A 144,179-nucleotide genomic window follows, 5' to 3' on the forward strand; every position below is an offset into this window, starting at 1 on the left:
GCATATCGGGAATCCTTCTAAGGATACGAATCACGAGTTTCCATGATTTGGGCTTCATAGCCCACGAGGAATGGAAGAGATGGGTTCATTACTGTGGTCTGGAAGTACAATAACACATCACACTTGGCGATAGGTCACTCCCCATACCACAATGTTTGGCTCTCCCCCAGGGGACCCACCAATCTTTGGGTCATTGTTCCTGCTGAAGAGCTGGGACATATGCTAAAATCATGGATTCAAATTCGTAAGTGTCTTCAGATGGAGGTGCAGTAGTTTCTGAAAGATCAATCTTGAGTTAAACAAGAGTCAGATCCTCCAGATGCTGACCTACAACCTGGGCACATGGTTCTCACACAATGCAAGCAAGGGCACACACCAAAAAGCTGCAGGCGTCAAAATATTACAAACTATTTTCACCAAAACAGATCATCAGAAAAGAAAAAAACATAAACATGTCAATGGTTATTCACTTAATGTGAAGACGAAATATAAGAAAATGGAATATAAAAGTCACTATAGTTTAAAAAAAAGAACAGGGAATTATTTAAAATGTATGTCAAGCTAAAAGATCTTTTAATGTTTTTTGTATAATCGGTAGAATATAAATGGAAGTAAGGTTTTTGCTGCTATCTGGCACACTGTTGGAGAGATTTCTCCAATTCCTGTCCTGCTGACAATGGTTCTAGTCTATTTGTTCTACCATTGGGAAAGGATAGAAAATATGTAACAGGAACAAAATAAAAACAGTTTACAGGGGTTCGGATTTCTAGCTCTATTTCTTTAACAGAACCCCAGATAACAGGAAACACTTGATAGGAGTTCTCATCCTTCCCCATTGTATTTAAAACGAAGGAAAAACGTTTGGCTGGGCATATTCTTTAAGAATGACCTTTGTACGTACTTTATGGACAAACAGCAGATAAAAGCTGCAAGACCAACACAGCCCCACCCTGTACATAGAACTATGATACGCCCTTCAGCTTTTCAGCGATGGCGTCTTCTGATCTGAGACAGGAGCTGGACTGTTCCATCTGTCTGAGCATTTATACAGATCCTGTAAACCTGAGATGTGGACACAACTACTGCCGGGTCTGTATTGATCGTGTGTTGAACACACAGGTGGGGTCTGGAGGTTATTCCTGTCCTCAGTGCAGAGAAGAGTTCCGGGATCGGCCTGTACTGCACAGGAACATAACACTACGTAACATAGTGGAGACTTTCCGATCTACTCAGCCAGATAAGAAGGAGACTGGAATCTTCTGTATACAATGTATTCACTCTCCTGTACCTGCTGTTAAATCCTGTCTGATGTGTGAAGCTTCTCTATGTAATGATCACCTGAGAGTCCACAGCAAGGCACCAGAACATGTTCTAACTGATCCCACCACTTCCATGGAGAACAGAAAATGTTCCATCCATAAGAAGATACTGGAGTATTACTGTACTGAGGACTCTGCCTGTATCTGTGTGTCCTGCAGGCTGGACGGAGAACACCGGGGACACAAAGTGGAGACTTTGGATGAGGCTACTGAGAATAAAAAACAGAAACTGAGAAATGTTCTGCAGAAACTGATTGCTAAAAGAAAGGAGATTGAGAAAAGAGTCCGGAGTCTGCATGAACGTAAGGGAAGAGTACAAGAAAGAGCAGCTGGTGAACGAGAGAGAGTCACTGCCCTGTTCAAAGAGCTCAGGAGACATCTGGAAGACCTAGAGAAGAGAGTCCGGAGGAACATCTCCAGCCAGGAAGAGCGGATCTCCCTCTCATTTTCTGATTTGATTGATCAGCTGGAAATAAAGAAGGAGGATCTGTCCAGGAAGATGGAGGACATTGAGGAGCTGTGTAACATGACTGACCCACTGACTGTCCTACAGGAATCAGACACAGGGGTCTTGTGTGATACTGAGGAGGGAGATAATGAGGACAGAGAGAGACATGATAGACTCCTCCATGATGGAGGGGATCTGGATGTGTCTGGAATCTCACACACATTACACACAGGGTTATCTGAGATGATAAAAGAGGTAAATGTATTCTTCAATATACAGGAAGCTTCAGACATATTACTGGATGTGAACACAGCTCATAATAAGCTACAGATATCATATGACATGAAAACTGCATCCAGGTCATATATAAAGCAGAATCGTCCAAAAACACCGCAGAGATTTCAGGATTATAGTAATGTATTAAGTAGCAGGAGATTTTCCTCGGGGCGACATTACTGGGAAGTGGATGTCAGTAAATCAGAGTGGTGGATGGTCGGGATGTGTTATCCCAGTATAGAGAGGAGAGGAAAGAAGTCAGCTATTGGAAATAATAAGAAGTCCTGGTGTTTTTGCAAATATAATAATCAGTATTTCGTAATACATAACAGTAAAGAGATCAGAATATCTCCCGATCTCTCCAGTAACAGAGTCAGGATCTCTCTGAATTATGAGGCCGGGCAGATATTCTTTTATGATCTGTGTGACCCGATCAGACACCTCCACACCTTCACCACCACCTTCACTGAGCCCCTCCATGCTGGGTTAGGTTTGGGGAAAGGTCATGTGACTATATCTGGGGAAGGGGGACTGTGAGGAATTATAATACAGCAGGAAATCTGCCCAGAATCTGCTGACAATACAGAAATCTGAATCTCGTTCCCAACACCAAATTCTTGGCACTAACAGATCCCAGCATTGGGGAGTGTATGGTGATCACTTCCAGTGCTCAGTAATATGAATGAGAGTTTTCTGGGGCTTATTTAGTTTTCAGGGGTTAAAAGAAGGAAATTAAGATAAAGGGTTAAGTGTTAACTATTTGATGGAAGTCTTAAAATTTATCCAAATCCAAACACATAAATCTCATACAGTGTAGTCCTTACATTTTTCCCTTTAATTTCACTTGGTAATCCTGCCAGGAACATACTCCCTGTCCTACGGTGACAACTCTCACTCTCTGCAATGTATCTATAGAGAAGAAATGTTGTCACTCTAGGAAGTGTTAGGACTACTTAACGCCTTCATGTCCAAAACATGGGGGAGTTGTTCTGTAAATCACAGGTGAACAGAGACACTCCTGGTATTGATCACAGAATATGAGACAATGTGAAAGGAGTGTGTCCTCCCCATGGAGCGCTGACCACCAGCAGATACAAATGTAACTTCCACTGACCGCACTTCCCTATGATGTGTGTTATGGATTGTTTTAGCTCTGTCATATTTCCTGTATACTTTTATACCGGTTCTGTAACATTTCTATCATGTCTGTCAGAGAGGATGAACACCTGGGGGGGTGCTACATAGGAAGCAAGCCGATAGTAGACATGTGCAATTTTGTTTTTTAACACATTTCGACAAATTAGAAAATATCCGAAGTAACGAAAATCTGTTTAACAAATTTTTCCGAATATTCTTAGATTTGAATATTCGAAAATCCCAAATTTCGGAAATCCGAAAACCCCCGAAAATACGAAAATAGGAACAAAAATGAGAAAATCCCGAAAATTTTAAATAACAACTTAACTATTACTAACGAATTTATCCAAAGTTACAAATTATCCGAAATAACGAATGCCACAACAAATTAATAATAAAAAATAACAATAAGAATAATAATAAAACCTTTTTATGATTATTATTATTATTATTATTATTAATAATTATTTCCGTTCCATTTGTTTAGATGCGGCATTCTTAATTGCTTGGTGTTTGGTGCTCAGCGAACATTTGTGTGCGAATATGCATGCCCTTTCCCATTGGCGTTCAGTAAACTGCTGACCTAGGTCTCCTTCCCATTTCTCTTTACTGTCATGTGAATTCAGCCATGTGTAAGCTAAGGAAGTTGTCTTTAGTATTGGAGATCTTCTATGGCATATGTCTTCAAGGGGTGATAACCTTTGAAAATATGCCGATTTGTGTTTGCTATTTACAAGGAAATCCTTGATTTGCAGGTAGAACCAGGGCTTTGGGGAGGAGTCTCTAAACTCGATTTTAAGGGTTGCAAGTGGCTTAACTGAATTACCTGATATACAGTGGGTAGCTAAAAGTTTTTTGGAGGGACTAGGGCTCGGAAGAGATTTTTGCTTTTTACCAGGTAAGAAGTCAGGGTTATCTTCAATCGGTGTCAGAGAGCCTGGAATTGTTGCCAAGTTATGAGGTTGGGCCAACCTGTGCCAAACTTTGAGTGTGTTAGCAATGAGCGGGTTAGAGGAGTTTTTTGAGGATTTAGAGTGAAGGGTCCAGGGATAGTAAAGGAGAGATTGAGAGGAGTAGTTCAGTTCTAGGTGGACCCAATCCTTATTGAGGCTATGGCAGTGCCAGTCGATTACTCTTGTAATGTGAGATGCAAAATAGTATTTTTTGTAGTCCGGCAAGCCGATACCGCCTTTATTTTTGGGGAGTTTAAGAATTTTCATTGAAATCCTAGATTTCTTATTTGTCCAGAGAAACCCCCTCTGAACCGATTGGAGTTTGGTGAAGAAGGAGTTCGGAATGTGGACTGGGAGAGCATTGAAGAAGTAAAGTAGTCTTGCAAGCACTACCATTTTTAATATGGCGGCTCTGCCGAACCAGGAGAATGATTTGGAGTTCCACCTCTTCAAGTCTCCTGAGATTGAGTTCAATAGGGGTATGAAGCAGGGGTCAAGACCTGGGGAAAAAGTGTGGGAACTCCCACCCAAGATCCACTCCCCCACCAAAAAAAAAAAAATTATACGCTCATATGCAAAATTACTAAACCGCATGTCTCCTGGGAGCTTTTGTCATTGTTCCCAGGAGACATTGCGGAGGTCTGCCGCGAGTTATCGTGGGATTTAGAAAGAAGCAAGTTCTTTCTAAATCCCGCGATAACTTGCGGCAGACCTCCGCAATGTCTCCTGGGAACAAGGACAAAAGCTCCCAGGAGACATTGCGGCATCGAGGAAGTGACGGAATACCTGCACACTACCCGATGAATCCATATACAGGAAGCGGCCAGTAACATAAAGGATTACTAAGGTTCACCTGCCCCTGACAGTGACTCGAGCTGGGCATTGCTGCTTAGTGAAGGATTGGCTCGAGCGGCTTGGCTGCTCTCGGCTGCTCTAGTCCTGCAAAGGGAACTGAGTTCCTGCTGTGAAAAAAGTGCAGAAACTATGTTCCCACATGTTCCCGCAGGACTTGAGCCCTAGTATGAAGTTAGTTATGTACAGGGAGTCTATCTTAGGTGTGAGTTTAACCCCTAGATATTTAAGGGATTCTTTTTCCCATTTAAATTTGAAATGTTGTTTAAGTGAGTCATATTTATCTGGGGGGAGGGGGAGGTTGAGGGCCTCAGATTTGGTTGGATTAATTTTAAAGTTTGAGATAAAGCCAAATGTTTTAAATATTTTAGTTAGGTTCGGCATGGAGATATGGGGTTGGGTGACGAAAAATAGGAGGTCGTCGGCATAGGCAGCTAATTTTAATTCTCGGTCTCCAACCGTTAAGCCTTTAACGTCAGGCGATAGGTGTATGGTCCTAATAAGTGGCTCTAGTGACATAATAAAAAGCAGGGGAGACAGAGGACATCCTTGGCGAGTGCCATTTCTTATATTGATGGGTTCAGAGAGGGTGGCATTAACTTTAACCTGTGCAGTCGGGTTCTGGTAGAGGGCTTTGATCCAGTTTAGTATGCTTCCCCTTAGTCCAACATGGGGAAAAGTTAGTTATTATTAGTTAGTTATTTTGTTATTATTTCTTATTTTCACATTTATGAATTTCCAAATTTTTGAATTTCCAGATTTATGAATTTCCGGATTTTCGAATTTCAGAATTTTTGAATTTATGAATTTACTAATTTACGAATTTTTGAATTTACAAATTTTGATCATAATGAATGACCTGAAAAACATTTGATATGAAAACAAACACTTTTTTTGGCAGTGCAAATGTCTAGCTGCTAGGTGTGTGTGTGCAGGGAGGACCTTCCACATGTCAGGAAATGTACTAGCTGTCAGTAAGAAGAAGCTGGAAAAAAATCTGATGAGCATAAAAATGACACCTTACAGGAGCCATGGTGATGGGTTATTATCTCATTTATTTAGATTTTAGAACATTTTTATATTTATTATCTTTGTAGTTTATTATACATCCCATATCATATAAAGAATATGGCAATAAATCTCGGTGACGGTCCATCTATCTGTATACATTTATTAATAAATAATTCAGAAGAGATTTTTTGTAATTTGATGTTTGATTCTCTGTGACTAGTGATGGACGAACATCTGACGGGACGGTTCGCGAACTTTCGTAAATGTTTGAGAACCGCAAGTTCGCCGCGGGCTCCATCGACTTTAATGGCAGGCAAACATTAAAAACCTGCAGGTCATATTTTCAGCCACAAAATACTTACTAGCTGTGCACAAATAGTCCCACAACATGGACTCTGACCTACCAGAAGTATTAAGCGAAAAACCAGATACAGAAGTAAGTGCCGGCCATTATAGGCCCCAAAAATTAGCCCACAGGCGTTCACCTGACAGCAAACAACTTTGGGCTAGATTCAGGTAGCCCTGCATAATCTTGTGCGGTCGTAACGTATCTCCGATACGTTACGCCGCCGTAAATTAGGGCGCAGGTTCCGTATTCTGAAAGAACTTGAGCCCTAAGTTACGACGGCGTAACGTATGTGCTCCGGCGTAAGCCCGCCTAATTCAAATTTGGATGAAGTGGGCGTGTTTTATTTAAATTTAGTGTATTTGTACGTATTTTAATTTTTTTACGAACGGCGCATGCACCATTCGTAAAAGAATCCCAGTGCGCATGCTCGAAATTCTGCTGCAAATCGTCAATGCTTTAGACGTGAACGTAACTTACGTACAGCCCTATTCGCGAACGACTTACGCAAACGACGTAAAAATTTGACGCGGGAAGGCCGTCCATACTTAACATTGCGTACGCCTCATAGACCCAGGAGCAACCTTACGCCGGAAAAAGCCTAACTTACGATGGGCGCACGTACGTTTCTGAATCGGCGTATCCAGGTCATTTGCATATTCTACGCTGAAATCGACGGCAGCGCCACCTAGCGGCCAGCATAAATATGCACCCTAAGATACGACGGCGTAAGAGACTTACGCCAGTCGGATCTTAGCATAATTTCGGCGTATCTTGCTTTCTGAATACAGAAAGAAGATACGCCGGTGCAGCTTTGAATTTACGCGGCGTATCTATAGATACGCCGGCGTAAATTCTTGCTGAATCTAGCCCAAAGTATTCTGTGGCTGGAGGTATATTAAGCTATTTACCAAATACAGAAGTAAGTGCCGGCCAGTACAGGCCCCAAAAATTAGCCCACAGGCGTTCACCTGACAGCAAACAACTTTGTATTCTGTGGCTGGTGGTACATTAGGCATTCACCGGATACAGAAGTAAGTGTCACCCATTACAGGCCCCAAAAATTAGCCCACAGGTGTTCACCTGACAGCAAATAGCTTTGTATTCTGTGGCTGGTGGTACATTAGGCATTCACTGGATACAGAAGAAACCTGAGGATAGCAACAGGAGCTCAGTACGACAGCACGGCCCTGGAAGCAGGACGTGCATGTTATAGCTCCAGGCAGGCATTCACCCAGCTTTCCAGCATCCAGCATCCAGCTTCATCCTCGGATTTACCGTTCTTTGATCCACCTGACACGGTTCCTTCTCCCAGCCCTCCCCTACTCAAACAACAGCCTACCCCAGCCACCTCAACCACAATCTGATACCTTTCACTACCCGAGTGGCTTACACGTAAGCCCAGGCCATATAGGACAGAACGCGGCTGCGGCCTAATACATCCAGCCTCCCACCTTTCCTTTCCAACCTCTTCCTCCCGCAGGTCCGCCAGCCACCGCTCTCCCGGAGTGCCCCCGGAGCATACAGAGAGGTAGGTCCCCGCTCCCCACGACTGTCCGTGGCCGTTTTTAGGATAGGCCGCGGCTGCGGCCTAGCGGCGAGCCGACCAGGCCATCCATCACTTCACCCCTGTAAATCTGCTTCCTCCAGACATCCCCCTGCCCTGAGCAGGCTCGGCAGCTACCCCCAGCCTTCCCCAAAGCCCCCCTGAGCCGACGGCCCTCCACCCCCAGCAGGAAAGACCACGGCTCTGGCCTACTACCGTTCCGGCGGCCATCTTGGTACACCTTGCCAAAGAATTTGATCATCCCAGCCTCACCCCCCTTAGCCACCACCACTGGATTCAGAGCATACTGACCCAGCGACCAGCAGGGACCCCCCCCCCCACTCAGGCCACCCACATCAGGGAAGCCTGAAGGCCGAAGGACAGGCCGGTAAGTACCAACCACAGTGCTACACCTAAGAACTGCTCCCCCTACCCCACCCCCCCTTTATTCCTCCCTACTACCACCCCTCACCTGCTGCACCTACATCAGAGGATCATCAGCCCCATCAAGTTGAACAAGCAGCCTCGACTTCCATCTACAAACAGGTAAGAACCCAGGCACCGTTACCATAGCTAGTTGATCCAGGGTTAACCCGATCGCCTCCGGAGGGATCAGGAAGGAATGTTTTTCTCCCTTGCTGCAGCAAATTGGCCTCGCTCTGCAGGGTTTTTTCGCCTTCCTCTGGATCAACCAGGAGGATTAGATTGGGGGTCCAATGTACCGCCACCGATCATCATCATCAGCACTGTTCATCAGTTAGTCACCGCTAACCGGATGTTTTTCACCGCTAACCATCTCGTCATTGTCAGCGTTTTGGGGATCGTGCTTAACATCAAATATTCAGCAAAAAACATTTGTGGCCTAAGGAATACCGCCGCAACATTACCAGACGCCATTCAAAAAATACTATAGAAATAACAATTGTTCCATCGACGATCGACCATCCAAAACAGGAAGGCACCAGCTCATTTACAAAATCTATTATGCGCCCTGATCAACGCAAGATCTGCAGTCAAGCATAGACAGGAAATCCACGACTTCATCACCCAACACAACATAGACTGCCTCTTCATCACTGAAAGCTGGCTAACATTGGATTGTAACACCATCCTAGGAGAACTTGTGCCAGAGAATTATGGTATCTTAACCGAAAACAGAAGTGGGTAAAGAGGAGGAGGCCTGGCAGTGATCTACAAGTCTCACCTCGCGCTCACCAAACCAAACCTACAGAGTTCATTGCCATTCATGGAAACGCTCACTGTGCAACTCCAAACAACACCCCAGGAGACCGTTCACATACTACTGTGCTATAGACCGCCAGGACCAAAGACGCATCTCCCCACTTCGCTGACTGAATTTATCTCGACATACACCTTGAATACCAAACACCTCCTGCTACTTGGAGACTTCAACCTCTGGCCTAATTCCTCACAGGATCCCATTGCCAAGACCTGCATTGACCAATTGGAAGGACTAGGTCTGCAGCAACTGATATGTGCATCCACGCATGTTTCAGGTCACACCTTCGATCTTATCTTCAAACAGGATATGGACGTTAACATAATGGAGAATAGACCCTTACCCTGGACAGATCACCATGCAATCATTTTCAAAATAACCAACAACACCGTCTTCCAAAAACCGACAAACCCGTTAACAACACACTGGACAAGATCCCAGAAGAAACTCCACTCGGAACTCTTCAAAACTACATTATTAAATAAAATAACAACAATAAATCAAAATCAATCAGCAGTGGAAACACTAAACTCCATCAACAAAGCCTTACTACAGACTGCAGACAAAATCGCTCCGAAGCGCAGAACGCTCATCCGAAAAAACAACTCGGGTTGGTTCAATGACGCTCTCACATTATTGAAGCAAGAACGCAGAAGAGCGTAAGACGCCTGGAGAAGAAAGCCAACAATGGAAAACCACACAAATTATAAATCAATCACTAAGAAAAATCACAAAGAAATCTTCAAAGCAAAAAAAGATAATTTTTCAACTCTTCAACTTAGTCGCCCGAACCATGAATCCAGCCTGCCTAGAGGCTCCTAAATTTGAAACACAAGATTTTTGCAATGAATTATCGGATTTGTACATCAATAAAATCGAAAAAATCTGTGAAACAATTCAGCTCTCGAAGCAGCAGATGAAGGAGAATCATGTCTTCTGATACTGCTGGACCTTAGTGCGGCCTTTGACACAGTAGATCACAAAATGTTGCTGACTCGGCTCACAGAATTAGCTAGAGTCGCAGACTCCGATCTACCCGGGATCTCATCATTCCTGTAAAATCGATCCCAGACAGTGAAACTAGGACCCTTCACTTCTGAAGCACGTACTCTGACATGTGGAGTCCCTCAAGGGTCACCCCTGTCGCCCGTGCTATTCAATATCTATCTTCGCCCACTCCTCAAAAATTATCAGTAACCAGGATCTACTCTACCATTCCTATGCCGACGACACTCAGCTATACTTTCATATAAACAACAAAAAGGACCAATACCTTGGACTAGAAAAATGCCTATACTTTGATAGACAACTGGATGAAGAAGCGTCACCTTAAACTCAATGGATCAAAAACAGAACTCCTTCTGCTCCACGCAAACAAAAAGAGACTTGCTAGGACGACATGGACACCCCTGCCCATATTGGGACAGACCATTACCCCTAGCACCAAAGTCAAAAGTCTCGAAGTCATTTTTGACTCCAACATGACAATGGATGCACAAATTGGGTCAGTAGTCAGCGGATCTCACCATCTTCTGCGTCTGCTACAAATACTCTTCATCCCGGAAAAAGACACTGCAGTAGTGGTGGGAACAATAATCAACTCCAGGCTCGACTATGCTAACTCCCTTTACCTCGGTCTCCCAAAATACCAGATTGCCCATCTACAAGTCGTCCAGAACACGGCGGCACGACTGATAACAGGAAAAAAAACCTGGGAATCAATTACTCCCTCCCTGAGGTCCCTCCATTGGCTGGCCGTAAAGGACCGAGTCACATTCAAGGCCCTCTGCCTGACGCACAAATGTGTACAAGGAACCGCCCCCCCCAATATTTATGCGAGAAAATAAAATACCACAACCCCAATCGCGTTCTTTGATCCACTGACCAAAATCTACTACAAATCCCTAAGACCCGCTACAAGACCAAAGGAGAACGAAGATTTGCAGTCCAAGGACCTCGATTGTGGAACGCATTACCAACTAATATCCGAATGGAAGAGAATCACCAGGCCTTTAGGAAAAAACTCAAGACCCATCTTTTCTGAAGGCTAAATTGAAGGAAATTAATACCAAGCGCCTTGAGGCGATTCAGTTCGCATTTGTAGCGCTATATAAGTTATTCACTCACTCAGAAGTAAGTGCCGGCCATTACAGGCCCCAAAAATTATCCCACGGCCACAGGCGTTCACCTGACAGCAAACAACTTTGTATTCTGTGGTTGGTGGTACATTAGGCATTCACCGGATACAGAAGTAAGTGTCGGCCATTACAGGCCCCAAAAATTAGCCATTGGACCGGGGTCATCGATCCTTGGTCTGTCGTCCCACCACCTCGTGGCCCTCCTGGCAGGGGGTGCGTGCTCCTGCAATCCTGGGTACATTAGGCATTTACAGGATAAATAAGTGTAGGCCCCAAAAATTTGGCATTCAACGGACATAAAAGACCTTTTATGCCGCTGTATTTACCTAAGACAGGGACCATGAATTGTTTTGGATGGTGGCGGATATTTGTGGCCTGTCATGAGGAATTTGAATCAAACATGGTCTACTGGTCACATGTGTTAAATTCCTTCGAGATCCATGTCTCATTCATTTTTAGAAATGTGAGGTAGTCAACACTGTTGTGAGCTAGGCGAGGGCCCTTATCGGCCCCCTGCTGCGCTCAACGAGGGGCAAGCCAACAGTTCCTTTGCAAATTGTGCAAGCTCTGGCCAGAGGTCAAGCCTGCCCACTCAGTAGTCCAGGGTTGTCTCATTTATTACCCTGATCCATTACCTTACTGCCGGGGGCGTTGTCGCCTGCCATCTCATTGCTATTCATTTTCTGGCTTGAAAAAGACATCTCAATATTACAACTGTAGTGCTCTTCTTCTCCTCCCGTTCTTTCCTGTACCCCAATACACATAGTGTGGCGTCCATCTCCACAGGTGTTCCAAATCTGTCACTTAAGATATTAAGCACTCCCTCCCAGTACCGAAACAGCTTTGGGCAACACCACACCATGAGTATTAGGTCTCCAGACCCCTGGCATCTAGGACATTTATCTTCTAGTCTTCTTCCATACTTGAACAGCCGCTTGGGCGTATAATACGCTCTATTTATTTATCAACATCAGGTGGGAGACTTTCTGCGGGGGTGAAACTGAAACCTTCAGTCCCATCTCTAGGATTCTCCTCCACTGCTCCTGTGTTATCTCCCCTATATCTTCTTCCCATCTCTCTCTTACTTTAAGGAGGTTATACCCTGTGTTGACCTTTTTGCTTATCTGTCCATTTAAGGATATGTATATAAGGCCCTTAGTTGGGCCTAACTTAAGCAAATTTTGGAAGAGGGGCATTTTATTCCACTCTAGGGTTTGTGTCCTATGTTGGGCTTCAAGGGCATGCCCTACCTGTAGATAAGTAAAGAATGAGTGTTGCGGTATATTAAATTCCACTCTCAGATCCAGAAATTTCCTATAGCTATCACCCTTATACAATTGTCTCAGCCTTTTAATACCATGTATTTCCCATTCCCCAACCTTTCTTATCTGAAGGATTTCCTGCAGATTGGTATTATTCCACAAAGGGGTATACTCAGGAACCCCAATATATCCCATCTGTTTTTTAACCGTTTTCCATATTTTAGTTATCATTTTTATTGTTGGGTTCCTATAGCTAAAGGAATCTGCCTCTTATGCCGCGTACACACCATCACTTTATGTGATGAAAAAAAATGACGTTTTTAAAAACGTCACTTTAATTGACTGTGTGTGGGGGAAAACGTCATTTTATGTCTTGTAAAAAACGACCAAAAAAAATTGAAGCATGCTTCAATTTTATGTGTCGTTTTTCAAAAGTGCACTTTTTACTTCACAGAAATTGACCGTGTGTAGCAAAAAACGTCGTTTTCTAAGACGTTTTTTCATCCACGCATGCCCAGAAGCTACTTATGAAGCGAGCTTCAATGGTAAAACGTGGTGGAACGTAACCTCACTTTGCAAGATCATTGTGAGAAAACGATGGTGTGTAGGCAACTTCGTCTTTGAAAAGTGAAGTTTCAAAAACGTAATTTTTTACTTCACAGAAAGTGTCGTTTTTTTTCCATCACATAAAGTTATGGTGTGTACGCGGCATAACACTTCAATAATAGTGTCATGTGCAGCTCCATTCAGCATAATTCTCCCATTAGGGGTGCCCCATCCTGGGATATTTCATCCCATTAGTTGTTGCAATTGTGCCGATAAATAGTAGCTCTCAGGGTGAGGAACTGCAAGGCCTCCTTTCGTTACCGGAAGTTGCAATGTACGAAGTCGGATCCTGGCTTGCCCCCTTTCCATGTTAGCTCTCTGAAAAGCGTTTCAATTTTATTAAACCATTTTCTACAGATACAAACTGGAGAGTTATGCATTATATACAGCAGTTGTGGCTGCCAAATCATCTTAATTAGGCTACATCTACCAGCCACTGACAGGGGGAACCGTTTCCAAACATACATTTTTTGTTTAAATTTGGCCAGTAAAGGGATTACATTTTTATTTATATATTGATTGGGATCTTTCGTCACTAATATCCCCAAGTATCTCAATGTATCCACCACTGTAAGTTGCGGCAATTCCCACTGCTACAACTTCTCCAATTGGATCTACCGGTAGTAGCTCAGATTTCTCCCAATTTATCTCTAGGCCCGTAAAGCTACCGAATTCCTCTACTATACTCATTGCTTTTACCAGTGATTGTTCTGTATCTCCCAGGAAGAAAAGAATATCATTGGCGTATAGCGCGACTCTTTCGTCTCCCGTCTTCCTCTGAAATCCGGTTATCTCAGTGCTTGACCCTATGGCAATCGCCAAAGGTTCTATCGCTAGGGCGAAGAGCAGGGGCGGCAGATGGCACCCCTGTCTCCTCCCCCTCTCCAGGACAATCTTTTTAGAAAGTTCATTATTAATTCTAAGCTTGGCGCTAGGATTATAATAAAGCATTTTTATCCAGCCGGTAAATATTGGACCAAATCCAAATTTCCCCAGCACCCTCCAGATATAGCCCCATTCTACGCTGTCAAAAGCTTTGGTCACGTCCAGTGACAATACAGCACTTGTACAGCACCTCATTCTCCGTCTGGGTTTGTAAGTTTAAAAATGTCCTTCTGATATTCATACTGGTAGATCTATTAGCTATAAATCCCGTCTGGTCTGGGTGGATCAGTTTTGAGATAAGCCTATTAAGCCTCGATGCCGAAACCTTGGCTACTATCTTGGCATAAGAGGGAGATTGGTCTATATGCAGCAGGGTCTAAGGGGTCCTTCCCTTATTTTGGTATAACTACAATGGTTGCTTCCAGAATCGACGCAGGGAGTCTTCCTTCCGTGGCCACTCCATTTAATACTTTTAAGAGCTCTGGTAGTAGTATTTCTCCGTAATATTCATATATTTCCGTCGGGAGTCCATCTGGACCAGGCGGCTTTTGATTTGCCATATCTGCTACTGCCTGCTGGATTTCTACGAGTGTTATTGGAATTTCTAGTTCTTCCCTTTCCACTTGTGTAATGGACGGGATCTCTAACCTCCCCAAGAAATCCTCCATTTCTCCTTCCATCCCTACCTTCTGTGTAGTATAATTCTTTTTTATAGTAAGCCCTAAAGGTCTGCAATATCTCTGAGGTGTCTGATGTTATTACCCCTCCTACTGATCTAATAGTCCGGATATCGGAGGAGGGGGAATTAGACTTCACCAATTGCGCCAGCATCCTTTCGACGCATTCACCCCCTGCGTAGGAGGACTGCCGCAAAAAGAGTCGTCTGGTCTCTACTTCCCTTGTGATTACTATCTTATATGCTTGTTGTTTCTCTTCTTCTCCAATGTTGGATCTATTACATAATTATTTTCTGCCTCCAATAACTCTCTGCGGGTATTTTCCTCCCCTTCTCTACCTTTTTTTATTAAATTTGGCCACCTGCTGGATCAGGATACCCCTAAGGTATGCCTTCAGGGTGTCCCATAATATCCCGGTACCTGTGGAGCCTTCATTAAAGTCTACAAATTCCCTCAGTTTGGGCAAGACCTCATCCGAGTCCTTTGTTTTGGCTTTGTTTGTTTTATTTTTATATTGTTTTTTTTTTGTTTTCACTATTGGTCAGCTTAGAGCGGCATGAGTGGCCATCTCTTCCTTTACAGGCAGTCTCGGCTCCTCCCGCGCTCACGTCCTGGACGTACAGGACGTCAGCGCGAAAGTAACTGAGCCTGCCCGACCATACACGAGTGTACTGCGCTCTGTATATGTCGGCGCAGTATTCAAACTCGGCTCGGGAAACGAGCGGGGAGGACGCCGCAGAAGGACGTCGGACCCGACGAAGAGGACACCCGAAGCAGCAGACGGACGCCGGACCCGACGAAGAGGACACCCGAAGCAGCAGACGGACGCCGGACCCGACGAGGCCGCCGCGCTAGACACCAAAACTGTAAAAGTACAAAAAATATTTTTTCCACAGGAATTTCGGCAACTTTAGGGGTGCGCGCTATACGTGGGAGCGCGCTATACCCCAATAAATACGGTATATTTCTTCTTTTATATATATTTTTCGTACTAAGATTGATTGATTCACAGATGTTTATCCACATAGAATACAAGGTACGTTGTAGCACTTGATATAATATTGTATATGCTATATATGGTTGTTTGTGCACTAAATTAGTTCACAGTTCATATCCCCAGAGATTGAGGGCCAGATTCACATAGAATTACGTTGCTCCTCGGCAGCGTAACGTATGTGATTTACGTTACACCGCCGCAGGTTTACAGCGTAAGTGCCTGATTCTCAGAACTCTTACCTGTAAACTTGCGGCGGTGTAACGTAAATGCGCTCGGCGCAAGCCCGCCCAATTCAAATGGGGCGGGCACCATTTAAATTAGGCGCGTTCCTGCGCCGAACATACTGCGCATGCTCCGTCGGGTGAATTACCCGACGTGCATTGCGCTAAATGACGTCCCACGGAAGTCATTTGTTTAGACGTTAACGTAAATGGCGTCCAGCGCCATTCACGGACGACTTACGCAAACGACATTGTTTTTTACATTTCGACGTGGGAACGACTGCCATACTTAACATGGCTTAGAACATCTAGGGCTCAGCCCTAATTTTACGCGGCGTAACTCGTCGGAAACAACGTAAAGTTAGATCGACGGGCAGCGTGCACGTTCGGGAATCGCCGTAACTATTCATTTGCATATTCTACGCCGACCGCAATGGCCTCGCCACCTAGCGGCCGGCCTAGAATTGCAGCCTAAGATCCGACAGTGTAATTCAATTACACCTGTCGGATCTTAGGGCTATCTATGCGTAACTGATTCTATGAATCAGTCGCATAGTTAGGACGGCCGTAACACAGAGATACGACGGCGTATCAGGAGATATGCCGTCGTATCTCTTTTGTGAATCTGGCCCTGAATTCTTTGGATTATTAGATCAGCGCAGTAACACTTTTTTCTTTATATGCACATTTAACCCCTTTATTGAAGGTCTACACAGTATTGCAGCAGATCACGTTTAATTTTAATATATTTCTTTTGCGCCGGTGACACCCACAACAACTTTTAGGTAGCGATTTGTGTTGCTAAACTCTGTCCCTGCTCAAAACAGCACACTGTCCCTACATTGACAAAAAGTATATGAATGTATTATACACTGTCATGTACTGCAGAGCAAGTAGCACACCTATACCAGTGCTTAAATCACTGAATCACTGTATCAGACAAAAAGATCGTATTTTATTATTAGTGAGCAAATGAACGACGACTCATACGACCAATTATTGTGCCCGCAAACATGAAACTTGATATCTTGAACTGTACTACATGGAAGAAAAAGCACATGCAGCACCATGATATTAATACTAATCTGAAGTACACAGGAAAATTACTTACTTTTTCTAATGACTCTTTTAATTTTCTGGTATTGCTCCGGCTCCCTCAATTTGATGTCAGACCATCTTTTGCGGAGCTGTTCCTTGGATCTGCGCACCCCAAATTTGTGGTACAGAGTTTTGACCACTTTGTCCATTATTTGGGCCTTCACCTTATTAGGGTATTTGTATGGGCCATGTTTAGCATCATAATCCTCCCTCCTCAATATTGCCACCATCTCCTCAAACGCCATGTTTGTGGCATTGTATCTCTGGTGTGTGGTTCTGCCTGGGTTCACTCCTGGCTTGAGGTTGCCACTTGCAGAGTGTCCGCCATGTTGTCTTGCACTAGACGACCGAGAAGGGGCGGGGAAAGTACTAGAACGAATGTCAGGGGCGGGGAAAATGTGCGGAGCTTCACGCATGCGCAGTGTATATAAAGGGATACCGCATGGGTCAAAATGACGTTCAGTGTGTGGAAGAAGGCGGAAGGAACGAACGTGTACAATGACGGTACGTAACATGATTTTGACTTTCTTGATCAGTGGATGAGTTTGTGGCCAATATATGGTGAGAAAGCTTATTAGTAGAGAGCAGTCATCTTCGGAGGAACAACCGGAGTTCCTGGAGGAGCCTGATTGTGACACATGGAGCCAGGTATTGTAATTTGCTAACGATTTTTTGTACTAAAAGTATAATGATGTCAAATTGATCTTACTAGTGCTTAAAATTTAAGGATCGAACAAAAAGTGTTAGACATATCAATAGACAGTAGAGGCCAAACATAATGGGGACAAGAGTGAAAAATGCAGGGGTCAGAATTATTGTCTTTAATATTTATTAGCATTCAATTTGCATCTGTCATTAGTGGAAAAATGTGTGTGATAGATGAAGACAAAAAATGAACTATGTACCCTTTTTTTACACAGACAGAGCAAAGCCAGGAGGAGGCAGACCCCTGTGGGAGACAGGAGGAGGCAGACCCCAGTGGGAGACAGGAGGAGGCAGACCCCAGTGGGAGACAGGAGGAGGTAGGCCCCAGTGGGAGACAGGAGGCACGGCGGCACACAATGTCACAGATTCCTCCTCTCCATACTCCATTGAAAAGGGCCAGGAGGATTCTGAAAATGGAGGAGGAGACACAGGCCCTTATTAGGGAGGCTACTGTGGCCCTCAGAGAGCCCCCCACCGCAGAAGAGAGATTTGCGGCCCTAATTGCCAGCAAGCTGCAAAATATGGAGATGGACCAGTGTGATTGCTGTGAAACACTCATTTTTAAGGCTATAAACATGGCCATGTTGGGGAAGCTGGATGACGACACAGACATTGTGCGGATCGCTCCTCCTGTTCCTGCTTCTGCTCCTGCTCCTATTCCTGATCCTGCTCTTGATCCTGCCCCTGCTCCTATTCCTGATCCTGCTCTTGTTCCTGCTCCTGCCACAACCTCTACTTCAGGGACACACCCTCTGAAGACTCAATTATCGAGGGCTGCAGGGAAGACTGCAGGGAAGGCTAAAACCAAATCCAGGAAATGAGTAGATATGTGATTCTCTCATGGTCCAAATTTTTTTGTTGACATCCTTGGTTGTTTGCTGTGGGGATCTGTGTCTGCACAAATTCAAGCAGGGTCTCCAGTGCTGCCTTCATGGCTTCTTTGTTTTTATTACCTGAGTTTTTTGTTAGCTTTCAGCCTTTATTTTATTTAGCACCAAAATAAATGGATTTTTTGTTTTCTGACAAAACTTGACCATGTGTTTTTATTAAAAAGAGTTTGCTAGTGAGTAGGCAGGGACATTTAAAAAAATAACATTTTCTTATTAACAAGGGACACTAACCTCCTTGTGGGTAAATTATACTAAATAATAATGTTGTTGTGGTAACTTGACACACTCCAAAAAAAAACAATCAATGGAAAGCAGTCTAAAATGTTATCCAATTAATAACCAAAAAAGAAGATCTACATTAACCACTTAACCCCCGGACCATATTGCTGGTCAAAGACCAGAGCACTTTTTGCGATTCGGGACTGCGCCGCTTTAACTGACAATTGCGCGGTCGTGCGACGTGGCTTCCAAACAAAATTGGCGTCCTTTTTTTCCCACAAATAGAGCTTTCTTTTGGTGGTATTTTATCACCTCTGCGGTTTTTATTTTTTGCGCTATAAACAAAAATAGAGCGACAATTTTGAAAAAAAATAATATTTTTTACTTTTTGCTGTAATAAATATCCCCCCAAAATATATAAAAAAACATTTTTTTCCCTCAGTTTAGGCCGATACGTATTCTTCTACCTATTTTTCGTAAAAAAAACCCGCAATAAGCGTTTATTGATTGGTTTGCGCAAAAGTTATAGCGTTTACAAAATAGGGGGTATTTTTATGGCATTTTTATTAATATATTTTTTTTACTAGTAATGGCGGCGATCAGCGATTTTTCTTGGGTACTGCGACATTATGGCGGACACTTCGGACACTTTTGACACATTTTTGAGACCATTGGCATTTTTATAGCGATCAGTGCTATAAAAATGCATTGGATTACTATAAAAATGCCACTGGCAGTGAAGGGGTTAACACTAGGGGGCGGGGAAGGGGTTAAGTATGTCCCTGTGTGTTCTTACTGTGGGGGGGGAGTGGCCTCACTAGGGGAAACACTGATCCTCGGTTCATACATTGTATGAACAGAAGATCAGCATTTCCCCTGCTGACAGGACCGAGAGCTGTGTGTTTACACACACAGCTCCCGGTCCCCGCTCTGTAACGAGCAATCGCGGGTGCCCGGCGGCGATCGAGCCCGCCGGGCACACGCACGGGAGTCGGGGGCGCGCGCCCCCGGCGGCGCGCGCGCGCCCCTAGTGGCCGCTCGAGGAGCGGACGTATAGCTACGGGCTCTCGCCCAGAAGAGCCGACCTGCCGCCGTATAATGACGGTGGCTGGTCGGCTAGTAGTTAAAAGATTTAAAATATGCAGAAAACTTTTTTAGAAAAAAAATCAATAATATTCATGAGATAACAATAAATAATAAAGTAACAAGCTTGTCATAACTATGTGAGATTATCAGCAGCAAAAGATTTGGATTAGTGTAGCATTAAAAAGAAGAAAAGAATTTGCTGCATTACACAATGCAATAATTTACAACATAACGAATGTGCTATCTCCATTGCGAATGCTAGTTTTACCAGAATGAGCGCTCCCGTCTCATAACTTGCTTTTGGCTTCTTGCTTGCTTCACGTCGTTAAAGCCCACACACGACCATTTTTTTACGACGTTATAAACGACAACGTTAAAAATGACGTGAAAAATTAGAGCATGTTCGAAAAATTTTAATGCCCATTTTTTACATCGTGAAAAATGCCCTGGGGCCCACACACAATTGTTTTTAATGACATTAAAAAAAACGTAATTTTTTACAACCCGAAAAACGGTTATGTGTACGCAGCATTAGAAATCTTGGAGGGCTCAGGCACTGGCTCAGCTTACTTTTGGTAGAGAGTTGGAATCATCTGGTTCCCTTTCAAGACAGAAATGTAGTTCACCAAGAACTACATTTCTGTCTTGACCACCAAGAACTTGCCATGAATGTCAATTCCCAAAATGAACTGCAGGGAATTCCGGCCCTTGTAGAGCCTCTCCTTTTGAGCATAGCTTCCTTTGTTGCTACCAGGATTCTCACAGTGGTCAGGTGGGGTACAATGTTAATCAGGATCTGCAACACCAAGAACGTCTCTCTAATTACTCCCAGAGAAACCAGTAGCAGTGCTGACCAATGATTTTGGACTTGGTTGCCCCCTAAAGTTCAACACATAGGGGAATTTTTACTAAATCTGGTGCAGCTGCACATGGTAGCCAATTATCTTCTAACTTCAGCTTGTTCGATTAAGCTCTGGCATAAAAAAAATGGAAGCTGACTGGTTTCTATGCAGAGCTGCACCAGATTTTGCATTCTCCAGGTTAGTAAATAACCCCATAGAACCTAGAGAGTTTCATGGTTGTTGCTATGTGGCAAAGGTGAAAATGGCTTTTCGAGGATGACTGTTCGAGGATGACAACTGCTTTTGGCCTCAAGGGCTTTGGAGGGCCCAGGTGCTGACTTACCCAACCTTTAGAAGAGAGTTGCAATCATATGGGTCCCCAATGAGTATTTGAGTCAGCTACTACAAATGGTCTATCAATGCTCACCAGCTGCCCCAATCCCAAAGCTCAAGCATGAGACAAACCAAAAAGGAAGCAACTGGAAGATTGTGTGAGGACTGGTACAACAGAGTGCATTTGACTTCCTGAAATAAAAGCTCAGAACGGCCCTGACATTGGCCTTCACAGACTTTTTCCTCCACTTGCAGGTTTAGTCAGATGCCAGTACCCAGGCCTAGGGGCTGTGCCCTTACAAGTCCAGGACGGGTAGGAAAGTGATTTCACTTACGCCAGTCACAGCTTGCACACCACTGAGGAAAACTCTGTGAGTTACAGCTTTTTCAAGCTGTTAGCCCTGGTGTGGACAATCCCCAAACACTATGCAAAATACCTGACAGAATACAATTTGAGGTCTGTACTTATAATAACCCCTCAGTGCACCTACAGAAAACCAAACTGGTAGCCTTAGAGCAGCAGTGGATGGCCTGGCTGGTGAAGTTTACATTCTTCCTACACAACCACCCAGGGAAGGGTAACCAGGTAGCAGATGCCTTGCCATGATACTCTCTGGCCCAACCACAGCAAGATAGAGAAAAGCAAGTTGACCAGGAAGGGGTTCAAGATTTAACCAATGGTGGTGTCAAGTCCCGTGTTTCCCCGAAAATAAGACACCGTCTTATATTTATTTTTCCTCCAGAAATCACACTATGGCTTATTTTCGGGGGATGTCTTATTTTTTTTTACCGGCAAGTATGGTACAACAGTATGGTACAACAATCTACATTTATTCAACTATCCCCTGGTGTTTGTGTGGGGTGAGAGACTGTTGCTTGTCAGTGCTGGGGAGAAGCTTACCGTATTAATGGGGCTGCCGACACCTCTCCGGTCACTTAGAAATACAGTGGAGCAGATAAGAAGGGCTGCACGACTTCTTTACAGCTCCTGAGCTCCGCACCAGTACAGTACGCCTATCACATCTTGTTTTCCCGCCCGCGCCTCTACGCATACGACACGCCATCACTACGTCTTATTTTTGGGGATTCGACACGCCATCGCTACGTCTTATTTTCGGGGGGATGTCTTATATTTCGATCTTGCGTCGAAATCCCGCTACGGCTTATTTTCGGAGTACGTCTTATTTTCGGGGAAACACGGTACCTGGTTCGAGGCCGAATTGATGGGAGGGCATCCCTTGTGGCTGAGCACCAGGGACCCTCTGAAAGTAATAACAGGGAGTACAATGGCCAAAGAAGCACAGGTGCCTTTTAGGTATCTCTGCTGGTGATTGTTGGCAGCCGAGTCCACGGATAGTTGTCAGCTAGTCTGTCAGGACTAATGGTAGGACTTCTATTGCCCTTGGAAATGCAGCAGGACCAAGTCAGCGGCCACAAACAAGATGGCACCCAAACTGGTGGCATGATCAGGCTGACAGGAACAGGACTGAAGAAGCATAGTCAGGATGGAAGGTCATACATGGAGAGGCAAGCCAGAGCACAGTCAGGAACAATAGCCAAGGTCACACACAGGAGTCAGAGGGAGCAGGCAGAAGAGTAGTCAGGTGACAGACCAGAGACCTACATGGTTGGGCAGGAGAGGCAGAGTCCTTAGTGCAAGCTGGGGTCAAACCAGCAATCAGGCAGCAGGAAGGTCAAGAGACAAGCCAGGTCAGTAACAGGGGGTCCAGGGAATACAGGCTTCACAGGATCAAGGAGTACTGGTAGCTGTAGAACATCCAGCAAACTCTAAGTGCAGTTACTGTACTTATTTAGGGCAGGTGTGTGTGAACGTGCACCAGTGCGCACACCCGCGCTAATGCGCACATTCATGTGCGCATTTATGTGCAAACGAGCACAGCCATGTATATTACTGGCAACTGCCAGGTCTTTTTCCCAGCACATGCTCATTTTTATTCTGCTGTCTTCTTCTCAGTACATTCCCACCTCTGCTCTATATGGCACCCTGACAGGTGGACCTAGAAGCCAACTAAGAGTGAGCCTCTTTCACGTGGAGGAGCACGCTTGGGCAAAAATGCAGCAGAATAATCTGGTAATTGCCTCAGTAGTAGAGGCCATACAAGTGTGGTGAAAGTCCAGTGCTCGAGAAAGGAAGGAACTGCTACGTGAGACACAGAGTGTATTCAAAGAATGGAACAGATTTGCCCTGAAAGACAGCATACTGTTATGCAGGATGATGTGCCCCACAACTCAGTGGTAACCTGAAAGATTGTACTGCCAAGGCCCTAGGCTGTGACTGAGAGAATCCATGTGGACACTGGGGCAAACAAAAGACACATGCATGGTTCAAGAGGCAAGCCATGTGCATGGGACTGTTCCAGTTGATTGAGCAAGTCTGCCAACACTGTGTGATCTGCTCAATGTCAAATAAAGTGGACCCAGCCAGGACCTGTAACATACTGACTCTACTTGAAGTACCAACTGTTGACTTCCATCCTGACCCATCTGAAGACGAATATCCCCACATATTGGTCATGGTGGACCATTTGTTCAAGTTTGCAGAAATAATTCCAACACATGACCGCATCCCAGATAATGTGTAATTACTTTTGCCTCCGAAATGCCTGCCCACAAGATACATTGGTGTCACTGCTTTGAAAGGTTTTCCATGAGTGGTGCCGCTCATTGGGCATCAGGGAGACACACAGCACTCAATAGCTATAGGGACATGTCAGAGGTTTTACCACACCCTGATCCAGATGCTGAGGGGTCTAGCCCTCGAGGAATGGAAGAGATGGGTTCATTACTGTGGTCTGGAAGTACAATCATACATAACACTTGGCGACAGGTCACTCCCCTTACCACATAAAGTCTGGCTGTACCTCGAGGGACCCACCAATCTTTGGATCATTGTTCATGCTGAAGAGTGTCTTCAGATGGAGGTGCAGTAGTTCCTGAAAGATCAATCTTGAGTTAAACAAGAGTCAGATCCTCCAGATGCCGACCTGCAACCTGGGCACATGGTTCTCACACAATGCAAGCAAGGGCACACATCAAAAAGCTGCAGGCGCCAAAATATTACAAAATATTTTCACCAAAACAAAGCATCAGAAACGAAAAAAAAACATAAACATGTCAATGGTTATTCACTCAATGTGAAGACGAAATATAGGAAAATGGCATATAAAAGTCATAGTGAGTTTGAAAAAAACAGGACACACCTGCAGGGAATTATTTAAAATGTATGTCATGCTAAAAAATCTAAATCTAAGAAAGTTTTTGCTGCTATCTAGTACACTGTTATGCCGCGTACACACGGTCGGAATTTCCGACAACAAATGTTCGATGGGAACTTTTTGTTGGAATATCCGACCGTGTGTGGGCTCCATGGACATTTGCTGTTGGAATCTCCAACAACAAAAATTTCAGAGCTGGTTCTCAAATTTCCGACAACAAAATCCGTAAATTCCGATCGTGTGTGGACAATTCCGATGCACAAAATTCTACGCATGCTCTGAATCAAGTACGAGACGGAAGCGCTCGATCTGGTAAAACTAGAGCACGTAATGGAGATAGCACATTCGAAACTGAAAAGCACGAGGCTGAAATGCGCGAATCGTCTCTCACCAAACTTCTACTAACACGACTGGCATTGAACTTCCCTTTTATAGTGCCGTCGTACGTCTTGTACGTCACCATGTTGTTGGCGTTCGGAATTTCCAAAACATTTGTGCGACCGTGTGTATGCAAGACAAGTTTGAGCCAACAACCGTCGGAAAAAAATCCACGTTTTTTTTTGCGGAATTTCCGATCGTCTATACGCGGCATAAGAGAGATTTTTCCACTTCCTGTCCTGCTGACAACGGTTCTATTCTATTTATTCTCCTCTTGGGACTTTAATGTGGCAGGATGGAAAATATGTAACAAGAACAAAAATTAAAACAGTTTACAGGGGTTCGGAGTTCTAGCTCTATTTCTTTAACAGAACCCCAGATAGCAGTAGACTTGATAGGAGTTCTGATCCTTCCCCATTGTATTCAAAACTAACGAAAAACGTTTGGCTGGGCATATTTTTTAAGAATGACCTTTGTACGTACTTTATGTACAAACAGCAAATAAAAGCTGCAAGACCAGCACAGCTCCACCCTGTACATAGAACTATGATACGCCCTTCAGCTTTTCAGCTGAGAATTTCAGTTTTATTTCTCTCTTCTGCTGTCAGCGATGGCGTCTTCTGATCTGAGACAGGAGCTGGACTGTTCCATCTGTGTGACCACATATACAGATCCTGTAAACCTGAGATGTGGACACAGCTACTGCCGGGTCTGTATTGATCGTGTGTTGGATACACAGGAGGGGTCTGGAGGTTATTCCTGTCCTGAGTGCAGAGAAGAGTTCCGGGATCGGCCTGTACTGCACAGGAACATAACACTACGTAACATACTGGAGACTTTCCGATCTACTCAGCCAGATAAGAAGGAGACTGGAATCTTCTGTACACAATGTATTCACTCTCCTGTACCGGCTGTTAAATCCTGTCTAATGTGTGAAGCTTCTCTATGTAATGATCACCTGAGAGTCCACAGCAAGTCACTAGAACATGTCCTAACTGATCCCACCACTTCCATGGAGAACAGAAAATGCTCCATCCATAGAGAACTTCTTAAATATTACTGCACTGAGGACTCTGCTTGCATCTGTGTGTCCTGCAGTTTGGCTGAAGAACACTGGGGACACAAGGTGGAGACTCTGGATGAGGCCTCTGAGAATAAAAAACTGAAACTGAGAACTGTTCTGCAGAAACTGATTGCTAATAGAAAGGAGATTGAGCAAAGAATCCGGAGTCTGCAGGAACATAAGGGAAGAGTACAAGAAAGAGCAGCTGGTGAACGAGAAAGAGTCACTGCCCTGTTCATAGAGCTCAGGAGACATCTGGAGGACCTGGAGAATAGAGTCCGGAGGAACATCTCCAGCCAGGAAGAGCAGATCTCCCTCTCATTGTCCGATTTGATTGATCAGCTGGAAATAAAGAAGGAGGGTCTGTCCAGGAAGATGGAGGACATTGAGGAGCTGTGTAACATGACTGACCCACTGACTGTCCTACAGGAATCAGACACAGGGGACTTGTGTGATACTGACGAGGGAGATAATGAGGACAGAGAGAGACATAATAGACTCCTCCATGATGGAGGGGATCTGGATGTGTCTGGAATCTCACACACATTACACACAGGGTTATCTGATATGATAAAAGAGGTAAATGTATTCTTCTATATACAGGAACCTTCAGACATATTATTGGATGTGAACACAGCTGGTAATAATCTACAGATATCAGATGACATGAAAACTGTATCCAGGTCAGATATAGAGCAGAATCGTCCAGAAACACCGGAGAGATTTCAGAATTATAATAATGTATTAAGCAGCATTAGATTTTCCTCGGGGCGACATTACTGGGAAGTGGATGTCAGTAAATCAGAGTGGTGGGTGGTCGGGATGTGTTATCCCAGTATAGAGAGGAGAGGAAAGGAGTCAGTTATTGGATATAATAAGAAGTCCTGGTGTTTGTGCAAATATAATAATCAGTATTTCATAATACATGACAGTAAAGTAATCACAATATCTCCCGATCTCTCCAGTAACAGAGTCAGGATCTATGTGGATTATGAGGCCGGGCAGATCTTCTTTTATGATCTGTGTGACCCGATCAGACACCTCCACACCTTCACCACCACCTTCACTGAGCCCCTCCATGCTGGGTTATGTGTGAGGAAAGGTCATGTGACTATATCTCGGGAAGGGGGGCTGTGAGGAATTATAATACAGCAGGAAATCTGCCCAGAATCTGCTGATAATACAGAAATCTGAATCTCGTTCCCAACACCAAATTCTTGGCACTAACAGATCTCAGCATTGGGGAGTGTATGGTGATCACTTCCAGTGCTCAGTAATATGAATGGGAGTTTTCTGGGGGCTTATTTTTTTTTAGGGGTTAGAAGAAGGAAATAAAGATAAAGGGTTAAGTGTTAACTATTTGATTAAAGTGTTAAAATGTATCCAAATCCAAACACAAAAATCTCATACAGTGTAGTTTATCAGTCCTTTCATGTGGTATCTGCATTTGTTTTCCTTTTCATGATTTGATTTTCACCTGGTAATCTTGCCAGTAACACACTCCCTGTCCTACAGTGACAACTCTCACTCTCTGCACTCTAAGAAGTGTTAGGACTACTTAAGGCCTTCAAGTCCTAAAACATGGGGGAGTTGTTCTGTAGTTTACAGGTGAACAGAGGCACTGTATATGAGATCACAGCATATGAGACAACGTGAAATGAGTGTGTCCTCCTCATGGAGCGCTGACCACCAGCAGATACTAATGTAACTTCCATACTTCCCAATGATGTGTGTTATGGATTGTTTTAGCTCTGTCATATTTCCTGTATACTTTTATACCGGTTCTGTAAGGCTACTTTCACACTGAGGCACTTTACAGGCTCTATAGCGCTAAAAATAACGCCTGCAAATCGACTGTAAAGCGCCTCTCCTGTCACTCCAGTGTGAAAGCCTGAGTGATTTCACACTGGAGCGATGCACTTGCGGGATGTTAAAAAAAGTCCTGCAAGCAGCATCTTGGAGGCGCTTTAGGAGCAGATTGTACATCGCTCCTAAAGCGCCCCTGCCCATTGACCATTGCAAACCTGCGCTGCAAAGCGCATCGGCAACAGCACTTTTAACCCTTTTTTGGGCACTAGCGGGGGTTAAAAGCTCTACGCTAGCGGCTAAAAAGCGCTGCTAAAACTACGGTAAAGTGCCGCTAAAAGCCGTTTAAATTCTAAATATGAAAATCCCGAAATTTTGCAAATTCTAAAATCTCAAAATTCAAAGATCTCAAAATAAGAATGAGAATTCAAAAGAACAAAAATACGAAAATACAAAAAATTAGAAAACCTAAAAAACAAACTAACTAACAATACCTTAACTATTACTAACACATAAATTATAGGTATTGGAATTTCCTTTCAAATTTATCCGAAGTCGCAAATGATCTGAAATAACGAAATACCGTATCTAAACAGATGGAACATAACGAATTAATAATAAAAAATAACAGTAATAATAATAATAAAAACGCTTTAATATTATTATTATTAATTTGTTCCGTTCCATTTGTTTAGATGCGGCATTCATTATTCTCGGATAATTCATAACTTCGGATAAATTTGTATTGGTTACGTTGACTAACAGACAAATTTAAAAAGGTAATTCCAATACCTATAATTGAATAGTTAGTTATTATTAGTTAGTTATTTAGTTATTATCTTTAATTTTCATTCTTTCTAATTTCCGGATTATCTTTCTTATTTTCAAATTAATGAATTTACGAATTTTAGAATTTCCGGATTTACGAATTTTACAATTTACAAATTTTGATTATAATGAATGACTCGAAAAACGAGAAAAAAAAATGAACACATTTTTTGGCAGTGCACATGTCTAGCCGATAGGTGTGTGTGGCTCAGATTCTCGTAGAATGGAGTAAATTTGGGCGGGCGTAACGTATCTCATTTATGTTACGCCGCCGCAAGTTTTTCATGCAAGTGCTTTATTCACAAAGCACTTGCGTGTAAATTTGCGGCGGCGTAGCGTAAATCACCCGGCCTTAGCCCGCCTAATTCAAATTAGGCGGGTAGGCGAACGTACTGCGCATGCGCCGTCCGTAAAATATCCCAGGGTGCATTGCTCCAAATGACATCGCAAGGACGTCATTGGTTTCGACGTGAACGTAAATGGCGTCCAGCCCCATTCACGGACGACTTACGCAAACAACGTAAATTTATAAATTTCGACATGGGAACGACGGCCATACTTAACATTGGTTGCGCCTCATAAACCCAGGGGCAACTTTACGCCGGGAAAAGCCTAACGTAAACGTCGTAACTCTACTGCGTCGCCCGTGCGTAAGTTCGGGAATTCGCGTATCTAGCTAATTTGCATACTCGACGGAGAAAACGACAGAGGAGACACCTAGCGGACAAAAAAAAATGCATTTAACCACTTAAGCCCCGGACCATTTTGCAGCTAAATGCCCAGGCCAGGTTTTGCGATTCGGCACTGCGTCACTTTAACAGACAATTGCGCGGTCGTGCGAGGTGGCTCCCAAACAAAATTGGCGTCCTTTTTTCCCCACAAATAGAGCTTTCTTTTGGTGGTATTTGATCACCCCTGCGTTTTTTATTTTTTGCGCTATAAACAAAAATACAATTTTGAAAAAAATGCAATATTTTTTACTTTTTGCTATAATAAATATCCCACAAAAACATATATAAATGTTTTTTTCCTCAGTTTAGGCCGATACGTATTCTTCTACCTATTTTTGGTAAAAAAATCGCAATAAGCGTTTATCGATTGGTTTGTGCAAAATTTATAGCGTTTACAAAATAGGGGAAAGTTTTATTGCATTTTTATTACATTTTTTACTACTATTGGCGGCGATCAGCGATTTTTTTCGTGACTGCGACATTATGGCGGACACTTCGGACAATTTTGACACATTTTTGGGACCATTGTCATTTTCACAGCAAAAAATGCATTTAAATTGCATTGTTTATTGTGAAAATGACAGTTGCAGTTTGGGAGTTAACCACAGGGGGCGCTGTAGGAGTTAGGGTTCACCTAGTGTGTGTTTACAACTGTAGGGGGGTGTGGCTGTAGGACTGACATCATCGATCGAGTCTCCCTATAAAAAGGATCACTCGATCGATATGCCGCCACAGTGAAGCACGGGGAAGCCGTGTTTACATACGGCTCTCCCCGTTCTTCAGCTCCGGGGAGCGATCGCGACGGAGCGGCTATAAACGAATACGCTATTTATAGCCTTAGTAAGCCTCAGTCACACATTGACCCATGACTAAGTCACGTGTCTAGTGACGATACGCGTGGGGGAGGAGCTTGAGTGACGGGACGCACGGAGGTGCCGGATGAGGAGCCTGACAAGCTGAGCAGTTTACATGCACACACGCTGAAGCCTATTTAATATCGGGGATTCGTGAGTGATGTTCTGAGTGTTGTGAGACGTTGGTGTTTCATTTACAGTATCACACTATTGGTCTCTTTTTTCTCCCTTTCTTTGCATATATGAACATGTGAATACCTGGTGAAAAGCATTTTGACCTGACAGGTCTGATCACTACATCATCAAGCTGACTATATCTTTCACACAATGTGTGTGTGTGTGGTCTGGCAAAGTGCCTCTGAGTTGCTTTCAGGATCATAGCAACTAGGGACGATACACATGGAATTTGGAACTCTATTCTTTGTATCATTTTCTTTTTTCTCCAGTAACTTTGATGTGTTTGACACCTTATTTAATCAGTTGATTTAGCGCATTATCCTTCTCACTTATTTTGTTTGGTTTAGTTCACCGTTTTAAATTGCTGCTTTATCATTTATTCATTGATTAAGTAATATAATTACTTTCACTGTAGTAGCGCTGTAGACTCTTCACATATAAACGAATAGCCGCGCCGTCGTCCCGGATCGCTCCCCGAGGGAATCCGCCAGCCGCACGCAGCGGAGGGGGTCCAGATCGGACCCCCCACCCGCTAGAAGGCAGGGACGTATATATACGTCCTTCTGCCTGTCCGTGCCATTTTGCGGACGTAAATATTCGTGCGGCGGGCATTAAGGGGTTAAGATCCGACGGCGTAAGAGCCTTACTCCTGTCAGATCTAATGGATATCTATGCGTAACTGATTCTAAGAATCATTCGCACAGATACGACGGCCCAGATTAGGACATACGACCAGGGCCGCCATCAGGAATTATGGGGCCCCTTACACAGCTTCAGGCATGGGCCCCCTGGAGCAGAGAACCGGGGGGGGGGTGCTGCCGCCTTAAATTGAGAAGCGGGGGGGGGGGGGGCTGCCGCGGATTGAGAGGCGGGGGGGGCCTTTACACAAAAACGAAGAAATAAAGAAAAAAATATATAAAAAAAGGGGGGTAGCCATCCGGGGCCCTGTGGACCTCTGAGCCCTTTAATAATAATAATAATAATAATAATAATAATAATAATAATATTATATATATATGGGGACCTCCGGACCTCTAAAAAAAAAATGGCTCTTTATTAAAAAAAAAAATATATATATAAAAAAAAGGGGGGTTTGCCACACATGGGGCCCTGGGGACCTCTGAGCCCTTTAATAATATATATATATATATATATATATATATATATAAATATAAAAATATATAAAGACAAAAAAATATATATATAAAAAAAATATATATAAAAAAAATATATTTTTTTTTATAAAAAAAGGGGGGTTGCCATCCGGGGCCCTGGGGACCTCTGGGCCCTTTAATAATAATAATAATAATAATAATAATAATATTATATATATATGGGGACCTCCGGACCTCTAAAAAAAAAAATGGCTCTTTATTAAAAAAAAAAAAAAATATATATATATATATATATATATATATATATATATATATAAAAAAAAAGGGGGGGTTTGCCACACATGGGGCCCTGGGGACCTCTGAGCCCTTTAATAATATATATATATATATATATATAAATATAAAAATATATAAAGACAAAAAAATATATATATAAAAAAATATATATAAAAAAAATATAATTTTTTTTATAAAAAAAGGGGGGTTGCCATCCGGGGCCCTGGGGACCTCTGGGCCCTTTAATAATAATAATAATAATAATAATAATAATAATAATAATAATAATATTATATATAAATGGGGACCTCCGGACCTCTAAAAAAAATGGCTCTTTATTAAAAAATAAAAATATATATAAAAAAATTTTTTTTTTATAAAAAATAAATAAAAAAAGGGGGGTTGCCATCCGGGGCCTCCGGGCCCCTGGGGACCTCCGGGCCCCTTACAGGTGTAATGCCTGTACCCCCCTGATGGCGGGCCTGCTTAGGACGGCGTACATTGCGTTGCGCCGTCGTAAGCCCTTTGAGAATCTGGGCCTGTGTGTGCAGGGAGGAGCTTCCACATGTCAGAAAATGTACCAACTGTCAGTAAGAAGAAGCAGGAAAAATATCTGATCCCTTACAGAAGCCATGGTGATGGGTCATTATCTGATTGGTTTTGATTTTAGAACCTTTTTATATTTTTTCTCTTTAGAGTGTATTATACATCCCATATCATATAAAGAATATGGCAGTAAATCTCGGTGACGGTCCATCTATCTGTATACATTTATTAATAAATAATTCAGAAGAGATTTTTTGTAATGTGATGTTTGATTCTCTGTGATAATTGATGGCTGTAAAGGTCAGGAGGTGATGGTCGGGGAGAAGGTTGAAGCTTCTGTAGGGCGGGGGTATTGAATTAAAATTCACAGAGGTCCGGTCAGCAAAATTTCCTTCTAGCAGAGGTCCGAATTGAATGTTTGTCCGATAACTCGGATCCTTCACAGGAACACCCTGTTAAAGTCTATGGGAGAAACCTAAAGTGCTAATTTTAAAGGCTAATATGCAAGTTATTGTCCTAAAAAGTGTTTGGGGACCTGAGTCCTGCCCCAGGGGACATGTATCAATGCAAAAAAAGTTTTAAAAACTTCGGGAGCAGTGAATTTAATAATGCTTAAAGTGAAACAATAAAAGTGAAATATTCCTTTAAATTTCGTACCTAGGGGGGTGTAAAGTATGCCTGTAAAATAGCGCATGTTTCCCGTACTTAGAACTGTCTCTGCACAAAGTGTAATTTCTGAAGGAAAGAAAGTAATTTAAAAATGACTCGCGGCTATAATGAATTGTCGGCTCCCGGCAATTCAGAGAGAATTCACTCATTAAAAAAAAAAGCGTGGGAACCCCGCCGTCAATTTTAAAAAAATGACGTGGGGTTCCCCCCAAATTTCCACACCAGACCCCTTATTCCGAGCACGCAACCTGGCCACCGCAGAAAAGAGGGGGGGACGAGAGAGCGCCCCCCCCTCCTGAACCGTACCAGGCCACATGCCCTCAACATGGGGAGGATGTCCCCATGTTGATGGGGACAAGGGTCTCATCCCCACAACCCTTGCTCGGTGGTTGTGGGGGTCTGTGGGCGGGGGGCTTATCAGAATCTGGAAGACCCCTTTAACAAAGGGGACCCCCAGATCCTGCCCCCCTATGTGAATTTGTAATGGGGTACCCCTATCATTTCACTAAGGAAGTGTAAATAATTGTAAAAAAACACAGACACACCATGGAAAAAAGGCCTCCCCGCTCCAACGTTGACAGTTTTCAGGGACGGGTGATCTCCTCTCCGCCGGGGTCCAGCGATGAGAAGATAATCCAGGTCCGGGATCCGTCATGTGACACCGTCCCCCTCTGACACACCCTCTGCTACGTCACTGGGGAAGCCCAGGCTTCCTCCTTGCGTCAGAGGGGGGCGGGTTCACGTGACGGGTGGCCCCGCCTCACCTTTATAAGAAGTGTCACTAGCTCCAGCCGCGTCATTCGCGCGCTGTCTCCGGTGGAGACAGGCGGCCGGCGATGCTGCGCTCTGGAACCCCGGACCTGGATTATCTTCTCATCGCTGGACCGGAGAGGAGATCACCCGTCGCTGGATACCGACAATGTTGGAGCGGGAATCGAGAGTAGATTACCAGCGCTGGATTTTTTCTATTTTCCACGGTGTGTGTGAGTGTGTTTTTTTTACAATTATTTACACTTCCTTCATGAAATGGTAGGGGTACAATGTACCCCATTAAAAATTCACATGGGGGGGCCAAGATCTGGGGGTTCCCTTTGTTAAAGGGGTCTTCCAGATTCTGATCCCCACAACCCTGGCCGGTGGTTGTGGGGGTTTGCGGGCGGGGCACAGACCCCCACAACCACCGGCCAGGGTTGTGGGGATGAGGCCCTTGTCCCCATCAACATGGGGACATCCTCCCCATGTTGAGGGCATGTGGCCTGGTACGGTTCAGGAGGGGGGCGCTCTCTTTCCCCCCTCTTTTCTGCGGCCGGCCAGGTTACGTGCTCGGATAAGGGGTCTGGAATGGATATTTGGGGGAACCCCACGTCATTTTTTTTAATTGACGGTGGGGTTCCCCTTATTATCCATACAAGACCTGAAGGTCCTGGTAATAGAATTTGAGGGACCCCTACGATTTCTTTCTTTTTTATTTTTCTGAATGAATTCTCTCTGAATTGCCGGGAGCCGACAATTCATTAAAGATGCAAGTGATTTTTAAATGACTTTTTTTCCCTTCAGAAATTACACTTTGTGCAGAGACAGTTCTAAGTACGGGAAACATACGCTACTATTTCACAGGCATACTTTACACCCCCCCCCCCCCCTAGGTACGAAATTTAAAGGAATATTTCACTTTTATTATTTCACTTTAAGCATTATTAAAATCACAGCTCCTGGGGGAGCTGCGGTGGCTCAACGCGATTGGCACTGCGCTGACAAGCCATTCACCTCTGCAGCTAGGGGATCCCGGTCTCAGCTACATGTGAATTGATGTCCAAAACGAAATAGAGAGAAGATAGTCACCGCTCCAATTTGGTATGTGGATAAATCCGTATCCTCTCAGAGAAACCCAGGTGCAATGCACGAAGCAATTGTAGAAAGAAATGTTTGGACAGCCGCACTCTGGAAAAACCTTCTCGGTTGCCTTTTATTGATAAAAGTTCTCAAACACCACACATCACAGCAAAGACAGGGGCATACAGCTGACGTTTCGCACTACAATCAGTGCTTACTCATAGCTAGCATGTAAGAAAATGCACAAAAAATATATAGCATCAAACAAAACACCATGTGATCAACATCAACCAATAATACAGACTTCCAAATTGAATGAGAATCCATTGTGTGTATCTGTTGATTGGATACCACTTATGGGTGTGGACACACTTGAAAACCATGCTACACCAGCTTAACCCTTTGTAACAAAGGGCTGTAAACTAGATGTGAAAAAAGAAGGAAAAAATCCATTCAATGTGTGCATGGAAAGTGAATGGGCCACTTATGGGTGTGGACACACTTGGAAACCATTCTGCACCAACTTAACCCTTTGAAACAAAGGACTGTGAACTGGATGTGAAAAGAAAGGAAAAATCCTTTTAATGTGTGCATGGGAAATGGATAAAATGTGAAAGTAAAGTGGTAACATGAAAATAAATAAACTGTGTTGATATTATAGTGACATAGTGTAATGAAATTAAGTTAAATTCAATTAAATGAAATTAGATAAAATCCAAATATATGTGATAGTCAATTTATACAAAAAGAGTAGAGTATATATACATAAAAATGGAAGCCTGTCCCATAGGGACAATATAGACACACTAATACTTGGAGAAGTGATACTTGTGAGAAATCTATATATGTGTTTTATTATCCCAAAAAAAAACATGTATAACAATATAAATATAAATATAAGTAGTGATGGTGAGAATGTGAGGAAATGTGTGTGGCAATTAACAACAATGCCACTATAGTTTATATGTAAGTGTCATCAAAAGCCTATATAGATACAATAGGCATGTCAATTTGTGAACTAAACTTATAAAAATATATATGTTTACATAAGAAATGAACACAATTCATGATGTATTGTGTGAGAGATTGGCTGGAAATTGGTTGGATGTTTTACCTGTGTATGTTTGCTATATGCAATGCATTATATTGTAGTGCGAAACGTTAGCTGTATGCCCCTGTCTTTGCTGTGATGTATGGTGTTTGATAACTTTTATCAATAAAAGGCAACCAAGAAGGTTTTTCCAGAGTGCGGCTGTCCAAACATTTCTTTCTACAAAAACCACCACACTTACACGCACTCGAAATTGGGTTAACATGCACGCACTTTGACCACGCCGTCTCTAAAAAGAGAGGCGAAGGTCTAACGGGGCTGGTTGAGCGGGCTAGATCCTCTCACTCCCTTATAGGGAGTCCCTCTGCCCCGTTGGACTTCAAAGCGGAGCAGGTAGGGCGGGCTGTGTGGGAGGACCCCCTCACACACCCACCATTGCCACCCGGGGCATGGAGAAAGGTGGCAGATTGCCTCTGGGGGAGGCCTGTCTACTCCCAACTCCTGCAGTCCGGCTCCTCTCTCGAGTACACGCACAAAATACACTTTAAAAGAAAAAAAAATCACTGCTCCCAAAAAAATGCCCGTTTTTAAAACATTGATACATCTCCCCTGGGGCAGGACCCAGGTCCCCAAACACTTTTTAGGACAATAACTTGCATATTAGCCTTTAAAATTAGCACTTTAAATTTAGACGTTCGAGTCCCATAGACTTTAACAGGGTTCTAAAGTTCACAGGTTCTGGTGCAAACCGAACAGGGGGGTGTTCGGCTCATCCCTACGGCTAATATGAAACTCATGTTTCCCTTCCCATCCACACTGTTAGTAATACCCATATCCCTACCTGCAGAGGGGGTAAATTATAGGAAATATTAATATATACATCTGATTAACCTTTTCTCTGGGGGTCTTGGACCTTTAATTAGGGACATTGGAATAACCCCTTACTCAGTGGCTGCCAGTGGTATTTTTTGGGTGGAAAACAGTGCACAGCCAGCCACCCCAACCGGTCAGGTTACCTGCACCACCCTGACAGGTCACCTGTGGCCAGGTGACAAGTGCACCCGTTGGGGTCAGGAATGCACCACAGGGTAGTGAACCCTATGGCCGACTGCTGCAATCAGAGAGGAATCTTGAGCCCTAGATTCCCCAGGGCGCGGAGTCTAAGACCCAGCTTTGTGTTCACCAGAGCCTCTGGTGGTGAGGATGGCCTTCGCCGCAGCTGGATCCATGTCGCGACCCCTGGGGTCCCCAAGGTCACGCTCCGCAGGGAGAGAGGGGAAGCAGCAACCAGGACAAGCGATAGTGATGGGTAAGCCGAGGTTAGGGCAACAGGCAGACAAGGGTAAACAAGGAACAGGCCAAGGGTCAGGGAAACAGGCAAACAGGAGAAGTCAGAGACGAGACAAGGTCGGTACACAGGAAGGTAAATGTAACACACTGCAGACAGAAACAAGCTACAAACAAAGGTTGAACAGCAAAGCAGACTAGCAGTGCAGTGGTTAATATAGGCTTCCTGGGATGGCTTGGGGTGGAGCCATACAGGGAGGAAGGTGATAAAAGACAGCCAGAAAGAGGGTCAGGCCTCTAATGAACACATGAGACAGGTAAGCTGCCAGACTTTATTGCATATCCATGACAATAAAGTCCCCTCCCCTCCCCAGCCTGGGCCCAGGCCTAAAGGGAAATCCCAGATGAAACCTCCTCCTCAACAAATGGGGCGCAAAGACCTCAGATGCAGAAATCCAAGACGCCTCCTCAGGACCAAACCCTCTCCAAAGCACAAGGTACTGAAGAATGCCTCTGCAGAGACGAGAATCCAGAACTTGAGTAACCTCATACTTTAGATTATCCTCATTGACCAGAACCGAAGTAGGGAGAGCACGAGAGGATTTATTGAGGACCAAAGACCTTTTAGGAATAAGTAAGGGCATGAGAGGATCAACAGGAATCTGAGGAGGATCAAGCAGACCCTTAAAGATGAACTGGGCATCTAGCACAGGACCATCAGACTGGGCAGAGGTCAGAGGAACACTGAGGTCAGGTTGGTTAGAAGGTGACATGACACAGGAGTCAAGCTGGATAGCAGAAAAACCAGCAGAATGCAGAGAGCCCTGAAAACAAGGTAGAAAACCCCACTTGGCCGAATGAGGCAATCTATCCAAAGGATGGATTAAATCCCTTAGACAGGTTGCAGAAGGTCCTGAACAAGAAAAGGTAGGAGGCTCACTGGGCATGGGCTGGCCTGGCATAGCTGATGCAGAGGCCGATTGAATAGCATAGTCAGGTGTAGTGACTACATCATCGCATCACAAGGCGTAGTGACTGCAGAACTTGCAGACAAGTTAACCTTGCTGTGCGTTTTAGGGACAGACAGTGGTAACCTGGAGTGAATGATCGGCTCAGGTTCACAGGCGGACTCCTCATCCAGAGTGACACATTGGCTAGAAAGTGCATTAGCCTGACTATTGCAGGACACATTCCGGACACCACTACATGCGGTAGGAAGAGCAAAAGATACTGGAATGGTGGCAACAGGAAGTTTCTCTTTTGGGGCAACCTTGGGTAGGCAGGACGTGGAAAAGGAGGGACCCCAAGCCAGGATCTGTCCGGCAGTCCAGTCAATGTGTGGAGAATGGAGCCTTAACCAAGGAAGACCCAAAACGATAGGAGGTGAGGCCTTAGGTAGGAAAAGGAAAGATATCCTCTCCTGGTGAAGTGTCCCTACTGACATCTTAACTGGGAGTGTCTGGAAGCGAATAGGACCCCCTGGGAGAACAGTGCCATCAATCGCCAAGACCACCAATGGCGTGGTGAGGGGCAAGAGGGTAAGTCTCAAGGACGATGCGATTTCCCATTCCATGAAGTTGCCAGCGGCTCCGGAATCCAGATATGCCGAGACTGAATGAGAAGAAGCACCAAGATTAAGGAACACAGAAAGAAGAAGACGAGAAGGTGAAGGTGATATTTCTGGGTCCAATACTCTACCTTCCAGATGTATTGAACCCAAGCGTTTCTCTGGGCGAAGAGAGCAAGTGTCACGAAAATGACCTTTGCCCTCACAGTAGAGACACAGGCCCAGAGTTCTGCGCTTAGCACGTTCCTCGGGAGATAGCCTGATCCGACCCAGCTGCATGGGTTCCTCAGCTGGCAGGAGATGCTCCACGGGTCGAAGAGAGGGGAGCTCAGGCTGACTAAGGACCAAGGAATGCTGGCGTCGCCTTTCTAGGGTCCTTTCCTGAAAGCGAATATCTATCTGGTTACACAAGGAGATCACTCCGTCCAGATCAGTGGGGATGGTTCTTCCTGCTAATTCATCCTTCACTCTATCAGAAAGGCCATGCAAAAAGGTTGCAACTAAGGCCTCATTGTTCCAGCTCAATTCAGCTGAGAGGATACGGAACTGAAGAGCATATTGTCCCACTGAACAGGATTCTTGGCGGAGACGTAAAAGGACGCTGGCAGCTGAAGAGACACGAGCCGGTTCTTCGAAGATATTCCGAAAAAGTTTCAAGAAAACAGACAGGCTAGAAACCACTGGATCATTCGATTCCCACAGAGGGGCAGCCCAGGCTAAGGCTTCACCGGAGAGGAGGGAAATTATTTGGGCTATCTTAGCCCGATCAGTCATTAGTTCTGGGTCAATGTCGTTGTGAGGTCGTCTCTGGCTGTCGTCCAACCACCTTCCGTGTGTGGCCCTCATGGCCGGGGGTGCGTGTTCAAGTGTTCCTGGCTCCGGGACCACGTTGATCCGGGGTTGTGATCTACCGTGTATGCCTAGTAGTCAGACTGGGTCTACAGTTTCAGAGTGGTCCTGTGCTGAGGGAGGAAGCCGCCCGAAGAAGAACCCGTCTGGGGGAGCACCGAGCACGAGTGATGGTCGCCTGTCAGTTCTGAATTTACTAACCGAATACATCTCCACCTTTGGGAAGGTCTGTGGCAGAGACTTTGCTAAATTTCCGTGTGACCCCCTGGCTGCTAGGCTGGTGAGAGAGGCCTATCCAGGTGCACAATACCCACTCTGGCTAGAGTGGCGACGAGAGTTTATCGCTGGAAGCAGGAGTCTTTCCGGAAAAAGTTATACACCTGAACCTACTACTTACTATCCTTTCTACCTCTTCAACTACTACTACTTTTATTATTTTACCCTGTTGGGTAATAAAGTGCAGAAAAAGACACTTAAAGTGTGGACATTGCAGTTCTTCTCAACTCTCATCGTGTACCCTAGACAGCCAAGGAAAAGAGGTAACATGCCACCCAAAACAAGCCAGCAGCTCCTTCGGGGGTAGTGCTACATTTAAAATGTATGTCAAGCTAAAAAATCATTTAAAGAGTCGGGAGGATAAGAAGGTTAGAGAGATTTCTCCACTTCCTGTCCTGCTGACAATGGTTCTATTCTATTTATTCCCCCCTTGGGGAAGGATAAAAAATACGTAACAGGAACAAAAATTTCAAAAGTTTACAGGGGTTCGGAGTTCTAGCTCTATTTCTTTAACAGAGCCCCAGATAACAGGAAAGACTTGATAGGAGTTCTGATCCTTCCCCATTGTATTCAAAACTAAGGGAACAAGTTTGTCTGGGCATATTCTTTAGGAATGACCTTTGTACGTACTTTATTACAAACAGCAGATAAAAGCTGCAAGACCAGCACAGCCCCACCCTGTACATAGAACTATGATACGCCCTTCAGCTTTTCAGCTGAGAATTTCAGTTTCGTTTCTCTCTTCTGCTGTCAGCGATGGCGTCTTCTGATCTGAGACAGGAGCTGGACTGTTCCATCTGTCTGAGCATTTATACAGATCCTGTAAACCTGAGATGTGGTCACAACTACTGCCGGGTCTGTATTGATCGTGTGTTGGATACACAGGAGGGGTCTGGAGGTTATTCCTGTCCGGAGTGCAGAGAAAAGTTCCGTGATCGGCCTGTACTGCACAGGAACATAACACTACGTAACATAGTGGAGACTTTCCGGTCTACTCAGCCAGATAAGAAGGAGACTGGAATCTTCTGTACACAATGTATTCACTCTCCTGTACCGGCTGTTAAATCCTGTCTGATGTGTGAAGCTTCTCTATGTAATGATCACCTGAGAGTCCACAGCAAGGCACCAGAACATGTCCTAACCGATCCCACCACTTCCATGGAGAACAGAAAATGCTCCATCCATAAGAAGATTCTGGAGTATTACTGTACTGAGGACTCTGCCTGTATCTGTGTGACCTGCAGGCTGGATGGAGAACACCGGGGACACAAGGTGGAGACTCTGGATGAGGCCTCTGAGAAGAAGAAACAGAAACTGAGAAATGTTCTGCAGGAAATGATTTGTAATAGAAAGAAGATTGAGCAAAGAGTCCGGAGTCTGCAGGAACGTAAGGGAAGAGTACAAGAAAGAGCAGCTGGTCTAACAGAGAGAGTCACTGCCCTGTTCATTGAGCTCAGGAGACATCTGGAGGACCTGGAGAAGAGAGTGCAGAGGAACATCTCCAGCCAGGAAGAGCAGATCTCCCTCTCATTGTCTGATTTGATTGATCAGCTGGAAATAAAGAAGGAGGATCTGTCCAGGAAGATGGAGGACATTGAGGAGCTGTGTAACATGACTGACCCACTGACTGTCCTACAGGAATCAGACACAGGGGACTTGTGTGATACTGAGGAGGGAGATAATGAGGACAGAGAGAGACATGATAGACTCCTCCATGATGGAGGGGATCTGGATGTGGCTGAAATCTCGCACACATTACACACAGGGTTATCTGATATGATAAAAGAGGTAAATGTATTCTTCAATATACAGGAAGCTTCAGACATATTACTGGATTTGAACACAGCTCATATTAAGCTACAGATATCAGATGACATGAAAACTGCATCCAGGTCAGATATAAATCAGAATCATCCAGAAACACCGGAGAGATTTCAGGATTATTCTCAGGTATTAAGCAGCAGGAGATTTTCCTCTGGGCGACATTACTGGGAAGTGGATGTCAGTAAATCAGAGTGTTGGTTTGTCGGGATGTGTTATCCCAGTATAGAGAGGGGAGGAGAGGAGTCAGGGATTGGAAGTAATAAGAAGTCCTGGTGTTTGTTCAGATATAATAATCAGTATTTCATAAGACATGACAATAAACTGATCAGAATATCTCCCGATCTCTCCAGTAAGAGAGTCAGGATCTCTCTGAATTATGAGGCCGGGCAGCTGTCCTTTTATGATCTGCGTGACCCAATCAGACACCTCCACACCTTCACCACCACCTTCACTGAGCCCCTCCATGCTGGGTTATGTGTGGGGAAAGGTCATGTGACTATATCTGGGGAAGGGGAACTTGGAGGAATTATAATGCAGCAGGAAATCTGCCCAGAATCTGCTGACAATACAGAAATCTGAATCTCGTTCCCAACACCAAATTCTTGGCACTAACAGATCTCAGCATTGGGGAGTGTATGGTGATCACTTCCAGTGCTCAGTAATATGAATGAGAGTTTTCTGGGGCTTATTTAATTTTCAGGGGTTAAAAGAAGGAAATAAAGATAAAGGGTTAAGTGTTAACTATTTGATGGAAGTGTTAAAATGTATCCAAACACAAAAATCTCATACAGTGTAGTTTTCCAGTCCTTACATGTGGTGGCTGCTTTTGTTTTCCATTTCATTACTTTTTCCTTTTCATTACTTAATTTTCACCTGGTGATCCTGCCAGAAACACACTCCCTGTCCTATGGTGACAACTATCACTCTCTGCACTGTATCTATAGAGAATAAATGTTGTCACTCTGATGCCACGTACACACGGTAGTTTTTCGGCATGAAAAAAAATGTCATTTTTTCATCATGAAAAAAAACGAAGTTTTTTCCAACTTCATCATTAAAAACGACAAATGCCCACACACCATCGTTTTGGAAAAATGATGAACAAAGCGCGGTGACGTACAACACGTACGACGGCACTCTAAAGGGGAAGTTCTATTCGCCTTTGGGCTGCTTTTAGCTGATTCCGTGTTAGCAAAAGACGATTCGCGCTCTTTTTGTCTGTTACAGCGTGATGAATGTGCTTACTCCATTACGAACGGTAGTTTTACCTGAACGAGCGCTCTCCCGTCTCATAACTCGCTTCTGAGCATGCGCGGGTTTAAAAAGTCGTTTTTGCCCACACACGATTATTTTTTACATCACGAAAAACGACATTTTTAAAAACGACATTAAAAAATGCAGCATGTTCGAATTTTTCTTTTTTCGTTTTTCAGAAGCCGAAAAACGATGTGAAGCCCACACACCATCATTTTAAATGACAATTTCGTTTTTTTTCACACCGAAAAACGACCGTGTGTACGCGGCATTAGGACTACTTAACACCTTCATGTCCTAATACATGGGGGGGTTGTTCTGTAGTTCACAGGTGAACAGAGGCACTCCTGGTATTGATCACAGCATATGAGACAATGTGAAAGGAGAGTGTCCTCCCCATGGGGTGCTGACCACCAGCAGATACAAATGTAACGACCACTGACCACACTTCCCAATGATGTGTGTTATGGATTGTTTTAGCTCTGTCATATTTCCTGTATACTTTTATACCGGTTCTGTAACATTCCTATCATGTCTGTCAGAGAGGATGAACACCTGAGGGGGGAGGGGGTGCTACATAGGAAGCAAGCTGATAGTAGACGTGTGCAATTTTGTTTTTCAACAAATTTCAAACAAATTACAAAAAATCCGAATTAACAAAAACCTGTTTAACAAATTTTTCCAAATATTCATAGATTTGAATATTCGAAAATTCACAAATTCGCAAATTCTAAATTTGAAAATCCAAAATTTCAGAAATCCGAAACTAAGAACGATAGTTCAAAAGAATGAAAATACAAAAATAAGAACAAAAATTTGAAAAAACCCGAAAATTTTAAATTATAACTAACTAATAATAACTTAACCATTACTATTAAATTATAGGTATTGGAATTTCCTTATAAATTTGGCTGTTAGTGAACGTAACGAATACAAATTCATCCAAAGTCGCAAATGACCCGAAATAACGAAATAAACAAATGGAACATAACAAATTAATAATAAAAAATAACAGTAATAATAATAATAAAAAGGTTATAATATTATTATTATTAATTTGTTCCGTTCCATTTGTTTAGATGCGGCATTCGTTATTTCGGATAATTCATAACTTCGGATAAATTCGTATTCGCTACGTTGACTAACAGACAAATTTGAAAGGAAATTCCAATACCTATTGTGACGGTATCGGTATGATATCCCCGTCAAGCATTCCCTCCTCTCCATACAAGAACATCACAGGATCCCCCACACATGAGTCAAGACTGGATGCTGGAACCAAGACACTTTATTGACACAAAAACTCAGCTTATATGTGGTTACAGCCTGTTAGGAACGCCCCCCTCACACAGTGGGGTTTCCCATACAGATTATAGGAGACAAGTCAGAGCCGACCATGCAGACACATTTCTTTAGATAAAGACATCACTGGAGTTAATTACTACACTGAAGCAATCAGAATAATTAACATACTACTTCTCTAATCATTTAGCCTGATGATACAATACACATCTTTTAAGGGTAAACACAGATCTTCTTTACACAACACAATAGATCAATTAACCTTTAGAATAGTGAGGGGACATTAGCACGTCAATAACCTGTCAGAGGAATGAATCACACATGAAATTCCTTTCTACATCTACCCATGGCTAGCAGGGAGAAGTACACTGAGACATATAGGCAAATGTATCACAATGGCCCCCCTTTTGCTCCCTGCTCCGGCAAATCCGGTTGGACCTTTCCTGGTCCAGTAGGGTTGACGGGTTTCGAGCTTTTAGTCCGAGGTTAACTCCGTTTGGCATGACTGACCTCCCTTGGCAACTGCTTCAGACTCAGGTATGTCACCGGGTCGTCAGATCACACGCCGGTCAGTCCCCAAGTCTTTGTGCGATCTGCAAAGTCACCAGAAGTCAGTGTGAAGACAGCGAATGGGTCTGTGCGCCGCCGTCTAGGTGTCCCGCTATGGGAGGGGCAGGTTATGGCTCTGAAGTGACAATCACAGGAGATTCATAAAAAGAAAAAGTTATATTTGTTGAAATGCTGTAGCACTGGTGCTCAGAGTCCGGGGGGGGGGAAGAGGGGACTCAGAGCCCCATAAGGTCAGCCACCCCCTGCTCCCTCCGCAGCCGCCGGTTCTCCTCTTTGAGCTTCTCCAGCTCCATCTCCAGTTCATGGAGCCTGGGGGGGTCAGCCCGCTGTGACCTCAGGTGGTTGTTCTCCTCCTCCATGCGGCTTATCCACTCCTCCAGCTCTATGTACTCACGGATCAGATCCTGCTTGCTCATGTCCTGCAGGCTTTCCACGTGGTCCTTCATCATCAGGAACTGGGTGGTGGTGTAAGGGGCCACCGGTGGGCCCTTGGCGAACATCTCGGCCCGCATCTGGGGCACCCGCTGCGATTCCATCTCCTCCAGTCGCTTCTTCTCCTCCCAGGTCCGCTGGTTATATGACTTCCAGGACCTCTTCTTCTTGGAGGGTAGCTGGCGGTGCCTCTTTCTGCCCAGCTCCCTCCAAGGCCCCTCCGGCTCATGGCTGTCGCCCATGACCAGCTGACAATGGTGTTCCCTGTTGTCCGTAATAACAGATTGTACCATGAGGGCTTCGTAAGGGGTGCCCAATGGTTCTTCCTGACCCAGCTCCTGGGGATCCCAAGCCGAGTCTACACAATGGGCTGCTGCTGGTGAGCGGTACCCAGGTTGAGACCAATTTGACCTGGTGTTGTCATTCATGGGGCAATTTTGCTTGAAGTGACCCAACTGTTTGCACCGGAAGCAGCGTTGTTCGTTGTCCTCCTGGCGTGGGTAGCGAGGGCTATATGTCATCGGTCTGTTAGGCGGTTGGTATCTAGCGGCTGGTGGGTGTGAGGGCGCCGTTGGTTGTGGGGGTTGTACCCGTGGTGTGACCTGGTTTGTCTTGCGAGTATCCGCATATTCATCCGCCAACTTCGCGGCCTCTGGTAGAGTCATGGGCCTGCGATCTCTCACCCAATCCTTGACGTCCGTCTGGATGTGATTGTAAAATTGCTCCAGGAGCATTAGTTGCAAAATGTCCTCTGCGGTGGTGGCCTGGCTGCTGTTAACCCAGTTAGAGGCCGACAGGGACAACTGGCATGCCCATTCTGCGTAAGAGTCTTTCGTGGTTTTGCGTGAGTCCCTGAACTTCTGTCGGTGGGACTCTGGAGTTACCGCATAACGAGCCAGGAGCACTTCTTTAACCCTGGCGTAGCTATGGATATCCTGATCTGGCACGGTCCGGAAAGCATCAGAAGCTTTGCCTGACAGTTTGCCTGACAATATTGCAACCCACTCTCTTCTAGCTATTCGGTGCAGGTTACATTGTCGCTCAAAATCCGCCAGGTAGTTATCAATTTCACAGTCCTTTTCATCAAAAGCTTTAAAAGCGCTAAACGGAATCTTCCTTGCGTCTGCTGTGCTGTACTCACTGTTCGGAGAAGGTGCGGCTGCTTGTTGGACTGCTGCCAGTTTTAACTGTAGTTCTGCGTCCCTTATTTGTTTATCCTTCTGTAGTTCTGCGTCTCTTATTTGTTTATCCTTCTGTAGTTCTGCGTTTACTAACAGGTCCATCACTTTCAGCACCACATCCGGCGTTGGGTTCGGGCCGAACCACGCTAGATTCTCTCTCATTAGCTTGTTGGCTGGCGATTCCTCCTCCTGAATCACTGGTGTATCCATCTCTTGTACTGCTGGCGTTGCTGCAATCCCGTCCTCCTGGTCTATCTCCATTGATTCCGCTATGATGACCCGCTTGGTTTTGTTGCTAGAAATCCTTCCAGTAGTTCTTCCAGTGTCTGCTTGGAATCCGGGTGTGAAGGAGAGTAGAAGGGAAGATCCCGCTGCTGCCAACCAATTTGTGACGGTATCGGTATGATATCCCCGTCAAGCATTCCCTCCTCTCCATACAAGAACATCACAGGATCCCCCACACATGAGTCAAGACTGGATGCTGGAACCAAGACACTTTATTGACACAAAAACTCAGCTTATATGTGGTTACAGCCTGTTAGGAACGCCCCCCTCACACAGTGGGGTTTCCCATACAGATTATAGGAGACAAGTCGGAGCCGACCATGCAGACACATTTCTTTAGATAAAGACATCACTGGAGTTAATTACTACACTGAAGCAATCAGAATAATTAACATACTACTTCTCTAATCATTTAGCCTGATGATACAATACACATCTTTTAAGGGTAAACACAGATCTTCTTTACACAACACAATAGATCAATTAACCTTTAGAATAGTGAGGGGACATTAGCACGTCAATAACCTGTCAGAGGAATGAATCACACATGAAATTCCTTTCTACATCTACCCATGGCTAGCAGGGAGCAGTACACTGAGACATATAGGCAAATGTATCACACCTATGATTGAATAGTTAGTTATTATTAGTTAGTTATTTAGGCCGCGATTCAGATACATTGTCGTATCTTTGAGCGGGCGTAGCGCATCTCATATGCGCTACGCCGACGTAACATTGAGAGGCAAGTACTGTATTCACAAAGCACTTGCTCCCAAAGTTATGTCGGCGTATCGTAAATGGGCCAGCGTAAGCCCGCGTAATTCAAAGTAGCAAGGCAGTGGGCGTGTTGTATTGTAATGAAGCGTGACCCCATGTAAATGCATGTCTGATCGAACGGCGCATGCGCCCGCATGCTCAGAATCACGTCGCAAATACCCCCTAAGATACGTCGGCTCAATGCTTTCGACGTGAACGTAACTTACGCCCAGCCCCATTCACGTACGACTTACGCAAACAACGTAAAATACGACGCTGTTCCGACGTTTCCGACGTCCATACCTTAGCATGACTTACCCCTGCTTTATGAGGGGTAAACTTACGCCGGACATACGCCTTACGTAAACGGCGTAGCTAAATCCGACGGGCGCAAGTACGTTCGTGAATCGGCGTATCTAGGTCATTTCCATATTCGACGCGTAAATCTAAGGAAGCGCCCCTTGCGGTCAGCGTAAATATGCACCCAAAATACGACGGTGTAAGGAGACTTACGTCGGTCGTATCTTGCAAAATTCAGGCGTATCTCAGTTCCTGAATAAGCGCATAGATACGACGGCGCGCATTTGGACTTACGACGGCGTATTCCGGAGATACGCCGTTGTAAGTCCTTTCTGAATCCGGGCCTTAGTTCTTTGGAATTTTCGGATTTTCTCTCTTATTATCTGAGTTTTTTATTTGAGTTTTCGAATTTATGAATTTCCAAATTTCCGGATTTACGAATTTAGCGAATTTTGATCATAATGAATGACCCGAAAAAACAAATAAATTGAAAATAGACACATTTTTCGGCAGTGCACATGTCTAGCTGATGTGCGTGTGCGCAGGGAGGAGATTCCACATGTCAGTAAATGTACTATCTGTCAGTAAGAAAAAAATTATCTGATGAGTATAAAAATGACACCTTACAGGAGCCATGGTGATGGGTTATTATCTGATTTATTTTGATTTTAGAACTTTTTATATTTCTTCTCTTTATAGTGTATTATACATCCCATATCATATAAAGAATATGGCAGTAAATCTCGGTGACGGTCCATCTATCTGTATACATTTATTAATAAATAATTCAGAAGAGATTTTTTTTGTAATGTGATGTTTGATTCTCTGTGATAATTGATGGCTGTGAAGGTCAGGAGGTGATGATCAGGGAGAAGGTTGAAGCTTCTGTAGGGCGGGGGTATTGAATTAAAATTCACAGAGGTCCGATCAGTAAAATTTCCTTCCAGCAGAGGTCCGAATTGTATGTTTGTCCGATGACTCGGATCCTTCATATTGCAGCCCCCCCCCCCCCCCCCACACACACACTTGTATATCACAGTACCCTTTTCTACAATAATTCTACTCAATTATCAAACGTTTATTCCGTGAGTTACATTATTTCTATAGAGTGATCTCAGGTGGGGGCTCAGGCAGTAGCCAATCCTAGGATTGAATAGAATGAAACTAACTTATAATACAGTGATACCTCGGTTCACGAACGCTTCTGTTCACGAACAACTCGGTTCACGAACAGAAAAGTTCATAAAAATATGCTCCGGTTCACGAACTCTGCCTCGGTTCACGAACAGGAGCCGCGGCCATTTTAATGCTATTTCCAGGCTGTCACATGGTTGTGACTTCCTGTAGGAAGATCGTGGAGAGACACACAGAAAGAAGTACTGTGAGTACTCTGCATACATTTAAAGGGATTTTTTGATTTTTTTTTGTGTGCTTTTTAGCACATACAGTACTGTTCTTGCTGTTCTTGCTGTATTGTACAGTTCACTGGACACCCAATATGGCTCCCAAGAAGCATAGTGGAAAGAAGAAAGTGCGGAGCAGCAATGAAGGTGACAAGAACAGCAATGCAAGTGACAATGTGCAAAGTGGAAATGCAGGTGACAATGTGCAAAGTGGAAATGCAGGTGACAATGTGCAAAGTGGAAATGCAGGTGACAATGTGCAAAGTGGAAATGCAAGTGACAATGTGCAAAGGGGAAATGCAGGTGACAATGTGCAAAGTGGAAATGCAAGTGACAATGTGCAAAGTGGAAATGCAGGTGACAATGTGCAAAGTGGAAATGCAGGTGACAATGTGCAAAGTGGAAATGCAGGTGACAATGTGCAAAGTGGAAATGCAGGTGACAATGTGCAAAGTGGAAATGCAGGTGACAATGTGCAAAGTGGAAATGCAGGTGACAATGTGCAAAGTGGAAATGCAGGTGACAATGTGCAAAGTGGAAATGCAGGTGACAATGTGCAAAGTGGAAATGCAAGTGACAATGTGCAAAGTGGAAATGCAAGTGACAATGTGCAAAGTGGAAATGCAGGTGACAATGTGCAAAGTGGAAATGCAAGTGACAATGTGCAAAGTGGAAATGCAGGTGACAATGTGCAAAGTGGAAATGCAAGTGACAATGTGCAAAGTGGAAATGCAAGTGACAATGTGCAAAGGGGAAATGCAGGTGACAATGTGCAAAGTGGAAATGCAAGTGACAATGTGCAAAGTGGAAATGCAGGTGACAATGTGCAAAGTGGAAATGCAAGTGACAATGTGCAAAGTGGAAATGCAAGTGACAATGTGCAAAGTGGAAATGCAAGTGACAATGTGCAAAGTGGAAATGCAAGTGACAATGTGCAAAGGGGAAATGCAGGTGACAATGTGCAAAGTGGAAATGCAAGTGACAATGTGCAAAGGGGAAATGCAGGTGACAATGTGCAAAGTGGAAATGCAAGTGACAATGTGCAAAGTGGAAATGCAGGTGACAATGTGCAAAGGGGAAATGCAGGTGACAATGTGCAAAGTGGAAATGCAGGTGACAATGTGCAAAGTGGAAATGCAAGTGACAATGTGCAAAGTGGAAATGCAAGTGACAATGTGCAAAGGGGAAATGCAGGTGACAATGTGCAAAGTGGAAATGCAAGTGACAATGTGCAAAGGGGAAATGCAAGTGACAATGTGCAAAGGGGAAATGCAGGTGACAATGTGCAAAGTGGAAATGCAAGTGACAATGTGCAAAGGGGAAATGCAGGTGACAATGTGCAAAGTGGAAATGCAAGTGACAATGTGCAAAGTGGAAATGCAGGTGACAATGTGCAAAGGGGAAATGCAGGTGACAATGTGCAAAGTGGAAATGCAGGTGACAATGTGCAAAGTGGAAATGCAAGTGACAATGTGCAAAGTGGAAATGCAGGTGACAATGTGCAAAGTGGAAATGCAGGTGACAATGTGCAAAGTGGAAATGCAGGTGACAATGTGCAAAGTGGAAATGCAAGTGATAATGTGCAAAGTGGAAATGCAAGTGACAATGTGCAAAGGGGAAATGCAAGTGACAATGTGCAAAGTGGAAATGCAGGTGACAATGTGCAAAGTGGAAATGCAAGTGACAATGTGCAAAGGGGAAATGCAGGTGACAATGTGCAAAGTGGAAATGCAAGTGATAATGTGCAAAGGGGAAATGCAAGTGACAATGTGCAAAGTGGAAATGCAGGTGACAATGTGCAAAGTGGAAATGCAGGTGACAATGTGCAAAGTGGAAATGCAGGTGACAATGTGCAAAGTGGAAATGCAGGTGACAATGTGCAAAGTAAAATGCAAGTGATAATGTGCAAAGTAAAATGCAAGTGATAATGTGCAAAGTGGAAATGCAAGTGATAATGTGCAAAGTGGAAATGCAAGTGACAATGTGCAAAGTGGAAATGCAAGTGACAATGTGCAAAGTGGAAATGCAAGTGACAATGTGCAAAGTGGAAATGCAAGTGACAATGTGCAAAGTGGAAATGCAAGTGACAAGAATGTGCAGCGCAAGCATGGTGGCAAAAAGAAAGTGCAGAGCAGTAGTAAAGGTGACAGCAAGGTTGTGAAGAAAATAACCATTGAGCTGAAGAAGGAAATTATAGAAAAGCATGACCGTGGTATTCGTGTGACTGATCTGGCCTCGGAGTACAAGATGGCAAAGTCAACAATCTCGTCTATTCTGAAAAACAAAGCCGCCATCAAAGGAGCTGATGTTGCAAAAGGAGTAACAATGTTAACCAAGCAGAGGACGCAAGTGCTTGAAGAGGTGGAAAAACTTTTGCTTGTGTGGTTGAATGAGAAACAGCTGGCAGGTGATAGCGTTAGTGAAGCTATGATCTGTGAGAAAGCCAGGAAATTGCACAGTGATTTACTGCAAAGAAGCCCCTCTACAAGTGCATCAAGTGACGAATTTAAAGCCAGTAGGGGGTGGTTTGAAAAATTCCGCAGGAGAAGTGGCATCCACAGTGTGATTAGACATGGTGAGGCTTCCAGTTCTGACAAGGCCGCAGCAGAAGCCTACAAGTTAGACTTTGCGGAATTCATGAAGACAGAAGGATACGTCCCTCAACAAGTGTTCAACTGTGATGAAACAGGGCTCTTCTGGAAAAAAAATGCCGAACAGAACCTATATCATGCAGGAGGAAAAGGCACTACCAGGGCACAAGCCCATGAAGGACAGATTGACCCTTTTGCTGTGTGCCAACGCAAGCGCAGGTCTGAAAATTAAACCACTACTGGTGTACCATTCTCAGACCCCTCGTGCATTTAGGGAACAAAATGTGAACAAGGCCAGACTGCCCGTCATGTGGAGAGCCAATGCCAAAGCTTGGGTCACAATGCAATTGTTTATGGAATGGCTGCACGAGGTGTTTTCACCCACCGTCAGAAAATATCTTTCTGATAACCAGCTGCCTGAAAGGTGCCTTCTTCTGATGGACAATGCCCCGGCACACCCTCCAGCCTTGGTGGATGATATGGATGCTGAGTATGACTTCATCAAGGTAAAGTTCCTCCCCCCCCAACACAACACCACTTCTGCAGCCCATGGACCAGCAAGTCATCTGCAACTTCAAGAAGCTGTACACAAAGGCGCTCTTCACTAGGTGTTTTAATGTCACTGAAGAGACGTCCTTGACTTTGAAAGACTTCTGGAAGAAACATTTCAATGTTGTCCACTGCATTAACCTCATTGACAAAGCCTGGGAAGAGGTCACCCCCCGAACCCTAAATTCAGCCTGGAGGAAACTGTGGCCAGAATGTGTCGCTGAACGTGAACATGACTTTGAAGGGCCTGATGCAGAGGTAGTGGAGGAAATTGTGTCCATGGGCAAGAGTATGGGTCTGGACGTTGATGGTGCTGATGTGGAAGAGCTTGTTGAGGAACATAGGGAGGAGCGGACCACGGAAGAACTTTCTGAACTCCACAGTGAGCAGCAGAAGGCACTTCTTGAGGAGCATTCCACTGAGGAAGAGGAAGAAAGGGAGGAGGTTAGCAGTGATGCCATAAAATCCATTATGCAAAAATGGAATGACTGCCATGATTTTTTTGAAAAGCACCACCCCAACATAACTGTCGTGAACAGAGTGTTACATCTCATGAATGATAATGTGGTCTCTCATTTCCGGAGGGTTGTGCAGTGCAGGAAGAGACAAGTGACATTGGACAGATTTTTCAGCAAAACTGAGCCTGCAGCTAGGAGACAAAGGAGAGAGGAAGCCCCTGAAGGAGATCCCCCTGATGTCCTTATGGAGGGGGACTCTCCCTCCAAACAATAACTGCCTCCCACCTGCCTTCCTCCATGCCAGAAGTCATCTCAAGCAAGGTTAGTGTCCTCTCTTTATACATTACTATACTGTACTAATGTGTATTGTCATTTTTTCCATATTTTTGTGCTTCAAAAACCCCCAAAAAAAGGTCAGCACGGATTAACCGGATTTACATTGAACCCTATGGGAAAATGTGCCTCGGTTCGCGACCAATTCGGTTCGTGAACCGAGGTATTACTGTACTCTCATTACATAGAAATCACATGATTTACAATAAATGGAAACTTCCATAGATATTCTGCCTAGAAAACTACACTGCTAATATGAAACTCGTGTTTCATTTCCCATCCACACTGTTATACAAGCTGTACACTCACTACACAACATTGTAGCAAAGAGTCATTTCTTCAGTGTTGTCACATGAAAAGGTACAAAAAAATATTTACAGAAATGTGAGGGGTGTACTTACTTTTGTGAGATACTGTACATCCATATCTCCTCTTCGTTATATCAGGGAGCTGTCTTGTTCCGTCCCCAGGTCATGTGGGCTTGCGTGAGTGGGGTTTCCTTGGGTGGGCACTTGGCCACCATTGATAGTCTCCTTGCAGTGTGTGTATGCAGGGAGCTACGCCCGCTCTATATCACTGAGCTTGGAGACTATGCCATCTGCCCACTAAGTGGCTGGATCTGCCCTTTCCTGGCGGAAGTTGTGCTTCAGTCTGCTAGGCAGACTGGGTGACGGGGGCCACGTCACCAGGCACCGTCATCGACCACCAGTAACAAAGAGATGGCCCCTGCCCCCACCTATAACTGGCCTTCACAGCAAGGAGCACATGGAAGGGCAAACGCATAAAAGACAAAACCAGAGAAAAATTCCCAGCTCATTCCACCAACCAGTCTGCTTACCAACCAAACTAACCCGTTCATCAGTATGTGATAAAAACAGGGGTTTAGTTATCACACATTTGCAAATGCATGCGTAAACTGCAAGGCCTCTTCACTGCATCCTGTGTATCGCTGGCAGTCCTAACCCTTCTAAATTTATGAGGGTCTCCACAGTGGGAGCAAATGCATTCTAATGGATAGATAAGGAGCAGGTGGGCCTGGAGGTAGCCCAGTCCTTCTTAAAGGCACAGGGGCACATTGGACAACCAACCAACCCATTATGGGCACACGGGCGGCACCTCCCCTTTCCATCGCCTCTGCTACCCCCTATTCATTCGACCGGCCCTTTCAGGATGCCGGGCGCATGAATTTCAGTGGCGGTGGTGTTTTTTTAAGCACCTGATTAGAGCCAGAGGCTCTATAAGGCTTCAAAATAGGGTGGGCTCATAGCGCAGAGCATTGCGCCTCGGAGCCCACCCAGGTGTTATAGAAAAGCAAATGAATATTCACTTTTCTAACACTGAATCGCCTCTCCGCCTATCAGGAAGCGCGGGTCTGATGCCCATTTCCCGATTGGCTGAAAGGACAGGCGATCCTATTGGATGTCTAGGAGGAGGGAGATGAATGGTGGAAGCTGCCGTGATACACAGGAGGCGGAAGAAAGAAAGCTGCCGCTCGCCGCACCTGCTTCCTAGATGGGGTATATGCAGGGATTTGATGTCCCGACCGTCCTCCCGGGGTGGCTGGTTGCCGCCGACCAGAGTGGGGGGTGTTTGTTTGACGCCCCCCCAAAACAAAAAAAAAGCACATAAGCGCTGACATCCCCTTCTGTCTCTGCACAGACACGAGGAGAGATAGAGCTCATCTGCTCCTCCTCCTTCTGAGTCTGCCCTGCCCACACTCCCCGGGCATGTGTGGGCACTGGACAGGAAGTTTGAACCCAAAAAAGCATCAGACAGCCTGCCTGCGCCTCAGCCTTCATCCTGGTAAGCTCACCCTCTCTAGTCTCTCCTGCCTCCCAGTGTATAAAAAGGGGTGCTCTGTGGACTTTGTTAAAGGGGAGGGGTGCAGGTTTTGGTGAGCAGAGACCCTCTTTACACAATAGTCCACAGCATGCACCCTTAAATCAAGTTTCCCAGAACACCCCTTACATCAGATCTGATGTATATGGGGTCTGTGCGGACTCTGATGTATATGGGGTCTGTGCGGACTCTGATGTAAGGGGAGGCTATGTGTAGACTCTGATGTAAGGGGAGGCTCTGTGCAGACTCTGATGTAAGGGGAGGCTCTGTGCGGACCCTGATGTAAGGGGAGGCTCTGTGCGGACTCTGGTGTAAGGGGAGCCTCTGTGTGGACTCTGATGTAAGGGGGCCTCTGTGCAGACTCTGATGTAAGGGGGGCCTCTGTGTGGACTCTGATGTAAGGGAACCTCTGTGCAGACTCTGATGTAAGGGGGGCCTCTGTGCACACTCTGATGTAAGGGGGGCCTCTGTGCACACTCTGATGTAAGGGGGGCCTCTGTGCACACTCTGATGTAGGGGGGGCCTCTGTGCGGACTCTGATGTAAGGTGGGCCTCTGTGTGGACTCTGATGTAATGGGAGCCTCTGTGTGGACTCTGATGTAAGGGGGGCCTCTGTGTGGACTCTGATGTAAGTTGGGACCTCTGTGCAGACTCTGATGTAATGGGGGCCTCTGTGCGGACTCTGATGTAAGGGGGGCCTCTGTGCGGACTCTGATGTAAGGGGGCCTCTGTGCAGACTCTGATGTAAGGGGGGCCTCTGTGTGGACTCTGATGTAAGGGAACCTCTGTGCAGACTCTGATGTAAGGGGGGCCTCTGTGCACACTCTGATGTAAGGGGGGCCTCTGTGCACACTCTTGTGATCATGAATAATCTTAGACTGTTTTCCTCGATCCATCACTTTTCCACGCTCTATGGGCCACTTGACTGGACTTGCCCCCCAGGCCTAAGGCTGCCAGCCCTCCCCTGCCAATGAGTATTTGAGTCAGCTACTACAAATGGTCTATCAATGCTCACCATGCTGCCCCAATCCAAAAGCTCAAGCATCAGACAGACCAAAAAGGAGGCAACTGGAAGATTGTGTGAGGACGGGTACAACAGAGGGCATTTGACTTCCTAAAATGAAAGCTCAGAATGGCCCCAAGATTGGCCTTCGCAGACTTCTTCCTCCCCTTGCAGCTTAAGTCAGATGCCAGTACCCAGGCCTAGGGGCTGTGCCCTTGCAAGTCCAGGACTGTTGTGGGAAAGTGTTTTCACTTACGCCAGTCACAGCTTGCACACCACTGAGGGAAACTTTGTGAGTTACAGGTCATTCTAGCTGTTATCTCTGGTGTGGAAAATCCCCAAACACTATGCAGAATACCCAATAGAGTACAATTTGAGGTCTGTACTTATAATAACCCCTCGGTGCACCTACAGATCCCCAATCTGTTAGCCTTAGAGCATCAGTGGGTAGCCTGGCTGGTGAAGTTTAAGTTCTTCCTACACTATCACCCAGGGAAGGGCAACCAGGTAGCAGATGCCTTGTCATGATACTCTCTGGTCCAACCACAGCAAGATAGAGAAAAGCAAGCTGACCAGGAAGGGGTTCCAGATTTAACCCTTGGTGGTGTCAAGTATCTGGTTGGAGGTTGACTTGATGGGTGGGCATCCCTTGTGGCAGAGAACCAAGGAACCCTGAAGGTGAGAACAGGAAGTACAAGGCCCAAAGAAGCACATGTGCCTTTTGGGTAGAAACTGCCAGGTCTTTTCCTCAGCACATGCTCACAGATCTTGGTCTAAGCCTATTTTTGCAGAGAGCACTATATATATATTTTTATTTGCATTAATTCTGTGGCTCTGGAGACGGGTTCCTTTTTATCTGGTATTTGAGCACTCGTCCAGCAGACCGAGAGGAGCTTGCAAGTTTAGACCAGGATCTGTTCCCAATACTGCCGACTGTCCATACTTCTTATAACACCCTGTAAGGGAATGCCTGTATGACCCTCTGTAATCAAGGGTCCCCGTTGGGAGGTGAGCGGCCATTTCTTCCATTGGTGGAGTTTTTTCCCCACAAAGTCACCTGCATGAGGCAAGCCATGTGCATGGGACTGTTCCAGTTGATCGAGCAAGTCTGCCAACACTGTGTGATCTGCTCAATGTCAAAAGAAGCGGACCCAGCCAGGACCTGGAACACACTGACTCTACTTGAAGTACCAGCTGTTGACTTCCTGACCCATCTGAAGATGAATATTCCCATAAATTGGTCATGGTGGACCATTCGATCAATTTTGCAGAAATCATGCCAACACACGACCACGATCCCACATCCCAACAAAGTTTTTCCAACTTCATCATTAAAACGACGTTGCCCACACACCATCGTTTTAAAAAAAAAACTCTAGCAAAGCGTGGTGACTTGCAACACGTACGACGGCACTCTAAAGGGGATATTCCATGCGGATGGCGCCACCCTTGGGGCTGCTTTAGCTGATTCCGTGTTAGTAAAAGACGATTCGCGCTTTTCTGTCTGTTACAGCGTGATGAATGTGCTTACTCCATTACGAACGCTAGTTTTCCCAGAACGAGAGCTCCCGTCTCATAACTTGATTCTGAGCATGCGCGGGTTTTTAACGTCGTTTTAGCCCACACACGATCATTTTTTACTACCCGAAAAACGACATAGTTTAAAACGTTGTTAAAAAATGCAGCATGCTCTAATTTTTTTTTTTTTTTTCGTTTTTCAGAACCCGAAAAACGATGTGAAGCCCACACACCATCGTTTTTAATGACATTTTTAAAAAAAGTTTTTTTCATGCCGAAAAATGATCGTGTGTACGCGGCATCAGTGTCTTCAGATGAAATTGCAGTAGTTCCTAAAAAGATCGATCTTGAGTTAAACAAGAGTCAGATCCTCCAGATGCCGACCTGCAACCTGGGCACATGGTTCTCACACAATGCAAGCAAGGGCACACACCAAAAAGCTGCAGGTGCCAAAATATTACAAAATATCATCAGAAAACAAAAAAAAAACATACACGTCAATGGTTATTCACTCAATGTGAAGAAGAAATATAAGTAAATGGCATATAAAAGTCACTATAGTTGTAAAAAACAGGACACACTTGCAGCTAAAAAATCTAAATCTAAAAAAGTTTTTGCTGCTATCTATTACACTGTTATGCCGCGTACACACGGTCAGAATTTCCGACAACAAATGTTCGATGGGAGCTTTTTGTTGGAATATCCGACCGTGTGTAGGCTCCATCGGAGCTGGTTCTCAAATTTTCCGAAAACAAAATCCGTTCTCGTAAATTCCGATCGTGTGTGGACAATCCGACGCACAAAATTCCACGTATGCTCTGAATCAAGTACGAGACGGAAGCGCTCGGTCTGATAAAACTAGCGTTCTTAATGGAGATAGCACATTCGTCACGCTGTAACGGCTGAAAAGCACGAGGCTGAAATGTGCGAATCGTCTCTCACCAAACTTCTACTAACACGACTGGTATTGAACTTCCCTTTAATAGTGCCGTCGTATGTCTTGAATGTAACTTGGCGTTCGGAATTTCCGAAACATTTGTGCGACCGTGTGTATGCAAGACAAGTTTGAGCCAACAACCGTCGGAAAAAAATCCAAGGTTTTGTTGTCGGAATTTCCGATCGTCTATACGCGGCATAAGAGAGATTTTTCCACTTCCTGTCCTGCTGACAACGGTTCTATTCTATTTATTCTCCTCTTGGGGAAGGATGGAAAATATGTAACAGGAACAAAAATAAAAACAGTTTACAGGGGTTCGGAGTTCTAGCTCTATTTCTTTAACAGAGCCCCGGAAAACATTTGTCTGGGCATATTCTTTAAGAATGACCTTTGTACGTACTTTATGGACAAACAGCAGATAAAAGCTGCAAGACCAGCACAGCCCCACCCTGTACATAGAACTATGATACGCCCTTCAGCTTTTCAGCTGAGAATTTCAGTTTCGTTTCTCTCTTCTGCTGTCAGCGATGGCGTCTTCTGATCTGAGACAGGAGCTAGACTGTTCCATCTGTCTGAGCATTTATACAGATCCTGTAAACCTGAGATGTGGACACAACTTCTGCCGGGTCTGTATTGATCGTGTGTTGGATACACAGGGGGGGTCTGGAGGTTATTCCTGTCCTGAGTGCAGAGAAGAGTTCCGGGATCGACCTGTACTGCAGAGGAACATAACACTACGTAACATAGTGGAGACTTTCCGATCTACTCAGCCAGATAAGAAGGAGACTGGAATCTTCTGTACTTACTGTATTCACTCTCCTGTACCGGCTGTTAAATCCTGTCTGATGTGTGAAGCTTCTCTATGTAATGATCACCTGAGAGTCCACAGCAAGTCACCAGAACATGTCCTAACTGATCCCACCACTTCCATGGAGAACAGAAAATGCTCCATCCATAAGAAGATCCTGGAGTATTACTGCACTGAGGACTCTGCCTGTATCTGTGTGTCCTGCAGTTTGGCCGGAGAACACCGGGGACACAAGGTGGAGACTTTGGATGAGGCCTCTGAGAATAAAAAACAGAAACTGAGAAAGGTTCTGCAGAAACTGATTGCTAAAAGAAAGAAGATTGAGAAAAGAGTCCGGAGTCTGCAGAAACGTAAGGGAAGAGTACAAGAAAGAGCAGCTGGTGAACGAGAGAGAGTCACTGCCCTGTTCATAGAGCTCAGGAGACATCTGGAGGACCTGGAGAAGAGAGTCCGGAGGAACATCTCCAGCCAGGAAGAGCGGATCTCCCTCTCATTGTCTGATTTGATTGATCAGCTGGAAATAAAGAAGGAGGATCTGTCCAGGAAGATGGAGGACATTGAGGAGCTGTGTAACATGACTGACCCACTGACTGTCCTACAGGAATCAGACACAGGGGACTTGTGTGATACTGAGGAGGGAGATAATGAGGACAGAGAGAGACATGATAGACTCCTCCATGATGGAGGGGATCTGGATGTGTCTGGAATCTCACACACATTACACACAGGGTTATCTGATATGATAAAAGAGGTAAATGTATTCTTCAATATACAGGAAGCTTCAGACATATTACTGGATGTGAATACAGCTCATAATAAGCTAAAGATATCAGATGACATGAAAACTGTATCCTTGTCAGATATATGGCAGAATCGTCCCGAAACACCGGAGAGATTTCAGGATTATAGTAATGTATTAAGCAGCAGGAGATTTTCCTCGGGGCGACATTACTGGGAAGTGGATGTCAGTAAATCAGAGTGGTGGTTTGTCGGGATGTGTTATCCCAGTATAGAGAGGAGAGGAAAGGAGTCAGTTATTGGAAATGATAAGAAGTCCTGGTGTTTGTACAGATATAATAATCAGTATTTCATAATACATGACAATAAAGAGATCAGAATATCTCCCAATCTTTCCAGAAACAGAGTCAGGATCTCTCTGAATTATGAGGCCGGGCAGATCTTCTTTTATGATCTGTGTGACCCGATCAGACACCTCCATACCATCACCACCACCTTCACTGAGCCCCTCCATGCTGGGTTAGGTGTGGAGGATGGTCATGTGACTATATCTGGGGGAGGGGGGCTGTGAGGAATTATAATACAGCAGGAAATCTGCCCAGAATCTGCTGACAATACAGAAATCTAAATCTCGTTCCCAACACCAAATTCTTGGCACTAACAGATCTCAGCATTGGGGAGTGTATGGTGATCACTTCCAGTACTCAGTAATATGAATGAGAGTTTTCTGGGGCTTATTTCATTTTCAGGGATTAGAACGAGGAAATAAAGATAAAGGGTTAAGTGTTAACTATTTGATTGAAATGTGTTAAAATGTATCCAAATCCAAACACAAAAATCTCATACAGTGTAGTTTATCAGTCCTTACATGTGGTGGCTGCATTTGTTTTCCTTTTAATGACTTTTTCCTTTTCATTACTTAATTATCACCTGGTAATCCTGCCAGGAACACACTCCCTGTCCTACGGTGACAACTCTCACTCTCTGCACTGTATCTATAGAGATGAAATGTTGTCACTCTAGGAAGAGTTAGGACTACTTAACATCTTCATGTCCTAAAACATGGGGGAGTTGTTCTGTAGTTCACAGGTGAACAGAGGCACTCCTGGTATTGATCACAGCATATGAGACAATGTGAAAGGAGTGTGTCCTCCCCATGGGGCGCTGACCACCAGCAGATACAAATGTAACGACCACTGACCGCACTTCCCTATGATGTGTGTTATGGATTGTTTTAGCTCTGTCATATTTCCTGTATACTTTTATACCGGTTCTGTAAGGCTTCTTTCACACTGAGGCGCTTCACAGGCGCTATAGCGCTAAAAATAACGCCTGTAAAGCGCTTCTCCTGTCACTCCAATGTGAAAGCCAGAGTGCTTTCACACTGGAGCGATCCGCTTGCGGAATATTAAAAAAAGTCCTGCAAGCAGCATCTTGGAGGCGCTGTAGGAGGGGTGTATACATCGCTCATAGAGCGCCCCTGCCCATTGCAAAGATGTGCTGCAAAGTGCAACGGCGCTTTTAACTCTAGCAGGGGTTAAAAGCTCCCCGCTAGCGCCTGAACAGCGCCGCTAAAACGACAGTAAAGCGATGCGAAAAGCCTGTTTAACTAATTTTTCTGAATATTCGTAAATTCTAAATATGAAAATCCCGAAATTTTGGAAATTCAAAAATCTGGAAAAATTCAAAAGAACGAAAATATGAAAAACAAAAAGAAAAATAAGAACAAAAATTTAAAAATCTGAAAAAATAACTAACTAATAATAACTTGACTATTACTAACGAATAAATTATAGGTATTGGAATTTCCTTTCAAATTTGGCTGTTAGTGAACGTAACGAATACGAATTTATCCGAAGTTACAAATTATCCGAAATAACGAATGGCGCATCTAAAACGAATGGAACGTAACAAATTAATAAAAAAAAATAGCAATAATAATAACAAAAACTTTCTTATTAATATTAATTCATTCCGTTCCATTTGTTTAAATGCGGCATTCGTTATTTCGGATAATTCATAACTTCGGATGAATTCGTATTCGTTACGCTGACTAACGCCCTGTGCACACGATCGGTTCATCCGATGAAAACGGTCTGATGGATTTTTTCATCAGATATCCGATGAAGCCGACTTTCATCAGTCTTGCCTACACACCATCAGTTAAAAAAAACGATCGTGTCAGAACGCGGTGACGTAAAACACAACGACGTGCCGAGAAAAATGAAGTTCAATGCTTCCGAGCATGCGTCGACTTGATTCTGAGAATGCGTGAATTTTTAACCAATGGATTTCCCCACAGACGATCAATTTTTTTCTATCGATTTTTTAACCATCGGATAATTTTAAAACAGATTATACGTTTTTTCACAGATGGGAAAAAAAACTGATGGGGCCCACACACGATCGGTTCGTCTGATGAAAACGTTCCATCAGACCGATCGTGTGTACGCGGCATAACAGTTAAATTTGAAAGGAAATTCCAATACCTATAATTGAATAGTTAGTTAGTTATTTAGTTATTAGTTAGAATTTTCGTTCTTTCGAATTTTTGTACTTTCTCTCTTATTATCGTATTTTTTCATTTCTGAGTTTTCTAATTTATGAATTTCCAAATTTCCGGATTTTTGAATTTTACGAATTTTGATCATAATGAATGACCCGAAAAACATTTGATAAGAAAACGAACACATTTTCCGGCAGTGCACATGTCTAGCTGATAGATGTGTGTGCAGGGAGGAGCTTCCACATGTCAGGAAATGTACCAACTGTCAGTAAGAAGAAGCAGGAAAAATATCTGATGAGGATAAAAATGACACCTTACAGGAGCCATGGTGATGGGTCATTATCTGATTTATTTTGATTTTAGAAGCTTTTTCTATTTCTTCTCTTTATAGTGTATTATACATCCCATATCATATAAAGAATATGGCAGTAAATCTCGGTGACGGTCCATCTATCTGTATACATTTATTAATAAATAATTCAGAAGAGATTTTTTGTAATGTGATGTTTGATTCTCTGTGACAATTGATGGCTGTGAAGATCAGGAGGTGATGATCGGGGAGATAAAAAGGTCCATGCTTCTGTAGGGCGGGGGTATTGAACCACTTGAAGACCAGGCCTTTTTTCTGACATTTGTTGCTTACAAGTTAAAATCTGTATTTTTAGCTAGAAAATTACTTAGAACCCCCTACACATTATGGGGCAGATCCACAAAGGTATTACGCCGGCGTATCTCTTGATACGCCGCGTAATTTCAAATTTTGCGCGTCGTATCTTTGTTTTGTATCCACAAAACAAGATACAACGTCATCTCGGCTAGATCCGACAGGCGTACGTCTTAGTACGCCGTCGGATCTAAGCTGCAATTTTTCAGCGGCCGCAAGGTGGTGTTTGCATCGAATTCCGCGTCGATTATGCAAATTAGCTAGTTACGGCGATCCACGAACGTGCGTCCGGCCGGCGCATTTTTTGACGTCGTTTGCGTTCGGCTTTTTCCGGCGTATAGTTAAAGCTGCTGTTATGAGGCGTACTCAATGTTAAGTATGGCCGTCGTTCCCGCGTAGAATTTTGAAATTTTTACGTCGTTTGCGTAAGTCGTTCGCGAATAGGGATTTGCGTAGAATGACGTCACCGTCGGAAGCATTGGCTTGTTCCGGGTTAATTTCGAGCATGCGCACTGGGATACCCCCACGGACGGCGCATGCGCAGTTAAAAAAAAACGTTGTTTACGTCGGGTCACAACGTATTTACATAAAACACGTCCCCATTACATCCATTTGAATTTCGTGCCCTTACGGCGCCAAAGATACACTACGCCGCCGTAACTTACGGCGCAAATTCTTTGTGGATTAAAAAAAAAATAATAATTTACGGCGGCGTAGTGTATCTTAGATACGCTATGCCCGGCGCATAAATGCGCCGCTGTACGAGGATCTGCCCCTATATATATATATATATATATATATATATATATATATAGGGGCAGATCCTATATATATATATATGTATCTTTAGCAGAGACCCTAGAGAATAAAATGGCGGTTGTTGCAATATTTTTTGTCATACAGTATTTGCACAGCGGTCTTTCATTTTTTGGAAAAATTACACTTCAATGAATTGAAAAAAAACAAAAAAACAGTAAAGTTAGCCCAATTTTTTTCTATAATGTGAAAGATGATGTTACGCCGAGTAAATAGATACCTAACATGTCACGCTTTCAAATTGCGCACACTTGTGCAATGGCGACAAGCTGTGGAACTTAAATATCTCCATAGGTGACGCTTTGAAAGTTTTGAACGGTTACCTGTTTATAGTTACAGAGAAGGTCTAGTGCTAAAATTATTGCTCTCGCTCTAACGATACGGCGATACCTCACATGTGTGGTTTGAATGCCGTTTACATTCGTGGGCGCAACTTCTGTGTGCGTTGGCTTTGGCACGCAGGGCTGGGGAGCTTTAAAAAAAGTATTTGTTTTTCTTTTTTTTACAATGTCCCTTTAATTTTTATATTTTTATCACATTTATTGCCGTCACAAGGAATGTAAACATCCCTGGTGACAGTAATATTCAGTGACAGGTCCTCTTTATGGAGGGATCTATAAGACCCCAAACCCCTCCCCTGCACTTGAAAGAATTCAAAATGCCAAGATCAGCATTTTTGAATTATATAGATATTTTTTTTTAAAAGTGTCGCCATTGGCTCCCGAGTAAACTGGAAGTGACATCACTTCCTGGTTACTACATCCGAGACCCAATCAAAGCTGATTCCGGCTTTGTTTGGGTCTCCGGCCAGCCGGCAGACGTGCCAGCTTGTCGCTCAGGTCTTCCTGTGGGACGGGAGAGCCCGGGTGAGTGGCAGAAGGTGGCTGGAGGGGGGGGGGGACATCCCCTCCAGCTGCTTGTAATAACATTAGGAGCGGTGTATACACCACTCTTAAAGCGCCCCAAAGAAGCTGCTTGCAGGACTTTTTCTAATGTCCTGCCAGCACAGCGCCCCCATGTGAAAGCACTCGGGTTTTCACACAGGGACTGAAGATGAGGCATTTTTCAGGCGCTATTTTTAGCGGTAAAGCGCCTGAAAAACGCCTCCAGTGTGAAAGGGGTCTAAAAGGGGCGTAACAGAGTTTACAATCACTTTAAGGACAGGGCACCAGATCAAGCCCACAACACCTTCAACCTTCTCCTCTTGGGAAGGAGATGGGCGGGCAGTGAGAACAGGCAGGGGGAAGCTTCGTCAGTGACTGCTTGACCACCACAAGAGGGCGCCAGTTTCCCTATGGAAGTATCCCACTCCTACCGGCCGCAAAGCCGTGGCCTCAATTACCGGCTGGCACGGCATCTTAATCTGCGCACCCGCGGGCAGGGGGCCGCATGGGGACATGACACCTGCCGCAGTGAAACCCAGGCACCAGGCCGCTAATTCTAGTCGCCAATGCGACCTGGCGCCTGGGGTTTGTCGAGCCCTGCATTAATACACTACATTAACATATTACTACATTACATTACCACACTACATTAATACACTATATTACTACATTACATTAACATTACTAGACTACATTAACATTACACAAAAAAGTTTAATAAAATTCAACAGTAACACGAAAGCAAAGTAATTTTAATACAGAAACCCAACATTAAGCGCACAGGTTTCCTTTGTCTGAATATCCATAGAAAGCGCTATATGCCATTTTTGCCGTTAATCACCTAAAAAATAAAAAAATTTAAATAAATATAATAACATAACAGACATTTATGAAAAAAAATATTAAAGCGGACATCCAGCCGCAACATTATATATATTTTTAAATCCAGCAGCTACAAGCACTGTGGCTGCTGACTTTTAATAAGGACACTTACCTGTCCAGGGAGTCCACAATGTCGGCACCCCCGAGGCCGATTCGTCCACTGGCTCGGGTGCAGGCACCGCCAATACAACTAAGGGAAAACGGCAGTGGAACCTTCAGGCTTCACAGCCGGTTTCCTACAGCGCGTGCGTGAGTTGCGTGGCGCTTTCTGAATGGCCGCCTCGTCTTCTGGGACACACATGGGTCCCAGAAGGCAGCGGGGGAGGAGGAGGAGGGCTTGCCACAGGAGAGGAAATGATGTACTTCGATGCAGCCCGGCTAGGACCAGAAGTACACTTTGTCCTTGTTAAAAGGTAGGAAAAAAAAATCTATCTATCTATCTATCTATCTATCTATCTATCTATCTATCTATCTATCTATCTATCTATCTATCTATCTATCTATCTATCTATCTATCTATCTATCCATCCATCCATCCATCCATCCATCCATCCATCCATCCATCCATCTATCTATATATCTATATCTATATCTATATATATCTATATATATATATATATATATATATATATATATATATAAAATCAAGGGGTGGAGGGGTGGAGGGGTGGTCTTTAGTTTAGGACCATCTTGTAAAGTTGGGTGGAACTCCGCTTTAATGTACTGTATATCCTAGAGCAGGGGTAGGCAACCATTAACCCTCCAGCTGTTGAGGAACTACATTTCCCATGAGGCATTGCAAGGCTGGCAGTTACAATTACTCCCAGAGGAATGATGGGACTTGTAGTTCTGCAACAGCTGGAGGGGCCCAGGTTGCTAAACCCCTGTCCTAGAGGATATACTATATGTTCCAGAGGAGACATGCAGAGTCTTTGAGACCCTGCATGTCACATTAAAGAGAAGCTTTCCCCTAAATATCATCACATATAGCTGGATTCATATAGCTGAATCTGCGCCGTCGTAAATTTAAGCGTATTCTGGAAACCAGATACACTTAAATTAGACTAAGATACGAGCGGCGTAAGTCTCCTACGCCATCGTATCTTAGGGTGCAATATTTACGCTGGCCGCTAGGTGGCGCTTCCGCTGATTTGGCGTAGAATATGCAAATGACTAGATACGCCGATTCAGAAACGTACATGCGCCCAGCGCATTTTTTTACGTCGTTTATGTAAGGCTTTTTCCGGCGTAAAGTTAGTCGAACAAATAGCTGGCCTAGCCAATGTTAAGTATGGCCGTCGTTCCCGCGTCGAAATTTTCAATTTTTACGTCGTTTGCGTAAGTCGTCTGTGAATGGGGCTGGACGTAAATTACGTTCACGTCAAAACCAATGACGTCCTTGCGGCGTACTTTGGAGCAATGCACACTGGGATATGTCCACGGACGGCGCATGCGCCATTCGTTAAAAACGTCAATCACGTCGGGTCACGAGTCATTAACATAAAACACGCCCCCCTGTTCCACATTTGAATTAGGCGCGCTTAGGCTGGCCCATTTACGCTACGCCGCCGTAACTTAGGAGGCAAGTGCTTTGTGAATACAGCACTCGCCTCTCTGACTTACGGCGGCGTAGCGTATATGCGATACGCTACGCCGCCTCAAAGTTATGCCAGTCTTTCTGAATCTGGCTAATAGACTTTGTCCCCTATAGTAGGGGAAAATATATATATATAAAAAATGTAAATTAGTCTGTTTTAGGCAGGAAAAAAATCAAAATCAAAATTCACACTATTGTTTCTGGGATGTAATGCAGGTTCAAACAACTAATACACATTTGTGGTATCGATGCAATCGTCAGGAAAATTTATTTTTGATTGTTCTTTGTTGGTAAATGATAATAGCAAGAAATATAAAGCTAAGATATCACAGAGATATCTATTATAGTTTATCACCAAAAGAAAGCCCAATTTACAAGGGGGCAAAAAAAGTATTTAGGGCCAAATCCTCAGCCAGGCGGCGTAACTTAACTTTCAGCAGTTAAGTTACACTGACTTAAAGTTTTTACCTAAGTGCCTGATCCTCAAAGCACTTACGTAAAAATTTCAAGCCGTGTAAGTTAAGTGCCGCCGTCGTAAGGCGTTCCTCCTCTCCGGGGGGCGTTTACAATTTAAATGAGGCGCGCTCCCGCGCCGGCCGTACTGCGCATGCGTGTGACGTCATTTTCCCGACGTGCATCGCGCGAACGTAATTGACGCCGGGCGGCTTTGTGGATTGCGACGGGACACTAAAGTTGCGACGGGTGAAAAAAAGACGCGCCGGGAAAACAAATAATTATAAAAAAAAATGACAGCGTCGCTCAGCATGCATTCCTGAGGGAGAACTCCATGCCAATTTTCAATGAAAAAAACGGCATGGGTTCCCCCCCCAGGAGCATACCAGGCCCTTAGGTCTGTTATGGATTGTAAGGAGACCCCCCCTCCGCCGAAAAATTGACGTAGGGGGTCCCCCTACAATCCATACCAGACCCGTATCCAAAGCACGCTACCCGGCCGGCCAGGAATGGGAGTGGGGACGAGCGAGCGCCCCCCCCCCCTCCTGAGCCGTGCCAGGCCGCATGCCCTCAACATGGGGGGGTTGGGTGCTCTGGGGCAGGGGGGCGCACTGCGGGCCCCCCCACCCCAGAGCACCCTGTCCCCATGTTGATGAGGACAGGACCTCTTCCCGACAACCCTTGCCATTGGTTGTCGGGGTCTGCGGGCGGAGGCTTATCGGAATCTGGGAGTCCCCTTTAATAAGGGGGCCCCCAGATACCGGCCCCCCACCCTAAGTGAATGGATATGGGGTACATCGTACCCCTATCCATTCACCTGTAGGCAAAAAGTAAAAGTTAATAAACACACAACACAAGGCTTTTTAAAATATTTTATTATTCTGCTCCGGAGGCCCCCCCTGTCTTCGTTATTAGCTCAATTACCAGGGGGGGCTTCTTCTTCCACTCTCCGGGGGTCTTCTCCGCTCTCCGGGGGTCTTCTCCGCTCTCCGGGGGGGGCTTCTCCGGACTCCGGGGGGCTTCTTCCATCTTCTCCCCTCTTCCGCTCTTGACTCGGCGAACCCCGGTTCTTCTGCAGCTCTCCGGTGCCTTCTTCTTCAGCGCTGGCTGCCTGCTATGTTTGTGTGTTAGCTCGATTTCAAACAGGCAGCCGGCGCGGTCTTCTGTGACGTCATCTTCTCTTCTGTTCTTCTCCCCTCTTCCGATGTTGCCTCGTCGCCTGTTGTCGCTGTAATGATGGAAGCGCGCCTTGCATCACATTTATATAGGCATCACCGTCCCATCATGCTCCGGCAGGTACCCACGTGGTGGGTGCACGTGGGTAGGCACCCACCACGTGGGTACCTACCGGAGCATGATGGGACGGTGATGCCTATATAAATGTGATGCAAGGCGCGCTTCCATCATTACAGCGACAACAGGCGACGAGGCAACATCGGAAGAGGGGAGAAGAACAGAAGAGAAGATGACGTCACAGAAGACCGCGCTGGCTGCCTGCTCGTAATTGAGCTAACACACAAAGATAGCAGGCAGCCAGCGCTGAAGAAGAAGGCACCGGAGAGCTGCAGAAGAACCGGGGTTCGCCGAGTCAAGAGCGGAAGAGGGGAGAAGATGGAAGAAGCCCCCCGGAGTCCGGAGAAGACCCCCGGAGAGTGGAGAAGACCCCCGGAGAGCGGAGAAGACCCCCGGAGAGTGGAAGAAGAAGCCCCCCTGGAAATAGAGCTAATAAAGAAGACAGGGGGGGCCTCCGGAGCAGAATAATAAATTATTTTAAAAAGCCTTGTGTTGTGTGTTTACTAACTTTTACTTTTTGCCTCCAGGTGAATGGATAGGGGTACGATGTACCCCATATCCATTCACTTAGGGTGGGGGGCCGGTATCTGGGGGCCCCCTTATTTGAGGGGACTCCCAGATTCCGATAAGCCCCCGCCCGCAGACCCCGACAACCAACGGCAAGGGTTGTCGGGAAGAGGTCCTGTCCTCATCAACATGGGGACAGGGTGCTCTGGGGTGGGGGGGCCCGCAGTGCGCCCCCCTGCCCCAGAGCACCCAACCCCCCCATGTTGAGGGCATGCGGCCTGGCACGGCTCAGGAGGGGGGGGGGGCGCTCGCTCGTCCCCACTCCCTTTCCTGACCGGCCGGGTAGCGTGCTTTGGATACGGGTCTGGTATGGATTGTAGGGGGACCCCCTACGTCGATTTTTCGGCGTAGGGGGGTCTCCTTACAACCCATACCAGACCTAAGGGCCTGGTATGCTCCTGGGGGGTGAACCCATGCCGTTTTTTTCTTTGAAAATTGGCATGGAGTTCTCCCTCAGGAATGCATGCCGAGCGACGCTGTCAATTTTTTTTTTTTTTCTCGACGCAACTTTTTTAAGGCGGCGCGATCCACAAAACTCGGCGTAACGTAACTTCGCGCATGCGCAGTACGGCCGGCGCGGGAGCGCGCCTCATTTAAATGGGACTCGCCCCATTTGAATAGGAACGCCTTGCGCCGGCGGAATTTTAGTTACACGGCCTGAAATTTCTAGATAAGTGCTTTGTGGATCGGGCACTTAGGTAGAAATTTTAAGGCAGTGTAACTTAAATGGGATTTTTGCTTTCCAGCCCATTGTCAAAATACGTCCTGTTTTTAAAGATGGATATCTCAGTAACGGCAGCAGCTGCTGTCACAACGGAGGTATCCATCTTTAGTGCCGACGGTCCTGTACACGATAACGGCGGTCTCCGCGGCGGATTCGCCGCGAGATCGCCGTTATCGGTGGCGGGAGAGGGCCCCCCCCCCTCCCGCCGCTGTCCCGCGCCCTCCGCCGCTTACCGGAGCCGTCGGTAGCGGCGGAGGGGATCGGGACCGTTCGGCAGCTGAGCGGGGACGAGACTGAAGGAAAAATCTCCTTCGCCCGTCCCCCATAGCTCTGCTGGGCGGAAGTGACGTCAAAACGTCAGTCCCGCCCAGCCTCTTAAAGAGACTTTTTTTTTTTTTTGTCATTTGAAAAAATGACATTTCCAATTTTTTTTTTTTTTTTTTGCATTTAAGCCCAAATATGAGATCTGAGGTCTTTTTGACCCCAGATCTCATATTTAAGAGGACCTGTCATGCTTTTTTCTATTACAAGGGATGTTTACATTCCTTGTAATAGGAATAAAAGTGATCATTTTTTTATTTTTTTTATTTCACTGTTAAAAATTGTAAAATAAGTAAAAATAAATGCGAAAAGCAAAAAAAAATTTTTTTAAAGCGCCCCGTCCCGACGAGCTTGCGCGTAGAAGCGAACGTATACGCGAGTAGCGCCGACATATGAAAACGGTATTCAAACCACACAAGTGAGGTATCGCCGCGATCGTTAGAGCGAGAGCAATAATTTTAGCCTTAGGCCTACTCCGTAACTAAAAAAATGCAACCTGTAGAATTTTTTAAACGTCGCCTATCAAGATTTTTAAGGGTAAAAGTTTGACGCCATGCCACGAGCGGGCGCAATTTTTAAGCGTGACATGTTGGGTATCATTTTACTCGGCGTAACATTATCTTTCACAATATATAAAAAAATTGGGCCAAATTTATTGTTGTGTTATTTTTTAATTTAAAAAAGTGAATTTTTTCCAAAAAAAGTGCGCTTGTAAGAACGATGCGCAAATACGGTGTGACAAAAAGTATTGCAATGACTGCCATTTTATTCTCTAGGGTGTTAGAAAAAAAAAATATATAATGTTTGGGGGTTTTAAGTAATATTCTAGCAAAAAAAACTGTTTTAGTCTCGTAAACACTGAATCTGAAAAACAGGCTTAGTAATGAAGTGGTTAAGTTGCGCCAGGTTTTTGTGGATCTGGCCCAATGTTTCCTGTTAAAAACTTGGCAGACTGGCCAGATATTTTCTTTTGACAGCTGAAAGTCTCTCCACTTGTTATATGAAAGAATCGGCGAACTCTGCATTGGAGATCGTCAGGGGGGTTGAATCGAAATCACAATTTTTTTAACGATTAATTGTGCAGCTCTAGCACGGCATTTGCGCAGCAATTTTTCAAACGTGTTTTTTTGGAAATAAACTGTTTCATTCATTAAAAAAAAAAAAACACTAAACTTAGCACGATTTCTTTTTGTATCCTAAGCGATGCTTTAAAATTTTTTTAGGTTACATGTTTAGAGTTACAGAGGAGGTCTAGTACTAGAATTATTGTTCTCGCTCTAACGATCGTGGCGTGTGTAACCTGTGTGTATCTGGCTCTGATACTACCAGTGCCTAGCCAGCCACTGACTAGTATCTCTCCCCAGCCTGTCCCCCACACACCCTCTCACCTGCTGACTAGTATCTCTCCCCAGCCTGTCCCCACACACCCTCTCACCTGCTGACCTGTGGATGGGGGAATCACTCCTGCAGTGTTATTGTGTTCTGCCAGTGAGTACAATGATCAGTGTTGCTAACTATAGCTGGCAGCACTGATTGTTTTGGGGAAAACCTAACAGGCTTGTTGTACTCAAGTTGATTAATAGATTGACTTGTGTAAAACCAGCTAGCCCATACATAGATCGACTATGGCTGGTCTCTGCATAATTGGCGTAATTTCAATCCATGCATGACCCGCTTAACCACTACTCAGTCCCTAAATATCCTTCCACTCCTGTACATAGTGCTCACTGTCATACTCTCCACACTCCTCTCCTGTACATAGTGCCCACTGTCATACTCTCCACACTTCTCTCCTATACATAGTACCCACTGTCATACCCTACACACTCCTCTCCTGTACATAGTGCCCACTGTCATACTCTCCACACTTCTCTCCTATACATAGTGCCCACTGTCATACCCTACACACTCCTCTCCTGTACATAGTGCCCACTGTCATACCCTCCACACTCCTCTCCTATACAGAGCGCCCACTGCCATACCCTTCACACTCCTCTCCTTTACATACTGTTCACTGTCATATCCTCCACAGTCCTCTCCTATACATAGTGCCCACTACCATTCACTTCTCTTCTGTACATAGTGCCAACTGTTGCACCCTCCACACTCCTCTCCTGTACATACTGCTCACTGTCATACCCTCCACACTCATCTCCTATACATAGTGCCCACTGTCATACCCTCCACACTCCTCTCCTGTACATACTGTTCACTGTCCTACCCTCCACACTCCTCTCCTATACATAGTGCCTACTATCATACTGTCCACATTCCTCTCCTGTACATACTGCCCACTGTCATACCCTCCACACTCCTCTCCTGTACATACTGCCCCATCATACCCTCCACACGTCTCTCTGTTACATACTACCCTCTGTCATACCCCCACACTCTTCCTGTACACACTGCCCACTGTCATACCCTTCACACTCCTCTCCTGTACATACTGCTCACTGTCGTACCCTCCACACTTCTCTTCTGTACATACTGCTCACTGTCATACTCTTCACACTTCTCTCACATACATAGTGCCCACTGTCATACCCTACACACTCCTCTCCTGTACATAGTGCCCACTGTCATACCCTCCACACTCCTCTCCTGTACATAGTGCCCACTGTCATACTCTCCACACTTCTCTACTATACATAGTGCCCACTGTCATACCCTACACACTCCTCTCCTGTACATAGTGCCCACTGTCATACCCTCCACACTCCTCTCCTATACAGAGCGCCCACTGCCATACCCTTCACACTCCTCTCCTTTACATACTGTTCACTGTCATATCCTCCACAGTCCTCTCCTATACATAGTGCCCACTACCATTCACTTCTCTTCTGTACATAGTGCCAACTGTTGCACCCTCCACACTCCTCTCCTGTACATACTGCTCACTGTCATACCCTCCACACTCCTCTCCTATACATAGTGCCCACTGTCATACCCTCCACACTCCTCTCCTGTACATACTGTTCACTGTCCTACCCTCCACACTCCTCTCCTATACATAGTGCCTACTATCATACTGTCCACATTCCTCTCCTGTACATACTGCCCACTGTCATACCCTCCACACTCCTCTCCTGTACATACTGCCCCATCATACCCTCCACACGTCTCTCTGTTACATACTACCCTCTGTCATACCCCCACACTCTTCCTGTACACACTGCCCACTGTCATACCCTTCACACTCCTCTCCTGTACATAGTGCCTGCTGTCATACACTTCTCTCCTGTACATACTGCCCACTGTCGTACCCTCCACACTTCTCTTCTGTACATACTTCTCACTGTCATCCCCTCCACACTCCTCTCCGGTACATATTGCCCACTGTCATACCCTTCACACTCCTCTCCTGCACATAGTGCCTTTTGCCGTACCCTTTGCACTCCTCTCCTGTACATAGTGCCCACTGTTAGACCCTCCACATTCCTCTCTCTCACCTCCACATACTTCCCACTTATTTACCGTCCATACTCCTCCCCTATGTCGCTTACCCACAAAAACAGTTCTTTAAAATTATACTGAATACCCTCAATGTTACCAGCTCTAGAATGGACACACTTTTGTTAGTTCAACTAAAGGAAATCTCAGTTCTCATATTTGTTCTGCCCCATTATTAGTACTCATTTAATTTTGTGATTACTACTGTGATGTATAGAGGAACATCTGGGATCTCAGCTACTCTAAATATAACACTTGTATAAAAAAGTGTCCCTGAAAATATTTTTTAAATGTTGGCAACTATGCACTTAGGCACTGCCCAAGGGCCCCACGCTCACCGGGTCAGTAGGGGGCCCCATAAGAGGACAGCATATTAGCACATTAGGGTACACTTTTTAGACTGAGCCCTCCAGTGCTGCGCTGTGATGAATCCGGCGGGGCCCAGGCGCTTCCATCTTCACCCGGTCTTCCTTCTTGGTTCTTTGGTCACTTGCCTTGGCAGGGCTGCATTGTTGTCATTCCCATGCATTTATTATTTATAAAAGGCCCAACCAAAATCCTCAGCACCAGCCCCATGATGTTCTTAATCTGGCCCTGCATGGCTGTACTGTGGGTGACCACTATTGCTGTCTGGAGTGTACCACCCCAGGCCAAGGGTGTCAGCAGTCAAGTCAGGGCGTATTGGGTGTTTTTCCTCGGCAGCCAATTAGTGGGGGTTGATCGCCTCGCTGTGCATGCTGGGGGAGAGTGATTAAGGGACAGACGTTGTTAGTTCTGGGTCGATGTCGTTGTGAGGCCGTCCCTGGCTGTCGTCCCACCACCCTCCGTGTGTGGCCCTCATGGCCGGGGGTGCGTGTTCAAGTGTTCCTGGCTCCTGGACCACGTTGATCCATGGTTGTGATCTACCGTGTATGCCTGGTAGTCAGACTGGGTCTACAGTTGCAGAGTGGTCCTGAGCTGTCCGTCCTGAGGGACGAAGCCGCCCGATGAAGAGCCTGTCTGGGGGAGCACCGAGCACGAGGCTGGTATCTCAGGAGAGGCCTTGAACTTCATCGAAGGACGCACCATTACTGAAAGGCTGAGTGATGGTCGCCTGTCAGTTCTGAATTTACTAAAGTTTGTTCAGGAGAGATCCGGGTGCTTAATCCTGTGTTGAGAAGGATTCTGGACCGAATACATCTCCATCTTTGGGAAGGTCTGTGGCAGAGACTTTGCTAAAGTTCCGTGTGATACCCTGGATGCTAGGCTGGTGAGAGAGGCCTATCCGGGTGCACAATACCCACTCTGGCTAGAGTGGCGACGAGAGTTTATTGCTGGAAGCAGGAGTGTTTCCGGAAAAAGTTATACACCTGAACCTACTACTTACTATCCTTTCTACCTCTTCAACTACTACTACTTTTGTTATTTTTACCCTGTTGGGTAATAAAGTGCAGAAAAAGACACTTAAAGTGTGGACAGTTCTTCTCGGCTCTCATCCTGTACCCTAGACAGCCAAGGAAAAGAGGTAACATGCCACCCAAAACAAACCAGCAGCTCCTTCGGGGGTAGTGCTACATTTAAAATGTATGTCAAGCTAAAAAATCATTTAACCACTTAAGGAGCGCCTAACGCAGAATGGCACCACTGGGCACAATCACGTACCTGTACGTGATTGTATAAAGCCCAGCGGTGGGTCGCGGGCGCACGCCTACGGCGCGCTCCCGCGACCTGGTCCGAAGCTCCTGGACCGTGAGCGCGGGACTTGCGGACCCGATCGCCGCTGGAGTCCCGCGATCGGTCCCCGGAGCTGAAGAACGAGGATAGCTGTGTGTAAACACGGCTTCCTCGTTCTTCACTGTGGCGCTGTCATTGATTGTGTGTTCCCTAATATAGGGACGCACAATCAATGACTTCAGACCTACAGCCACACCCCCCTACAGTTGTAAACACACTTCAGGGAACACATATCCCCAACAGCGCCCCCTGTGGTTAACTCCCAAACTGCAATTGTCATTTTCACAGTAAAATAATGCATTTTAAATGCATTTTTTGCTGTGAAAATGACAATGGTCCCAAAAATGTGTCAAAATTTTCCGAAGTGTCCGCCATAATGTCGCAGTCACGAAAAAAAACGCTGATCGCCGCCATTAGTAGTAAAAAATAAAAAAATGCAATAAAACTATCCCCTATTTTGTAAACACTATAAATTTTGCGCAAACCATTAGATAAACGCTTATTGCGATTTTTTTTACCAAAAATAGGTAGAAGAATACGTATCGGCCTAAACTGAGGAAAAAAAATATTTGTATATGTTTTTGGGGGATATTTATTATAGCAAAAAGTAAAAAATATAGAATTTTTTCAAAATTGTCGCTCTATTTTTGTTTATAGCGCAAAAAATAAATACCGCAGAGGTGATCAAATACCACCAAAAGAAAGCTCTATTTGTGGGAAATAAAAGGACGCCAAATTTGTTTGGGAGCCACGTCGCACGACCGCGCAATTGTCAGTTAAAGCGACGCAGTGCCAAATCACAAAAAGTGCTCTGGTCATTGGCCAGTGAAATTGTCTGGGGCTGAAGTGGTTAAACAAGAGTCAAATCCTCCAGATGCTGACCTGCAACCTGGGGACAGGATTATCACACAATGCAAACAAGGGATCCCACCAAAAAGCTGCAGGCAAATTTCACCAAAACAGAGCATCAGAATAGAAAAAAACATACATGTCAATGGTTATTCACTCAATGTGAAGAAGAAATATAAGAAAATGGCATATTAAAGTCACTATAGTTTGAAAAAAACAGCAAACACTTGCAGGGAATTATTTAAAATGTATGTCAAGCTAAAAAATCATTTAAAGAGTCGGGAGGATGAGAAAGTTAGAGAGATTTCTCCACTTCCTGTCCTGCTGACAATGGTTCTATTCTATTTATTCTCCCCTTGGGGCAGGATAGAAAATATGTAACAGGAACAAAAATAAAAAAAGTTTACAGGGGTTCAGAGTTCTAGCTCTATTTCTTTAACAGAACCCCAGATAGCAGGAAAGACTTGATAGGAGTTCTGATCCTTCCCCATTGTATTCAAAACTAAGGGAAGAAGTTTGTCTGGGCATATTCTTTAAGAATGACCTTTGTACGTACTTTATGTACAAACAGCAGATAAAAGCTGCAAGACCAGCACAGCCCCACCCTGTACATAGAACTATGATACGCCCTTCAGCTTTTCAGCTGAGACTTTCAGTTTCGTTTCTCTCTTCTGCTGTCAGCGATGGCGTCTTCTGATCTGAGACAGGAGCTGGACTGTTCCATCTGTCTGAACATTTATACAGATCCTGTAAACCTGAGATGTGGTCACAACTTCTGCCGGGTCTGTATTGATCGTGTGTTGGATACACAGGGGGGGTCTGGAAGTTATTCCTGTCCTGAGTGCAGAGAAGAGTTCCGGGATCGGCCTGTACTGCACAGGAACATAACACTACGTAACATAGTGGAGACTTTCCGATCTACTCAGCCAGATAAGAAGGAGACTGGAATCTTCTGTACACAATGTATTCACTCTCCTGTACCGGCTGTTAAATCCTGTCTGATGTGTGAAGCTTCTCTATGTAATGATCACCTGAGAGTCCACAGCAAGTCACCAGAACATGTCCTAACTGATCCCACCACTTCCATGGAGAACAGAAAATGCTCCATCCATAGAGAACTTCTTAAATATTACTGCACTGAGGACTCTGCTTGTATCTGTGTGTCCTGCAGGCTGGATGGAGAACACCGAGGACACAAGGTGCAGACTCTGGATGAGGCCTCTGAGAATAAAAAACTGAAATTCAGAAATGTTCTGCAGGAAATGATTTCTAAAAGAAAGAAGATTGAGAAAAGAGTCCGGAGTCTGCAGGAACGTAAGGAAAGAGTACAAGAAAAATCAGCTGGTCTAACAGAGGGAGTCACTGCCCTGTTCATAGAGCTCAGGAGACATCTGGAGGACCTGGAGAAGAGAGTCCGGAGGAACATCTCCAGCCAGGAAAAGCGGATCTCCCTCTCATTGTCTGATTTGATTGATCAGCTGGAAATAAAGAAGGAGGATCTGTCCAGGAAGATGGAGGACATTGAGGAGCTGTGTAACATGACTGACCCACTGACTGTCCTACAGGAATCAGACACAGGGGACTTGTGTGATACTGAGGAGGGAGATAATGAGGACAGAGAGAGACATGATAGACTCCTCCATGATGGAGGGGATCTGGATGTGTCTGGAATCTCACACACAATACACACAGGGTTATCTGATATGATAAAAGGGGTAAATGTATTCTTCAATATACAGGAAGCTTCAGACATATTACTGGATGTGAACACGGCTCATAATAAGCTACAGATATCAGATGACATGAAAACTGTATCCTGGTCAGATATAGAGCAGAATCGTCCAGAAACACCGGAGAGATTTCAGGATTGTAGTAATGTATTAAGCAGCAGGAGATTTTCCTCGGGGCGACATTATTGGGAAGTGGATGTCAGTAAATCAGTGTGTTGGGTGGTCGGGATGTGTTATCCCAGTATAGAGAGGAGAGGAAAGGAGTCAGGGATTGGAAATAATAAGAAGTCCTGGGGTTTGTTCAGATATAATAATCAGTATTCCATAAGACATGACAATAAAGGGATCAGAATATCTCCCGATCTCTCCAGTAAGAGAGTCAGGATCTCTCTGAATTATGAGGCCGGGCAGATCTTCTTTTATGATCTGTGTGACCCGATCAGACACCTCCACACCTTCACCACCACCTTCACTGAGCCCCTCCATGCTATATTAGGTGTGGGGAAAGGTCATGTGACTATATCTGGGGAAGGGGGGCTGTGAGGAATTATAATACAGCAGGAAATCTGCCCAGAATCTGCTGACAATACAGAAATCTGAATCTCGTTCCCAACACCGAATTCTTGTCACTAACAGATCTCAGCATTGGGGAGTGTATGGTGATCACTTCCAGTGTAGTGTTGAGCGGAATACGCCATATTCGATTTCGCGATATATCACGAATATATAGCCAAATATTCGTGAAATATTCGCTAAAATCGAATATTCGTGATATTTTATAAAAAAAAAAATTGCGAAATTTGGCTAATGCGATTTTGCGATTTTTTTTTTGCGATTTTTTTTTTTTTTTGGTGATTGGCTCTGATGCAAAAGAAGGGCAGAGAAAGTATTCTCGAATATTCGGAATATTTTATCGAAATTTCGCAAATGCGAATGCGAAATTGATTGCGAGATTTTGACAACTCTGATTGGCTCTGATGCAAAAAAAGGGTGGAGAAAGTATTCGCGAATATTCTATTTCCGAATATTCGAGAATACTTTCTCCACCCTTCTTTTGCATCAGAGCCAATCACCAAAAAAAAAAAAATTCTATATACTCTATATACAGACAGGAAAAAGTATTCATACCCCTCTATATACAGGAAAAAGTATTCATACCCCTCTATACACAGGAAAAAGTATTCATACCCCTCTATACACAGGAAAAAGTATTCATATCCCTCTATATACACAGACAGGAAAAAGTATTCATACCCCTCTATACACAGAGACAGGAAAAAGTATTCATACCCCTCTATACACAGACAGGAAAAAGTATTCATACCCCTCTATACACAGAGACAGGAAAAAGTATTCATACCCCTCTATAGACAGAGACAGGAAAAAGTATTCATACCCCTCTATAGACAGAGACAGGAAAAAGTATTCATACCCCTCTATGCACAGATACAGGAAAAAGTATTCATACCCCTCTATACACAGACAGGAAAAAGTATTCATACCCCTCTATATACAGACAGGAAAAAGTATTCATACCCCTCTATATACAGACAGGAAAAAGTATTCATACCCCTCTATAGACAGAGACAGGAAAAAGTATTCATACCCCTCTATGCACAGAGACAGGAAAAAGTATTCATACCCCTCTATACACAGACAGGAAAAAGTATTCATACCCCTCTATATACAGACAGGAAAAAGTATTCATACCCCTCTATATACAGACAGGAAAAAGTATTCATACCCCTCTATAGACAGAGACCGGAAAAAGTATTCATACCCCTCTATAGACAGAGGCAGGAAAAAGTATTCATACCCCTCTATACACAGAGACAGGAAAAAGTATTCATACCCCTCTATACACAGAGACAGGAAAAAGTATTCATACTCCTCTATACACAGACAGGAAAAAGTATTCATACCCCTCTATAGACAGGAAAAAGTATTCATACCCCTCTATACACAGAGACAGGAAAAAGTATTCATACCCGGAAATCGGGTATTCGCGAATACAGTTGTCAAAATATTTCACAACATTTTTTTTTTGATAAACTTTTTCCTGTGTATAGAGGGGTATGAATACTTTTTCCTGTCTCTGTGTATAGAGGGGTATGAATACCTTTTCCTGTCTCTGTGTATAGAGGGGTATGAATACTTTTTCCTGTCTCTGTGTATAGAGGGGTATGAATACTTTTTCCTGTCTGTATATAGAGGGGTATGAATACTTTTTCATGTCTGTATATAGAGTATATAGAATTTTTTTTTTTTGGTGATTGGCTCTGATGCAAAAGAAGGGCGGAGAAAGTATTCTCGAATATTCGGAAATAGAATATTTCACAACATTTTTTTTTTTGATAAAATATTCCGAATATTCTATTTCCGAATATTCGAGAATACTTTCTCCGCCCTTCTTTTGCATCAGAGCCAATCACCAAAAAAATAAAAAATAAAAATCGCAAAAAAAAAAAATCGCAAAATCGCATTAGCGAAATTTCGCAATTTTTTTTTTTTTATATAAAATATCACGAATATTCGGAATAGCGAATATTGGCCGCGAAATTCGAGATATTTGCGAATACTCGAATATGCCATATGCCATACGCAATACGAATATTCCTGAGCAACACTACTCAGTAATATGAATGAGAGTTTTCTGGGGCTTATTTCATTTTCAGGGGTTAGAAGAAGGAAATTAAGATAAAGGGTTAAGTGTTAACTATTTGATTGAAGTGTTAAAATGTATCCAAATCCAAACACAAAAATCTCATACAGTGTAGTTTATCAGTCCTTACATGTGGTGGCTGCCTTTGTTTTCCTTTTCATGACTTTTTCCTTTTCATTACTTCATTTTCACCTGGTGATCCTGCCAGGAACACATTCCCTGTCCTACGGTGACAACTCTCACTCTCTGCACTGTATCTATAGAGAAGAAATGTTGTCACTCTAGGTAGTCTTAGAACTTCTTAACACCTTCATGTCCTAAAACATGTGGGAGTTGTTCTGTAGTTCACAGGTGAACAGAGGCACTCCTGGTATTGATCACAGCATATGAGACAATGTGAAAGGAGTGTGTCCTCCCCATGGGGCGCCGACCACCAGCAGATACAAATGTAACGACCACTGACCGCACTTCCGGATGATGTGTGTTATGGATTGTTTTAGCTCTGTCATATTTCCTGTATCCTTTTATACCGGTTCTGTAAGGCTTCTTTCACACTGAGGCGCTTCACAGGCGCTACATCGCTAAAAATAACGCCTGTAAAGCGCTTCTCCTGTCACTCCAATGTGAAAGCCCGAGTGCTTTCACACTGGAGCGATCCGCTTGCGGAATATTAAAAAAAGTCCTGCAAGCAGCCTCTTGGAGGCGCTGTAGGAGGGGTGTATACATCGCTCATAGAGCGCCCCTGCCCATTGCAAAATGCATCGGCAACGGCGCTTTTAACTCTAGCGGGGGTTAAAAGCTCCCCGCTAGCGCCTGGAAAGCGCCGCTAAAGCGATGCTAAAAGCCTGTTTAACGAATTTTTCTGAATATTCGTAAATTCTAAATACGAAAATCCCGATATTTTGGAAATTCAAAAATCTGGAAAAATTCAAAAGAACGAAAATATGAAAAATATAAAAAAGAAAAGAAAAATAAGAACAAAAATTTTAAAATCTGAAAAAATAACTAACTAATAATAACTTAACTATTACCTAGAATAAATTATAGGTATTGGAATTTCCTTTCAAATTAGGCTGATAGTGAACGTAACGAATACAAATTTATCCGAAGTTAGAATTTATATGAAGTTACAAATTATCGGAAATAACGAATGCCGCATCTAAAACGAATGGAACGTAACAAATTAATAAAAAAAAATAGCAATAACAATAAGAAAAACTATCTTATTAATATTAATTCATTCCGTTCCATCTGTTTAGATGCGGCATTCGTTATTTCGGATAATTCATAACTTCGGATGAATTCGTATTCGTTACGTTGACTAACGCCCTGTACACACGATCGGTTCATCCGATGAAAACGGTCTGATGGATTTTTTCATCAGATATCCGATGAAGCCGACTTTCATCAGTCTTGCCTACACACCATCAGTTAAAAAAACGATCGGGTCAGAGCGCGGTGACGTAAAACACAACGACGTGCCGAGAAAAATGAAGTTCAATGCTTCCGAGCATGCGTCGACTTGATTCTGAGCATGCGTTGATTTTTAACCGATGGATTTCCCCACAGACGATCGTTTTTTTCTGTCGGTTTTTTAACCATCGGATAATTTTAAAAACAGGTTATACGTTTTTTCACGTTTTTTCACCGATGGGAAAAAAACTGATGGGGCCCACACACGATCGGTTCTTCTGATGAAAACGATCCATCAGACCGATCGTGTGTACGCGGCATAACAGTTAAATTTGAAAGAAAATTCCAATACCTATAATTGAATAGTTAGTTAGTTATTTAGTTATTATTTAGAATTTTCGTTCTTTCGAATTTTCGTATTTTCTCTCTTATTATCGTATTTTTTCATTTCTGAGTTTTCGAATTTATGAATTTCCAAATGTTCGAATTTCCGGATTTTTGAATTTCTGAATTTACGAATTTTGATCATAATGAATGACCCGAAAAACATTTGATACGAAAACCAACACATTTTTCGGCAGTGCACATGTCTAGCTGATAGGTGTGTGTGCAGGGAGGAGCTTCCACATGTCAGGAAATGTACCAACTGTCAGTAAGAAGAAGCAGGAAAAATATCTGATGAGGATAAAAATGACACCTTACAGGAGCCATGGTGATGGGTTATTATCTGATTTGTTTTGATTTTAGAAGCTTTTTCTATTTCTTCTCTTTATAGTGTATTATACATCCCATATCATATAAAGAATATGGCAGTAAATCTCGGTGACGGTCCATCTATCTGTATACATTTATTAATAAATAATTCAGAAGAGATTTTTTGTAATGTGATGTTTGATTCTCTGTGATAATTGATGGGTGTGAAGATCAGGAGGTGATGGTCAGGGAGATAAAAAGGGCCATGCTTCTGTAGGGCGGGGGTATTGGACCACTTGAAGACCAGGCCTTTTTTCTGACATTTGTTGCTTACAAGTTAAAGCCTAGGTTCACACTGCTGCGAATTCAAAATCGCGGTAAAATGCGCGATTTTACCGCGATTTCGCGGCCGCGATTTTGCCGCGATTTGCCGCGATTTCGGCCGCAATTTAATGTAAATCGCGGCCTGAAATCGCAAAAAGTAGTACAGGAACTACTTTTTGAAATCGCAGATGCGGGGTCGCACTGATTAGGACAGTGCCATTGCCGACAATTGCCGCCGATTTGAGATGCGATTTGACATGTCAAATCGCATCTCAAATCGTTCCAAATCGTACCCAGTGTGAACCAGGGCTTAATCTGTATTTTTAGCTAGAAAATTACTTAGAACTCCCTACACATTATGGGGCAGATCCACAAAGGTATTACGCCGGCATATCTCTTGATATGCCGCGTAATTTCAAATTTTGCGCGTCGTATCTTTGTTTTGTATCCACAAAACAAGATACGACGGCATCTCGGCTAGATCCGCCGTCGTCGGATCTAAGCTGCAATTTTTCGGCGGCCGCAAGGTGCCGTTTCCGTCAAATTCCGCATCGAGTATGCAAATTAGCTAGTTACGGCGATCCACGAACGTAGGTTCGGCCGGCGCATTTTTTTACGTCGTTTGCGTTCGGCTTTTTCCGGCGTATAGTTAAAGCTGCTGTTATGAGGCGTACTCAATGTTAAGTATGGCCGTCGTTCCCGCGTAGAATTTTGAAATTTTTATGCCGTTTGCGTAAGGCGTTCGCGAATAGGGATTTGCGTAGAATGACGTCACCGTCGGAAGCATTGGCTTGTTCCGGGTTAATTTCGAGCATGCGCACTGGGATACCCCCACGGACGGCGCATGCGCAGTTAAAAAAAAACGTTGTTTACGTCGGGTCACAACGTATTTACATAAAACACGCCCCCATTACATCCATTTGAATTCCGTGCCCTTACGGCGCCAAAGATAAACTACGCCGCCGTAACTTACGGCGCAAATTCTTTGTGGATTCAGAAAAAAAATAAAAATTTACGGCGGCGTAGTGTATCTTAGATACGCTATGCGCCGCTGTACGAGGATCTGCCCCTATATATATATATATATATATATATATATATATATATATATTTTTTTTTTTTTTGTCATACAGTATTTGCACAGGGGTCTTTCATTTTTTGGAAAAATTACACTTCAATGAATTGAAAAAAAAAACAAAAAACCAGTAAAGTTAGCCCAATTTTTTTCTATAATGTGAAAGATGATGTTACGCCGAGTAAATAGATACCTAACATGTCACGCTTTCAAATTGCGCACACTTGTGCAATGGCGACAAACTACGGTACTTAAATATCTCCATAGGTGACGCTTTAAAAGTTTTGATTGGTTACCTGTTTATAGTTACAGAGAAGGTCTAGTGCTAGAATTATTGCTCTCGCTCTAATGATACCTCACATGTGTGGTTTGAATGCGGTTTACATTCGTGGGCGCAACTTCTGTGTGCGTTCGCTTTGGCACGCAGGGCTTGGGGTGCTTTAAAAAAAGTATTTGTTTTTCTTTTTTTTACAATGTCCCTTTAATTTTTATATTTTTATCACATTTATTGCTGTCACGAGGAAACATCCCTGGTGACAGTAATAGACAGTGACAGGTCCTCTTTATGGAGGGATCTATAAGACCCCAAACCCCTCCCCTGCACTTGAAAGTATTTAAAATGCCAAGATCAGCATTTTTGAATTGTATCGATTTTACAAAACTGTCGCCGTTGGCTCCCGAGTAAACTGGAGGTGACGTCACTTCCGGGTTACTACGTCCGAGACCCAATCAAAGCCGATTCCGGCTTTGTTTGGGTTTCCAGCCAGCCGGCGGACGTGCCAGCTTGTCGCTCGGGTCTCCCTGTGGGACGGGAGAGCCCGGGTGAGTGGCAGAAGGTGGCTGGAGGGGGGGGGGGACATCCCTTCCCGCTGCTTGTAATAACATTGGGTGCGGTGTACAGGGCCGCTGATAGAAATCATGGGGCCCCGTACAGCCTACCTGACGGGGCCCCCCCCTTCAGCCCCACCCTCAACCCTATCCATTGCCCCGCCCCCTCCCTACACCGCACCTTGAAATAAAGTGTAGGAACAGGCTGGATGTACATGTATGTGATCCAGCCTGTCCGTGCCACCCTGCCAAAGGGTGGGCGCAAGCAGTTTGGGGGTGGGTTCACACAACGGGTCTGATAGGGCCCGCCTGTCCATTTTATAGGCGGACCTGATCTGACCCTCCATTCATTACTATAGAGCGATGGATCTAAATGGACTTATGTTAATTTACACCCACCTACCTCCAATCTGATTCTCTAAACAAAACGGAAAGGGATTTGTAACCCGCTGTCTAGCAGATCGGATTGGAGGGCAGTTGGTTATAAATGGATAGTCGATTTGTTTACACCAGCTACCCTTAAAGCAGAGCAGGCTGTGTCTGATCTGCAAAAGAAAGACACCAATGTCTACCGCGCATAGACAACGGCGCGCAGGCGCATTGAGCGTGCCGTTACTAGCGGCGATCATGCCGTTAGTGGCGGCACCAGCGCGCATTAGCGGGAGTGACGTCATTGTGGCTCCGGCCAGTCACAGCGCCGGAGCCATGATATGCAGAAGTGAATCGTGCAGAGATGGCGGCGACGGAGGAGGGGAACGAGCACCACTGCAGGGGCTTCGATCTCAGGTAAGTACTTAATAATGAGCTAGTATGCTATGCCTTGCAGGGTGTTTTAAAAATAAATAAATAATAGGGTTTACTTCCTCTTTAAGATCATCAGCATCTATAACACACTGCCTGTGTGTTATAGATGGTGATATATTCTTATAATACCAATAACCACTCTTAGGTGAAATAGCCAACACAATTAAATCCTATGTGAATGAATCCTCGATAAGCTGCTGCTTTTAAATTGCCTGTGTATATGTTTTTTTTTTTGCCTAATGAATCCCCACAATATTAACATTATTATACTAGATACATCATCAAAATTATAAAAATCATATATCCATTAACAAAAATGTTCCAATTACCTGTGAAATTAGTGTAAAATAATAATTAAAATAATAAGCAAATCTAATTTATACATGAGTCTGTGTCCTTTTATCTCCAAGTCCATACATTGACAATTTTGACTCGTGCAATTTTCCAAAGTGCCAGGTGCAGACAAACATGCTCCCCCTTCTGTGTCAGCACTAACCCACCTCCAGGCACTCCCGTGCTGCAGCAGCCACGAATTCCAGCTTCCCCTCTGCTTCTGCAATTTGTCAGCTGCCTGATACCTCCGCCGCGCACCTTGCAGCCTCTCTCTCGCCATCTTGCTAAGAGGAGCTAGATCACTCCGCCAGGGAAGGAAATGGACAGCAGCAGGCTGGCGCCCGGAACTGTAAGCGGCAGAGCAGGGCGCGAAATGCACTGCACATGCGCCCGAAAAAGAAAAAAAAGTCCCTCCACTTCCAGTCTCCCTCCACCACATAATCAGAGAGGAGGGGCCCGAAAAATAGCCACAATACCCCCGCCCCCTAAGCTAGCAGGAGTGGCTAAGCAGGGGTGTAATTTAGAAGAAACATTTTTATTTTTTTACTTCTGTCTATGAGGCTGCCCGGGCCCCCCCTGAACGCCGGGCCCGGGACGCCAGGGCTGGCTGTACTGGCCTATCAGCGGCCCTGGCGGTGTATACACGACTCCTAAAGCGCCCCAAAGAAGCTGCTTGCAGGACTTTTTTCTAATGTCCTGCCAGCACAGCGCCCCAATGTGAAAGCACTCGGGTTTTCACACAGGGACTGCAGATGAGGCATTTTTCAGACGCTATTTTTAGCGGTAAAGCGCCTGAAAAACGCCTCCAGTGTGAAAGGGGTCTAAAAGGGGCGTAACAGAGTTTACAACCACTTTAAGGACAGGGCACCAGATCAAGCCCACAACACCTTCAACCTTCTCCTCTTGGGAAGGAGATGGGCGGGCAGTGAGAACAGGCAGGGGGAAGCTTTGTCAGTTACTGCTTGACCACCACAAGAGGGCGCCAGTTTCCCTATGGAAGTATCCCACTCCTGCTGGCCGCAAAGCCGTGGCCTCAATTACCGGCTGGCACGGCATCTTAATCCGCGCACCCGCGGGCAGGGGGCCGCATGGGGACAAGACACCTGCCGCAGTGGAGCCCAGATGCCAGGCCGCTAATTCTAGTCGCCAATGCAACCTGGCGCCTGGGGTTTGTCGAGCCCTGCATTAATACACTACATTAACATATTACTACATTACTAGATACATTAACATTACACAAAAAAGTTTAATAAAATTCAACAGTAACGTGAAAGAAAAGTAATTTTAATACAGAAACCCAACATTAATCACACAGGTTTCCTTTGTCTGAATATCCATAGAAAGCGCTATATGCCATTTTTGCCGTTAATCACCTAAAAAAAATTAAAAATTAAAAAATATATTAACATAACAGACATTTATAAAAAAAAAAAATTAAAGCGTGGACATCCAGCCGCAACATTATATATATATATTTTTTAAAAGCCAGCAGCTACAAGCACTGTGGCTGCTGACTTTTAATAAAGACACTTACCTGTCCAGGGAGTCCGCGATGTCGGCACCCCCAAGGCCGATTCGTCCACTGGCTCGGGTGCAGGTGCCGCCATTACAACTAAGGGAAAACGGCAGTGGAACCTTCAGGCTTCACAACCGGTTTCCTACAGCACGTGCGTGAGTTGCGTGTCGCTTTCTGAATGGCCGCCTCGTCTTCTGGGACACACAGAGGTCCCATAAGGCAGTGGGGGAGGAGGAGGAGGGCTCGCCGCAGGAGAGGAAATGATGTACTTCGATGCAGCCCGGCTAGGATGGAAGTACACTTTGTCCTTGTTAAAAGGTAGGAAAAAAAATCTATCTATCTATCTATCTATCTATCTATCTATCTATCTATCTATCTATCTATCTATCTATCTATCTCTCTCTCTATATATATATATATATAAAATCAAGGGGTGGGGGTGGTCTTTAGTTTAGGACCACCTTGTAAAGTTGGGTGGAACTCCGCTTTAATGTACTGTATATCCTAGAGCAGGGGTAGGCAACCAGTAACCCTCCAGCTGTTGTGGAACTACATTTCCCATGAGGCATTGCAAGGTTGGCAGTTACAATTACTGGGACTTGTAGTTCTGCAACAGCTGGAGGGCCCCAGGTTGCTAAACCCCTGTCCTAGAGGATATACTATATGTTCCAGAGGAGGCTTGCAGAGTCTTTGAGACCCTCCATGTCACATTAAAGAGAAGATGTCTCCTAAATATCATCACATAGACTTTGTCCCCTATAGTAGGGGAAAAAATCATAACAAATCATAAAAAATTTAATAAAAAAAACTATGGCCATAAAAAAAAAAAAATTACCTGTTTCTAATATGCTCAGAATGTTCACTTTGTCTCCATGTATGCTGTTCTACACAATTTGTAAAGCCCTACATGTTTATTGTATTTTGCCAACCTGTCCATCATTCTATGTTGTGGCCAAATCCACCTAGCATAGTCCCTATATCCCCGTTTATTTGTGGCCTCCATTGTAGTGCTGCATTTTGTGTGTCCCTATATCCCCGTTTATTTGTGGCCTCCATTGTAGTGCTGCATTTTGTGTGTCCCTATATCCCCGTTTATTTGTGGCCTCCATTGTCCAAACCCCCCCCCCCCCCACATTTTTTGACTACATACTAATAATTATTTTTATTATTATTTTATCTTTTTTGTGGGGTTGTTTCTCAGGTGACAAACTCATCTTGGGCCCCCACTCCCCCTAAAAATATTTTTGGATCATCAGAGGGGGTGATTAATATGCTTAGTGTTCACATGTTATTTTTTAATCATAACCTTTTTGTTTGTTTTGGTGGGATCCCTTGAAATTGTAGCTATATTCTGTTCACAATGTTTGTTTGAATGGATTTTTTATTATCTTTCTATCCAGTTCCCCACCACGCCACAGGAATGGCAGACTGTGGCAGCGGACTTCTCCCAGCGTTGGAACTTTCCGAACTGCGGAGGAGCCATTGATGGCAAGCACATCCGCATTGTGCCCCCACCCCATAGTGGATCCCATTTCTTCAATTACAAGGGGTTCCACAGCATTGTTTTGATGGCGGTGGTCTCTGCCAATTATGAGTTCATGTACGTGGATGTTGGGAAAAATGGCCGGATGTCGGACGGCGGTGTCTTTGCGGAGACGGAGTTCGCCCAACGGCTTCAGTCGGAGGACCTAGGATTGCCACCTGCGGAGGAGAACGAAGAGGGTCTGCCATTCGTGTTTGTTGCAGATGAGGCTTTTGGTTTGGGTCCCCACCTCATGAGGCCATTTCCCGTACGCACCCTCACCCATGAGAGGAGGGTTTTTAATTATCGGCTGGCCAGAGCAAGACGTGTGGTAGAGAATGCCTTTGGAATCATGGCCAGCCGATTCCGATTGTTTTTAACAGCAATAAACCTGGCGGAATACAAATGGAATCACATCATCCTATGTTGTTGCATTCTCCACAATTTTTTAAAGAGACATTCACAAAATTATCTCACGGTATTGCCTGATGAGGCAGATGTTGTGGCTCCGGAGCCGGGACGTGAGGCTAGCCATAGAGGCTTGGCCCCCCAAACCGCACGTGCAGTGCGTCAATCCTATGTGGACTATTTTATGGGGAGGGGGGCCATTGCTATGCCCGATCTTCAATAAATAATAAAATTTACTTTTTGCTTGATTAAACAGTGTTTATTTTTTTGATTTTCTTAATTTTTTATTTATTGGGGGTAATGTTTCTTTTTCCTAGGTTCTCATCCAGCCATGTGTTTGGGATGTCATAAATTCCCATGAGTGTTAAATCTTAATAACTCAACAAATATGCCTGAGTAATTTAATGAGTCAGCATTGATACCAATAACTACACACACATTTTTTGGAGTACAAAATATTTTTTATTTTTGTTTTTGATTTTTTTATTAGTACAAAATAGAATCTATGTAAAAGGGGGGGAACTAATGCGCAAATCAACCTACCCACGGATAAAAAACTAGGCTAAAAAATAAATAAAATAAATAAATAGCAACTAATAAGCAGCAGCCACGACTAAAAATGCTCACGCACTGACAGTAAATGATAAAAGGGTGGGTGTAGTGGCGCTTGCCCAAATCAGACAATATCCTAATAATACATAATAAATAACAATCCAAAAGTGTAAATGGCTACAAAATCAATCCTCCACCAGCTGTGGGTCTAAAAGTGTTCCACTCAAAAGTATATCCAGGGAATGACCACCCAACATTAAGGATCAATGTGGTAAGTCATGAGAGTGGTAAATAATAATGGGTTAAAAAACAAATGTGCTAACCTCAGCACAATGTGAATCGTTAAGAACAGTAATGACAATAAATATATAGTTGTAGATAAAGATAAAATCCAAAGGTGCTTCAAACAATTAAAAGTGCATGGTGCAAAATAAATGTAGAAAAAAAGTCCACAAAATGCGAATATAATAAAAATAAACCAATAACGTAGCATGCGCAAGTGGGCATGAACAAAATAATAATGTGCAAATCAAAGGTAAATACGATACCAATCAATAAAGTGCAGTGTTCAAAGTGTCCAGTGCACAATCCGTGCAAAAAAATATATAATCTTTGAAAAGTCCAAAAAAATAAAAATCACTAAAATATTAAGGTGTAAATAGTGCTCCAATGAATCCATATAACATAACTTGAGTGGTTGATGCTGAACGTGCAATCGTGCTTGTATAGAATCACCTTCAGGCTTCCCACAGTGTCTGGAGAATAATGTGTTTCAGCCCCTTACCTTAAGAGGGCTTGTAAAGCAGCCTCTGTGTAAATAATCCCAAACGGCAGCCTGCTGGTCCACTCCCATACAACACAGCTCGTAGGTTAAGGATGACTCTCAAATGACAAAAGGGAAGCCTCCATAGCATAAAATCTTTAGGATTTATTGAATAAAACAAAGTAAAATCACTCACAAACAGATGACAGTAAACAGCGTGTGTGTCGTTGTGTCTCCGCTCTGCGGCCGCGAGCGGATGACGTCACCAGCAGCTCTCCACGTCCTCACGCGTATCGTGACTGACAAAACTGAAGCATACCTCAGAGATACGAAACACCTGATCCAGCTGTTGGATACTATTATACTTGATGGGAGTTCTATCTACATGGCCACAGCAGATGTATCATCGCTTTACACCATTATAAATCATAAAGAAGCAGTTCAAGCCACTAATTGGGCCATGAATGGTCTGAGTGATCTAAAAAATCCACAAAAGAAGTTTATTTCCAATTGTTTAAAATACAGCCTAGACCACAACTACTTCGGGTATGACAATGATTACTTCAAACAAATTTGTGGGATTGCGATGGGCGCTAAGTATGCCCCTAGTGTGGCAAATTTATACATGGCCGAATGGGAAGCAGAAGTTTTATATAACAGAAAACCACAACAGTTACTTTTATACAGACGTTTTATTGATGATATTTTAATTATTTGGTCAGGAGATAGGGAGAGTCTTATCGACTTCGGCTTTTATTTGAATTCTAATGAAAAAAACATCAAATTGACATGGGAGATTAGTGATGAGAAAATCAGCTTTCTAGATTTGGAGATTTCCAAAGAAGGAACCAAGTTGGTAACACAAACACATTTCAAAACGGTAGACAGAAACAGCTACCTACCCTTGGATAGCTGTCATCACACTCCGTGGCTGGAAAATATTCCAAAGGGTCAGTTTCTGAGACTAAGGAGAAACTGCACAAAGACTGACGTATTTTTGAAACAGGCCGACTTTGTCGGCAAGAGATTTGTAGAAAAAGGCTACAAACAGGATTTTATTGAGAAAAAAATTAAAGATGTGGTTGCATTAGATAGAGATACGCTTATCCAGGACTCTACTAGGAATAATTCCTTTGCCGGCAAAGTACCCCTAATAATGGACTATAGTGTGCAGCACAAGCAAATAGAAGCAATCTGTAAGAAATATTGGCACATTGTAAAAGCCGACCGTCATTTATCATCAATATTACCAGAAAAACCAATGTTTACATACAGGAGGGCGCCCACTTTAAGGGACATGATTGCCAAAAATGTACTCGACCCACCTGAGAAAAAAAGTTTTTCTTTTTTCAATGAAAAAGGGTACTACCCATGTAAAAGATGTTTTACATGTAAACATACAAAAGAGAGTAAAAAGAAAAAAGAGAACTTCAAATCTAGTGTCACAGGAAAAGAATATAAAATTAAAGAGTTTATTTCCTGTGATACTGAAGGGGTCGTTTACCTCCTAGAATGCCCATGCAAAATCCAATATGTTGGCAGAACAAAGAGAAAACTTCGGATAAGACTACGTGAACATACACAAAACATTTTAAATGGGTTCCCAAAACATAGCCTGTCCCGCCATTATGAGCGTTATCATAACCAAGACCCCTCCTCACTAATGGTATGGGGCATAGAGAAATACAAACCCCATTGGAGAGGAGATAATAAAGTACAAAAAATTAGTCAGGCTGAATCCTGTTGGATACATGAATTGTGTACTTTAACACCACATGGGCATAACGTTGAGTTTGATCTTAACTGTTTTATATCTAATTTTTAGTCTTTTATCCTCTCCTTTTTATTATGACCTTTCTTAGTGTTTTTATGTCATTATTACTGCTTTTAGTGGTTTTAGGCTATCATCAAGACGGTTTTTACCTTTATTTTATGTGGATACATTATTTTATTTGGAAGACTGGTATGGATATTAAATTTGTCTTTTATCAGTATGGGTAGCCATCCCGCATTTCATGTATTACTTCTTGGTTCCTCTTCACCTTATCACCATTTATTATCCCCCTCCCACATTTGGGAAATATTCCAATTGATATTATATGATTTTGGACCATTGCTCCTGCTCAGTATCTCTTTGTTATTAGATACTAGAATTATGTCCTTTTCTCCCTTTACCTATTCCCAGCTATCCAGCAGGGGGTAGAGGTACACCTATTTTGAGTAGTAATTATTCTGTATTGCTCCTTTTCCACCACTGGAGGGAGTTTTTTCCGCCCAAAGCATAGTATGTTTGTTAATCTATGTTTTGTTGAAACTAACTTTTTATTATTTGTCTTTCAACTTATATTATTAGCGCTATATTTCAAATGCTGTCTATTATTTGTAATCAGTTGCCGCCACGGCACTATATAAGTCACCCCCGTACCAGCCGCCCTCCATCCTATGATTAAGTGACGTTTTGTCAGTCACGATACGCGTGAGGACGTGGAGAGCTGCTGGTGACGTCATCCGCTCGCGGCCGCAGAGCGGAGACACAACGACACACACGCTGTTTACTGTCATCTGTTTGTGAGTGATTTTACTTTGTTTTATTCAATAAATCCTAAAGATTTTATGCTATGGAGGCTTCCCTTTTGTCATTTGAGAGTCATCCTTAACCTACGAGCCGGGTTGTATGGGAGTGGACCAGCAGGCTGCCGTTTGGGATTATTTACACAGAGGCTGCTTTACAAGCCCTCTTAAGGTAAGGGGCTGGAACACATTATTCTCCAGACACTGTGGGAAGCCTGAAGGTGATTCTATACAAGCACGATTGCACGTTCAGCATCAACCACTCAAGTTATGTTATATGGATTCATTGGAGCACTATTTACACCTTAATATTTTAGTGATTTTTATTTTTTTGGACTTTTCAAAGATTATATATTTTTTTGCACGGATTGTGCACTGGACACTTTGAACACTGCACTTTATTGATTGGTATCGTATTTACCTTTGATTTGCACATTATTATTTTGTTCATGCCCACTTGCGCATGCTACGTTATTGGTTTATTTTTATTATATTCGCATTTTGTGGACTTTTTTTCTATATTTATTTTGCACCATGCACTTTTAATTGTTTGAAGCACCTTTGGATTTTATCTTTATCTACAACTATATATTTATTGTCATTACTGTTCTTAACGATTCACATTGTGCTGAGGTTAGCACATTTGTTTTTTAACCCATTATTATTTACCACTCTCATGACTTACCACATTGATCCTTAATGTTGGGTGGTCATTCCCTGGATATAATTTTGAGTGGAACACTTTTAGACCCACAGCTGGTGGAGGATTGATTTTGTAGCCATTTACACTTTTGGATTGTTATTTATTATGTATTATTAGGATATTGTCTGATTTGGGCAAGCGCCACTACACCCACCCTTTTATCACAAAATAGAATCATTTTTTTCATTTTTTTGTCTTTTTTTTTATTAGTACAAAATAGAATCATTTTTTTCATTTTTTTGTCTTTTTTTTTATTAGTACAAAATAGAATCATTTTTTTCATTTTTTTGTCTTTTTTTTTATTAGTACAAAATAGAATCATTTTTTTCATTTTTTTGTCTTTTTTTTTATTAGTACAAAATAGAATCATTTTTTTCATTTTTTTGTCTTTTTTTTTATTAGTACAAAATAGAATCATTTTTTTCATTTTTTTGTCTTTTTTTTATTAGTACAAAATATAATTTTTTAATTTTTTTTTTTGGTTTTTAAAATTCTTTGTAAATAAAATGAACACAAACAATTAAACCCTCCCCAAAACATTAATTAAATTTTTAAGCTGCCGTTCCAGCGTCTTCACTTTGTGGCGAATTTCCCGGCAGGCCAGACGTATGTCCTCGACTTGGGCCCTGCAGGTGAGAACCTCGCCGATGAGGAGCTGGGCACTATACGTGTCCAGTCCCTGACCAGCCCGATTTCCTCCTGAAATGTGGAACCAAAACATGTGTTAAAAGATTGTATGCCTATATCTATATTCCCTGAAAATGTGGTATATGTTACTTTACCGGATGTTGTGGCAGGTTCCTCTTCATCTACATCCCTCGGGGGTGTGGCTTGGTTGGCTTGTGCCTCCTGCCTTGCTGCTTCATTGTGCCCTACAAGATTGAAGAAATGTAAAACAGGAGGTTAAAACATTACGAGCGGCCTGAAATGACCCAAAAATATTCTAAAATTAAAAAAAAGAGAGCAATATTGTTGATTTTAAAAAACGTTGCAAGAAAATAGACCAGTATTTAATCCATTCACAAAGTAATGTCAAATCTGGTGACAATTGTTTTTTTTTTCTATATGTAAGCTAACCAAGTATCCCCTGGATCTGCTCACCCCTGTGTGTGACCCAACATAGGTTGTGATTGTGACAAACAATTGTGCTACTGAGTACACATGTTCAATAAAAAAAGGAGTAGCAAACGCTCCTTTTTGGGAATCTCAAGGTATTTACGTTTCTTATAAAATAAGCTGAAACACATTTACATCAATACCAGAATTGAAGACACCTTTTAAGCCCCAAAAATGTCACAACTTTCATATTTGTGTCGAATAATTGGTCCTAGGAGTCGTCGTTCATTCGCCCCCAATTCCTACATTTACGTTTTTATTTATGATACAGTGCTTCAACTCCCCTTTGCACATGCAAACTAGGCATGATGCCATTTCTCATTAATATGGTATTGGATTATTGAAAGTCAGCGAATGAACGACGACTACGACGACTGCATCATGCGTCCACATTCATAATATTCATTATGGTCAACCTGCAAAAATTAAAAACATGGCACAAAGAACACACCAAAATAATTAATACACATGGAAAAAACTTACTTCTTCTTCGAATCACCCTATTAATTTTGGCAAGTTGGTGGGGTTCCCTTTTTTTTTGCGCAGGTGCTCTCTGCTCCTGGTTTTCCCAAACTTCCGCTGGAGCCTACGGATGACCTTCTCCATAATTTTTGCTTTGACTTTATTGGGATGCATGTAGGGGCCATGCTTGGCATCATAGTCCTCCCTCCTCAATATGGTGACCATCTCCACCATTTCATTAAAACTCATGTTGGAGGCTCTGCAGCGGAATCTGCGGCGTGGTTGGGCCTGGCCTGCCTCCTGGCTTGAGCTGGAATACACCTCCATGTTGTCCATCTTTTCTCACTCACCAAACGACAGAGAAGGGGCGTGGAAAGGACGATACCGAACGTCAGGGGCGGGGTGTCGTGCGGAGCGTCACGCGTGCGTAGTGTAAAAGGGATGGGACGTGTTTGTAAACGGCGTGCATAGTCTGTGGAAGAAGGCGTAAATCACGATCTTTCATAACGACGATACGTAGGTTTTTTATTCCGACTTTATTATAGTGAAGAGGGAATGAGTTTGTGGGCTAGTTAGGGGAAGTAAGCTAGTGGCTTTAATTACATTATGTTTTGGCTTCTGTTTCATGTGCAGAAAGAATGGATCCCTTCAAGGATGCTGATTTCCTCACAGAATTCATACAAAAATGGAAGGAACATCCTGTTCTGTGGCAAACCAAAAGCACAATAAATAAAAACAAAGATGCCAGGGAAAAAGCTAGAAAGAGCATGCTTGTTTTTCTGAAAACAAGGGTCCCCAACGCCACAACAGACACAGTGCAAAGCAAAATCAATTCCATCAGGGGCACCTACAGGGCCCAACGGGTTCAAGTCCTGGCCTCAATGAGGTCTGGGGCTGCAGCTGACTCCATATACAAACCAACCCTGTGGTACTACAGTCAGCTGCAGTTCCTGGACGACCACATTGAGACCAGGGCATCCATGTCTACCCTTCCCCCAAGAGGTAGCTCCCAGCTTCCCAGCAGCCAATCCTCCAGTCTTCTCTGCAGACAAGAGCAGGCAAGCTCGGAGGAAGAGCAAGAGTTCCTGGAGGACCCCAATTGTGACCCATGGAGCATGGTATGTGTTTTTTGTATGAATTTAGTTAGTATATGACAAGTCTAGTAATAATGTTAAATTTATGTTACTATTGTTCTAATTTCTATGTGAATCTCCTAAGTTTAGGGATAGGATCAATAGTCAGTAGTGGCAAAACATGATGGGGACAAAATTGGCCAATTAATAATGTTTATGAAGGAGTGGGTGGCATTTTCAGATAGGCCAGTAGGGGGGAGTAACGCAATACACCTGCAAGGGGTCCCAGATGGAAGACACCCTTTTTGAGTACTATCTAGTTGACACTAAATTTATTATTAAATTTTTGGGGGAAAAGGCCACTTATTTGCTAAATTAGGCATGCAACAACCCACATAATTCCAGGGGGACCATGTCTGAAGGTGTTTAAGGGGCCACATAATTAGGGATGGCGACCCTGTGTGTAATATATATTGACATTCAATTTGCATCACTCATGATTTTAAAAATGTGTGTGATTAATGACAAACACAAATAAAATATGTTCCTTTTTTTGATACACAGGCAGACCCAAGCCAGGAAGAGCCAGGGCCCACAGGGAGCCAGGAAGAGACAGGGCCCACAGGGAGCCAGGAGGAGCCAGGGCCAACTGCAAGGCAGGAGGTGGCAGAGCCCACTGGGAGCCAGGAGGTGGCAGGCCCCAGTGGGACCCAGGAGGCACGCCGGCGGGATACCATCTCCCGGATCCCTCCATTCCGCAATCCCAATAAACGGCTCAGGAGTATGCGACAAATGGAGGAGGAGACCCAGGGCCTGCTTCGCCAAGCTACTGCAGCCATCCGAGAGCCACCCAGTGAAGTTGAGGGGTTCGCAGCGCTCATTGCAGCCAAGCTCTACAATCTGGAGCAGAGCCAGCGTGTGCGCTGCGAACTCCTCATCTTCCAAGCCATAACCATGGCATCCCTGGGGCAGCTCGATGACGACACCCACATTGTGCGGATTGCTCCTCCTGTCCTTGCTGCTCCTCCTGCTCCTGCTCCTGCTCCTGCACCTGCTCCTGCTCCTCCACTTCATGAGGCTGCTCTGGCTCCTGCCACCTCATCTCCTCCAGGAACCCAGCCCCCAAGGACTCGGGCTACAGGGAAGGCTGCAGGGAAGACTGCAGGGAAGGCTGCTGGGAAGAAAAAGCCCAAGAAATAATACAGTGCCCCTGATGGAATTTTAATGTGGACTCACAGGCTGTATTTGTGGCTTCGGGGACCCTTGTTTTCAGAAAAATTCAAGCATGCTCTAAAGTGCTGCCTTCCTTGGCATCTTTGTTTTTATTATGTTGTGTTTTTGGGTTGCCACTTTTTTTTTTGGAATTTTTATGAAGACTAAAATAAATGTTAATTTTTCAGCCAAATTTCACCATGTTTCTTTATTGTAGATTTGAGAGATCATTATTGAGTGGGCAGACCCATTACAAAATAAATATTGCAAACATTAACAAGGTAAAAAAACATGCTTGTGGGTGAGTTAAAGAAAAAATTAGGTTGTTGCAGACACTTCACACACTCCTAAATCAACACAAAATAGAGATTACAAATAAAATTGGTGACAAAAATATAAAAAAATAAAAAAAAGGTGGACCAATATATATATTTAAAATGTTTAAGATGGAAGATACAACTAAATAACAGAACACAAACATAAACATTATCAAACAAGAAAGAAACTAATTAAAAGCTTGTCATAACTATGTAACTAGATCAGCCGCAACAAACGTCCATTTCAGGGTAGCAGTTAAAAGCAGGGGTTAAAGAAGCGCTTTATTTTCTTGTATATAAGCTGAAAAACACCTTAACGAATGTGCTGATTCCATTCTGAACAGTCGTTTTACATGAATGAGCGCTGCCGTCTCCTAACTTGCTTCTGAGCATGCGCGGGCTTAAATCGACGTTTTTACGTACACACGGTCAATGTTTAGAACACAGAAAACGACGTCGGCCAAAAACGACACATAAAATTGAAGCATGCTTCAATTTTTTTCTGTCGTTTTTTAGAAGACATAAAACGACGTTTTTGCCCACACACAGTCAATTAAATTGACGTTTTTCAAAATGTCGTTTTTTTCCATCGCAGAAATCGATGGTGTGTACGCGGCATTAGCCTTAGAGCATCAGTGGGCCCGGCTGGTGAAGTTTAAGTTCTTCCTACACTACCACCCAGGGAAGGGTAACCAGGTAGCAGATGTCTTGTCATGATACTCTCTGGTCCAACCACAGCAAGATAGAGAAAAGCAAGTTGACCAGGAAGGGGTTCCAGATTTAACCAATGGTGGTGTCAAGTACCTGGTTCGAGGCCGAATTGATGGGAGGGCATCCCTTTTGACTGAGCACCAGGGACCCTCTGAAGGTTAGGAACAGGGAGTACAAGGGCCAAAGAAGCACAGGTGGCTTTTAGGTAGCTCTGCTGGTGGTTGCTGGCAGCCGAGTCCACGGATAGTTGTCAGCTAGTCTGTCAGGACTGATGGTAGGACTTCTATTGCCATTGGAAATGCAGCAGGACCAAGTCAGCGGCCACAAACAAGATGGCACCCGAACTGGTGGCATCGTCAGTAGGCATGTGCAAAAGGGAAAATTTCGTTTCGTTTCGTTTTAATTCGTTATTTAATTAATTTCGTTAAGTTAGGTTCGTTACATGTGTTAAATTCGTTTTCGGAACTTTCGTTTTTCGACCGAATTTCGAAAAATCCGGTCGAATTCTAAAGTATTTTGACCGGATTCGACAACAAATAGTCTCTTTTCGAATATAATTTCGAAATTCGATCGGAGTTCAAAAAAAAAAAAAAAAATTCGAATTCCAAATCGAAAACCCGCGGACGAAATTCGATCGGAATTAAAAAAAAAAAAAAAAAAAATTTTTTTTTAGAATTCCAAATCGAAAACCCGCGGACGAAATTCGATCGGAATTCGAAAAAAAAAAAATTTGAATTCCGATCGAATTTCGTCCGCGGGTTTTCGATTCGGAATCGAAAACGTTCGTTCGGATTCGGTAAATTCATTAATATTGCAATTCGGGAATTCGTATGCATCCGAATGTCCGAATAATGAAAAATTCGTCCGAATTTCGATTCGGAACGAAACGAAATGCACATGCCTAATCGTCAGGCTGACAGGAACAGGACTGAAGAAGCATAGTCAGGATGGAAGGTCATACATGGAGAGGCAAGCCAGAGCACAGTCAGGAACAATAGCCAGGGTCACACAAATGAATCAGAGGGAGCAGGCAGAAGAGTAGTCAGGTGACAGGCCAGAGACATACATGGTTGGGCAGGAGAGGCAGAGTCCTTAGTGCAAGCTGGGGTCAAACCAGCAATCAGGCAGCAGGAAGGTCCAGAGACAGCCAGGTCAGTAACAGGTGGTCCAGGGAATACAGGCTACACAGGATTAAGGAGTACTGGTAGCTGTAGAACACCCAGCAAACTTTAAGTGCAGCTACTGTACTTATAGGCAGGTGTGTGTAAACGTGCACCAGTGCGCACCCACGCTAATGCGCACATTCATGTGCGTGTGCGCATTTCTGTGCAAACGAGCATGGCCATGAATAGTACTGGCAACTGCCAGGTCTTTTTTTCAGCACATGCTCATTTTTATTCTGCTGTCTTCTTCCCAGTACATGCCCACCTCTACTCGATATGGCACCCTGACAGGTGGACCTAGATGCCAACTAAGAGTGAGCCTCTTTCACGTGGAGGAACATGCTTGGGCAGAAATGCAGCAGAATAATCCGCTAATTGCCTCAATAATAGATGCCATACAAGTCTGGTGAAAGTCCAGTGCTCGAGTAAGGAAAGAACTGCTACCAGAGACACAGAGTGTATTCAAAGAATGTAACAGATTTGTCCTTCAAGACTATGTAGCGCCCCCTTACTTTCAGCATGGGCACAACATTAAAGTTAGTGGGGAATGGGAGAGTTATTTTGCTCCCATACACAATTTGCAAAATTGGGACTTCTGTCATTCCAGAAAAATCCACTGGGTCAGTCTGTGCTCCAGGGATGCGGTACCATCCCTGGCCAGCAGTTAGCACCAGAGGGGTTCTGGCAGAGTAAGTTTTCCCCAGCAGCCAATTAGAGGAGTTTTTCCCTTGCGGGGAATGCCTCGGTATATCTGTGACAGGTGTCATGTGCTAAAAAAAAAATTGCGGGGTCCCGGTTCCAGGTGCTGCATCCACCTTCAGGGTGCGCACATCCATGGACCCCGCCAGCGCAGCCCACCTGGCCAGAATTGCAGGCTACACAAAACCTCATCCGGAGGTAAAAGGGGACTCCAGTGACTTACTGGGTCCCCAGTTCTATTGAGAGGATCCCAGGCTGGGTGCCGTTCCATTGGGGGGTTGGCTTGAGGGGAACCCGAGGACAGGTTGTCCAACAGGGCTTGAACGAACCAATCGGGGATCTGGTGACCGGAATGCTGACAGGTACGCTTTGCTGTCATCTGGTGACCTATGCTAAAACCTACTGGGAGAATTCTCTCCATTCATTCATTTAGCTCACTTAAAGTAATTGGCCTGTGGCAGAGGCCCTAGAGCTAGGTCTGTGAGAGAGATCTGTTCCTCCCAGCAAATCCAAAGTGACACCTCGGCTGCCAGGTTTGTGAGAGGGGTCTGTCCGGGGGCACTTCACCCACTCGGAAAGAGTGGCGACGAATGATAATTTGATACTACTGAGAGCAGGACTGCTCGGTTCATATCCAGGCCTGATATCGCAAAGTTCTCCCTTTCTCCTCATCAACCTTTTCTTCCCATTTGAAGTTGATGTTGGCCGAGTTGGCCTGGAAATAAAGCATTGGAAAAGCCTTTATTCACTGTCTGGACCTTCGCTCACTGCTTTGTTCTCCAACTGCACCCATATATGCCGATCCCAATAACATATCAGTGGCTTCTTCAGGGGTAGCGCTACAACAGCATACTGTAATGCAGGATGATGTGCCCCACAACTCAGTGGTAACCTGGAAGGTTGTCCTGCCAAGGCCCTAGGCTCTTCCTGTGACTGAGTGAATCCATGTGGACACTGGGGCAAACACAAGACACATGCATGGTTCAAGAGGCAAGCTATGTGCATGGGACTGTTCCAGTTGGTCAAGCAAGTCTGTCAACACTGTGTGATCTGGTCAGTGTCAAAAGAAGCGGACCCAGCCAGGACCTGGAACACACTTGCTCTTCTTGAAGTACCAACTGTTTACTTCCTGACCCATCTGAAGATGAATATCCCCACATATTGGTCATGGTGGACTATTTGATTCAGTTTGCAGAAATCATTCTAACACATGACCGCATCCCAGATAATGTGGAATTACTTTTGCCTCCAAAATGCCTGCCCACAAGATACATTGGGGTCCCTGCTTTGAAAGGTTTTCCATGAGTGGTGCCGCTCACTGGGCATCAGGATGACAGACAGCATTCAAAAGCTATAGGGACATGTCAGAGGTTTTACCGCACCCTGATCCAGATTCTGAGGGGCCTAGCCCATGAGGAATGGAAGAGATGGGTTCATTACTGTGGTTTGGAAGAACAATCATACATAACACTTGGTGACAGGTCACTCCCCATACCACATAATGTCTGGCTGTACCTTGGGGGACCCACCAATCTTTGGGTCGTTGTTCATGCTGAAGAGCTGGGACATATGGTAAAATCATGGATTCAAATGCGTAAGTGTCTTCAGATGGAGGTGCAGAAGTTCCTGAAAGATCAATCTTGAGTTAAACAAGAGTCAGATCCTCCAGATGCCGACCTGCAACCTGGAGACAGGGTTCTCAGCAAGGGCACACACCAAAAAGCTGCAGGCGCCAAAATATTACAAACTATTTTCACCAAAACAGAGCATCAGAAAAAAAAAAAATAACATACACGTCAATGGTTATTCACTTAATGTGAAGATGAAATATAAGAAAATGGAATATAAAAGTCACTATAGTTTGAAAAAAAGAACAGGGAATTATTTAAAATGTATGTCAAGCTAAAAGATCTTTTAAAGTTTTGTGTAGACTCGGGGAGAATATAAATGGAAGTAACGTTTTTGCTGCTACCTGGCGAGAGATTTCTCCACTTCCTGTCCTGCTGACAATGGTTCTTTTCTATTTGTTCTCCCCTTGGGAAAGCATAGAAATGTAACAGGAACAAAAATAAAAAAAAGTTTACAGGAGTTCGGAGTTCTAGCTCTATTTCTTTAGCGGAGCCCTAGATAGCAGGAAAGACTTGATAGGAGTTCTGATCCTTCCCCATTGTATTCAAAACTAAGGAAAAACGTTTGGCTGGGCACATTCTTTAAGAATGACCTTTGTACGTACTTTATGTACAAACAGCAGATAAAAGCTGCAAGACCAACACAGCCCCACCCTGTACATAGAACTATGATACGCCCTTCAGCTTTTCAGCTGAGAATTTCAGTTTCGTTTCTCTCTTCTGCTGTCAGCGATGGCGTCTTCTGATCTGAGACAGGAGCTGGACTGTTCCATCTGTCTGACCACATATACAGATCCTGTAAACCTGAGATGTGGTCACAGCTACTGCCGGGTCTGTATTGATCGTGTGTTGGATACACAGGGGGGGTCTGGAGGTTATTCCTGTCCTGAGTGCAGAGAAGAGTTCCGGGATCGGCCTGTACTGCAGAGGATCATAACACTACGTAACATAGTGGAGACTTTCCGATCTACTCAGCTGGAAGAAGGGAAGACTGGAATCTTCTGTACTTACTGTATTCACTCTCCTGTAACGGCTGTTAAATCCTGTCTGTTGTGTGAAGCTTCTCTGTGTAATGATCACCTGAGAGTCCACAGCAAGGCACCAGAACATGTCCTAACTGATCCCACCACTTCCATGGAGAAAAGAAAATGCTCCATCCATAAGAAGATACTGGAGTATTACTGCACTGAGGACTCTGCCTGTATCTGTGTGACCTGCAGTTTGGCCGGAGAACACCGGGGACACAAGGTGGAGACTCTGGATGAGGCCTCTGAGAAGAAGAAACAGAAACTCAGAAATGTTCTGAAGGAAATTGTTTCTAATAGAAAGGAGATTGAGCAAAGAGTCCGGAGTCTTCAGGAACTTAAGGGAAGAGTACAAGAAAAATCAGCTGGTGAACGAGAGAGAGTCACTGCCCTGTTCATAGAGCTCAGGAGACATCTGGAGGACCTGGAGAAGAGAGTCCGGAGGAACATCTCCAGCCAGGAAGAGCGGATCTCCCTCTCATTGTCTGATTTGATTGATCAGCTGGAAATAAACAAGGAGGATCTGTCCAGGAAGATGGAGGACATTGAGAAGCTGTGTAACATGACTGACCCACTGACTGTCCTACAGGAATCAGACACAGGGGACTTGTGTGATACTGAGGAGGGAGATAATGAGGACAGAGAGAGACATGATAGAATCCTCCATGATGGAGGGGATCTGGATGTGTCTGGAATCTCACACACATTACACGCAGGGTTATCTGATATGATAAAAGAGGTAAATGTATTCTTCAATATACAGGAAGCTTCAGACATATTACTGGATGTGAACACAGCTGGTAATTATCTACAGATATCAGATGACATGAAAACTGCATCCAGGTCATATATACATCAGAAACGTCCAGAAACACCGGAGAGATTTCAGAATTTTATTAATGTATTAAGCAGCAGGAGATTTTCCTCGGGGCGACATTACTGGGAAGTGGATGTCAGTAAATCAGAGTGGTGGGTGGTCGGGATGTGTTATCCCAGTATAGAGAGGAGAGGAGAGGGGTCAGTTATTGGATATAATAAGAAGTCCTGGTGTTTAGTCAGATATAATAATCAGTATTTCATAAGACATGACAGTAAAGATATCAGAATATCTCCCGATCTCTCCAGTAACAGAGTCAGGATCTCTCTGAATTATGAGGCCGGGCAGATCTTCTTTTATGATCTGTGTGACCCGATCAGACACCTCCACACCTTCACCACCACCTTCACTGAGCCCCTCCATGCTGGGTTAGGTGTGTGGGATGGTCATGTGACTATATCTGGGGAAGGGGGTCTGTGAGGAATTATAATACAGCAGGAAATCTGCCCAGAATCTGCTGACAATACAGAAATCTGAATCTCGTTCCCAACACCAAATTCTTGGCACTAACAGATCTCAGCATTGGGGAGTGTATGGTGATCACTTCCAGTGCTCAGTAATATGAATGAGAGTTTTCTGGGGCTTATTTCGTTTTCAGGGATTAGAACGAGGAAATAAAGATAAAGGGTTAAGTGTTAACTATTTGATTGAAGTGTTAAAATGTATCCAAATCCAAACACAAAAATCTCATACAGTGTAGTTTATCAGTCCTTACATGTGGTGGCTGCATTTGTTTTCCTTTTAATGACTTTTTCCTTTTCATTACTTCATTTTCACCTGGTAATCCTGCCAGGAACACACTCCCTGTCCTACGGTGACAACTCTCACTCTCTCCACTGTATCTATAGAGATGAAATGTTGTCACTCTAGGAAGTCTTAGGATTACTTAACGCCTTCATGTCCTAAAACATGGGGGAGTTGTTCTGTAGTTCACAGGTGAACAGAGGCACTCCTGGTATTGATCTCAGCATATGAGACAATGTGAAAGGAGTGTGTCCTCCCCATGGGGCGCTGACCACCAGCAGATACAAATGTAACGACCACTGACCACACTTCCCGATGATGTGTGTTATGGATTGTTTTAGCTCTGTCATATTTCTTGTATACTTTTATACCGGTTCTGTAAGGCCACTTTCACACTGAGGCACTTCACAGGCGCTATAGCGCTAAAAATAACGCCTGTAAAGCGCTTCTCCTTTCACTCCAATGTGAAAGCCCGAGTGCTTTCACACTGGAGCGATCCGCTTGCGGAATATTAAAAAAAGTCCTGCAAGCAGCATCTTGGAGGCGCTGTAGGAGGGGTGTATACATCGCTCATAAAGCGCCCCTGACAATTGCAAAGATGCGCTGCAAAGTGCATCGGTAACGGCGCTTTTAACTCTAGCAGGGGTTAAAAGCTCCCCGCTGGCGCCTGGAAAGCGCCGCTAAAACGACAGTAAAGCGATGCTAAAAGTCTGTTTGACAAATTTTTCTGAATATTCGTAAATTCTAAATACGAAAATCCCGAAATTTTGGAAATTCAAAAATCTGGAAAAATTCAAAAGAACGAAAATATGAAAAATATAAAAAAGAAAAGAAAAATAAGAACAAAAATTTTAAAATCTGAAAAAATAACTAACTAATAATAACTTAACTATTACCTAGAATAAATTATAGGTATTGGAATTTCCTTTCAAATTAGGCTGATAGTGAACGTAACGAATACAAATTTATCCGAAGTTAGAATTTATATGAAGTTACAAATTATCGGAAATAACGAATGCCGCATCTAAAACGAATGGAACGTAACAAATTAATAAAAAAAAATAGCAATAACAATAAGAAAAACTATCTTATTAATATTAATTCATTCCGTTCCATCTGTTTAGATGCGGCATTCGTTATTTCGGATAATTCATAACTTCGGATGAATTCGTATTCGTTACGTTGACTAACGCCCTGTACACACGATCGGTTCATCCGATGAAAACGGTCTGATGGATATTTTCATCAGATATCCGATGAAGCCGACTTTCATCAGTCTTGCCTACACACCATCAGTTAAAAAAACGATCGGGTCAGAGCGCGGTGACGTAAAACACAACGACGTGCCGAGAAAAATGAAGTTCAATGCTTCCGAGCATGCGTCGACTTGATTCTGAGCATGCGTTGATTTTTAACCGATGGATTTCCCCACAGACGATCGTTTTTTTCTGTCGGTTTTTTAACCATCGGATAATTTTAAAAACAGGTTATACGTTTTTTCACCGATGGGAAAAAAACTGATGGGGCCCACACACGATCGGTTCTTCTGATGAAAACGATCCATCAGACCGATCGTGTGTACGCGGCATAACAGTTAAATTTGAAAGGAAATTCCAATACCTATAATTGAATAGTTAGTTAGTTATTTAGTTATTATTTAGAATTTTCGTTCTTTCGAATTTTCGTATTTTCTCTCTTATTATCGTATTTTTTCATTTCTGAGTTTTCGAATTTATGAATTTCCAAATGTTCGAATTTCCGGATTTTTGAATTTCTGAATTTACGAATTTTGATCATAATGAATGACCCGAAAAACATTTGATACGAAAACCAACACATTTTTCGGCAGTGCACATGTCTAGCTGATAGGTGTGTGTGCAGGGAGGAGCTTCCACATGTCAGGAAATGTACCAACTGTCAGTAAGAAGAAGCAGGAAAAATATCTGATGAGGATAAAAATGACACCTTACAGGAGCCATGGTGATGGGTTATTATCTGATTTATTTTGATTTTAGAAGCTTTTTATATTTCTTCTCTTTATAGTGTATTATACATCCCATATCATATAAAGAATATGGCAGTAAATCTCGGTGACGGTCCATCTATCTGTATACATTTATTAATAAATAATTCAGAAGAGATTTTTTGTAATGTGATGTTTGATTCTCTGTGATAATTGATGGGTGTGAAGATCAGGAGGTGATGGTCGGGGAGATAAAAAGGGCCATGCTTCTGTAGGGCGGGGGTATTGGACCACTTGAAGACCAGGCCTTTTTTCTGACATTTGTTGCTTACAAGTTAAAGCCTAGGTTCACACTGCTGCGAATTCAAAATCGCGGTAAAATGCGCGATTTTACCGCGATTTCGCGGCCGCGATTTTGCCGCGATTTTGCCGCGATTTCGGCCGCAATTTAATGTAAATCGCGGCCTGAAATCGCAAAAAGTAGTACAGGAACTACTTTTTGAAATCGCAGATGCGGGGTCGCACTGATTAGGACAGTGCCATTGCCGACAATTGCCGCCGATTTGAGATGCGATTTGACATGTCAAATCGCATCTCAAATCGTTCCAAATCGTACCCAGTGTGAACCAGGGCTTAATCTGTATTTTTAGCTAGAAAATTACTTAGAACTCCCTACACATTATGGGGCAGATCCACAAAGGTATTACGCCGGCATATCTCTTGATATGCCGCGTAATTTCAAATTTTGCGCGTCGTATCTTTGTTTTGTATCCACAAAACAAGATACGACGGCATCTCGGCTAGATCCGCCGTCGTCGGATCTAAGCTGCAATTTTTCGGCGGCCGCAAGGTGCCGTTTCCGTCAAATTCCGCATCGAGTATGCAAATTAGCTAGTTACGGCGATCCACGAACGTAGGTTCGGCCGGCGCATTTTTTTACGTCGTTTGCGTTCGGCTTTTTCCGGCGTATAGTTAAAGCTGCTGTTATGAGGCGTACTCAATGTTAAGTATGGCCGTCGTTCCCGCGTAGAATTTTGAAATTTTTATGCCGTTTGCGTAAGGCGTTCGCGAATAGGGATTTGCGTAGAATGACGTCACCGTCGGAAGCATTGGCTTGTTCCGGGTTAATTTCGAGCATGCGCACTGGGATACCCCCACGGACGGCGCATGCGCAGTTAAAAAAAAACGTTGTTTACGTCGGGTCACAACGTATTTACATAAAACACGCCCCCATTACATCCATTTGAATTCCGTGCCCTTACGGCGCCAAAGATAAACTACGCCGCCGTAACTTACGGCGCAAATTCTTTGTGGATTCAGAAAAAAAATAAAAATTTACGGCGGCGTAGTGTATCTTAGATACGCTATGCGCCGCTGTACGAGGATCTGCCCCTATATATATATATATATATATATATATATATATATATATATATATATATTTTTTTTGTCATACAGTATTTGCACAGGGGTCTTTCATTTTTTGGAAAAATTACACTTCAATGAATTGAAAAAAAAAACAAAAAACCAGTAAAGTTAGCCCAATTTTTTTCTATAATGTGAAAGATGATGTTACGCCGAGTAAATAGATACCTAACATGTCACGCTTTCAAATTGCGCACACTTGTGCAATGGCGACAAACTACGGTACTTAAATATCTCCATAGGTGACGCTTTAAAAGTTTTGATTGGTTACCTGTTTATAGTTACAGAGAAGGTCTAGTGCTAGAATTATTGCTCTCGCTCTAATGATAACTCACATGTGTGGTTTGAATGCGGTTTACATTCGTGGGCGCAACTTCTGTGTGCGTTCGCTTTGGCACGCAGGGCTTGGGGTGCTTTAAAAAAAATATTTGTTTATCTTATTTAATGTTTTTTTAAATGTCCCTTTAATTTTTTTTTTATCACATTTATTGCTGTCACGAGGAAACATCCCTGGTGACAGTAATAGACAGTGACAGGTCCTCTTTATGGAGGGATCTATAAGACCCCAAACCCCTCCCCTGCATATGAAAGTATTCAAAATGCCAAGATCGGCATTTTTTAATTATATCGATTTTTTTTTAAAACTGTCGCCGTTGGCTCCCGAGTAAACTGGAGGTGACGTCACTTCCGGGTTACTACATCCGAGACCCAATCAAAGCCAATTCCGGCTTTGTTTGGGTTTCCGGCCAGCCGGCGGACGTGCCAGCTTGTCGCTCGGGTCTCCCTGTGGGACGGGAGAGCCCGGGTGAGTGGCAGAAGGTGGCTGGAGGGGGGGGGGACATCCCCTCCCACTGCTTGTAATAACATTGGGTGCGGTGTATACACCACTCCTAAAGCGCCCCAAAGAAGTTGCTTGCAGGACTTTTTCTAATGTCCTGCCAGCACAGCGCCCCAATGTGAAAGCACTCGGGTTTTCACACAGGGACTGCAGATGAGGCATTTTTCAGGCGCTATTTTTAGCGGTAAAGCACCTGAAAAACGCCACCAGTGTGAAAGGGGTCTAAAAGGGGCGTAACAGAGTTTACAATCACTTTAAGGACAGGGCACCAGATCAAGCCCACAACACCTTCAACCTTCTCCTCTTGGGAAGGAGATGGGCGGGCAGTGAGAACAGGCAGGGGGAAGCTTCATCAGTGACTGCTTGACCACCACAAGAGGGCGCCAGTTTCCCTATGGAAGTATCCCACTCCTGCCGGCCGCAAAGCCGTGGCCTCAATTACCGGCTGGCACGGCATCTTAATCCGCGCACCCGCGGGCAGGGGGCCGCATGGGGACAAGACACCTGCCGCAGTGGAGCCCAGGTACCAGGCCGCTAATTCTAGTCGCCAATGCGACCTAACACCTGGGGTTTGTCGAGCCCTGCATTAATACACTACATTAACATATTACTACATTACATTAATACACTATATTACTACATTACATTAACATATTACTACATTACTAGACTTGATTAACATTACACAAAAAAGTTTAATAAAAATTCAACAGTAACGTGAAAGCAAAGTCATTTTAATACAGAAAACCAACATTAAGCGCACAGGTTTCCTTTGTCTGAATATCCATAGAAAGCGCTATATGCCATATTTGCTGTTAATCACCTAAAAAAAAGAAAGAAAATTAACCACTTCCATACCAGGCACTCACGCACCTTCCCGCCCAAGCCAATTTTCAGCTTTCAGCACTGTCGCACTTTGAATGGCAATTGCGCGGTCATGCTACACTGTACCCAAACAAAATTGGCGTCCTTTTTTCCCCACAAATAGAGCTTTCTTTTGGTGGTATTTGATCACCTCTGGGGCGGCACTTATGGGTGGCACAGATGGGCACTGTGGGGTGGCACTGATGGACATTGTGGGGTGGCACTGATGGACACTGTGGGGCAGCACTGATGGACACTGTGGGGCGGCACTGATTTACTTGCCAGTCGGTGCCCATTTGTGGGCACTGATTGGCATCTTTTTTTTTCCCATAGCCAGCGGCTCAGAATCCTGAGGACGTCATATGACGTCCAGTCAGGATTCTACAACCACTTTGCCGACGTCAATTTGTCATTGGCGGGCGGCAAGTGGTTAAATATAAAAACATAACAGACATTTATAAAAAAAAATATTAAAGTGGAGTTCCAGCCGCAAAAAAAATTTTTTTTATTAAAAGCCAGCAGCTACAAGCACTGTGGCTGCTGACTTTTAATAAATACACTTACCTGTCCAGGGAGTCCACAATGTCGGCAGCCCCGAGGCCGATTCGTCCACCAGCTTGGGTGCAGACGCCGCCAATACAACTAAGGAAAACCGGCAGTGGAGCCTTCAGGCTTCACAGCCGGTTTCCTACAGCGCGTGCATGAGTTGCGTGGCGCTTTCTGAATGGCCGCCTCGTCTTCTGGGACACACACAGGTCCCATAAGGCAGCGGGGGAGGAGGAGGAGGGCTTGCTGCAGGAAAGGGAAGTTATGTACTTCGGCTAGGACGAAAGTACACTTTGTCCTTGTTAAAGCGGAAGTTCACCCATTTGTTAAATTTTTTTTTTCTCCCCTTAGATTCCTGCTCGTTTTGTCTAGGGGAATCGGCTAGTTGTTTTAAAATATGTGCAGTACTTACCGTTTTCGAGATGCATCTTCTCCGTCGCTTCCGGGTATGGGTCTTCGGGAGCGGGCGTTCCTTCTTGATTGACAGTCTTCCGAGAGGCTTCCGACGGTCGCATCCATCGCGTCACTAGTAGCCGAAAGAAGCCGAACGTCGGTGCGGCTCTATACTGCGCCTGCGCACCGACGTTCGGCTTCTTTCGGAAAATCGTGACGCGATGGATGCGACCGTCGGAAGCCTCTCGGAAGACTGTCAATCAAAATAGGAACGCCCAGTCCCGCAGCCCATACCCGGAAGCGGCGGAGAAAATGCATCTCGTAAACGGTAAGTACGGATCATATTTTAACACAACTAGCCGATTCCCCTAGACAAAACGAGCAGGAATCTAGGGGGAAATAGTGTTCTCTAAGGGTGAACCCCCGCTTTAAATGGTGGGAAATTATATTATATATATATATATATATATATATATATATATATATATATATATAAACAAGGGGTAGAGGGGTGGTCTTTAGTTTAGGACCATCTTGTTAAGTTGGGTGGAACTCCGCTTTAATGTACTGTATATCCTAGAGCAGGGGTAGGCAACCAGTAGCCCTCCAGCTGTTGTGGAACTACATTTCCCATGAGGCATTGCAAGGCTGGCAGTTACAATTACTCCCAGAGGAATGATGGGACTTGTAGTTCTGCAACAGCTGGAGGGCCCCAGGTTGCTAAACCCCTGTCCTAGAGGATATACTATATGTTCCAGAGGAGACTTGCAGAGTCTTGGAGACCCAGGGGAGGGCTGGCAGCCTTAGGCCTGGGGGACAGGTTCAGTCAATTGGCCCATTGAACCGCCGAATCAGGTCACCATCCATGGCCCATCTGTTTTTTCAATGCAGCCTTACTAATGCAGTCAACTCCAGTGCCCATCAATGACCAGAATAAAAAAGAAAATGGTAGTGGGCAGCGGCTGCCGGCCATAAGTCAGGGCGGCCTGGAATGCAATCACAGAGCTGGTGGGTGTTGGAGACCTTGTGCTCCTCCACCTTCCGTTTGAGGATCCCCCACAGATGATCAAAAGGGTTTAGGTCTAGAGACATGCTTGGCCAGTCCATCACCTTTACCCTCAGCTTCTTTAGCAAGGCAGTGGTGGTCTTGGAGGTGTTTGGGGTCATTATCATGTTGGAATACTGCCCTGCGGCCCAGTCTCTGAAGGGAGGGGATCATGCTCTGCTTCAGTATGTCACAGTACATGTCGGCATTCATGGTCCCCTCAATGATCTGTAGCTCCCCAGTGCCGGCAGCACTCATGCAGCCCCAGACCATGACACTCCCCCCACCATGCCTGACTGTAGACAAGACACACTTTTCTTTGTCCTCCTCACCTGGTTGCCGCCACACACGCCTGACACCATCTGACACCAAATACCTTTATCTCGGTCTGATCAGACCACAGGACATGGTTCCAGTAATCCATGTCCTTAGTCTGCTTGTCTTCAGCAAACTATTTGCAGACTTTCTTGTGCATCATCTTTAGAAGAGGCTTCCTTCTGGGATGACAGCTATGCAGACCAATTTGATGCAGTGTGCGGCGTATGGTCTGAGCACTGACAGGCTGACCCCCCACCCCTTCAACCTCTGTAGCAATGCTGGCAGCACTCATACGTCTCTTTCCCAAAGACAACCTCTGGATATGACACTGAGCACGTGACCTCAACTTCTTTGGTGGACCATGGCGAGGCGGGGGAGGGGAACCCGTCCTGTTATACCGCTGGATGGTCTTTGCCACCGTGCTGCAGCTCAGTTTCAGGGTCTTGGCAATCTTCTTATAGCCTTGGCCATCTTTATGTAGAGCAACAATTCTGTTTTTCAGATCCTCAGAGAGTTCTTTGCCATGAGGGGCCATGTTGTCCGTCCAGTGACCAGTATGAGAGAGTGAGAGCGATAACACCAAATTTAACACACCTGTTCCCCATTCACACCTGAGACCTTGTAACACTAACAAGTCACATGGGAGGGAAAATGGCTAATAGGGCCCAATTTGGATATTTTCACCTAGGGGTGTGCTCACTTTTGCTGCCAGCAGTTTAGACATTAATGGCTGTGTGTTGTGTAATTTTTAAGGGACAGCAAATTTACACTGTTATACAAGCTGTACACTCACTACACAACATTGTAGCAAAGTGTCATTTCTTCAGTGTTGTCACATGAAAAGGTACAAGAAAATATTTACAAAAAAGGGGTGTACTTACTTCTGTGAGATACTGTACATCCATATCTCCTCCCCATTATATCAGGGAGCTGTCTTGTTTCGTCCCCTGGTCATGTGGGCTTGCGTGAGTAGTGTTGAGCAGAATACGCCATATTCGATTTCGCAATATATCACAAATATATAGCCGAATATTCGAGAAATATTCGCTAAATTCGAATATTCGTGATATTTTATCGAAATGAAATGTTTGCGAAATTTCGCTATTGCGAATGCGAAAATAATAGCGAAATTTAGACAACTGCGGTAGGAGCACTCTGATTGGCTCAGAATATTCGTGATATTTTATCGAAATTTCGCAAAATGCGAATGCGATATTTATTGCGGAATTTCGACAACTGCGGTAGGAGCACTCTGATTGGCTCAGAATATTCGTGATATTTTATCGAAATTTCGCAAAATGCGAATGCGATATTTATTGCGGAATTTCGACAACTGCGGTAGGAGCACTCTGATTGGCTCAGAATATTCGTGATATTTTATCGAAATTTCGCAAAATGCGAATGCGATATTTATTGCGGAATTTCGACAACTGCGGTAGGAGCACTCTGATTGGCTCAGAATATTCGTGATATTTTATCGAAATTTCGCAAAATGCGAATGCGATATTTATTGCGGAATTTCGACAACTGCGGTAGGAGCACTCTGGCTCAGAATATTCGTGATATTTTATCGAAATTTCGCAAAATGCGAATGCGATATTTATTGCGGAATTTCGACAACTGCTGTAGGAGAACTCTGATTGGCTCTGATGCAAAAGAAGGGCGGAGAAAATAATCGCGCGATATTCCGATTGCCGAATAATCGCATTGCGATTTTTCGCCAAGATAAAATGATCGCTTCAGCTACTCGGCCCAAGGTCTCTAATCATACCAGCAATGCTTTTAGACGTCGATGGAGATCTCTAGGATGTGATCTGTTCTAAAAATAAAATTTAAAAAATTTGAATATTCGGAATAGCGAATATTCACCGCGAAATTCGAAATATATCGCGAATACTCGAATATGCCATATTCGAGCCGAATATTCGCAATACGAATATTCGTGAGCAACACTATGCGTGAGTGGGGTTTCCTTGGGTGGGCACTTGGCCACCATTGATAGTCTCCTTGCAGTGTGTGTATGCAGGGAGCTACGCCCGCTCTATATCACTGAGCTTGGAGACTATGCCATCTGCCCACTAAGTGGCTGGATCTGCCCTTTCCTGGCGGAAGTTGTGCTTCAGTCTGCTAGGCAGACTGGGTGATGGGGGCCACGTCACCAGGCACCGTCATCGACCACCAGTAACAAAGAGATGGCCCCTGCCCCCACCTATAACTGGCCTTCACAGCATGGAGCACATGGAAGGGCAAACGCATAAAAGACAAAACCAGAGAAAAATTCCCAGCTCATTCCACCAACCAGTCTGCTTACCAACCAAATGAACCCGTCCATCAGTATGTGATAAAAACAGGGGTTTAGTTAGCACACATTTGCAAATGCATGCGTAAACTGCAAGGCCTCTTCACCGCATCCTGTGTATCGCTGGCAGTCCTAACCCTTCTAAATTTATGAGGGTCTCCACAGTGCGAGCAAATGCATTCTAATGGATAGATAAGGAGCAGGTGGGCCTGGAGGTAGCCCAGTCCTTCTTAAAGGCACAGGGGCACATTGGACAACCAACCCATTATGGGCACACGGGCGCCACCTCCCCTTTCCATCGCCTCTGCCACCCCCTATTCATTCGACCAGCTCTTTCAGGTACCCGGGCACATGAATTACAGTGGCGGAGGTGTTTTTTTGAAGCACCTGATTAGAACCAGAGGCTCTAATAGGCTTCAAAATAGGATGGGCTTGTAGCGCAGAGCATTGCGCTCGGAGCCCACCCAGGTGTTATAGAAAAGCAAATGAATATTTACTTTTCTAACACTGAATCGCCTCTCCGCCTATCAGGAAGCGCAGGTCTGATGCCCATTTCCCGATTGGCTGAAAGGACAGGCGATCCTATTGGACGCCTAGGAGGAGGGAGATGAATGGCGGAAGCTGCCGTGATCCACAGCAGGAGGAAGGAAGAAAGCTGCCGCTCGCCGCACCTGCTTCCTAGATGGGGTAAGTGCGGGGCAAGACAAGTTTGAGTCAACAACCTCTGTAAAAAAATCCGCGGTTTTGTTGTCGGAATTTCCGATCGTCCATACGCGGCATAAGAGAGATTTTTCCACTTCCTGTCCTGCTGACAACGGTTCTATTCTATTTATTCTCCTCTTGGGACTTTAATGCGGCAGGATAGAAAATATGTAACAGGAACAAAAATAAAAAAACGTTTACAGGGGTTCGAAGTTCTAGCTCTATTTCTTTAACCACTTCCCGACCGCCGCATGTATATGTACGTCCACAGAATGGCATGTACAAGCATATGGGCGTACATGTACGTCCTTGCCTGTCCGCGGGTCGGGGGTCCAATCGGGACCACCCCGCTACATGCGGCGGTCGGATTCCCGCGGGGAGCGATCCGGGACGAGGGCGCGGCTATTCGTTTCTAGCCGCCCCCTCGCGATCGCTCCCCGGAGCTGAACAACGGGGAGAGCCGTATGTAAACACGGCTTCCCCGTGCTTCACTGTGGCGGCTGCATCGATCGAGTGATCCCTTTTATAGGGAGACTCGATCGATGACGTCAGTCCTACAGCCACACCCCCCTACAGTTGTAAACACACACTAGGTGAACCCTAACTACTACAGCGCCCCCTGTGGTTAACTCCCAAACTGCAACTGTCATTTTCACAATAAACAATGCAATTTAGATGCATTTTTTGCTGTGAAAATGACAATGGTCCCAAAAACGTGTCAAAATTGTCCGAAGTGTCCGCCATAATGCCGCAGTCACGAAAAAAATCGCTGATCGCCGCCATTAGTAGTAAAAAAATAAAATAATAATACAACTATCCCCTATTTTATAAACGCTATCAATTTTGCGCAAACCAATCGATAACCGCTTATTGCGATTTTTTTTACCAAAAATAGGTAGAAGAATACGTATCGGCCTAAACTGAGGAAAAAAAATGTTTTTATATATGTTTTTGGGGGATATTTATTACAGCAAAAAGTAAAAAATATTGCATTTTTTTCCAAATTGTCGCTCTATTTTTGTTTATAGCGCAAAAAATAAAAACCGCAGAGGTGATCAAATACCACCAAAAGAAAGCTCTATTTGTGGGGAAAAAAAGGACGTCAATTTTGTTTTGGAGCCACGTCGCACGACCGCGCAATTGTCTGTTAAAGCGATGCAGTGCCGAATTGTAAAAACGCCTTTGGGCATTTAGCAGCATATTGGTCCGGGGCTTAAGTGGTTAAAAAAACTTTAACTATATAAAGGGAATAAACCCATATGGAAGGATATATTTAATTCAAAAATACACATATCCTTTGCGATCGAGAATGTAAACTAAACTAAAATGAAAATTCGTCAGATATTGGACAGCGACATCTAGTGGAAATCCAAAGGAATTACCGCCAAAATGTTAATTATTCACTCCTCAAATGGTTCTCTATGCAAGACACTCAGATGGGGGGAAGGGGGGGGATTTAATTTTAATTTTATTTTTGTTTAAATCATTATTAGGGGATAGTTGTAGTTGTGACACCAGAGTCCCTAAATAGATACTGTGCATCACCCAATTACATGAAGTAATTGATATCATTTATTCCAAACGTGAAAATACACAAAAATTTAATTAAAAATTTTATGAACGCTAATTAGATATATTAGTGAAATTAAAGATGCATTATAATGATATGTGATATCAGATAATGTTAGTTCTATAAAGAACAGTGTATAAGCCTGCAAATTTGCAGGAGTAACCCTCTCATATAGGGGGGGGGGGGGGAAACAACAAACTTCATGGCTGAATCAGCCCATACAAGTGATCCTAGTGAAAAAAGAAAAAAAGAAAAAGACAGCCCATCCTTGCATGTCACAACAAACTGGATGATTGAGTGAGGACGGGTACAACAGAGGGCATTTGACTTCCTGAAATGAAAGCTCAGAACGGCCCCAAGATTGGCCTTCGCAGACTTCTTCCTCCCCTTGCAGCTTAACCACTTAAGCCCCGGACCAATATGCAGCCTAAAGACCCAAGGTGTTTTTACAGTTCGGGACTGCGTCGCTTTAACAGACAATTGCGCGGTCGTGCGACGTGGCTCCCAAACAAAATTGGCGTCCTTTTTTTCCCCACAAATAGCGCTTTCTTTTGGTGGTATTTGATCACATCTGCGGTTTTTAGTTTTTGCGCTATAAACAAAAATAGAGCGACAATTTGCAATATTTTTTACTTTTTGCTATAATAAATATCCCCCAAAAACATATATAAAAACATTTTTTTCCCTCAGTTTAGGCCGATACGTATTCTTCAACCTATTTTTAGTAAAAAAAATCGCAATAAGCGTTTATCGATTGGTTTGCGCAAAACTTATAGCGTTTACAAAATAGGGGATAGTTTTATTGCATTTTTATTATTTTTTTTTTTTTTACTACTAATGGCGGCGATCAGCGATTTTTTTCGTGACTGCGACATTATGGCGGACACATCGGACAATTTTTACACATTTTTGGGACCATTGTCATTTTCACAGCAAAAAATGCATTTAAGTTGCATTCTTTATTGTGAAAATGACAGTTGCAGTTTGGGAGTTAAACACAGGGGGCGCTGTAGGAGTTAGGGTTCACCTAGTGTGTGTTTACAACTGTAGGGGGGTGTGGCTGTAGGTGTGACGTCATCGATTGTGTCTCCCCTATAAAGGGAATGACGCGATCGATGCAGCCGCCACAGTGAAGCACGGGGAAGCCGTGTTTACATACGTCTCTCCCCTTTCTTCAGCTCCGGGGAGTGATCGCGGCGGAGCGTCTATAAACAAATAGCCGCGCCGTGGTCCCGGATCGCTCCCCGAGCGAACCCGACCGCCGTATGTAGCAGGGGGGGGGTCCCGATCGGACCCCCCACCCGCTAATAGGCAAGGACGTACATGTACGCCCATGTGCCTGTACGTGCCATATTGTGGACGTACATTTACATGCGGAGGTCGGGAAGTGGTTAAAGGGTCACTAAAGGATTTTTTTTTTTTTTTAGCTAAATAGCTTCCTTTACCTTACTGCAGTCCTGGTTTCATGTCCTCATTGTTCGTTTTTGCTCTGATGTTGCTGTAATTCCTCTCTGTTCTGGACACTTCCTGGTTGTCTGTTTCCTGATCACCACAGTACTGGGAGCTTTCTCACTGTGGTGACTAATCAAGGAGGTGTGTCTAAAACCCCTCAGCACCAATCCAGTTTCGTTTTGCAAAACCTTCACTGCCCTCTATTGGCTCTTTGTCTCTGTACATCAGAGAACCAGAAAACAACAGCAAAAACGAAACTAAACTGCAGGTACATTATATGATTGGTTTTTATCTATTTTTAACCATTTTTAAAAGGAATCAGTTAACTATTATGTCTCTATACCCTGTAAACAGTCATTTCAGCAAAAAACATTTTTTTCCTTTAGTGACCCTTTAAGTCAGATGCCAGTACCCAGGCCTAGGGGCTGTGCCCTTGCAAGTCCAGGACTGTTGTGGGAAAGTGTTTTCACTTACACTAGTCACAGCTTGCACACCACTGAGGGAAACTCTGTGAGTTACAGGTCATTCTAGCTGTTATCTCTGGTGTGGAAAATCCCCAAACACTATGCAGAATACCCAATAGAGTACAATTTGAGGTCTGTACTTATAATAACCCCTCGGTGCACCTACAGATCACCAAACTGTTAGCCTTAGAGCAGGTGTCTCCAAACTTTACAAACAAAGGGCCAGTTTACTGTCCTTCAGACTTTACGGGGGGCCGGACTGTGGCCATTGGGAGTAGAAATGGTCCAGATGTCAGTGGGAAAAAATAATCCCCAATTGTTTATTTCAGTGGGAGAAATGTTGTGCCTCATTGTGGGTGTCACTGGGAGGAATTGTGCCCAATCATTGGTGTCATTGAGCCCCATTGTTGGTGACATTGGGAGGAATTGTGCCCGATTATCGGTGTCATTGGAGGGAATTGTGTCCCATTGTTGGTATCAGTGGATGAAACAGTGCCTCAAGGGCCAGGTAAAAGCAAGCAAAGGGCCACAGTTTGGAGACCTCTGCCTTAGAGCATCAGTGGGTAGCCTGGCTGGTGAAGTTTAAGTTCTTCCTACACTATCACCCAGGGAAGGGCAACCAGGTAGCAGATGTCATGATACTCTCTGGTCCAACCACAGCAAGATAGAGAACCCAAGCTGACCAGGAAGGGGTTCCAGATTAAACCAGAGGTGGTGTCAAGTATCTGGTTGGAGGTCGACTTGACGGGTGGGCATCCCTTGTGGCAGAGCACCAAGGAACCCTGAAGGTGAGAACAGGAAGTACAAGGCCCAAAGAAGCACATGTGCCTTTTGGGCAGCAACTGCCAGGTCTTTTCCTCAGCACATGCTCACAGATCTTGGTCTAAGCCTATTTTTGCAGAGAGCACTATATATATTTTTATTTGCATGAATTCTGTGGCTCTGGAGACGGGTTCCTTTTTATCTGGTATTTGAGCACTCGTCCAGCAGACCGAGAGGAGCTTGCAAGTTTAGACCAGGATCTGTTCCCAATACTGCCGACTGTCCATACTTCTTATAACACCCTTTAAGGTAAAGCGTGTATGACCCTCTGTAATCAAGGGTCCCCGTTGGGAGGTGAGCGGCCATTTCTTCCATTGGTGGAGTTTTTTTCCCACAAAGTCACCTGCATGAGGCAAGCCATGTGCATGGGACTGTTCCAGTTGCTCGAGCAAGTCTGTCAACACTGTGTGATCTGCTCAATGTCAAAAGAAGCGGACCCAGCCAGGACCTGGAACAGACTTACTCTACTTGAAGTACCAGCTGTTGACTTCCTGAACCATCTGAAGATGAATATCCCCCCATATTGGTCATGGTGGACCATTCGATCAATTTTGCAGAAATCATGCCAACACATGACCACATCCCAGATAATGTGGAATTACTTTTGCCCCCGAAATGCCTGCCCACAAGATACAAAGGTTTTCCATGAGTGGTGCCGCTCACTGGGCATCAGGAAGACACACAGCACTCAAAGGCTATAGGGACATGTCAGAGGTTTTACCGCACACTGATCCAGATGCTGAGGGTCCTAGCCCATGAGGAGTGGAAGAGATGGGTTCATTACTGTGGTCTGGAAGTACAATCATACATCACACTTGGCGACAGGTCACTCCCCTTACCAAATAATGTTTCGCTGTACCCTGGGGACCCACCAATCTTTGGGTCGTTGTTCATGCTGAAGAGCTGGGACATGTGCTAAAATCATGGATTCAAATGCGTAATGCCGCAGTTTTTCGTCATGTAGAAAAAACTACGTTTTTCCAACTTCATCATTAAAACGACGTTGCCCACACACCATCGTTTTTAAAAAAATGCTCTAGCAAAGCGCGGTGACGTACAACACGTACGTTGGCACTCTAAAGGGGAAGTTCCATGCGGATGACCCCACCCTTGGGGCTGCTTTAGCTGATTCCGTGTTAGTAAAAGACGATTCACGCTTTTCTGTCTGTTACAGCGTGATGAATGTGCTTACTCCATTACGAACGCTAGTTTTACCAGAACGAGAGCTCCCGTCTCATAACTTGCTTCTGAGCATGCGCAGGTTTTTAACATCGTTTTAGCCCACACACGATCATTTTTTACAACCCGAAAAACGACATTGTTTAAAACGTCGTTAAAAAATGCAGCATGTTCGAAAAAAAATTTTGTCGTTTTTCAGAACCCGAAAAACGATGTGAAGCCCACACACGATCATTTTAAATGACATTTTTTAAAAACGACATTTTTTTCATTTCGAAAAATTATCGTGTGTACGCGGCATCAGTGTCTTCAGATGAAATTGCAGTAGTTCCTAAAAAGATCGATCATGAGTTAAACAAGAGTCAGATCCTCCAGATGCCGACCTGCAACCTGGGCACAGGGTTCTCACACAATGCAAGCAAGGGCACACACCAAAAAGCTGCAGGCGCCAAAATATTACAAAATATTTTTCACCAAAACAGAGCATCAGAAAACAAAAAAAACCATACACGTCAATGGTTATTCACTCAATGTGAAGAAGAAATGTAAGAAAATGGCATATAAAAGTCACTATAGTTGGAAAAAACAGGACACACTTGCAGGCAATGATATAAAATGTATGTCAAGCTAAAAAATCTAAATCTAAAACATTTTTTGCTGCTATCTAGGACACTGTTATGCCGCGTACACACGGTCGGAATTTCCGACAACAAATGCTCGATGGGAGCTTTTTGTTGGAATATCCGACCGTGTGTAGGCTCCATCGGAGCTGGTTCTCAAATTTTCCGACAACAAAATCCGTTCTCGTAAATTCCGATCACGTGTGGACAATCCAACGCATAAAATTCCACGTATGCTCTGAATCAAGTACGAGACAGAAGCGCTCGGTCTGGTAAAACTAGCGTTCTTAATGGAGATAGCACATTCGTCACGCTGTAACGGACTGAAAAGCACGAGGCTGAAATGCGCGAATCGTCTCTCATCAAACTTCTACTAACACGACTGGCATTGAACTTCCCTTTAATAGTGCCGTCGTACGTCTTGTACGTCTCCATGTTCTTGGCGTTCGAATTTCCAAAACATGTGTGCGACCGTGTGTATGCAAGACAAGTTTGAGCCAACAACCTTCGGAAAAAAATCCACGGTTTTGTTGTCGGAATTTCCGATCGTCTATAAGTGGCATAAGAGAGATTTTTCCACTTCCTGTCCTGCTAACAACGGTTCTATTCTATTAATTCTCCTCTTGGGACTTTAATGCGGCAGGATGGAAAATATGTAACAGGAACAAAAATAAAAAACAGTTTACAGGGGTTTGGAGTTCTAGCTCTATTTCTACAACGGAGCCCCAGATAGCAGGAAAGACTTGATAGGAGTTCTGATCCTTCCCCATTGTATTCAAAACTAAGGAAAAAAGTTTGTCTGGGCATATTCTTTAAGAATGAACTTTGTACGTACTTTATGTACAAACAGCAGATAAAAGCTGCAAGACCAGCACAGCCCCACCCTGTACATAGAACTATGATACGCCCTTCAGATTTTCAGCTGAGAATTTCAGTTTCGTTTCTCTCTTCTGCTGTCAGCGATGGCGTCTTCTGATCTGAGACAGGAGTTGGACTGTTCCATCTGTCTGAGCATTTATACAGATCCTGTAAACCTGAGATGTGGTCACAACTTCTGCCGGGTCTGTATTGATCGTGTGTTGGATACACAGGAGGGGTCTGGAGGTTATTCCTGTCCTGAGTGCAGAGAAGAGTTCCGGGATCGGCCTGTACTGCAGAGGAACATAACACTACGTAACATAGTGGAGACTTTCCGATCTACTCAGCCAGATAAGAAGGAGACTGGAATCTTCTGTACACAATGTATTCACTCTCCTGTACCTGCTGTTAAATCCTGTCTGCTGTGTGAAGCTTCTCTATGTAATGATCACCTGAGAGTCCACAGCAAGTCACCAGAACATGTCCTAACTGATCCCACCACTTCCATGGAGAACAGAAAATGCTCCATCCATAGAGAACTTCTTAAATATTACTGCACTGAGGACTCTGCCTGTATCTGTGTGTCCTGCAGGCTGGATGGAGAACACCGGGGACACAAGGTGGAGACTCTGGATGAGGCCTCTGAGAATAAAAAACAGAAATTCAGAAATGTTCTGCAGGAAACTGATTTCTAATAGAAAGGAGATTGAGCAAAGAGTCCGGAGTCTGCAGGAACGTAAGGGAAGAGTACAAGAAAAATCAGCCGGTCTAACAGAGAGAGTCACTTCCCTGTTCATAGAGCTCAGGAGACATCTGGAGGACCTGGAGAAGAGAGTCCGGAGGAACATCTCCAGCCAGGAAGAGCGGATCTCCCTCTCATTATCCGATTTGATTGATCAGCTGGAAATAAAGAAGGAGGATCTGTCCAGGAAGATGGAGGACATTGAGGAGCTGTGTAACATGACTGACCCACTGACTGTCCTACAGGAATCAGACACAGGGGTCTTGTGTGATACTGAGGAGGGAGATAATGAGGACAGAGAGAGACATGATAGACTCCTCCATGATGGAGGGGATCTGGATGTGTCTGGAATCTCACACACATTACACACAGGGTTATCTCATATGATAAAAGAGGTAAATGTATTCTTCAATATACAGGAAGCTTCAGACATATTACTGGATGTGAACACAGCTAGTAATTATCTACAGATATCAGATGACATGAAAACTGTATCCTTGTCAGATATAGAGCAGAATCGTCCAGAAACACCGGAGAGATTTCAGGGTTATAGTAATGTATTAAGCAGCAGGAGATTTTCCTCGGGGCGACATTACTGGGAAGTGGATGTCAGTAAATCAGAGTGTTGGTTTGTCGGGATGTGTTATCCCAGTATAGAGAGGAGAGGAGAGGAGTCAAGGATTGGAAATAATAAGAAGTCCTGGTGTTTGTTCAGATATAATAATCAGTATTTCATAATACATGACAGTAAAGAGATCAGAATATCTCCCGGTCTCTCCAGTAACAGAGTCAGGATCTCTCTGAATTATGAGGCCGGGCAGATCTTCTTTTATGATCTGTGTGACCCAATCAGACACCTCCACACCTTCACCACCACCTTCACTGAGCCCCTCCATGCTATATTAGGTTTGGGGGATGGTCATGTGACTATATCTGGGGAAGGGGGGCTGTGAGGAATTATAATACAGCAGGAAATCTGCCCAGAATCTGCTGACAATACAGAAATCTGAATCTCGTTCCCAACACCAAATTCTTGTCACTAACAGATCTCAGCATTGGGGAGTGTATGGTGATCACTTCCAGTGTAGTGTTGAGCGGAATACGCCATATTCGATTTCGCGATATATCACGAATATATAGCCGAATATTTGTGAAATATTCGCTAAAATCGAATATTCGTGATATTTTATAAAAAACAAAAAAATTGCGAAATTTCGCTAATGCGATTTTGCGATTTTTTTTTTTTGCGATTTTTTTTTTTTTTTTGGTGATTGGCTCTGATGCAAAAGAAGGGCGGAGAAAGTATTCTCGAATATTCGGAAATAGAATATTCGGAATATTTTATCGAAATTTCGCAAATGCGAATGCGAAATTGATTGCGAGATTTTGACAACTCTGATTGGCTCTGATGCAAAAAAAGGGTGGAGAAAGTATTCGCGAATATTCTATTTCCGAATATTCGCGAATACTTTCTCCACCCTTCTTTTGCATCAGAGCCAATCACCAAAAAAAAAAAATTCTATATACTCTATATACAGACAGGAAAAAGTATTCATACCCCTCTATACACAGGAAAAAGTATTCATACCCCTCTATACACAGGAAAAAGTATTCATACCCCTCTATACACAGGAAAAAGTATTCATACCCCTCTATACACAGAGACAGGAAAAAGTATTCATACCCCTCTATACACAGAGTCAGGAAAAAGTATTCATACCCCTCTATACACAGAGACAAGAAAAAGTATTCATACCCCCCTATAGACAGAGACAGGAAAAAGTATTCATACCCCTCTATACACAGACAGGAAAAAGTATTCATACCCCTCTATACACAGAGACAGGAAAAAGTATTCATACCCCTCTATATACAGAGACAGGAAAAAGTATTCATACCCCTCTATAGACAGAGACAGGAAAAAGTATTCATACCCCTCTATGCACAGAGACAGGAAAAAGTATTCATACCCCTCTATACACAGACAGGAAAAAGTATTCATACCCCTCTATATACAGACAGGAAGAAGTATTCATACCCCTCTATATACAGACAGGAAAAAGTATTCACACCCCTCTATAGACAGAGACCGGAAAAAGTATTCATACCCCTCTATAGACAGAGGCAGGAAAAAGTATTCATACCCCTCTATAGACAGAGACAGGAAAAAGTATTCACACCCCTCTATACACAGAGACAGGAAAAAGTATTCATACCCCTCTATACACAGACAGGAAAAAGTATTCATACCCCTCTATAGACAGGAAAAAGTATTCATACCCCTCTATAGACAGAGACAGGAAAAAGTATTCATACCCCTCTATGCACAGAGACAGGAAAAAGTATTCATACCCCTCTATACACAGACAGGAAAAAGTATTCATACCCCTCTATATACAGACAGGAAGAAGTATTCATACCCCTCTATATACAGACAGGAAAAAGTATTCACACCCCTCTATAGACAGAGACCGGAAAAAGTATTCATACCCCTCTATAGACAGAGGCAGGAAAAAGTATTCATACCCCTCTATAGACAGAGACAGGAAAAAGTATTCACACCCCTCTATACACAGAGACAGGAAAAAGTATTCATACCCCTCTATACACAGACAGGAAAAAGTATTCATACCCCTCTATAGACAGGAAAAAGTATTCATACCCCTCTATACACTGAGACAGGAAAAAGTATTCATACCCCTCTATAGACAGAGACAGGAAAAAGTATTCATACCCGGAAATCGGGTATTCGCGAATACAGTTGTCAAAATATTTCACAACATTTTTTTTTGATAAACTTTTACCTGTGTATAGAGGGGTATGAATACTTTTTCCTGTCTCTGTGTATAGAGGGGTATGAATACTTTTTCCTGTCTCTGTGTATAGAGGGGTATGAATACTTTTTCCTGTCTCTGTGTATAGAGGGGTATGAATACTTTTTCCTGTCTCTGTCTATAGAGGGGTATGAATACTTTTTCCGGTCTCTGTGTATAGAGGGGTATGAATACTTTTTCCTGTCTGTCTATAGAGGGGTATGCATACTTTTTCCTGTCTCTGTGTATAGAGGGGTATGAATACTTTTTCCTGTCTGTATATAGAGGGGTATGAATACTTTTTCCTGCCTCTGTCTATAGAGGGGTATGAATACTTTTTCCTGTCTGTGTATAGAGGGGTATGAATACTTTTTCCTGTCTCTGTATATAGAGGGGTATGAATACTTTTTCCGGTCTCTGTCTATAGAGGGGTATGAATACTTTTTCCTGTCTCTGTCTATAGAGGGGTATGAATACTTTTTCCTGTCTCTGTGTATAGAGGGGTATGAATACTTTTTCCTGTCTCTGTGCATAGAGGGGTATGAATACTTTTTCCTGTCTCTGTCTATAGAGGGGTATGAATACTTTTTCCTGTCTCTGTATATAGAGGGGTATGAATACTTTTTCCTGTCTCTGTGTATAGAGGGGTATGAATACCTTTTCCTGTCTCTGTCTATAGAGGGGTATGAATACTTTTTCCTGTCTCTGTGTATAGAGGGGTATGAATACTTTTTCCTGTCTCTGTCTATAGAGGGGTATGAATACTTTTTCCTGTGTATAGAGGGGTATGAATACTTTTTCCTGTATATAGAGGGGTATGAATACTTTTTCCTGTATATAGAGGGGTATGAATACTTTTTCCTGTCTCTGTGTATAGAGGGGTATGAATACTTTTTCCTGTCTCTGTGTATAGAGGGGTATGAATACTTTTTCCTGTCTCTGTGTATAGAGGGGTATGAATACTTTTCCTGTCTCTGTCTATAGAGGGGTATGAATACTTTTTCCTGTGTATAGAGGGGTATGAATACTTTTTCCTGTATATAGAGGGGTATAAATACTTTTTCCTGTATATAGAGGGGTATGAATACTTTTTTCTGTCTGTATATAGAGGGGTATAAATACTTTTTCCTGTATATGGAGGGGTATGAATACTTTTTCCTGTCTGTATATAGAGGGGTATGAATACTTTTTCCTGTATATAGAGGGGTATGAATACTTTTTCCTGTATATAGAGGGGTATAAATACTTTTTCCTGTATATAGAGGGGTATGAATACTTTTTCCTGTATATAGAGGGGTATGAATACTTTTTCCTGTATATAGAGGGGTATGAATACTTTTTCCTGTATATAGAGGGGTATGAATACTTTTTCCTGTCTCTGTGTATAGAGGGGTATGAATACTTTTTCCTGTATATAGAGGGGTATGAATACTTTTTCCTGTCTGTATATAGAGGGGTATGAATACTTTTTCCTGTCTGTATATAGAGGGGTATGAATACTTTTTCCTGTCTGTATATAGAGGGGTATGAATACTTTTTCCTGTCTGTATATAGAGTATATAGAATTTTTTTTTTTTTGGTGATTGGCTCTGATGCAAAAGAAGGGCGGAGAAAGTATTCTCGAATATTCGGAAATAGAATATTTCACAACATTTTTTTTTTTGATAAAATATTCCGAATATTCGAGAATACTTTCTCCGCCCTTCTTTTGCATCAGAGCCAATCACCAAAAAAATAAAAAATAAAATAAAAAAAATCGCAAAAAAAAAATCGCATTAGCGAAATTTCGCAATTTTTTTTTTTTTATAAAATATCACGAATATTCGGAATAGCGAATATTGGCCGCGAAATTCGAGATATTTGCGAATACTCGAATATGCCATACGCAATACGCAATATTCCTGAGCAACACTACTCAGTAATATGAATGAGAGTTTTCTGGGGCTTATTTCATTTTCAGGGGTTAGAAGAAGGAAATTAAGATAAAGGGTTAAGTGTTAACTATTTGATTGAAGTGTTAAAATGTATCCAAATCCAAACACAAAAATCTCATACAGTGTAGTTTACCAGTCCTTACATGTGGTGGCTGCATTTGTTTTCCTTTTCATGACTTTTTCCTTTTCATTACTTCATTTTCACCTGGTGATCCTGCCAGGAACACACTCCCTGTCCTACGGTGACAACTCTCACTCTCTCCACTGTATCTATAGAGATGAAATGTTGTCACTCTAGGAAGTCTTAGGACTACTTAACACCTTCATGTCCTAAAACATGGGGGAGTTGTTCTGTAGTTCACAGGTGAACAGAGGCACTCCTGGTATTGATCACAGCATATGAGACAATGTGAAAGGAGTGTGTCCTCCCCATGGGGCGCTGACCACCAGCAGATACAAATGTAACGACCACTGACCGCACTTCCCGATGATGTGTGTTATGGATTGTTTTAGCTCTGTCATATCTCTTGTATCCTTTTATACCGGTTCTGTAAGGCTTCTTTCACACTGAGGCACTTCACAGGCGCTATAGCGCTAAAAATAACGCCTGTAAAGCGCTTCTCCTGTCACTCCAATGTGAAATCCCGAGTGCTTTCACACTGGAGCGATCCGCTTGCGGAATATTAAAAAAAGTCCTGCAAGCAGCATCTTGGAGGCGCTGTAGGAGGGGTGTATACATCGCTCATAAAGCGCCCCTGCCCCCGCTAAAACGACAGTAAAGCGATGCTAAAAGCCTGTTTAACGAATTTTTCTGAATATTCGTAAATTCTAAATATGAAAATCCCGAAATTTTGGAAATACAAAAATCTGGAAAAATTCACAAGAGCGAAAATATGGAAAAAAAAAAAAAATAAGAACAAAAATTTTAAAATCTGAAAAAATAACTAACTAATAATAACTTAACTATTACTAACGAATAAATTATAGGTATTGGAATTTCCTTTCAAATTTGGCTGTTAGTGATCGTAACGAATACAAATTTATCCGAAGTTACAAATTATCCGAAATAACGAATGGCGCATCTAAAACGAATGGAACGTAACAAATTGATAAAAAAAAATAGCAATAATAATAACAAAAACATTCTTCTTATTATTAATTAATTCCGTTCCATCTGTTTAGATGTGGCATTCGTTATTTCGGATAATTCATAACTTCGGATGAATTCGTATTCGTTACGATGACTAACGCCCTGTACACACGATCGGTTCATCCGATGAAAACGGTCTGATGGATTTTTTCATCAGATATCCGATGAAGCCGACTTTCATCAGTCTTGCCTACACACCATCAGTTAAAAAAAACGATCGTGTCAGAGCGCGGTGACGTAAAACACAACGACGTGCCGAGAAAAATGAAGTTCAATGCTTCCGAGCATGCGTCGACTTGATTCTGAGCATGCGTCGATTTTTAACCGATGGATTTCCCCACAGACGATCATTTTTTTCTATCGGTTTTTTAACCATCAGATAATTTTAAAACAGATTATACGTATTTTCACCGATGGGAAAAAAACTGATGGGGCCCACACACGATCGGTTCGTCTGATGAAAACGGTCCATCAGACCGATCGTGTGTACGCGGCATAACAGTTACATTTGAAAGGAAATTCCAATACATATAATTGAATAGTTAGTTAGTTATTTAGTTATTATTTAGAATTTTCGTTCTTTCGAATTTTTGTACTTTCTCTCTTATTATCGTATTTTTTCATTTCCGAGTTTTCGAATTTATGAATTTCCAAATGTTTGAATTTTGGGATTTATGAATTTACGAATTTTAGAATTTACAAATTTTGATCATAATGAATGACCCGAAAAACATTTGATACGAAAACGAACACATTTTCCGGCAGTGCACATGTCTAGCTGATAGGTGTGTGTGCAGGGAGGAGCTTCCACATGTCAGGAAATGTACCAACTGTCAGTAAGAAGAAGCAGGAAAAATATCTGATGAGGATAAACACGACACCTTACAGGAGCCATGGTGATGGGTTATTATCTGATTTATTTTGATTTTAGAAGCTTTTTCTATTTCTTCTCTTTATAGTGTATTATACATCCCATATCATATAAAGAATATGGCAGTAAATCTCGGTGACGGTCCATCTATCTGTATACATTTATTAATAAATAATTCAGAAGAGATTTTTTGTAATGTGATGTTTGATTCTCTGTGATAATTGATGGCTGTGAAGATCAGGAGGTGATGGTCAGGGAGATAAAAAGGTCCATGCTTCTGTAGGGCGGGGGTATTGGACCACTTGAAGACCAGGCCTTTTTTCTGACATTTGTTCCTTACAAGTTAAAATCTGTATTTTTAGCTAGAAAATTACTTAGAACCCCCTACACATTATTAGACAGATCCACAAAGGTATTACGCCGGCGTATCTCTTGATACACCGCGTAATTTCAAATTTTGCGCGTCGTATCTTTGTTTTGAATCCACAAAACAAGATACGACGGCATCTCGGCTAGATCCGACAGGCGTACGTCTTAGTACGCCGTCGGATCTAAGCTGCAATTTTTCGGCGGCCGCAAGGTGCCGTTTCCGTCGAATTCCGCGTCGAGTATGCAAATTAGCTAGTTACGGCGATCCACGAACGTAGGTCCGGCCGGCGCATTTTTTTACGTCGTTTGCGTTCGGCTTTTTCCGGCGTATAGTTAAAGCTGCTGTTATGAGGAGTACTCAAGTATGGCCGTCGTTCCCGCGTAGAATTTTGAAATTTTTACGTCGTTTGCGTAAGTCGTTCGCGAATAGGGATTTGCGTAGAATGACGTCACCGTCGGAAGCATTGGCTTGTTCCGGGTTAATTTCGAGCATGTGCACAGGGATACCCCCACGGACGGCGCATGCGCAGTTAAAAAAAAACGTTGTTTACGTCGGGTCACATCGTATTTACTAGGGTTGTCCCGATACCACTTTTTTAGGACCGAGTACAAGTACCGATACTTTTTTTCAAGTAGTCGCCGATACCGAATACCGATACTTTTTTTTAATGTCATGTGACCGTTTTCAAACCACAATACAGACCAAAGATATTTTCTTTAGAATTATGAAGAACTGGTACATCATGGTGTGGGGCTGTTTTTTAGCATACGGTACTGGAAAACTACATATCATTGAAGGAGTGATCACTGTCAGTGCAGCTCATCGGTGCCAGTGCCCAAACGTGCAGCTAGCCAGTGCCACCTATCAGTGCAGATCAGTGCCCATTAGTGCATCAGTGCAGGGAGGCAGCTTATTAGTGCATCTCATCAGTGCCACCCAATCAATGCCAGTGCCACCTATCAGTGCCATCCAATGGTGCCATCCAATTTGTGTTCGATGTCACAAAAAATAAATTAAAAAAAAAGTATTCTATTTTGGTATCGGGAGTATTTGCACGAGTACTAGCGCAAATACTCGGTATCGGTCCCGATACCGATACTGGTATCGGTATCTGGACAACCCTAGTATTTACATAAAACACGCCCCCATTACATCCATTTGAATTCCGCGCCCTTACGGCGCCAAAGATACACTACGCCGCCGTAACTTACGGCGCAAGTTCTTTGTGGATTCAGAAAAAAAAAAAAAGTTACGGCAGCGTAGTGTATCTTAGATACGCTATGCCCGGCGCATAAATGCGCCGCTGTACGAGGATCTGCCCCTATATATATATATATATATATATCTTTAGCAGAGACCCTAGAGAATAAAATGGTGGTTGTTGCAATATTTTTCGTCATACAGTATTTGCACAGCGGTCTTTAATTTTTTGGAAAAAATTACACTTTAATAAATTGAAAAAGAAAAAAGAAAAGTTAGCCCAATTTTTTTCTATAATGTGAAAGATGATGTTACCACGAGTAAATAGATACCTAACATGTCATGCCTTTAAATTGCGCACACTTGTGCAATGGCGACAAACTACAGTACTTAAATATCTCCATAGGTGACGCTTTAACATTTTTTGAATGGTTACCTGTTTATAGTTACAGAGAAGGTCTAGTGCTAGAATGATTGCTTTCGCTCTAACGATACGGCGTTACCTCACATGTGTGGTTTGAACGCCGTTTACCTTCGCGGGCGCAAGTTCTGTATGCGTTTGTTTTGGCACGCAGGGCTTGGGGTGCTTTAAAAAAAGTATTTGTTTTTCTTATTTTTTTTCTACAATGTCCATTTAATTTTTATATTTTTATCACATTTATTGCTGTCACAAGGAAACATCCCTGGTGACAGTAATAGACAGTGACAGGTCCTCTTTATGGAGGGATCTATAAGACCCCAAACCCCTCCCCTGCATATGAAAGTATTCAAAATGTCAGGATCAGCATTTTTGAATTATATAGATTTGTTTTTAAAAACTCTCGCCGTTGGCTCCCGAGTAAACTGGAGGTGACGTCACTTCCGGGTTACTACATCCGAGACCCAATCAAAGCTGATTCCGGCTTTGTTTGGGTCTCCGGCCAGCCGGCGGACGTGCCAGCTTGTCGCTCGGGTCTCCCTGTGGGACGGGAGAGCCCAGGTGAGTGGCAGAAGGTGGGTGGAGGGGGGGGGGGCATCCCCTCCCGCTGCTTGTAATAACATTGGGTGCGGTGTATACACCACTCCTAAAGCACCCCAAAGAAGCTGCTTGCAGGATTTTTTCTAATGTCCTGCCAGCACATCGCCCCAATGTGAAAGCCCTTGGGGCTTTCACACAGGGACTGCAGACGAGGCATTTTTCAGACGCTATTTTTACTGTTAAAGCGCCTGAAAATCGCCTCCAGTGTGAAAGGGGTCTAAAAGGGGCATAACAGAGTTTACAATCACTTTAACCACTTGAGATCCCGCCTATTGTAGAAAGACAGCCTCAAGGTGGCTCTCAATTGCCAGAAGGACGTCTTTAGATGCGCGCCCCCGACGCATCACTGAGATGCCGGTGCGCATGCCTGGCGGCCGCGATGTCCACCAGGCACCTGCGATCGGCGGTTAAACAGATAAGGACGTGGATCTCTGTGTGTAATGATGGTGTGTAAACACAGAAATCCACGTCCTGTCAGGAAAAGAGGAGACTGATGCTGTGTCCCTTGTACATAGGGACACAGATCGGTCACCTCCCCCAGTCAGTCACCTCCCCCCACAGTTAGAAACACTATGCAGGGTACACAATTAACCCCTTCCTCGCCCCCTAGTGTTAACCCCTTCCCTGCCAGTCACATTTATACAGTAATCAGTGCATATTTATAGCACTAATCGCTGTATAAATGTGATTGGTCCCAAAAAATGTGTCAAAAGTGTCCGATGTGTCCGCCATAAGGTCGCAGTCCCTATAAAAATCACAGATCGCCGCCATTACTAGTAAAAAAAATAATAATAAAAAAAATAATAATTCTGTCCCCTATTTTGTAGGCGCTATAACTTTTGCGCAAACCAGTCGCTTATTGCGATTTTTTTTTTCAAAAATATGTAGAAGAATACGTATCGGCCTAGACTGAGGAAATTTTTTTTTTTTAAATATTTTTGGGGGATATTTATTATAGCAAAAAGTAAAAAATATTGGCCCAGATTCAAGAAGCAATTGCGCCTGTGTAACCATAGGTTACACAGCGCAATTGCTTACTTGCCCCGGCGTTACGAGTTCTCCTGATTCAGGAACATCGTAACGCCGACTGCAGCCTAAAATCTGCGTGGCATAAGGCTCTTATGCCACGCATATTTTAGGCTGCATTCTTGCGATGACCGCTAGGGGGCGCTCCCACCCGCTAGGGTGATGTGCAGTGTTAGTTTCCCCACACATAGCGTTTTGCTTTTAGGCCAAAAAGTTGAATTTTGGTGTCATGTGACCAGAGCCCCTTCTCCCACATGTTTGCTGTGTCCCCTCCCCCACATGGCTTCTCACAAACTGCAAACAGGACTTCTTATGTCTTTCTTTCTCCAATGTCTTTCTTCTTGTCACTCTTCCATAAAGGGCAGATTTGTGGAGAGACCACTAATAGTTGTCCTGTGGACAGATTCTCCCCCCCTGAGCTGTGGATCTCTGCAGCTTCTCCAGAGTTACCATGGGCCTCTTGGCTGCTTCTCTGATGAATGCTCTCCTTGCCCGGCCCGGTCAGTTTAGGGGGACGGCCATGTCTTGGTAGGTTTGCGGTTGTGTCCATACTCTTTCCATTTTCCGATGATGGATTGAACAGAAGCTCCGTGAGATCTTCAAAGCTTGGGAGATTTTTTTTTATAACCCAACCCTGCTTTATACTTCTCCACAACCTGACCTGTCTGGTGTGTTCCTTGGGCCTTCATGATGCTGTTTAGTCACTAAGGCTCTCTAACAAAGATCTGAGGGCTTCACAGAACAGCTGTATTTATACTGAGATTAAATGACACACAGGTGGACTCTGTTTACTAATTAGGTGACTTCTGAAGGCAATTGGTTCCTCTAGATTTTAGTACGGGATATCAGAGTAAAGGGGGCGCCATACAAATGCCCCCCCCCCACACTTTTCACATATTTATAAAAAAAAATTAAAACCATTTATCATTTTCCTTCCACTTCACAATTATGTGCCACTTTGTGTTGGTCCATCAGAGTGATGGTGATCCTTGGAACCCCAGATGTTTTGGAACTACATCTCCCATGATATCTCATGCACTCTGCAGTGTAGTGGAGCATCATGGGAAATGTAGTTCCAAAACATCTGGAGTGCCATCACTGGTCTCTCACATAAAATCCAAATAAAATACATTTACGTTTTTGGTTAAAACGTGTCAAAATGTGGGAAAATTTCAAGGGGTATGAATACTTTTTCAAGGCGCTGTATCAATTAGCTAGCAAAAAAAAAAAGGGGGGGGGGTTTTATTTTTGTATTGAAATGAATACGCCACATCTGCAAAATGATAAAAGGATTTATTCGGATCAAACAACAATACATACATAGCAAACACAAAAAAAATAATTAACACTCGGTGTGTTTCTTTCCATGTAGTGTCATTATTGGGGTAGATTCAGGTAGCAATTACGCCTGCGTATCCGTAGATACGCAGCGTAATTGCTAATTTGCGCCGGTGTATCGACTTTTCTGTATTCAGAAAGCTCGATACGCCGACTGCAGCCTAAGATATGCGTGGCATAAGGCTCTTATGCCGTCGTATCGTAGGCTGCATTCTTACGCTGGCCGCTAGGTGGCGTTCCCGTAGTGGTCAGCGTAGAGTATGCAAATTGCATACTCACGCCGATTCACAACCGTACGCGCGCCCGGCGTTCGCATTTTACGTCGTTTGCGTTCGTCGGCTTCTGCGTAAGGCTGCTCCTGCTATTAGCAGGGGCAGCCAATGCTAAGTATACCCGTCGTTCCCGCGTCGCGATTTTTGAAAATTACGTCGTTTGCGTAAGTGAATTGTGAATGGCGCTGGACGCCATTTACGTTCACGTTGAAGTAAATGACGTCCTTGCGACGTCATTTGCCGCAATGCACGTCGGGAAAGTTTCCCGACGGAGCATGCGGACTGCGTTCGGCGCGGGAACGCGCCTAATTTAAATGATCCACGCCCCCTACGGGATCATTTAAATTACGCGCGCTTACGCCGGCCAGTTTTACGGAGCGCCCCCGCAAATTACGGAGCTACTGCTTCGTGAATGAAGCGTAGCGCACGTAATTTTTACGGAGGCGTAGCGTAAAAACGGTAGGCTGCGCCTCCGTAAGAGGGCGCAAAACTACCTGAATCTAGGCCATTATTATTATTATACTATTTACACGTTCCTGCTGCGCTCGGCAGTTTACTCCACGCAATCCGTAAAATCTTATAATAAATACAAAATACATTGTAGCAATATAAATACTTATAATGAGTTGATCCTGGGCATAAAAAAAAGAAAAAAAGAATAATAGATAAACCCCTATTTACACCATTGCGATGCCGTAACTTACGTTGTTGCCTTCCGGTGCTTCAAGCCAATTCAAAAAAGACGAACGCACGCGTGTCGCAGCACGCATTTTTTTCGGGATGTTTTGGTGCGTTGAGAGACCATTCATTTCAATGGGCTGCCTTAACGCAATTCATTACGGCGCACGCCAAAAATTTAATCGGCCTTAAATATTTGTTTTTTTGTTTTTAATTATGCTTTCCATCTTGTCTCACTTCACGCAGATTTATGAAGCAAATTGTTTTTTTTTGTTTTTTTTTAATTGTTTCAATTTTTTTTCTCTTAACCACTAAAGACCCTGACCAATATGCAGGTAAAGGACCAGGCACCTTTTTGCGATTCGGCACTGCGTCGCTTTAACTGACAATTGCGCGGCCGTGCGACGTGGCTCCCAAACAAAATTGGCGTCCTTTTTTCCCCACAAATAGAGCTTTCTTTTGGTGGTATTTGATCACCTCTGCGGTTTTTATTTTTTGCGCTATAAACAAAAATAGAGCGACAATTAAAAAAAAAAAAAAAAAGCAATATTTTTTACTTTTTGTTAGAATAAATATCCCCCCAAAATATATATAAAAATAATGTTTCCCTCAGTTTAGGCCGATACGTATTCTTCTACATATTTTTGTTAAAAAAAAAACGCAATAAGCGTTTGCGCAAAATTTATAGCGTTTACAAAATAGGGGATAGTTTTATGGCATTTTTATTAATATTTTTTTTTTACTACTAATGGCGGCGATCAGCGATTTTTTTCGTGACTGCGACATTATGGCGGACACATCGGACACTTTTGACACATTTTTGGGACCATTGTAATTTTCACAGCGAAAAGTGCTATAACAATGAACTGATACTGTGAAAATGACACTGGCAGTGAAAGGGTTAACCAGGAGGGGGCGCTGTTGGTGTTAAGTGTGTACTAAGAGAGTGATTCTCACTGTGGGGGGGGGGGCATGGCTGTGCGTGTGACATCACTGATCGTCGTTCCCTAACACAGGGAACAGACGATCACTGACAGCCACACTAGGAAGAACGGGGAAGGTTTGTTTACACTTACGTCTACCCGTTCTTCCTCTCTGGGCCCGATCGCGGGACACCGGCGGCGATTGGGTCTGCGGGTGCGGTCACGGAGGACAGGACCTGGTCGTGAGCGCGCCGCCGGTGTCGCGCTCGCGACCCATGCCTGGGCATCTTAAAGGGGACGTATCTGTACGTCCATGTGCCCAGCCGTGCCATTCTGTCAACGTAAATAGTTGCGCGGCGGTCCTCAACTGGTTAAAGTAACAGCACTTCCTGTTTGTAGACTGACAGCGCTAAGGGCCAAAACACACTTCTCCGATGTGCGTTAATCTTTCGTACATCACCACTTTACTCACTGACAGTACCTGTCCTGGCCGGGAATGCCTGGAGGAGCACAATCCCTCCCCCTGCTTTTGATTGGAGAAATCATAAATCCCGCCTCTGGTGTCCAATCACTGTTCTGTGATTCATTACAGCACAAGCTGATTTTTGGGAAGGAGGGTGTCCCTGAATGGTAGTTTGGAAATGTGGTCACCCTATGCCTGCGATGTTGGCCGCCCATGGCCGATCCGTACTTCGGATCGTCTGCCTGCACCGCCATCCTCACTAAGGGAAACAGGCAGTGAAGCCTTGGGGCCTCACTGCCCGTTTCCTACTGCGCATGCGCGAGTCGCGCGGCGCTTTGTGAATACGCAGCTCTCCTCTGGGACACACACTCAGGTCCTAGAGAAGACATCGCTCCCCATTTCCCAGGAGGCAACGCGAGGAGGAGAAGAGAGAAGATCACAGCAGAATAGGAAGTGGCAGATTACGACGACCTGCCTAGCAACAGCCCTTTCTGGTAAGTATAAAAAAAAAATTAAAATTTTTTGGAGCCTTTTTGGCTAAGTTTTTTTTTTTTTTTTTTTAGGGTGGACCTCCGCTTTAAGCCAAAATGTATTCTGCTACATGTTTTTGGTAAAAAAAATCACGTTAAGTGTATAATAATTGGTTTGTGTGATCATGGACATATGTGTGCAGATGATCATTGGGACATGTGATTTTACTGTTACATATGTGGGGGACAGGTGTTTTTACTGTGTGGGCACATGTGTTTTGGGGACTTGTGTGGGGACACTAGGCTGGTAATCAGTGTGTAAAAAAACAGCTCACATTCACTGATCACCAGCCGGCTGCTCTCTCCTCTCCTCACTGACAACTTCTGTGTAAGGAGAGGAGAGCCGACCGCCTAGCAACCGGCTCTCTATTTACATCATATGACGGCTGTGATTGGACACAGCTGTCATGTGATCAGGAGGGCCAATCACAGAGCCCTCCTGCCGATCGGAGATGCGCTGTGTCCGGGAGACACAAGCGCATTGGGATTACGGCGCTGCGTGAGCACACGCGCGCGGGATCCCCCTCCTTCTGAGGGACGTTCCTGAACGCCCCAGTTTTACTTACCTGAGCCCAATTGTCCCTGTCTCGGGGACGAGCACACCAGCTCAAGCCGGTGTCTCCGGTCCTGATTTGATAGATTGATAGCAGTGCTCCCGTGTCCTGCTGCTGCGTCCATTGACACAGACAGCAGGACACGGCTCCGCCCACCGTCTCCCGTGTCATTGGATTTGATTGACAGCGGGGGGGGGAGCCGAGTCCTGCTATCTGTGTCAGTGGACGCAGCTGTAGGACACATGAGTGCGCCCGCACAGGTGCCCCCCAAGGAAGTGCGCTTCTCCGACGGGGCACTAAAGAAGAGGAGGAGCCAGGAGCTCCGCTGAGGGTAGCCAAAAGAGGAGGATCGGGGGGCCACTCTGTGCAAAAAACAACTGCACAGAGGAGGTAAGTAAAACATGTTTGTTTGTTTTTTAAAAAGGAAGTTACCCTTTAACGTTGTCAGCCGGCAACAGGAAGTGATGTCACTGGCAGGATCTCCGACTAAGAAACTTTGCAACAAAAATGGTCCGGCATGGGTAAGAGTAAACAATGCCATAGGCTTGGTGTTTAGTGGGAGTGAAAATAAATAAATAATTGGTGCCAGTGAGAGGGATAGTTTCCCATTGTTGGTATCAGTGGAAGGAATAGTGTCCCATCGTTGGTATCAGTGGAAGGAATAGTGACCCATCATTGGTGTCAGTGGGAGGAATAGTGTCCCATCGTTGGTATCAGTGGAAGGAATAGTGACCCATCATTGGTATCAGTGGGAGGAATAGTGTCCCATCGTTGGTATCAGTGGGAGGAATAGTGTCCCATCATTGGTATCAGTGGAAGGAATAGTGTCCCATCGTTGGTATCAGTGGAAGGAATAGTGTCCCATCATTGGTGTCAGTGGGAGGAATAGTGTCACATCATTGGTATCAGTGGAAGGAATAGTGTCCCATCATTGGTATCAGTGGGAGGAATAGTGTCCCATCGTTGGTATCAGTGGAAGGAATCGTGTCCCATCGTTGGTGTCAGTGGGAGGAATAGTGTCCCATCGTTGGTATCAGTGGGAGGAATAGTGTCCCATCGTTGGTATCAGTGGAAGGAATAGTGTCCCCATCATTGGTATCAGTGGAAGGAATAGTGTCCCATCGTTGGTATCAGTGGAAGGAATAGTGTCCCCATCATTGGTATCAGTGGGAGGAATAGTGTCCCATCGTTGGTATCAGTGGGAGGAATAGTGTCCCATCGTTGGTATCAGATAAAGACAAGAAAAGGGCCACAATTTAGAGACCTCTTCAGTAAATCTTAGGAAAAGAAAAAACTGCCTGGACATTCATTATTTAGGAGAGGGATCTGGATCCACGTTGAAGGGCCTTCAGCCTGTTGTGTATCTACAAAGACAAGATGACGGAGACTTCCCTGAAGGTAGCAGAGTCGGCAAACCCTAATCCCAACGTGTTGCATGAGGTTACTGTAGGATGTCTCTGGACCAGCATTTGGTGTTGCTGATGACCACTGGGGGACCCGATATCAAGTGGAACCCTTGAAATAATTTCCAGCTCTCAAGGAACCCTGGCTAAAACCAATTTATTGGGGTTCACTGGGGAACATGTCTGACCATCTATTGTATCATGTCTGCAGTATTTGACCATCTTGTGTAGTATGTCTGCAGTCTCTAACCATCTCTTGTACTATTTAGGCAGTCTCTGACCATCTCTTGAACTATGTCCACAGTCTCTGACCATCTCTTGTACTATGTCTGCAGTCTCTGACCATCTCTTGTATTATGTCTGCAGTCTCTGACCATCTCTTGTACTATGTCTGCAGTCTCTGACCATCTTTTGTACTATGTATGCAGTCTGACCATCTCTTGTATTATGTCTGCAGTCTCTGATCATCTCTTGTACTTTGTCCACAGTCTCTGACCATCTCTTGTACTATGTTTGCAGTCTCTGACCATCTCTTGTACTATGTATGCAGTCTCTGACCATCTCTTGTACTATGTATGCAGTCTCTGACCATCTCTTGTACTATGTCTGCAGTCTCTGAACATCTCGTGTACTATTTTTGCAGTCTATGACCATCTCTTGTATTATGTCTGCAGTCTCTGACCATTTCTTGTATTCTGTCTGCAGTCTCTGACCATCTATTGTACTTTGTCCACAGTCTCTGACCATCTCTTGTACTATGTTTGCAGTCTCTGACCATCTCTTGTACTATGTTTGCAGTCTATGACCATCTATTGTACTATGTTTGCAGTCTATGACCATCTCTTGTACTATTTTTGCAGTCTCTGACCATCTCTTGTATTATGTCTGCAGTCTCTGACCATCTCTTGTACTATGTCTGCAGTCTCTGACCATCTTTTGTACTATGTATGCAGTCTGACCATCTCTTGTATTATGTCTGCAGTCTCTGACCATCTCTTGTACTTTGTCCACAGTCTCTGACCATCTCTTGTACTATGTTTGCAGTCTCTGACCATCTCTTGTACTATGTATGCAGTCTCTGACCATCTCTTGTACTATGTATGCAGTCTCTGACCATCTCTTGTACTATGTCTGCAGTCTCTGAACATCTCGTGTACTATTTTTGCAGTCTATGACCATCTCTTGTATTATGTCTGCAGTCTCTGACCATTTCTTGTATTCTGTCTGCAGTCTCTGACCATCTATTGTACTTTGTCCACAGTCTCTGACCATCTCTTGTACTATGTTTGCAGTCTCTGACCATCTCTTGTACTATGTTTGCAGTCTATGACCATCTATTGTACTATGTTTGCAGTCTATGACCATCTCTTGTACTATTTTTGCAGTCTCTGACCATCTCTTGTACTATTTTTGCAGTCTCTGATCATCTCTTGTACTATTTTTGCAGTCTCTGACCATCTCTTGTATTATGTCTGCAGTCTCTGACCATCTCTTGTACTTTGTCCACAGTCTCTGACCATCTCTTGTACTATGTTTGCAGTCTCTGACCATCTCTTGTATTATGTTTGCAGTCTCTGACCATCTCTTGTATTATGTCTGCAGTCTCTGACCATCTCTTGTACTATGTCTGCAGTCTCTGACCATCTCGTTCTCTTTATTGTTAAGAGATCATGGGAGGATCCCAGGGTAAAAAAGACTCCTTAGGGGAGCAGATCTGTGTTTGAGTCGTTGCCATAGAAACATTTGCAAAGGGGAGGAGTTAGTAAAGATGACCACGCCCATGTGGGGGCACCCTAGGATCGGTCCTGTCCTGTCCCTTACATTGGTGGTCTGTTGGAAGAATCCCCACCACCTCCCTTACAGTAGTGGTCCAAATGCCACCCTTACAGACAGTTAAAAGATCCCAGGCTGCTGGTTCTGCCAAGTGGCTTTGGCCTTGAAACTATGCAGGCACCAATAAATGGGAGGTCAATCATTGGGGATCTTGGGGGGGATCAGGAAGGATTTATTATTTTCCCCCTGCAGGAGCAAATACCAAATTCATGGCCAACGGCCTTCGGACAGAAATCCACGGAAAAGTTGGTTGGAAGTCCAGTCATGTGTACGAGGCTTTAGATTCACCGGCACGTGATATTTTAGATGCAGAAAACAATATAAACTACATGGCCAACAGTTGGTGGTCACCTGACCATCACTACTCTATGAGCTTGTTGGACATCCCATTGCCTTACCATGGCCATTACCATAGAGTCCCCCCCCCCTCCTTCCATGACCATTAATATGGAGTTGGTCCCCCATTACAGCTCTAACTTCCTCCTTGACTCTGGGAAGACTTTCCACAAGACTTTGGAGGGTGTCTGTGGGAATGTGTGCCCATTTGTGAGGTCAAGTACTGATGATGAATGAGAAGACCTGACTAACGTGAGGGATCTTTCGTTGGGCACCAAAAAAACAGACTTGGCTCGTCATTGGTATTCCAATTCATCCCAAAGGTGTTCAGTAGGGTTGAGGTCAGGGCTCTGTGCAGGACCCTGGAGTTCCTCCACACCAAGCTGGTCACACCATGTCTTTATGGAGCTGGCACATGACTGTGCCCCCTCCCCCCTGTGTACAAACACAGGGGAGAGGGGGCACAGTCATGGTGGAACAGAAAAGTGTCCTCACCAATCTGTTGGAGAGCATAGATACAATCGTCTAAAATACAGTGGAACCTCGGATTACGAGTATAACCCGTTCCAGGAGAATGCTCGTAATCCAAAGTACTCGCATATCAAAGCGAGTTTCCCCATTGAAGTCAATGGAAACGAAAATAATTTGTTCCGCATTGACTTCAATGGCATGCAATACCGCATGCGGCCAGAGGTGGGGAGCTGGTGGGGGGGGGGGCACCGGAGAGCCTCGGGAAAAGGCCAGAACCTCGGCAAGACTTTGTTTCGGAGATTTGCCGAGGTCAGCCGAGCTGTCCGATGTTCGGCTCTGCTCGGATCTGGCACCCCCCAACCTCAGGCCAAACGCGGTACTGCACACCGCCTTGGCCTGAATCATTCTCCTTTTTCGAGACAACACTCGCAAACCGAGTTACGATTTTCTAAAAATACACAATGCTCGTATTGTGAAACGCTCGTTAACCGCGTTGCTCGTAATCCGAGGTTCCACTGTATGTTAAACTCTCTTAGATTTGCCAGCACGTGATATTTTAGATGCTGAAAACAAGATAAACTCTATGGCCAGCAGTTGGTGGTCACCCGACCCTCACCGCTCTGAGCTTGTTGGACATCCCATTGCCTTACCATGGCCATTACCATAGAGTTGCCCCCCCCCCCTCCTTCATAACCATTAATTTGAAGTTGGCCCCCCCATTACAGCTCTAACTTCCTCCACAAGATTTTGGAGGGTGTCTGTGGGAATTTGTGCCCATTTGTGAGGTCAAGTACTGACGATGAATGAGAAGACCTGACTCACGTGAGGGACCTTTCGTTGGGCACCAAAAAAGAAACCAGACTTGGCTCATCATTGGTATTCCAATTCATCCCAAAAGGTGTTCAGTAGAGTTGAGGTCAGGGCTCTGTGCAGGACACTGGAGTTCCTCCACACCAAGCTGGTCACACCATGGGCCAGATCCACAAAGAACTTACGGCGGCGTATCTATTGATACGCCGCGTAAGTTCTACGATGCGCCCTCGTATCTTTGTTTTGTATCCACAAAACAAGATACGCCTGAATGTGGGCTAGATCCGACTGACGTACGTCTTAGTACGCTGTGGGATCTTAGTTGCATATTTACGCTGGCCGCTAGGTGGCGCTTCCGATGATTTCCGCGTTGAGTATGCGAATTAGCTAGATACGCCGATTCTCAAACGTACGTTTTTTTTACGTCGTTTACTTAAGGCTTTTTCCGGCGTAACGTTACCCCTGGCTCTATGAGGCGTACGCAATGGTAAGTATGGACGTCGGGCCAGCGTAGAATTTTCCGGCGTGTACGTCGTTTGCGTAAAACGTTCGCGAATAGTGCTTTGCCTAGAATGACGTTCACGTCTAAAGCATTGGCTTGTTGCGGGTTAATTTGGAGCATGCGCACAGGGATACCCCCACGGACGGCACATGCGCCGTTCAGAAAAAAACGTCATTTACGTCGGGTCAAGACGTATTAACATAAAACACGCCCCCCATCTCATCCATTTGA

The 144,179-nt window shown here is 44.0% G+C and overlaps 6 protein-coding genes and 1 pseudogene across 6 annotated transcripts; all 7 read left to right on the top strand.

Annotated features, from left to right (window-relative positions):
* Positions 1–975: 975 nt before the first annotated feature.
* On the top strand, positions 976–3,442 carry LOC120941664 (E3 ubiquitin-protein ligase TRIM39-like). The gene has a single exon (XM_040355201.1). The coding sequence runs from the start codon at positions 991–993 to the stop codon at positions 2,578–2,580; it is 1,590 nt and encodes a 529-aa protein (XP_040211135.1). The 5' UTR covers positions 976–990; the 3' UTR covers positions 2,581–3,442.
* Positions 3,443–25,262: 21,820 nt separating this feature from the next.
* Positions 25,263–43,379, top strand: LOC120941375 (E3 ubiquitin-protein ligase TRIM39-like). Its single transcript, XM_040354716.1, has 3 exons — positions 25,263–26,040; positions 26,248–27,372; positions 43,039–43,379. The coding sequence occupies exons 1-2, from the start codon at positions 25,312–25,314 to the stop codon at positions 26,899–26,901; spliced, it is 1,383 nt and encodes a 460-aa protein (XP_040210650.1). The 5' UTR covers positions 25,263–25,311; the 3' UTR covers positions 26,902–27,372; positions 43,039–43,379.
* Positions 40,323–42,430, top strand: LOC120941665 (E3 ubiquitin/ISG15 ligase TRIM25-like). Its single transcript, XM_040355202.1, has one exon. It carries the CDS (start codon positions 40,386–40,388, stop codon positions 42,030–42,032), a length of 1,647 nt encoding a protein of 548 aa, XP_040211136.1. The 5' UTR covers positions 40,323–40,385; the 3' UTR covers positions 42,033–42,430.
* A 15,269-nt stretch (positions 43,380–58,648) lies between the features above and the next one.
* Positions 58,649–61,062, top strand: LOC120941666 (E3 ubiquitin/ISG15 ligase TRIM25-like). The gene has a single exon (XM_040355203.1). It carries the CDS (start codon positions 58,692–58,694, stop codon positions 60,279–60,281), a length of 1,590 nt encoding a protein of 529 aa, XP_040211137.1. The 5' UTR covers positions 58,649–58,691; the 3' UTR covers positions 60,282–61,062.
* Positions 61,063–76,878: 15,816 nt separating this feature from the next.
* On the top strand, positions 76,879–78,903 carry LOC120941667 (E3 ubiquitin/ISG15 ligase TRIM25-like). The gene has a single exon (XM_040355204.1). It carries the CDS (start codon positions 77,113–77,115, stop codon positions 78,700–78,702), a length of 1,590 nt encoding a protein of 529 aa, XP_040211138.1. The 5' UTR covers positions 76,879–77,112; the 3' UTR covers positions 78,703–78,903.
* A 24,490-nt stretch (positions 78,904–103,393) lies between these two features.
* LOC120941669 (E3 ubiquitin/ISG15 ligase TRIM25-like) lies at positions 103,394–105,789 on the top strand. Its single transcript, XM_040355205.1, has one exon. The coding sequence runs from the start codon at positions 103,440–103,442 to the stop codon at positions 105,027–105,029; it is 1,590 nt and encodes a 529-aa protein (XP_040211139.1). The 5' UTR covers positions 103,394–103,439; the 3' UTR covers positions 105,030–105,789.
* A 17,017-nt stretch (positions 105,790–122,806) lies between these two features.
* LOC120941670 lies at positions 122,807–124,607 on the top strand (annotated as a pseudogene).
* Positions 124,608–144,179: the final 19,572 nt, after the last annotated feature.

This window comes from Rana temporaria, chromosome 5 (assembly GCF_905171775.1).
Source record: "Rana temporaria chromosome 5, aRanTem1.1, whole genome shotgun sequence".
NCBI lineage: Eukaryota > Metazoa > Chordata > Amphibia > Anura > Ranidae > Rana > Rana temporaria.

Coding starts and splice junctions, on each gene's coding strand:
- LOC120941666 (XM_040355203.1), top strand. CDS start 58,692: ATGGCGTCTTCTGATCTGAGACAGGAGCTAGACTGTTCCATCTGTCTG.
- LOC120941375 (XM_040354716.1), top strand. CDS start 25,312: ATGGCGTCTTCTGATCTGAGACAGGAGCTGGACTGTTCCATCTGTGTG. Junction 26,041..26,247: donor TGGAGGACCTGGAGAATAGA/GTCCGGAGGAAC, acceptor AATGAGGACAGA/GAGAGACATAATAGACTCCT.
- LOC120941669 (XM_040355205.1), top strand. CDS start 103,440: ATGGCGTCTTCTGATCTGAGACAGGAGCTGGACTGTTCCATCTGTCTG.
- LOC120941665 (XM_040355202.1), top strand. CDS start 40,386: ATGGCGTCTTCTGATCTGAGACAGGAGCTGGACTGTTCCATCTGTCTG.
- LOC120941667 (XM_040355204.1), top strand. CDS start 77,113: ATGGCGTCTTCTGATCTGAGACAGGAGCTGGACTGTTCCATCTGTCTG.
- LOC120941664 (XM_040355201.1), top strand. CDS start 991: ATGGCGTCTTCTGATCTGAGACAGGAGCTGGACTGTTCCATCTGTCTG.